Genomic DNA, 129,746 nt, shown 5'->3' with positions numbered 1-129,746 from the left:
GAGATCTAGTACTTTCTTAAAGTACTAAGTGATTATATACCTACAAGGAGCAGATCTGCTGAGTAAGGACATGCACCTTCATATAGTCTTCCTTAAGAGTGTATTCAGATTTTAATAAAATGGTTTCTGCAACTATCTTCTTGAAATATTAATAATACCATTTTACAGAGCAAAATGTGCAACTATGAGTTCAGACTTTTTCTCAAGCTCAGATACAGAAAATTAGATCTTCCAGGTCCACCTTCTGTCATATAGTAACCAATCTTCCATAGTCTTTGGTGAAACAGATCTCTTAGAGGTGCTAATAATTAGAAGTGGAAAGTATCATGAACAACCTAGCTCTGGTCCTGCAAATACACAGATAGCAGATATTTGCAGTGATCAGAGCAGTGTGGTTTATTCAAGGTTTTTGTGGGTTTGCTATAAATGCAACAGTCCAATTTCAGCTTTCAGACAAACCCCGGGATTAAATCAGAGACTGGTTGTTAAATACTATTATTAAATTCGGACATGATCAGCTGAACACTGTTGGGACAGTTAAAGAAAGTCAGTCTCCTCAACTGATGTGGGGTTTTGCTGTCATGGAAGTAGGATTTGCACCCACAGTGAGTTTTTGCTTGCAAAGAGGTAGCCTAGAGGAATACACGGGAGCAGTTCAGTGTCTCTGCTAAGGGTGCTGGTAGCAGCTGATGTTCCTTTATTTTCATTGCACAGTAGTCAGGTGACTACACACAATGTTTAGGGAATAAACATACTTTTCAGAAGAGGATCTGCATAATTACTCAATTATCTTGTTATACTGAGAGATAAAAATACTAGTCTCATCAAAAAAGGCATACAGTGAAAACTCTTGCTTTCTGACAAAGTTTTTTTAAAAGGAATAGTTGAGAATAGCTTTATGTGCACTGTTCTGCAGAATGGTTAATAGTACTGAATTTCAGTCAAATTGAATTATAGTCTCTTGTTAGATTTATTGTAATGCTACTATGACCAAAATGACAAGCCAAGTGCTTCAAATTTGTATTTGAAAGTAAAATGCACTACCAGTCAAATCTGGCAGTGCATAAACAGCTTTTAACATTTAGTCTTCGCTAATATTTCAAAAAAATAGAGTAATGAATTTTCTAATATATCATGTACTGAACTGATCACTCCTAGCAGGGCCAACTAATTTATTTTGAAAAGCATTGGACATATTTTGACAAAGACTAATTGTTAAAAGCAGCATTTCTTCAATAGCAGGGCTGATTTGGTTTCTGGCTGAGCAGTGTTGCATAAAAAATAGACAGAGTTTTCAAGAAAAATAGTGTCTGGCGCCTTGGCATAGGCTATTGCTCAGATTTCCCAAATAGGCCAGTTGGTTGCAGGCTGGGTAGTGACAGGAGTCACTGGGTCAGGGGAGACTCCCTTAGCTTCTCTGCTCAATTCTCAATTCTCTCTCATGCCAGCTGGCTCCTGATCTAGTGTGTCACTACTTCAGCATGTGCATTATCCATTGTTGTGGAGTACTTTAAACTAAATCATCCTGCTGTATTAACTGTGCAAAAAGACTGCCCTGTGTGACCGTGTCTGTATTTACAAGAACAGTTTCTAAGCATCCTACATGCAATCCCAGCAGTTCTGCAGCAGGAATCACGAGGAGAGTCTGAAAGGACCAGATTCTTCACCCAGGAGGTTATGGGACAAATTCAGGTGTAGAAATTTGTCTTGAAACCAGCAGGAGCAGCTTGGGAGGAACCCTCAGGACTGTCTGAATTCCTCACCTGAAAATTAGTGCAATAACTCTTGCACTAATTAGTCAGATCCTTTTATTGTGGAGGTGAGGAGGAGCCAAGTCTGTCACCTTGCCTTTGCTCAGTTGTGTGTCTCTTCTGTGCAGGGACTAGCTGAGGAATTCCTGGAGCACCCAGGGAGTTAATGAGTTTGGGGCACTGAGTGTGCACACAAGGACACCCCTAAGACCTAGCTACACCACAATTACAACTAAAGGACAGCTTGACTTTCATCCATATGTCTCACACTAAACTTAGATACCAAAGCTCTTGCCACAGCACCTCTGTAATTAAAACCTTGCAGAACAACATCCAGCTATGAAATAAGATAGGCAGCTTGTGATTTCCTGTGCACAGGAAACTGAGCACAGGTTTTTCCTGGGAACATGGATATAATGCCATGCAGATCATGCTGTTTTAAATTGCTCTTCCTCTCTTGAGAAATCTGTTTCCAAGATTCTGATCTTTTTTCCCAGAATGAATTAATGTAATTATACTTAATTGCATGTTTTGTATTTATCGTTGGCTTTTCTTTATTAAGTCTTGCCTCAGTCATAGCTGGGCAAGAGAGACATTGTAGTGCAACAGTCACTTGGGGTAAGGTAAACGGGAGAGTCACAAAACAACAGCCCAAGAAAAGAAGGGTTCTCTTGAATTCCAGAAATTACTAACTCCACTATTGGTTTAACAAACTGACAGATAATTTCCTTTGGCTGTTATTTCCCAGGACTTATCTTACATCTGAAAGACTTCCGTTGTCAAAAACTGGTAAAAATCAGCAAACATTTTAATGCCAAAGTATGGGATAATTATTTACCCACACAGCTGCTCTTATTTAGTCAATTTTCTAAACTGTGAGGGGACCAGATTTTCTCTTGGCATTTCACAGTCTATATCATATGAGTTAACAGACTGTTTCAGTTGGACATCGGATCTTTTCCTCAATACTGTGTATTTCCTGCCTTGTCAGCACTTCAACTTTTCTTTCCCCTGCTGCAGACTTGGATTTGGTTCAGAATTCCATATAGCTGTGCAAAAACTAGTACTGAGATATCATATATCTCTGTTCTGATTATTTTCAATACAAAGTGCTAATATAATTTGCTTCTTGGATCAACTTAAGTAATTCAAGAATCCTAATACCAAAACATCCTGCTATGGCTTTGGGCTATCTTCCTCCCTCCATCACTTTAATTCAGACTAATTAAGAAATAGTATCTGTATTAATTTCATGTAATACCAGTTCTACACCATCACAGAAAAGGAATCCCTTCTGTCATATGCAATATAAAATTCCAAGCCTTATTTAAAAATGGGAATGTATCATTCCAGTACACATCCCAAAATTACCTCATCTGGAATTTTGACTGTAGCAAGTACTTAATTTCTTCAAAGGAGCAACATATAAGGTACAGAGAAGATACTGTTGATTCCCCTGCTTAGTTTCACAATTTACACTCACCTGTATTAACCAAAGCAGATAACTACTGTTTTAGAAAGTTGCAATTTTACAAATGTTCCCATGAACACAGCATCCTGTCCAAATCTCCTTGCTTGTGCTACTGAACTGTAATGTTGGGAATCTGGGAGTCTACAAATGTCTGCCTTTACATCTCAGACATTTTCAACACAACTGTGATCAAATCCTTATTTTGATTTACAGATGATTTCTTTCTCAGCAGTGGGTGACAGACTTGTTTATAGAGGGGTCATATACTGAGTGGGGATTTCCAATTTAAACTCTATGTCCAAAGCCCAAATTTCTGATATTTTCTGCCATGCTTGTGCCAATGGAAAGGGAAATCCTGCCTTCTCCTACATTCTCCCTTCTTATGTCCAGCCAGAGTTGTGCACTTTGGACAAGTGATAATAAGCACAACAGACACAGTAGCTGGACACAGACAATATTTTCAGGAAATGTAATAATAATTAAAAGCCACAGAGGAAACTTTACGAGCTCAAGAAAACAAATTGATAGCTCCCTACCATTAGGAACTTGTGTTTAATCCTGTTAGAAAGATGTGACACCAGAGCCAGAAATAAACCCAAGAACATGTGTTGAAGTATTTCAGTAAAGGCTAATATAAAGATGAAATGCAAAACATTATAAAAATAGCTGTAAGAAAAATATTTTCTAGAACTAACCCAAGAAACATGACCAATTTTAGTTTTAACTTACAATAATATTCAAGCAAATCTAGGCTTATGTTATCTTTGACAGACCATACAGGAGCTTTTGCAGCCCCTTATGCCATCTTTGGGGCCCTACAAAAATTATGAGATGTCATCTGATATTTTGTCTTGTAAAAAATGGTTCCTGGAGGGCTGCTGTGGACTTCTGGACCCAGAGAACTCACTTGCCCATGCTAGGAAAGCAGGAGAAGGACTCTGAAATTCTTTAGGGAATGAAGCTGTCCATGAAACAAAGACAGTTATGATGTACAGAAAGGCTCTTAGAAGAAAAGGACAATTTTTGAGGGACAGAAAGGCAACCTTTCTTCTCTAGAAATGGTAATCTACTTGGCTGACTGGAGAGTCAAAAGCTGCAGGGTTTTAGTACTTTTGTACGAACACACAAGAAGCTCAGAGGCATATCTTATCAAATCATGTTGTTTTCATGTTATATGTCTAATAAGACCTTTTTGAGTTCTTTTAATCAGTTTCAAACCAAAAAGGAGCGTTTGAATCTTACCACGAGTAGTGAAATTCACTCTGAGCAAATTCTGCTCTGTCAAGTGTTCAAGATCTTCTACAGCAGCTCTAAGCAGATTAGTGCTGAGAGCCTGAGAGAATTACAGCTCCCAAGAGGACTTCTCAAGTGAGGCATGCAGGCATCAGCTGCCAAGGTTAGCGGTTCTCAGGGTTCTCATAACTCCTTGGCTAATTGAGGTGCAGCCACACAGCATTTGAAAGTGTACATGCAAACTAACTGTGAGTGCTGCAGCTTAATGAATGATGAGCTCCATAACATCTGACTGCTGAAAGCCCCACCAGCATCTCAGCTTAACCACAGCACCAGAAACCTCGTGTTGTGGCTGACAGTGTCTCAGCGTGCCTCCAAGCTTGCAGAGCCAGCTCCTTCCCAGCTGTTCAGCTGATTCTCCCAAATATTTGCAAGGGAAATGTCCTCACCTCTGCAGCTGTGGAGGTCAACAGCATTTGGTCAGAGTTGCAGGTAACAAGTTAGATCTGAAGCTGCCCCCACCACAAGCCTAACAAGGAGCAGAAAGGTGAATGTGTTTTTTTGTTATCAAGGCCTTCCCTGGGAGATGTACAATTGATTTGAACAGAATAGGCCGCAAGAGAAGGCAGCTAAATTTGTGCAATCTCACTTACCTGAAGCTGTACTGTAGAAAACATGCCCTCCACTAAGCCCATTTTGTGAGAATGCAATTCCTTTCAGCTGCTTCCCAAGATGACAGTTTTGCCAGAAAATTCAACCTGTCTACAGAACACCATAGCAAAACAGTAGAACATTTTATTGTTGCTGACTTGATTAGAGTCAAAACAGTGAAATGATAGTGATCCATTGTGCAGAGTCTCTAAAGATAACACTAAACTATTCATATCTAACCTATAAACGAATGTAAATACCTTAGTATCTGGCACTATTAATCTACTAAAAAATTAGCTCTGCTCTTACTAATATCATCATCAGTTTCTGCATACATACATGGTCTAAACAGTGTGATCTTCAAATTCAATAGAAGTCAACTACTTTTTGTGCTTCATTACCTTTTTTTTCTTGCCATACTGCCTTACTGAGTAAATTAGGATGCAATGAAAGCAACAAATGAACAAACTTTGAAATGTTTTGAAACATGATTTTTTTTGCCTTCCAATAAATTTCCTGTGTTTTTTCTCCAAATGCAGCATTTTCAACCACTTCTACAACGTATAAACACAAACCACCTTGAAAATTTTTCAAATTAACAGAATCTTTCTTATGCAAGTTGCTCACTAAGTGAGAAAACAAAGGTATCAAAGTAAGGCTTCATGAAGAATCAACCTAAGACTGCCATCTTGCCCTTCGTCCACTCACATACTTCCACTGCCTCCTTTGTGTTGGCAGTAGAGCTTGTGTCCAGGAGGCAGACCAGATTAGCCACCTGAGGGGCTGAAAACTAAATAAGCAGAAAAGATAAACAGAAAAAGGAGCAATAAGACATGATTTCATCTCCTGGTAGCAGACTATATTTACATCTGCTTAAGCCCATAAAAAAAATCGCTGAAGCCTCTTGAATGGTAGGTCACAAAGGGTCTGCAGTAGATCCAGGACCTGTTTTAGGAAAAAATGTATTTTTGACACAACTGATAGTATTTATTTAAACTCCAGTATGAATTGGTAAATGATCTTACACATTTGCTTATAAATGTATTGTGGCTTTGGCAAGAAAACTAGAGCAGTATCAATGGTTACAGACCCTCTGACTGGTGGAAGGGCTGTAATATGGGGTGATAAGACCACAGAGAAACTGGAGAGCACCAGGCTTTGAAATGTCAGCCTTGGCAGCGATGGCTATGAGCAGGCACGGCATATAGCTAGGAAGTGGTACTGAGCACTTGGATCAATGTCTGTGGTCCCCAAGGGACACATCCTGCCTGGGCAGTACTTGCATGTTGTGTTTTCCAAGTCTGCTTATATTCCTCTAGGAGTCTTGGATGTCGAGTTAAGCTTATTCCAATACTTAGAGCTTTCATTACATATTTTTATTTTTGTTAGAACAGAAACTAGGACAACAACCCTGGTCTTGGAAGTCCACCTGTCTGGTCTCTCTCCTCAAAACAGTCAGTAACTCATACCTTACAGGTCACCACAATTTCTACTGCCCTTTCTCAGCCTTTACATGTCCTTGCAGCTGCCACACCCAGAAGACAGGGGCCTCATACTGCCAGACTAATACCTGAGTAACCAAATTGACTCTTTGGCACATAGACAAAAAGCAGTTTTGAAAACAGTAAAAACTTCTTATCCTCCAATGATGTCTCTGTATGTCCCCCTTGATGAATAATGATGCAGCAGTGGAACAAAAATCTTACAGGAAAGCTTATGCTGCTTCTGAGGTGCACTATTTCTCAGTAGGTACATGAAGGGATAAGTAACATTACACACCTAATGAACCACACGTGAACTCAAGTCCTGTGAAATAATGGAAAAAACTGCCAAGATATTTGTTTCCAATGAGCACAAATAGGTGGAGTAGTTTTATAGGAATTTTAATATGAAAAAAACGAGTCACTCCCACATTTTGGGAGAAACTGAGTTCTCTGCATATTTACGCCAACATCCAATCAGCCCCTAGGTTTGTACCAGCTAAAAGAGAGAGGAGGCCTGTCTGAAAGTGACAGCAAAGGAGGAAATGAACCCACTGAGGCACAGATTATAAAATCATTTTTACACCCCCTCAAATGAGTTGCAGTACTGATAACTGCTTTTTACAGTGCCTACTCCACAAGAACAGTTCTCATACAAACTATTTCTCAAAACAGATTAAAAAAAGCCCAATCTCCTAGAATGCCAGTTGAGAAGACTACAAATCCTGAGGAATTACCAGCAAGTCTCGCTCTACTCTGCAAAATAATTCAGGTTTTGTGAACTTGAACTATGGTATCAGCATTTTTAACACTCAAAGGTTTTTGTATTTCGCCCCTGAACAATGGGGAAAGGCTCAGTGTAGCCACGTGGGTTTCGATGGTGGTCGCTGCTACCTATAGCCATTCCCCAGTAAGCATCTCCTGCGGAAAAGCCGCTTGGGGAAGCATTCAGCCAAAGCACTGAAGTCCACACACCCCTCTCACCATGGCTAGCTCAGCAAACAGCAGCAAAAGGGCCTTTTGTATGGCCAGTTCCAGCGAAGTTTATTGCATCCACGCCAAAGGGAAACCAGGGACAGAAGACCAAGCCATGTGGTGAGCACAGGGTTAAGTATGGGGTCAGTGGCAGTGGTCTGAGGGCACAGGGGTGGCACAAGGGGCAGAGCAAAGGGCATTAGCCTACAGGGAATACGGGGCCGGCAACCAGGGATACCACAACCAATGAGGAAACAGGGAAAGGAGAAACTAAGAGAATTTGGGACATATGTGGAAAGGAATGGGATGGATCATGGTGTTGTGCAAGACTCCATGGGGAAGTCCTTTCTGTCCACCTACATGGGGAAAACTCTGTGGTATGTCTTTCCAAGGCAATACCCTGGGGATTTCCCTGATGGGGGAAGGATTCAGAGGATTCCCCAGCTCAGTATTGAGTCGCTCTAATGCTTCTGAACTGTAGTAGCCAGGAGCAGCACAAAACAGAAGTGAAGCATCAAGAACCACTACTATCCTTCCGGAGTGCCTCAAGTGCCTGGGACGCCCAAATGAATTTCACAGGTCAGGAGGCAGCATATTCTCCAGCTGACAGCACATCCTGCACAGCAGATGGGAGGGCAGGAGTTTGACTTATCCCTCCTTTTCAGAAGGGCTGGTTTAGGGTTTTGCAATGCTTTTAAAAATTATTTTGTTTCACTCAAAGCAGGAGTCCTATAAAATTATGCATCTAAAATGCAGTATACATATTTTAAACCTAAGGCATCTGAAATAGTCTGGTGATCAATATCAAAAGGTAAAGTCTTTCACATTCTAGTAGCTACTGTTTTCAACAAAATTAATCAAAAAAAACTGCATCTGTATGAGACTCTTTTATTAAAAATACATATCTTCTGTTTCACATAAAAAGAACCAACACTTAACACAATTTAAAGAAATTGGACAGGAACTACTTGAAAAAATACAGGTTCCTGTAATCCCAGAGCACCCAACCTTACTGCACAAGCTACAAATTAAAATCTTTCTGTTCAAGACCCCAAGTGCTTGTCATGCACAGAGCAGTGCCCAGGAAGGTGCAGCTGGTCAGAGCCAGGGGTGCTAACTGCTCCCCAGAAGCTGTTCCCTGGCAGACATACCTGCAGGACACATGTGCTCCCTCCCAATCCAGGGAGGCTTGGTGCTGAGCACGATGGCAACCTTAGCAAGAAAAAATGTTGGAGTGGCACTCAGCTCAAGTGTCACAGGTTGGCCGTGTCTTTCTGTAACAAAGGAAATACAGCACAGCACTTCCAGGTAATTTCACTTAGGACCCAGCAGAAACATATTAACAGCACTGATGAAAGAAAACCAGCTATGCTTCAGTCATAGAACATGATGCAACAGTCTTTTTGCTAACTGAAACCTACACTGGAATCCATTATCTTCTGGAGCCCCACTTTTCATAACTCGTTCATCTCTGACTTTTGGAAATCCACAATTTTCAAAGCAACAAGTTATCAGCTTAGGCAGCAGCAAATACTAATTAAAAGTTCTGTGCATAAAAATCAAAGTCAGAATACAAAAGAGCTGTCAGAGGCATCTGCTATTAAAGTGCACAGAAAACAACACTGGCTAAACTTATATTCTTGTAGAAAGCAACAGTTTGCCAGGCTGTCATTCTTGTTCTGGAGATGCTGAAAATTCAGCTCCTTTTTAAGTCACCAAGAGACATAATCATCAACTCTTAAAAATTATCAAAATGCTTTGCAAATTCAGGCTCAAAGAGCGTATCAGATGCTGACTGTAACATTTACTGGCCAACGCATAACTGAAGCAAGGCACAAAGAAGAAAAGACACTGAAGTGATGCAGAAGCAAGATGACATTAAATCACAAACCAGTGGCCCCTTTGCTTTGACCTTACAAGGCATTAAAGGATATGGGCAGCTAAACCAGCAACACTGTTGAACAACCAAACTAACAGTAAAGCAAAGTTGAGTTTTGAAGAAAAAAACCTGGCTTGCATGTCATTACGCCTGTTCTAATCCCATGCAAGTCATGATCTGATTAGAAAAGATACTTCATACTCTCATACCCTGTAAACCTAAGAGAGTATCATGTTTAGGCCTTTAGAGGCATACCTCCTTACATATTCTTTATTGTCTACAGTGGTAATTCCTTAAGACTGCTGTTTAATCAAGCACTATGTTAATGGCCTGTCACTTTACTGACTATGCTGGGAATTATGACAGAGATCAGCTTCCTCCTTCAGCCCACTGAAGTCTGAGATCTGCCAGCTAAAACACAATCCTTCTTTACATACTGTTATTTCACAAATTTTAACAGACCAAGGTTTAACCAGTCCAGTACTTGTTTCTATTTCTAACACCAGGAGGAGGAAACTAAATGGTTTTCAGGACCTTGGATGAATTTTCAGAACTGGAATTAAAGAAATAGATTTGATTTTTTTTAGAAATACAATTTTTTTTCTGAGATTAATCAAATGCAAATACCCACTAAGCTCCAGAATGCCACCAATCAAAACAGCTTTCCTTACTGGGATGACATCTCAATTTACCAAAACCTGAGAGAATCAAATGCTTGCTTTAATTATAGCACTCTTCAACTCACCATCATGAAATTTTCAAGTAATGTCAAAACCCATATTGAAGAATTTGGATCCTTAGGGCTCACCTGCTGCTCTGTATTTTAGAAGGCAAAAAGTGATTTAAAGACATCCCAGGCTGGGAATTTACAATCCCTCCTCATCCTTGTAGAGCTACACGCTGAACCTCAAAAGTTATTCAAAATCTCATCTTACAGAAAATAGGAATAGGAAACTTTCTGCATTTATGAGGTGGCAACAGGCAAAATAACTGGATTTTAAAATAGCTGAATTTGAAAGGTGTTAAAGAACCAGGCTGAAAAGGTTAAGTCTTAATCAGTAATGAAATAAGCTACAGCATGAAAAGTCCATCAACCATAAAGATCAACTCTGAAAAAAACACAAGCTCATTGTTCCTTGTATATACACTTTTAAAAAAACATCTAGATTAAAAAATCTCTCCCCAGGGTTATAATTCCCTTTTCAGAGAGATGTTGTTATAGCTTGTATACAGTGTTTCAAAAGAATCTTTCTTAAGTCTTCAGAATTCTTTATGATTTTCCTAACCCTTTTTGCAATGAGTGACATTTCTCTCCAGAACTTAACACTTTATATCATACTTGAAAATCCATTTTTAAGAAGGCCTTCAAATAAAACAGTCAAGGTTCTTATCACAATTTTTAAATACTAGTGTTTTTTAGTTTTAATCACAAAATAGATCTAGTGAATTTGCTAACTTAGTAAAAAAAAGACTAGAAATAAAGTTCACAAAAGATTTCTAGCCTCCAGTAAGTCACAAAATGCTATTACAGCACAGAACAACATTCTTAGTTAAATCAGTTTTATTCCTTCTGACAGCTACTTTGAAAATAAAGGGTAATTTGGCACTAATTCTGTTACAGAAGTTCCAAAGCAGGTATCTGTTTGTGTGTACAGTGAAAAACAAAGAACAGCGCACAGAACTGAATTAGTCTGCCAAATACCCTTTTCAGATATCACATATTACAATATGTGGGTCTGGATGAACAAGAAACTCAGTGAATCCCTTACACCCAGTTCCATTGCCTGCATCAGGACAATACACAGGTGCAAGGGTCTTACAATGAGATCGGAATCTAGGAATAGCTTATTAAATTTCAAAGATGTTCAAACCTCCTTTGACATCAGCAAGCGAAAGGATGGATGCATACAATTGTTAGTGTACTGTCCCAGTATTAGCAGCAACTGCAACTCAGAGCTCAGAGTCAAAAAAAAAGAAGGGAAAAAAAAAAAAAAAAAAAAAAAAAAAAAAAAAAAAAAAAAAAAAAAAAAGAAAGGTGGTCTGGAAGTAACAAACAGACCAGAACAGCAACAGACTTGCTGAACTCAGGCCTCCACAGCTTTGCACCTTGGGAAACTTGAGTTTACAAAGGATTATGCGGCAGCACAGAGAATCAAGCCTGCAACGTTCATGGCTTGAATGAGCACAAGAACTTGGCTTCCAAGGCTTTGTCTCCTTAAGATGAATGTGTCACAACAGGAATGTCAATTTCTACGGCAGAGAGGCGAGAACGTGCGGAGTAGGGCTGAGAGGCATAGCTGTGCATGCTGGGGGCGTGCGAATACAGGGGCTGCCAGAAAGGAGAAGGGAGGCTTTTGCATGCACAGTACCACAGGAACAGCAGGATGGAAGTGAAAAACAGACCGCCAGCACTGGCAATGGCAATAAATACAGAGATGTCAAAGCTGAAGACGGGCTCGTATTTTCTGTTCAGATAATTGTTATAAAAAATGACCCAGATGGACGGAGTGAGACAAATGGCACAGGCAAGCAGGAACAAGAGGCCGGCCACGAGATGGCAGCCTGCACTGTTTACGAGGCACTTGGCCAGTTTGACGTTTGGCACGCTCGATACAAAGGCTGTGTTACACATGCCAATCATGCAGAGGAACAGAGCTGAGACAGCAGTAAACATACTCAGAGGAAGGGCAAACTGAAGAACACGCAAATCCAGCTGATCAACAGCCGTGTACCACTGTGGGTCATAGATCACACAGTCTCTGCTCCCATCAAAGCGCGCACACTTAATCCAGAGTCCAGTGTAAACGGTCACATTCCTCTCATTCTTGTTGTATGTGTACAGTCTCATCTGCCTCCAGTTTGGAAGCAGAACTGCTGCAAGGAGCCCAGCTACTGAGGCTGTTCCACTGAGGAAGGCCAGTACGGTCGCTGCATGAACATCTCGGCAGCCCATATCTGCCCTCAGAGGTTGTTTCCTGCAACTAAAAAGAAAAACATAAATGAAAACAATGGACACAGTTGATTTTTGATTTTAATAAACTTAGATGAAAGCTAGTAGGCACTAACTCTGTGGAACCTTCTTTGTCTGACACACTTAAGACAGTGGTAACATTGTCTTAAAAACCACTACATTCACGCTTTAATGAAATGTCAGGTTATTCACAGACTTATGACTTCTCAGCTGACAGACTGCTGAAGTCGCTGTGTTCAAGATGAAAAAGAAGCACATTTGAATCTGTGAGTCTACACAGCCATGATTTAAGTTCACCTGTCCTCAACTGGCAGCTCCCTGTCTTTAGCCCAGATACAGTATCAGAGTGCATGCTTAGTCCTACCATGCTGCTGCATGAGTAAAAGGGAGTTGCTTAAAATCTGCATCATTAGACTGGCAAGGAATGCATATGTAGGCAGTTATACACATTTTATATAGGCCAAACTGTTGACAAGAGCTGCGAGATAGTGGCGGAGGCTCTGTTGAGTAACTTACTATGAATTTATCAACAGCAACTAACAGTTCTGCCACACTACTCCTCCCTTTCAGAATCAACTGTCCAAGCACACAAACAATTACAGAAAGCAGATGACTTTTCAGCTTTCACATTTTCCACTCCAGAGCAAGTGTTAATACTGCTTCCTTTTCAATACAACCACTGTCTGCATACCCACTATAGCCTCTTGCCTGCAGAGATGCTGAAAACAGTCTCAATGATGGGCCTTTACTAAACAAACAAAAACTTTAAAAAAGACTCAATTCAAGTTATCAGTTATCCCTTCTCTGCATGACAAAGATATTTCAAAGAAGCCTAATACGTAACAGGCACTGAGCATTTACCCCAGAGTGTACTTGAAGCTGGACACTAAGAATTACAGTACCTAAAAATGAACAGATACTTTGTAAATTCTCACTGAGCGCCATTCAGTTATAACTTCTCCTGAAATTTCTTCCCAATTATTATACTGCACTGTGCATATCTGTCAAATGTCCAAAGTCATAAACCAATTCTTTAAGTACCAGAAGTTCTGCTTAATGCATATACAAGTAACTGAGTATCTTTATCACAGAAAGGTTATAGACATGGTTGCAAAAAAAAAAGGCAATTGGATCTGATCCCTCACTTTCCTTTTATACCTGCAAACATCCAATGACCAGGGAGCTCCAGTTTTCAGATAAGGAATTCCCATTTATACTGGAAGCACACTAAAAGCATTATCAAGCCATACAACTAGCCAGCATTCTATTGATTTATAGACAAATAAATGAAGTTCAATTTGTTTCTTAAGAAACCATTAGGCAATTATTTTATGCCATCTAACACTGAAGAATTGCACTGGAATGTGGACACTTTAAGTGCTGATCACAGTCTAGATTCTAAAGAAGCATTCTGGAAAGAATGACAACCACATTTATGCTAAAAACTACCTTATCTGTCAAACAGACAGCATTATATTGTTGCTAAGGATAGTTGAGTGTGGGCAAGCTTCTCTTCCCATGGCAGTAAACTTTTCAGATGGCAGGTCATTAACAGGATAGCCCCATGGTAAGGGGACCAGAAAAGTATTTGCATTATGATTATTTTAATATGATGCTTAACCCTAGCTTCGGTAAGGTCAAAACAATAAATTTGCAAGAAAATAGAACTATAACAAATGAAATTCAGGGGTAAATCTAATATAGCATCATGTTTTGTTCTCCTCAAGCTTGATGCTTTTGCTCTTCCATAAAGAGCTTGCCTTTACTTGGATAAAACTTCCATGCAGACAGGGCATACTCCAAGACAGAGCTATATGTGAACCAGCTGGAATAAACACGACTGATCATTTTCAGATACCTGCTGCTTATGAAAATTCATCTGCAGTAGTAGATTACTGCAAATAGGCAAGTTACCCACCATCCCTTCCATCAGGGGAGACCTGTCCCATCTTGCAAATACTGCTGACTTTGATTGTAATTATAGCTTCAGATCCCTGATGAAGACACTAACAAAACAGATGTTGCCTTAATTAGATGGCTTCAGTGCACTTACCAGCAATGTCCTCAAATCAAGAAAAACCTTAGCAACTTCTATAAGTAGGAAAAGAGGTGTTACTGGATCTAAGAAACAAAACAAAGAAAGAGTCAACATCACATTTGTTTAATGCAATTTTAGCAACAGCATTTACACTGCAATTCAGGAATTAGGAATATCAGCTATTAGGCCAACTCCATCACCTTCTACAATTTGTTCTTATTTAAAAGACACAACTCAAACTACTTTTTTTTTCTTTCTTCAGTTTTTCTCTCCAGAGCTTGTTCTCTATCTATTCATCTCAAAAGACAAAGGTGCAAAAAACTGCTTCTCTCATGGGTGTTCCAAGACACAGAGTTTGGATCCTGAATTTTATGTTTTTAGCAAAAAATCCGTAAGTCATATAGAATGATTACTGCAGATGTTAGGTTCAAGGCTGCACTTAACCAGCAGTGAGGAAAGGGTGCAATGATTATTTCATGTCAGAAAACAAACGACAAGCTCTAAATTGTTTATATATCTTGTGGGTCTCTTTTCCTTCCTGCCTTCTACAGGAAGGTTTCAAGGAAATTGGAGAAAATCAGGAAACACTGGTAATGACTTTTCTATGGCTGTCCAGCTTTTCCAGAGGAAAAGATCCTCTTGTGGATTTTCTACACCCACATCTAAGTCCCAAGACCAAATCTGCAGGTCATAATAAGTAAATCACTTTACTACTGGACACCATCAGACCTCCGTGTATGTCAGTATGCAACTGTTAAAGTTTACAACCTAAAGGCGAGTTTGTTGGGCTAACATGTGCAAAGACAGAGTGTATTCTACCTATATCAAACCCTGAAATATTATAAAATTCACATATGAATAGGCTCCATCACCTACAAAAACATCAAAGAAATTCTTCTATCAAATTGTCTAGGCAAGAAAGAGACTTTACAACACAGTCATGAACCCCAATTTTTTCACTGAATGAGAAAGAGGGCTTCAGATTTGGAAACTCATTGATACAAATACTACTGCACATAAGACACAACTGCAGATGCACAGCTTGAAGCAGCAGCTTTTGTTCACTAACATCATTGATGAATTTTCAAGCTGTCTGTGCACTTTGTAGCCCAAGCCAAGATAAACACGCAGACCTCCCTCTGCAGGTTCACACCCATGAACAACCATAACAACATAATTAAGTGGAAAATTACCGAAGGCAAACAAAGCTGTCAAAGGGAGCTGTGCCCAGCCAGGAGTCCCTCCCATTAAATGATGAAACCTGTGTTGTAATAAACAGATGCAGAGCAGCTACGGCATATTCCCCAATACCAAACTCATTTCTGCAGACATGGAGTTTCTTTTGGTTTTCTCTTCCTCTCTTTAGTCCATCTGATTTTAATGTCTATCCCTGGTGGTGTTGAACAACTAGGGACCTCAGCCACTTGTCAACTAGTTGTCCAAGGGAAGAAAGCACATTTTGGCCAGATAAAACCCTGCCTTGCCTTAAATTCTTGGCTTCAGCTTCTTCCATCCCAAGGATTTTAAAGCTGTACTGTGCAAAGCTCTTATATCTGATCCACAGAAGCTACCAGTCCTAATAGCACCCCTTAATAGTGACAGATTTTACCCCCTATTCTAAAGATCCATGTTGCTGTAACAAGACATGCTGGCTGAAGCTGGTTAAAAACTGGTAAATCATTAAAGGCCCACAAGATAAAAAAATGAAAAAAAAGACGACAAAAAGCACATTTACTATAGACAAAATTCAGAAATGAGTAAAACCAGCTCTGTTCCCTTGCATGGCCTTGAGAAGACCACGGTCTGGGAAGCATCACTGTTTTGTAAAGCCCTGTAGGAGAGAAGTCACAGAATAATTTATCAACACAAACAGTTGCCTAACTATCCACAACAGCATGAGCAGTTTAAATTTTTTAATGAGTTTTGACTAACTGGCCACCAGAAACTGGAGGCCTAAAGCTCACCAGTTTCAAGGGATTGGTTCAGAACCAATACCACCACTCTTTTTTTTTTTTTAAATTCTGGGAATCAATCATGCAGTTCCACGCTCTCCAAAACTCCTTTTAAAATTAAATATAGATGTACCGGGTTAGAATTAACGATCCTAGCTAACAGATTAGAACTTCCAAGAAAAACTTGGAGCAGGGGTAATTATTTTTCCGACTGAATCGGGAAGAGCAGCTGACGCACGGACAGAACAAACAGCATCCCCCCGCGGAGCACCGCCGATCCCCGCCCGCGACAGCGCTCCGAGCCTGCCGCAGTGCGATCCCGGACTCGCGGGGAGCCGGGAAGCGCCGCAGGGCCCGGGATGGCCGTGCCGGGGCCGTGCCCGCTCACCTTGCCGCCGCGCACAGGAGGCGCCATGGCCGCCGCTCCGGCCGCGGAGCCGCCGCGCTGAGGGGAGGCCGCGGCCGCGCGGGGCCTTGTGGGGCGGGGGGCGGCGCCGGCGCAGTGCGGGCCCGGCCCCGCGCACCAGAGCTGCCGGCCGCCCGGCCGCGCCCGCCCGCTCGGGGCTCTCCGCTGCCCGCAGGAGCGCAGAGCTCCGCGAGCTGGGCCGGCAACGCCGGTGCTCCAAAACACGTCCCTCCGATAAGGCAACTGACCGCAGGTGGGAGGAACCCGACTGCGGCAGGTAGCTACGGCCCACGGCGGACAGCTGCAGTCACGCCATGCTGCCTCTTAGTCCAAACACACTCCCACTCCCCCCCTTAATGAGTGAGGTTAAGATCGGTGTGTTCACAAAGTCTGGAAAAAACAAAATGCTATTATCAGCTATGAAATAGCCTGCAGAAATGGAGGCTCAGGGGTGATTTTATCATTCTACAACCCCCTGAAAGGAGGTTGTAGCGGGGGTCGGTTTCTCCTCTCCCAGGCAACCAGCAACAGGATGAGAGGAGATGGCCTCAGTCGGTACCAGGGCAGATTCAGATTGCACATCACGAGGAATTTCTTCACAGAAAGGGTACCGGGCTGCCCAGGAAGATGGAAGGTAGAGGTGTTTAAGGAAACAGTGGACACGGCACTGAATGCCGTGGTCTAGTTGACAAAGTGGTGTTCGGTCATTGGATGGACTCAATCTCACAGGTCTTTCCCAACCTAACTGATTCTGCAATTCTGTAAAACGGAGTATTAAAAATTGACAGCCTATTCTTCGCATTAGGGAAAGCATATTAGCCCCAAACACAGTAAAATTAGAGGAAAATCACAGTAAGAACCAATACCAATGATAAAATAAATGCATTATGAGAAACAATACCTTTCTTCCCAGTGACTGCTTTAACAAAATTTAAAGAAGCAGGGTATGATACATATATTACAAAACAAAACTAGACCAAACTAGAAGGCTTTGATGTATTCAATCTTTTTTTGCTTTACAAGCAATTTAATAGCTTTAAAGTAGAAACCACCCTGACAATAAAGGACTTCTAACTTTTTTTAAATTAAAATGTGAGTGTGCCTTCTTATAATACAAAATCTAGAACATTAAATATTTCCAAAAATGTATAGCTCTGTTGAGAAGAAGCAGTTTTCTTCACCGAAACGTAACATAAACCCAACAACTCCATAAAAGGAGGGAATCACAAGTTTGGAATCAGGATGTATACAACTAAGATGACTACAATAGGCACCAGCAGGTGTCAAAAAAACCTGCAGCATTACAAATCAGTCTTGCTTTTTGTGCTCCTGCAAGTTACTTCCTAGCAGCCACTGATATGTGTTTTCCTTTAAATCCTTAAAACAAACAAAACCCCAACAATCCAATGCCTGTCACAACAACAGAACTGGTTCACCTTAGAAGGCCCAGACCCTGGAAAATTCCTCCATCAAAAACTCCCCTTGGTTCTTCTCTTGCCCACAGGACACCTAGAGTTGTTGAACTTGCTCCTTTGTGCAAGTTATACTCCCTCCATTCCTCTCACTTGCCGAAAAATATTCCAGGAATCAGCAGTTGTTAAGCAGTGCTTTGAGTTACACATACTTTGGTCTTTATATTGTTGAGCTTCGTAGGCAACATAAATTAAAAAAACACCTTGTCTCTTTCCCCACTGGGCCCAACCCAAGTGCCAAAACAAATGGAGGGAAGCAGACAAATATGGAAGAGAGAACAATTAAATGGAAGGTCTGCACAACAAAGGCCTCATGTGCATAGTTAAAATATTAAAATGTGCTGGATCCATTCAGGAATGCCAGCTTCTATTCATTTGTTCTTCTTTGGAAGTCCGTAAAAGCAGGAGTTTCTTTTTCCGGTATTCTTCATTCACCTGCTCTGCTTGCTCATCTATGGATTTTCTTAGACATGTTTTGAGTTCCTCAATTCCTTCTCCAGTAAATGTAGATATAGGAATCACTTCTCTGAATTCAAGAGTATTTTCTGGAATCATTTCTTGCTCTAGTAAATGAAAGAAGTCTGAAAAATTGTATTAAAAGAGTTAGCACAATCCCCAAATACTGTATCACTACAAAGCCCCTAAAATCCCATTAAATGCAGAAAATAAACTTTAATAAATTACAGTTATAAACAGCAATTAATATACATATTACCTGCTTAATTAGTCTTCTAGAATCTCAGAAGACAAGCAGTAATATAGCAGTTATACCATTCTTAATGCTGCCATGAGAAGATTCTATACACTTCCAACGAGTACACAGAAATCCCAAGCTGCAGAATATGGGAGAATATGGTCTTAAGCCTTTCTGGTTTCTACACACTCCAGGAAAGAGAAAGCAATTCACCTGAATGTAATTGCAAGATTGAAGTAAACCTACACAGACCTGTCCAGAATTTTCATGTGTTTAGGCCAATGGTATATATGTCAGTGCCTATAAGGGGACCTTCTATGGAGGTTACTCTTTTTCCAGACACCTAGACTGCAAAATTATTCTCCCATATCATGGTTGGGAAAGATCATCTGGGATATCTCTATTTTATTACAATCCTTTCCCAACAGTGAAGCCATTACAAATTCATATAAACAGAGCTCTAAATGCAGGAAGTAATTTTAAACATACGTTCAAATAAAAAAATTAATAGCTGACTTCAGTTTCAAACAACTCTGCCAATGCAGAGTTATCCATATGAGATGTTACAACTACTTTTGATGACAGTTGTTGCTGGAATTTCATTTACCCTGAGGATTCTGTAGTTGTGTCATGAGTTCATCCAAGTTATCCTTTGCACAAGGCAAATCCATTTTATTAATGGCAAGAAGTGCAGGCTTTGTTACAAGTTCCTCTTTGTACAGCTCCAGTTCCTTAAAAGAAAAGTAAATTTCCCTTAGTAAGTATTTGTCTTTTAACAAGGGCTACTTCAATTTTACATCTCCTCTTGCATTTGTTTAATTGCCCAAATAGCCCTTCTTGCCCAAGCAGCTGCGAGGTTGACTCAGGTGCTCAAAGCTGATATATTAAAGCACAGGAGAAAATAATGTTAAATGATTCAGCCATTTTTTTGCTTTCAGGTAAAAAGGCTAGCTCATTCTGAAATGCCTCTTACAAAAAGAATGAGAGTTTTGGTTTTTGTTTATTCTGACATTCATGAACACAAAATCAATTTCAGAAAAACTTCAGACCTATAAAACATAATAAATTGGATAGTGTTATAATTCTTGAACAATTTAATATTAGAAAATCACAACCTGAATAAACTAAACAGCAATACATGAAATTTAGAAGATTCATCAACTTAAGTCACACAGAGATAAATTTAAAGTTACATAATATGTATAATTTTAAGCAGAAGCATAGTTGAGAGATGGAAACAGTGAATGTCTGCAAAGCTGGGGCCTGATGTCTTACCTATGCTGGTCTATGCAGTAAGGGCATCAAGGCAGGGCTTTAACTGTAACCACATATTTCTACTTCTTGAAATGCTAGTGGATTGGAGAACTGAAAATGATATGTCTTTTTACCTTTACTTGACTGTAAGAAATATCCCACATGCTGCATAGATTAATCAATTCTATTAATAATTATGTGGTACCCAACATAAACTAGAGCGGTTTAACCTGGACAAGTGAAAATAAAGACTTTATCATTTTGGAGAATCTCTTTGTTCACTGGCCTTATATTATAAATCCAGAAGACAAACTGACATTTGAATGTTTCTTGATCAAAACTGAGCCATTTTCTTGACTCAACACATAACTACAACTGTCACATAGGAAGATGAGAACATACCTTTGTTAGAAGCAATATCGTTTCAAAGGCTGTTCTGAACTGAGTCTTCATAGACAGCTGAAACCCAGAAATATCAACCTGAAAAAGTTACATAAAAACAAGTTTTGTGGTGTAAAATTATGTTACAATATCAAGGTACTCTCCATCAAGTACTTTGCCCTAGAATGTCCATGGCAATTTGCTCACTCCTGGCCAAGTAACAGAGGAAACTATACAGCAAAGAAACATCGTACACTGGAGGCACAAACTGCTTAATTCTGATACAGTGTTTCTCAAAGGTCTGGTTTTTAAACTTCTTACAGGAATTTTGCAGAAAAAAAAAATCATGCTTTTGTTATGCTTGGAACACTTCATTGTTCTAAATTAATTGGAAATTTTCAATGATAAATTCTACTTAAGAATCTACTTAAGAAATTTTCAATGATAAATTTTCAGTGATAAATTTAAGTGATAAACTTAAGAATTCTACTTAATTTATCATTAGTCATTTGAGTGGTCCATTCTGTAAACACAATTACAGCTGTATTTATCATAATCATGCAAATTATAACTTATTTTCTTAATTCCAACTATATTGCAATTGAGATATATTTCATTTATTGCACTTTGATTTCAATAAACTGTACATCTTATTTAACTTACAACTAAGAGAAGCTGCTTGGTTCTCTCTACATGTTTGAGAAATTTGTGGCCCATTCCTTTGTTTGCATGTGCACCTTCAATCAGTCCTGGGAGATCAGCTACTGAAATCTAGGAAAACAAAAGTTTTAAACAAAATACTTCCAGTAAGCAAACCCAGGGACTTTAAACTGTCAACAGTGATTATCATTCTACATAAACAAAAGAACACAGACAAAATAATATGCATTGGCTGTTTCAATACAATCTATCATTAGAGGCAGATTAAACAAAATGCTGCTATTGCACAGACTTGGTGCTCCTCATGTTCCCCCTGTCTATTTCTTATAGCTGTCTGCAAAGTACAAAACAGAGGGTAATAATACCTCAGCAGAGATCTTACAAAATTTAGCTATTACCTGAGAATAAAACAGACTCTGAAAGGTGAGCAGCTTAGGCTATCACATTTGTGTAGAATTCAAACTGTCACTGAGAAAGCAAATAAAGTCTGTTCCTTGTGGCTACAGAGTATCATTACTCCAAATACAAACCCACTTAACACTGCTCTCCTGAGCAGAAGAAGATACAAGAATTTGATTTCTGCTCTTCAGCTCAAATGAGACTTTGATTAATCAATCAGCTTCCAGGCAGAGCCCAGCAAAGACTGCCACAATGGTCAGAGACCTTGTCATTTTTTTCAGCTGGTTGAGAGGGCTGTTGGACAGCTGAGGAAGACCAAAAAAAAGAGCAGAATGATACTGAAACCCCCAAAATAGCTACTCAGTAAGTCACAGAAAGCTAAGACAGAGTGAAGGAAAGAAGGAAAGCTAAGACAGAGTGAAGGAAGTGGTAGGGTCTTCAAATCTATCTAATGCCCATTTAGACAGCAACCGGATTAAATTGAACAATGCCTGAAGCCAGCATACCATAAAATTTCCAGTCTGCTACTTATTGCAGAAGGGAGTTTAGATACTCTGGTAGAAAATGTACATAATTCTGCTCTGGTACTGAGACCTGAAACCCAACTCAGGTACTCTACTTCTGTGTCCTTTTTTTTTCCAAGCAGTAATGACAGACAGCACTAGGAGACTTGCACATATTTTCTTTTTTTATATTGTACTAAGATAAAATGAGCAAATTGTTACATATCTCTTTAAAAATATCAATGTTCTGTAGGAAAACATGAGTCACTGTCCTTTGAGTAATACAGGAAAGACACCTCAATTATTGCTCTTAATTACATTGCTTATGTTTTGGTTTCAGCAGTTGCATTATGGAGAGTACTTCCTCATATTCCCAGAAATTCCCTGTGATAACAACCCCTAGTTCCCTTGACTTCAGAAAACAGGTATTTTGTCCATATAGTTCCTATATAGCCCCCAACACTGTGGTATAAAAACCATGAACTGTAGAAATGGCCAACAATAAGAATCACTGGCTGTGGTAAGAAAAAAACTTCAGAAAAGAAAGGCAGGAGTGCAAGTAGATCTCTTGCTGAAGAAAAATACACCAGTATGAGCAAGAGATCCTCATTCATGGCAGTTTTTTGAAAGGATTATGAAAAATCCCGTTTATTTGCAGCACAGCTTTCTAGGATAAGCTAACCTAAACTACCAGATAAAATGAATATATTTAAAAAAATTCCCTTAAGACATATTGCATCTCTACAGGGGACCAGACAAACTAAACTTACTTTCTTTAATATGCACTTTATTTGAAGTTTGTTAAATGAAGGTTTCAAGCATCAGCTACTGAATCTCCCTAGCATTATCAGTTCTGAAAGCAAAAACAGTACTTTTTTATCTTTTCATATCTGAGGGTTATGTTTTTCTGGTTAACTTATCTGAAACCCTTTAATGCACTCGCCTTTTATCTTCAAAGTGATGAGTACAGTGCTGCATGTATCATACACTTCAAAAACAAAGTAAAAGCACATCAAAGAAGATTTAAGCTTGAGGAATGAAAATGTTTGCTGCAACTTTTAAGTGAAGCTGGGGTCCAAAATCTATTAGCATCTCTAGTCTCATTTAGCACTGGTTTCCCCATCAGTGGATACTGTAGAAAGAATTCCAGGCACCACACAATTATCTGACAACTTTTATCTGAAGAAGCTGGGTGGAGCAGACTTCACAAAAATTTAAGTGGTAGGGCCATAAGTCCACCAGTCTTTCACAACCACAGCCTACCACAAAAGGAACTGGACCCAGCTGTCTGACGTCTCAGGTAGTGCACTATCCTGGCTGTTCAGGTAATCACTATCAAGTCATACTATTTCAGTTTTTAATTAAAAAACCCAACCCACCAAACAAAAAAAAACCCTACGCCCCAAAAAACAAACCAAACCAACAAAAACCCCACAAAGACAAAAAAAATATACTAAAAGAAAGAACAGTCAACATTGAAAGTCATAACAAGAAGTTACAGTAGCACAGTTAAAATCACAAAACTCCCTGCCATTCACTCAAGTAGATCTTCAGCTATTGTACAAATCTGCCACTGTTTGCATTCTGAAAATTACTCACTCAGTCCAGAGCTCTCTGTACAGGCAACTTGCAAGAAATTTGCTTCTTCTAAATAAAAATAACAGGCTGGTCTCTGAAACAGTGATTTTTTTCCAAGTCCTAAACTTTTAAGAGTATACTAGGACACAGCACTCTCAATTCCATAAACAATTTCATACCTCTAAGATTGTAAGCCAGGATTAGAACCACAGAAAGAAGGTAAGGGAAAATGACAAGCTATTTATTAAAGTGACTTGAAATAAGTTCTACATCATAATACTGTATTTGGCTATGAAACTCTCTTATTATTACTTCATAAAACAGTACTTTTCTCACAACTCCTGTTAAGCCAGTGTATTTGCATTTGACATGTGCACATTATGGATACACATATGAAAATACCTACAAGTTTTCATTCTCTTTCTGAAATTCTGTTAAGCAACATAAGTAGTCACTCCATATAACTTTAACAAACAATCAGAGTGAAGTTTCATACCAACCTGCTTATAATCAGCATACACGATCTTTCCTAGTTCAGGCTGTATTGTTGTGACTGTGGCAAGGGGACATGAAGAAAACAAAACTGGTTTTAACATTAAAAAATATGTTAAAGTTACAAAACATTTAAATATTGTAGAACTTTCTCAGTGTATTTAAATTAAACAAATGTGCAGTAGCAAAAAAAGGAAATCTATAAATAAATAATAAGGAAAAGGAATAAAGAAAAAGCAAAATAAAATAGATGAAAATTAGACCACAAAAATCCAGTGCTTCACCAAGTCTTATCTCTTTCTGCATTTCTGCTCCAGTCATCCCAAAATGGGAACAGTGAAGGTAAAGAAGTCTCAGACCCAAAAACTATTACCTAGACTATGGATTAGCTTCCAAACAGGGATAAAACAATGAAAGGTAAAGTGAGATAGGACTCTTCAAACTGAGAAAAGGCTGAAGAGAATTGGGAAAGGTGCAAAAAGGTCAGTAGGAATTATTAGTACTAGCACTCTTACTTTTTAATTAAAGAAGATCAGACAATAAATTTGAACTTACTGACAGAAAAACCACAAAAAATTTCTGTCTATTTTTCAGTGGACAGATTAAAACCCCAAAATCTTCTCAGTTGCAAGTGGTAGCAAGTTCTAAAGCATACAATATATTCAGGCAAAGGAACTTGACAGTACATATTCTGTAGCCTGAGGATATTACACACCACAGAGAGTCTCAGTTGCAATAAAAGGGGCTGAGACAAAAATAAATGTTAAATAGACCCTACATTAACAGGTTGAAGCATTATGGGGGTGTATACATGAAAAACTGAGATGAGTAAAGGAACTGGACACTGAGGCAGCAAGTATCTCCTTGAAGTATTTCTTATAATTAAAAAGCCAAGCAACATTGCTACCTTATTCTTTATTTATAAACTTTTACCATAAGCAAGTCAGCAAAAAGACTTCTTGCTCTCGGGAAATACTACTGCTCTAGAGTATGAACTTACATGCATAATTTGCAATCTCAGGTTTGGCATGAGAAATCTTGCTTAATAAGGATGACTTTCCCGCATTTGGAAACCTAGAATGAAAGTCAGGATTGATACACTGAATAAACACCTATATGTTTCCTGTATATTTATTTCCAAACATATTCTTCGATGCTATCAACTCATTTTTGCACTCATTTACTCAGACTATTGGATTTTTTTACAAAACAAACAAGCCCCAGATCATTATGATTTACTTTTTTACATCAAATCTGGATAATTTTTCTAAATCCAACAATGCTTCCTAAGGATGCAGGCAGAAGAGTTATGTAAATATATGTGTAATATATTTAAGAGAAATCTTTCAAAGTCACTCAGACAGAAATACAGCATTACCATCCAGGTATACCTGGATTCACTCTTCACGTGCTATACCTAGTTTTGTAAATTATGCTTGCATTCTAAAAAGCTGTCATGCAAATATATCTTACCAGTTGGATTTACAGTCTCTTAGCAGACACATCAGGGTTTATGGAAGTCTACACTTTAAGTACCAATGATACCTATGCTAGAGTTTATCTAACATAGCAAAGCAAATGTAAACTCAGAGTGAGACTGTGTATATAGACACACACGTGCACAGTTTATGTGTGGTTTTAAGGCAGTTGTATGAGGGATCCTGAAATTAGTACTAACCTGTTCTGCTACCAAGTAAACCTAAAAGAACACCTAGGAGCTGGTCTGTGCACACCTGTCTGTTATAACATCTTCACTTTACAAGGGATAGTTATACCTGCATCCTACAACAAAAGTGTGAGCACCAGCTTTTACAAAAGTGTGAGCACCAGCTTTTACAAAAGCTTCTTCACAGAATACATCTACCCACTGAAATGAAAACCTAAGACTGAAATTGTAACACCTACTTTTTTTAAAGATTAACCTGAGCTGGAAAAGGCACAATAGCTTTGATCCATGTGAAACTTGAAGTTAATCCTGACATCCAAAGGTAGACTACAGTCCTTATTCTTAGCACATACTCCATCCAGAAAGTCCACACAAGACTTGTATTCTAGTCAAATTCACAAATATTCATCTCAGAATGATCAAAGAAAACTCTGTCTACAGTCAACTCAACACAGTGACAAGACAGAAAGGCAGGTGTCTCATAGAAAACCACATAGTCTCCACTTGAATACATGGAAAACCATGGCCTGTTAACAAGGCTGGTACTCTATTACAGGCCTTTTTAAAGCGGCTGTACATAAATCTTTCTTAAAAAAAAGAAAGCAACCTAATGACTCTTTGTTATAATAGGGAAACTATTGAGTGCAGTTTTCATATACTCTGATGTTGAAAGGTGCCTTAAAGACATTCCAGAAGGTTACTCTGGTCATATACTCGAGAAAACACTTTGTTTCCACTGAAGTAGATTATGTTCTTTGAAGTTTAAATTGCAACCTAGACTAACACATCACAACCTGTACCTAAACTTGATGGGCCTTTCTCAAGTCTACATAGTTGTTTTTTTTTCACCTGATCTAATAGCAAACCACTCACAAAAAAGGCAAAAACAGTAAACACAAAGAGATCAAAGTACAACCACAACCACTGGAGGCTGATTCATATTCTTAATAAGAAAATTATATGCTTCTCTAATTGACTGATAATGATTTTTGTGTCCATTTTGAAGGCAAACTGTCAGCTGAAATACAAGATTAAAGAAGCATCAGCATCATAAAACTCCTGTACTTTCACATTGATCAAAACAAGAAAAAAATTCTGTCATGTAATTACTGAAGACCAATTGAAAATTATACAACTTTAGAGAAATTTTATATTGTCAAAATTATTTCTAATAACAAAAAAAAGAAAAATATAGTTAGTGTATCAATCTGTCTTCAAGTTTCCACTTTTCATTGGTACATACCAACTAGACTATTGACACCTCATACTCATCATTTCATGTTTCCTATGTTTTTTTATTATTAAGGACCACAGGGCTGATTTATGTTAGCAGATGCTGAATAGAACAGTATAGTTGTAGTACACTACAAATGTAGGTTGTTGAAAGCTTTCTCCAAATAAAAATATATTTATGTGCATTGCTATAAAGCAGCAACATCGATATGCAAGTCCTACTCTTCTAGTTTGTAATTACTTCCTTCCAACATTAGAAGCTGTTTCTTGGGAGAGTAAGAAACACAGCCTTTGGCATTCTCTTCTCAACTGCTGCTGAAAGGATCTACTTGTGCCAGTGCCATGAAGTTAAACTTGCAATATGCATTTTTTCTTGATTCTGTTTTGCACCTCCTACCTACTTAATAAATATTGTGCTAATAATATTGTGGCCATCACTGCAACTGCTAAATACAATTATATTACTAATTAAGTATTATCATGATTCATGAAGCCCTTCACTCACCAAAACATAACAAATACTTTCAAATGTTAAAATTAATTTTAATAGCTTTAAAGTCAATGTGATTTTTTCAAACTGCAAATAACTTAGGTGACAATACAAATGCAAAATTAACACTCATCATCCAAACTCTCAAATTTCTTTGAAGTTGAATTTGAAATGTACTACTTTGTTTTCTAATATTACTTTTCAAACTACTGTACTTACCCAACTAAGCCAATATCTGCTATAAGTTTCAAATCAAGGTGAACAGTTCTCCTCTGACCTTTGCAAGGTAGAAAGTTTGTAGCCAATGAGCCTCCAAGACCTCCACGAGCTGCTAGGACTCTCTCTCCTGCTGCATTAAGCTCTCCTGAAAATAAATTTGTTAGTGAAAAAACACAATCCCCTGCAGTAGTTCAGTTGTGATTTTCCATTTAAATGTCTCCAGTTATGAGACAATTTTGTGTATACTTCCTTGCAAGAACTGTGCCCTCAAGGTCATGGTGATTTTCCTTGTTTGGCAACAAATGAAAGCCATCACACCCCAGTGTTCTTCTCCGTCATACAGTCACCTCAAGAAAACTGCAGGCAGGCAAAGTATGGCCAAGATGGAGGTTCTGAACCCTCCAGTATTTGAATTCAAAATTGCAAGGAAAATATGCATTGATGGAGATGTGGCTCCCTTCAGATGGTTTATATTTTTCCATTAAGATGCAGACTATGATATCTCCCTTAGAATATTTAAAACAACAAAAAAAAAGCACAACACTTGGATATCTTTAGCCCCCTGATATGCCTGCATCATAAACAAATCTTGCAATACATCCAATGTAGTTAAATAACCAAACCAGGGCAGTTTGGGAATTTAGTTTTAATTCTAAACAGTCCAAAAAGAAAAACTCTGAGAAACTGCAAAGGAACCATTGAGAGCCATTCCAAGAGTATTAAAAGAGATCTTCCTGGTGAGTAAAAAACAGATATGCACTTTAAGTAACCTAAAGTGTTGACATTCAGCAAGGATCTTTGGATTAAGCATTTTCATAATTCAGTAAAGATACAGGGACACTTATTTGGGTTTATGGAGATGTAACTTATACAAGATCATGAATGGTTCTGTGGAGGATGGGTATGGCTTCCAGCCTTTAACACGTGTTTCCAACTGCAAAGGACTTGTATGTAGTGATACAAATCAGCTACTGCTAATTTCTGGAAGGGGTGGGTCCTTGCTTTTCCAACAATTTTTACAGTGTATTTGTCAATTCTTTGGCCAAACAAAATAAAACACAGATGTATTTTGGAAAACATGTAACCATAAAACACCCTAGTTCTAGAAATTCACTAGATGTTATCAGTAAATGTGACAAACATTAGATACCTTAAAACAAAGCAAATGTTCTTACCAATCTGCTTGCCATCATCATCAACAACTGAAATTCCCAAAGGCACGTGAACTTCACAATCTTTTCCTTTTTCACCTTTTAGAGCTTTAACACTGGGAGAAATTAAACCAGGCTTAGTACCTTAAGCTGACATTTTGCTTTCTGGAAAAGTTGTAAATAACAACTTTCATTAAATAGATTCTTACCTGCTGTTGGCTCCTGCTCCAGCTACAAATCGCTTCTGGGGATATTTCTCCCTAATGCTCTTTAAGGTAGTCCTTTCTCGGGCGACGAACCAGACATCACCACCTCTTCCTCCTTCCCCTCCCAGATTAGGATAACCCATTCCACCAGTTCCTCCTCTCACATAGACCCGCAAATTGTCTATGAAGTTGCTGTACTAATAAAACAACAGTTTCAACATCAGTTAATTACGTTCTATTTATATTTCGCTTCATAGAAACGTGTATAACCGCTTGGATGATCTTTCATGGCAATAGACGAAACTTCAGAAAGCAGAGCGTATACTTTTTAATCAATGTTTGGCATGTCTTCCCCGGCAGCGACACCTCACGGCGCGCAGGGCCCCGGGCAGCGGGCCGGGCCAGGCCGGGCCGGGCGAGCCCGGGCGCCGCAGACCCGCGTGTGCCGCCACGGCGGGACATCGCCGACGGGCCCTGAGGGCGCCGGGCGCTGCGGGCGGCACGGGCGGTGCGGAGCGGGACGGGATGGGAGCGGCCCGCGCCACCCGGCACACGGAAACTGCCGGAGAGGCCCCGCAAGCGGGACCGCGGCTCCCCGCCAGCTCTCCCCGCCACCCGAGCGCCGCCTGCGGCACCGTCCGCACCGCTCCCCGGGCCGGCTGCACTGACCTTCCGCAGCGCCGCCGCGCCGCACCGCACCATGGCGGGAGCAGCCGCCAAGCTCAGGCCAGGGCTTGTGGCTGTGCAGAGAGCACGGGGCAGGAGGACGGGCTGGCTGCGGGCGCCGCACGGCGGCAGCGCAGAACCGGCCCCGCTCCGGCCCTCCGGACGCGCAGGCGCGGCCCGGCCCGGCCCGCCCTTGAGCTCCCGCCGCCCCTGCGGAGGGGCCGGCGGCTGCTCCGGGCTCGGGCGCGGCGGGGCCGGGCTCGCTGCCTGACACGGCCGTTCCCGCGCCTCGGGCCGAAGGGCGGCAGCGACGCCGAGATCCGCAGAGCCAGAGGGAGTTAACAAATCGTCCGGAGAGTTACAGAGGATGAGAAGGGGGCTGTGAAACAGGGTCCTGCCTCACCAGTGAAACAGGCCTCGTAACCTCAAAGGAGGGACCCTGGGCAAAGGACCGCCTGTGCTTTTATCGCACATTCCTGTTGAGTCGTCGGCTCCTGCTGTGTCACCGGCCATCTCTTGTCCCTTGGCTGGCGCCGCAGGTCCCCGTACCCTTTGTAATGCAAGGAATTAGTGCCAGTTCACGGGCTTTAGAATCCGGCAGTGGGAGGTGGCGACCACCAGTACACCAAATAAAAAGGAGACTGAATATGTGGACTAATTAGTACAGGAAAGGAAATAATCATGTAAGCAACAGAAGATAGGAATGTAATTAATTACTAGATAATTTGTAGCCAATGAACTGTGACTTTGCTTGCTAAAATGTATATATAGTGTGTAAAGTTTTGAGAATTGGTATGCTTGATTTGTGGAAAACTTCTGCCTCGCACCCTGCGCAGAATAAACTATGTCTCCTTTGGAAAGAAGAGGTTTAGAAACCTGGCCCTGTGCGTGTTTAGAGAGTCCCTAAATTGGCGGAAACAGGAGTGCCTGAGAGGAGAGTCCCAACTGCAGGAGCAGCCAGGTTTTGGTTAACAGCAGCACTCTCCAGCAGCGTGTTCTCCTTGGAGCCTGTGTGCTGGCTCGGGACAGCATCTGCTGTTGGCTGTCCCCATGCAGCTGGACCCTTTAAAAGCTGTTGGTCATACTGCTGGTGTGCTCTCCCTCAAGAAACTGAGCCCTAATCTTAAAATTATGCTAATTTTCAGGATCAGTATGACAGTTAAAAATGCATGGCTTTAATAAGGCTTAAAGTGCTTTGCATATTTTAAATGGTCATGAATAAGAAATTATTTTGTAAATCGTGACATCAGTAAGGTCTGAAGAGTAAAATTGGTGAAAAAATCATAGTCATAGAGTGGTTTGTATTGGAAGGGACTTTAAGATCACCCAGTTCCAATGCCCCTCTCATAAGCAGGATCACCTTCCACTAGACCAGGTTGCTCCAAAGTCCTTGTCAACCTGGCCTTGAACGCTTGCAGGGATGTGGCATCCACAGCCTCTCTGGGCAACCTGTGCCAGTGCTTCACTACTCTCACAGTAAAGGACGTTTTCTGTGTATCTAACCTAAGTATTCCCTCTTCTGGTTTGAACCTATTGCCCCTTGCACTATCACTACAGCTCCAGATAAATCCCTCTCCAGCTTCCCTGTATGGCCATTCCACATACTTGAAGGTTACTATGAAATCTCGACACAATCCTTGCCAGGCCAAACAGCCCAAATTTTCCTGGCCTGTCTTCAGAGGGGAGGTGCTCCTGTCCCCTTAGCAGCTTCATGGCCTCCTCTGGGCTTGCTTCAACAGTTCAATGGCCTTCTTGTGTTGGGGGCACTGGAACTGCAGACAGTGTTCCAGGTAGAGTCTCATGAGAGCAGAGTGCGGTGCAGAGGATCAAGAATGGGACATCACGCCATGATGAACATGGTCAAGTGAAGCCAATTTTATTATACAGAAGCCGGTATTTATAAAGTTCTGCTGTTCATGCACTTCTAACTAATACATGATTGGTTAATCCTAACTGTCCATACGTCTAAAATTAAATGCTGATTGGATCACCCGATTCTTCACTCATCTTGCTTTGGTCGTCTGGCCTACCCTTAGTTCTCTTTTTTATTTTTTAAACTTTGCTGAACCTTCTGACTCTTCTTCTTTTTTCCTGTTGTCAAGGATTCACTGACCTCGTTTCTTGAACGGGTTACTTTGTTACCAGAAGGCTGGATTGTGCATCTGCTGAATGTGACCATTGTCCTGCAAAAAATCCTCAACAATTCCCCCTTCTTGTCTTTGCACAAGCCAGACTGACTTAATAGCTCATTCAGTTATTCTCTGCACACATTGTAATAAGCAAGGCACTATAAGCAAAATTGCTAAAATAATGCAAAGCACCATAATGCCAAAGCATACTAAGTGCTTAAGCCAGCCTGTTATGCCTCAAGATTTTAGCCATTCGTCAAAAGAGTTCTCAACAACTGTGAGCTTTTTCATATTCTCTTTAAGCTGTGAAAGCTTCTTGTGAATGGATCCAGAGTGATTAGAAAGATTCATGCAACACATTCCTTCAAAATCTTCACACCCATGTCCTTGTGCCAGCAATAAAAAATGTATGGCAGCTCTATCTTGTAACACGGTGCGGCGTATGCTACCTACATCAGTGGTGATTTCATTCAATACCATGGATGTAATGTTAATTTGTTTCCCTGCCCAACATGCCAATTGCCTCAACTGTGTAAGGGCCTGTGCTGAGGCTATTCCTGGTGCAAAAATTGAGGCTAGTATAAGTGATGGTGAATTCCACAATTGTATATAATTTCTACATTCAGGGCCTAATTGATGTACGCTATGTTTTGAACGCTGAGACTTGTGACCGATGTTAAGCAACTGTTGGATGCTAGGGGCAAATAATGTTAATTTCCCAAAATAGCATGGTCCTCCCAATGCTTTCTGAGGTACTGCAGGCTAGGCTCTATCCCCACAAATAAGGAAAACTCCAGGAGGTAGCATCCTTGCTGATTTATGCTTTGGGGGTACAGGCCATATCCAATTGGCACAGTATGCCGTAGTATTGTAATACCCCGAAGAAACAGGAGATATCCAAGTGCTATCATTTCTTGGTTTTCCTAACTTTTCACAGACCATGTTTTTACTTTTGTAATTCCCAAAAAACAATAATTCCCAGGCGTAGATCCTAAAAGATCCAATTCCTGTGGTTCCATACTTGTAGTATTTAACTCTCAAACAATTGTAAATGCTTGGACGCCTAGAGGGTTTCTGTGGATTCCCAGGTTTTTACATTGATTTTTGGTAATGATCCCGTTTTGACTCGTACACCAGCTCGACTAGGCCTTACTTAAGTTGTTATAAATTGGGGCTCTGTCCAATGTCCAAATTCTTCCAAGGAGTCTAATGGAACACCAATTAAACATGTACAAAATGGATCAGAGGGTGTAGCCAATGATAAGCAAAAGGATTTCTGCCCTGTTTTGTTGGCCCATGTGACCCACATGTTAGTTCAATGTTCAATGTTATATAATCCCTGTGTTTCCCCGATCATTGCACTGATTATCATTGTTATTACCTGCCAAACTATTGCCATTGCCATCGTTGTTAATCACACCTACACCTTGCCCAATAGTCTTTTGCCTCGTCCCACTGATTATCAGAAATGTACTGTCTTTGTGGTATTGCTATTCTTTCTCCACACTCAGTAGCTGTTATCTGACTTTGCAATATAATCTGATTTGCTATGGTTTGTCTAGCCAAGTACAATTGAATCCAAAACAGCCCTCTTTGGTCTTGTGTTTCTATCAAAGACAAATCCTAGCTAAAATTCCATTGCTGTAAAAGCATTCTCCTAAGAGGGGCAGGTGGAGGCTGTCTTTGATTATTAGGCCCTAAAAATATTGCTAGTGCACTTTCTGGGGTAAGTATGTTAAGTACGTTAAAGCATCTATTGCATGCTAAGTTAGTGGAACTAATTTTCTGCTTTTTCTTTTGAGCTAAGGTTAGATTGTTTTCTTGCTACCGTGTTTTCAAATTATGTTTTATACAATGAACCTGAAGCCATGGCTTACATGCATAGCCATGTGCAGGACAAGCACTTTCAATCTGATTTATAATCTGTGATGGAAGTGGTGGTAAAGCATCAGTACCGGTTACAGTTACTCTAGATCCAGGTAGCCGTCCTGCTCCTGCAATCTCCAGCAGCTGTGGGAAAAATTCTGAGTGTTGGTCAGCCGTCAGGTGTTGGAGAAGTGGATCCAAATGTGTCTGGACTCAGTGCAATTGTCGATATTCTGCCTCTTGGGATAGCATGGGCTGATGTCCGTGTTTTCAAGTAGGGCTTTACCCACTTAGCTGACACCCAGTGAATACCTTTATCTGTAAGTAAGCACATACAACCTCTTCCTGTTAGTTTCACTGTAGCTGCTCCATCCCACATCCCCGTTTCCGGGGATTTGAACACAACTTGAATACCATCAGGTACTTCCTCACTTGGCCTACCTATGTGTGAGGGCATGGTGCACAAGAATAGGTGGTTCGTCCCTATCACCTGTTCTTCTGAGGTAATTAAGCACAAAAATGTCTTTAGCTGTTCTTTCTTCTGGGGATAACCCTATAGTTCCCCCCTTTTGTTTTTGCAGCCTGCCCTTGAATGTCTGATGGGCGCGCTCAATAATTGCCTGACCTGTAGGGTTGTGAGGAATACCAATTTCATGTTGAATACCCTGCAAATTACAAAACCACTTGAATCGTAAAGAACAGTAAGCTGGACCATTATCAAGTCTTAAGGGCTAAGGGGACTCCCAGTACTGCAAAACAATTATACAAATGCTTTTCAACATGATGTGCTGTTTCACCTGTTAAAGAGGTCGCCCATAAAACACAAGAGAAAGTACCAATACAAACTACAAATTTCTTCTGACCAAATTCTGCTACATGGGTTACATCCATTTGCCATAATTGCAAAGGCTGAGTACCTCTTAGATTGACAGCAGCACCTAAGCCAATGCCATCCTTTTGACAGTCTGGACAAGATCATACAATACCAGTAGCATCAGTAAGGGGAATACCGAATTTTTTAACCAACATTTTTGCAGATTGATTTAAAAAGGCATGGGAATGTTTTGCTTGTTGAAATTTATCAGAGGTTGGCATTGGCCAGACAGCAGCTACCAATTGATCAGCTCAAGCGTTACCTTCAGATAGACCAGGGAGATTTTTGATGACTACGAATATGAGTAATAAAGTAGTCCTGCTGACGTTGTTTTAAAGTTCTGAGCAATCAGCTCAGAAGGGAATACAAGTGTCTATTACTCACCTCCTTAATTACTGCCCTTTCAAGGTGTTGTACACAGCTGACTACATAAAGCGAATCAGAAACAATGTTACTAGCCTCATAATTCCAATTTTCAAAAACTCAGATAACAGCTTTCAATTCCAATGTTTGCAACATTATCTTTTATCTCCCCAAAAATGACATGCTGTATCTATAATTTGTTTTGCTGCCATGTGCAGGCAGCCCTTTTTGACCTTTTACCTGCGTCAGTAAATACTGTCAGCCCAGACACTGGGATCTCAGATCTCCATGGTCTGTCCTCCAGACGCTGATGCTCCAATAAAGATAACACCCGGTATTGTGGATATGTATTGTGAATTTTACCATCATAATCAGCCAAAGCTATCTGTAAAGGAACAGAATGCCTAATTCCCCATTCAAGATACCAGTTGGTCAATAAAACTGCAATTGATATGGTTCCTGACCCCAAATTTCTAATATCCTCCCTCTGCCCTTCATAATCAAATGAGCAAAAAGTTCTAACCAGCTGTTACCAAGTGGTAACAGTTCTAGACAGTCTCACAGGTAAAAATACCCATTCCAAAATGATTAAAGGATTAGCCTGAGTAATGGGTAAAGACCCATTGACAAATCAAGGCACAAGGATGCTTAGCATAATGGTCACCCTCCAATTCCTGCAATGCCTAAAACAGGATTGACCACTGGCCAATTCTTAGGCCATATTACGTTTGAAATGATGGTTACATCTGCTCTGGTATCAGTTGTGAGCCTCTTAGTAATAGAATTACTATTGGGATGTGTTAAGGTTACCTGTTTTTCTGGTTTACCTCTTGTGATGTCCATGGCCCAATATACTTCTAGTTTACCTGTAGAGCCAAAGCCGCCTGTCCCCTGCTCTTTGAAGCCTGTACAGGGGACACAAGACTTAAATGGAACAAGTTGAGCAATTTGTGAGCCTTTGGGAATAGATACAGGAGGGAAAAATGTCCTAACCATAATTTTGATAACCCCTTGATAGTCCGCATCAATAACCCCAGGAATTATACCCAGTCCTTTTTTGCTAGCAGATGATCTCCCTAAAAGGAAAGCACTAAGCCCATTCCCCAAGGGTCCCTTTACATTAGTTTCTATCAGATGTACTGCAGAGTCTGTGATGGTGACATCTACTGCAGTTTCCACATCCACTCCAGCACTTCCAGAAGTTGCTGATTGGAGTGAGTAAAGTCCTCCACTGGAGACTGAGCTATCCATGCAGTTCCCCGAGCTTGTGTCTTGGAGCGCGGGGCTGCGCTCCGCCGTCCGTTTCCCTGGAACCGACATTCTTTGGTATTGTGGTTATCTTTTCTGCAGATGGAATAAAACTTTTTCATTGTTATAGAGCGGCACTGACTCCTAATATGTCCAATTTTTCCACACCCAAAGCACTTAATGTTCTTCCCTTCTGCTTTCTTTTGCAGTTTAGAGAGCAACGGTTTTACTGCAACCTGTACAGCATCTGCTACATAAGCTGCTTTCTGTCTTTCCGTAGTTCTAGCCATCAGCTCCAACATTTCCACAACATCTGCTCCCTTTTTTAAGGTACCCAAGATCTGCCGAGTTTTATCATTTGCATTATCAAAAGCCAGCATATTAAATAATTGTACCTTTGTATCTGAATCTAGATCAGGATGATCATAAATAGTTTCATGTAAATGATCTACAGATTTATCAAAGTCCTCATTTGCTCCTTGATGAATTTGAGTAAAAGGCTTAGGTGTAACCCATCTGGGAGTGTGAGGATAGCATTATATGCTAATGGTTGGCTCATATGTAAGACTTCATCAATACTTCTAGCTTGAGCAGTTGCAGTAGCCCAAGGTCCCTTGCTGAGCAACTGTTGTGCTGTTAAGCCATACAGAGGGTCTCCCTGAACTTGGGGTTTTGTTGCCTCCTGAATGCATTTTGCCTCCCAACTTTTATGAAACTGAATTTGTTGGTGGGGGGGCATTATCAGTCTTACTAGCATTTGAACCTTGGCTGGAATTAATGTATTAGAGGTAAAAACATATTGCAGGAGTGACTGTGCAATTTGAGATTTTAAGCCATATTGTGAAATTGAAGCCTTCAATTTCTCTAAAATCTTCCAATCAAATGGCTCCCAGGCTTGACCTGTAGGATTAGTAAACACAATATCATTCGAGAGGAAAGTCCCTTCCACAATAGCCTCAATTATAAATCCTCTCCATTTCTCCAGTCTCTGAGCTGCTTCTATTTCTGGATTGCATTCCAGCTCTAACTCCTCATCCACAACAGAATAAGAGATTGGCAGATCCCTTTTCTTGAAAGAATAATCCCTTTTGGGGACAGCTGAATCTTTTTGTTGAATCACTAATTTTTGTAAATTGTCAACTAAGGATTTCAAATCCTCATCAATAGAAGCACCACTCATAACAACATCACCATCCTCATCCTTTTTACCCAATGTATGTTTTTCTTCTGCATTACTGCCACTGATTGTTTCTTCACTTTGAGCATAATTTTCCCTTGATTTACAGTCCAAGCCTCCGTGGGAGGCACCAGCTCCCTCATTCTCTGTCTGAGATGGGGGCGTGGTTAGTAAAACACCTGATTTGGGAGTGGAAACTGAGTCGAGGGGTTGTGGACTGCGCGAGGGGATATTTGGGGTCATAGAGAACAGTTGCTGGACTGAACTGACTGGAAATGCTTGAGGATTTGGATTTAAATCAGAAGCAATAGCTGCACAAGCTGCTGCTGCAGCCTTTCTCTCTGCCTTCATAGCCCGCAGCACTTCTATGATAGTTTTCCACAAGGTAGCATACTTAGATGCCTCTTTTGCTTCACCACCCCCAGACGCAATGCAATCCCATAACATTTGCCCCACAGCTTCCCATGTCAAAACCTCAAAAGCGACCTGCACTCCTGCTATGAGGTTACGATCCCAAGCCCAGTAAATAAGTCCCTTTAGAATAGAAGCCTCATATTTTTGTTCTCTCTTAGAGAGGATATGGTGGAGGAGTTTTTGGACCCCATCTCTCTCATGGTCCAACCCCATCTCCTCCCCGGCCGCTCACCTGATCAGGGCGAGATTCAAGTCGTCTTCACCTGGAACGTTCCAGACTTCTACTCCCTTTGAGTAGAAGGGCAGTGAGGACACTTTCGACGACTTCCCCGCATCCCGAAGCCTGTCGCCAATCCTCTGCACAGCAGCCAAGTTGCCATCTTCGGGTCCCTTGGACGCTATTATGTCACTTCGGTCACCAAAAAATGCGGTGCAGAGGATCAAGAATGGGACATCACACCATGATCAATATGATCAAGTGAAGCCAATTTTATTATACAGAAGCTGGTATTTATAAAGTTCTCCTGTTTATGCAGTTCTGTATTTATAAAGTTCTGCTGTTTATGCAGTTCTAACTAATACATGATTGGTTAATCCTAACTGTCCATACGTCTAAAATTAAATGCTGATTGGATCACCCAATTCTTCACTCATCTTGCTTTGGTCGTCTGGCCTACCCTTAGTTCCCTTTTTTATTTCTTAAACTTTGCTGACTCTTCTGACTCTTCTTCTTTTTTCCTGTTGTCAAGGATTCACTGACCTCATTTCTTGAACGGGTTACTTTGTTACCAGAAGGCTGGATTGTGCATCTGCTGAATGTGACCATTGTCTTGCAAAAAATCCTCAACAGCAGAGCAGAGGAGAAAAATCATCCTCAAGTTCTTTCATAGGCCTTTATTTTGTAAGTGAATATTTCTTAGACAATATGACAATGTTTTTCATTTTTTGTGGGTTTTTTTTAAAGCACTAATCCTCATCAAAAACCAAATATTTTTGTGTTCCTTCTTACAGCTTTTCCACAGGGTTTTACATTCCTGATTGCACCTGTTAGCTGCCTGAGAAGAATCATTACCATTTACAGTAATTTAATACTAGAAATAATTTAACAATGCTTTATCTGCTAACTTTACCTGCTACATAATAAAATAATTTTAAAAAATTTAGAAAACAGCGGTATGCCTTATATATTCTATATACATTTAAGAAAACTGGGAAGGGACACAGCCACAACAGCTGGACCCAGCTTACCAAAGCATATCCCATACCATGTGGCATCATGACCAGTAAAAAAGGCCAGGGAAAGAAGAAGGAAGGGAGAACAGTTCAAAGTCATGGTGTTTGTATTCCCAAGTCACTGTCACGTGTGACAGGGTCCTGCTTTTCTGGAGATGGCTGAACACCAGCCTGCCCATGGAAATTTGTGAATCAATTCCTTGTTTTGCTTTATTTGCTGCATGGCTCTTGCTTTCCCTATTAAACTGTCTGTATCTCAACCCACAAGCTTTCTCACTTTTACACTTCCAATTCTTTGCCCCATCCTGCTCGCGAGGGAGTGAGGGAGCAGCTGCATGGTGCTTAGTTGCTGGCTGGGATTAAACCACCACAAGTAGTATCTCAGGAGATGGATTTCATTTAATATAGGGAGGTATTAAGTCATTTTGTAAGGCCCTGGTAAAATCTCATTTAGGGTACTGTGAAAACCTAATCAATTGTTCTATAGCTGAGCTAATGTTGAACTAAGAGAGGGCTACAGGGAAGTTGGGTTCATCGCCAGAGACCTTGAGAGCCTTTAAAAAGAACAGATCTTAGGATGGCTCAGCTTGTTTACTGCAATAAAACAAAACCAGAGAGGAGACACAAGTGTTATCTATAAATATATCAGGAAAATAAACCTGAAAGATGAAAACCATTTAAATGAAGGGGAAAGACACAAGAACAAACAGATATGTACTATTCAGTAATAAATATATCAGGAAACCAGAATAATGTTTCTAGTCATTACTGCAATTGACTAATGAAACTGCTTTTCCATGGAATTACTGGGAACAAAGATATTTCTATTTTTAATATGGCACTTGAAAAAAAATGTATGAGGTGATTGTACGACAGAGGTTTTTTTTTTTTTTGTAGTGGCAGGGAACTAGTCCCTGTCATTCAGGAGGATCTTCCTGTTCTGTGTTACCATGCCAATTCATAGTACAAACAGCAGAACATTTTGTCCAGATTTGTGATTAATAATGTAGGAAGGACCTGTCAGTTTTTTCTGAATAGTAGGCAAGGTTCAGAAGTCCTTATGAATGCAACAGTTAGATTGTGTTACTATGACTTCAGTAAAGCATATGATGTCAGCATTCTATAGAAAAGAATATAAAGAAGGAAATAAGCAAAAGAACTTTTAAGTGAGATGAAAAAAGCACAGGTAAATTGTAGATAGTTCTTAAAGGATCAAATCACAGTCCCAGAGCCCTCCTTAGATACCAGTACAAATATGTATCAAATTACACCCTGGTTTTGTGCTGTGTTATGCTTTTGTGGTACATAGTGTTTGAATTTAGTCCTTACAACTGTTAAGAGCAGCCTGGTCTGAAGCTGGTCCACTTAGCAGAGCTTTAAATTCAGTGTATTGCACTTCCTTAGCGTGCAGCAGGAGGTTAATGCATTAATGTGTGGACTGGCCCAGAGGTGCCAGCAGAGCTACTAACCAGTGTTAATTGATGTCATGTAATCAGTCCACAACTTGACTTCAAAAAACAGAAATAGAGAAAAGCTGGTCTCCTATATGTTATGAGTTGAAGGTGCTGAATTTATTGGCATAACACTAGATTTGTTTCAACAGAGATCAAGTTTATGCCAACAAGCTCATGCCAGCAGGGAATTAAGCAACATTTCATTTGAAATGTGGCATTGTGCATTTTCTAGATCCTTTTATAACATTTAAGTGGCTCATCACACATACACGATGCTAAGAATTATTGAATCATTTAACACTCTGAAGTTTGAGGATATTTAGATGTTTCATTGTCCAAATACCTGACTTCAAAAATGTATCTGGTCTCCTGAAGAGACTCTGTTTGCCAGGCAGGACTGATTCTATCAACTTTCTCTCCTGCTTGCATTGGGTGTGTCATACCTGATCTTCAGCAACAGGGCTGTGAGCACTTCATTGTCAAGCCTGATGGCAGAACTCTGACAGTCACTCTGTCATTTTTTTATTTCAGAAGCTGATAATCAGTGATGCAGAAGGTGACTCAATTCTTTATCCTCAGTGAATCAATCCTGTTTATGAACAAGTGTGCCTATGTCAGAGATATATATAATTCAGTCACAAAAGGCTGGTAGCATTTTAAAGGTTTCCAAACTGATTTATACATAGCCAATGCATATTCTGAGTTTTGTGATAAATAATGCTTCAGTTCCTGCTCTTTCATTCTTACTGTGTATTTCACGTATTTGTATATGATTGCTTGAAAATCACAAGGGAACAGCTACTTCAAATCATAGTTTTACCTCTCTGTTTCTTTTCTCTCATGGTATAAATTACTAAGTAGCATACTGTCATCAGCTCTAACAAGAAGTCATAAAATCTCTTCCCCCAACAATTTTAAAACGTCCACCAGCAGTTTTTTGAAATTTGTGCTTTATGTGGTGTTTTTCTCAGTCTAGAAAAGAACTAACTTTGATGGAAATGTGTAGAAATTAAGCTGAAATATTTTAGCAATACAGCTTTATTTAATGTAGAGTTGAAATAATCAAAAAATGAAAGTCAGTTTTTCTTTCCTTGCATTTCTGAACGTGCACACAGCTGGTAGGTTTGCATAATGGTCTTTCTAATTGAGAGAAATAACTTCACCAACATACCCAAGGTCCAAATATTGTAAAATATTGATGTACTAATTTTACAGTTTTATGGAAAAAGATAAAGAGATTTAACCAATAGCAAGGATACACTCTTCAATACAATAAAGTTTCACTAGATGGAAACACCTCAGCTGCCATAACAGAAGGAATAAGTGGAAGTACAACAGTTTAAAACACATGCCATGGAAAGGTATCAATGCTGGAAGAATTTTGAGGGAAACATTTTAATTTGTCCAGTTTCAGCTATCAACTAAAAAATTAAAAATCACAGAAATAGATACTTTTACTATGAGCCATATGAGCCATCTAATAAAACTCAATGTCAAGCAGCTGTGCTGGAGTCCTTGGGTTTATATGTATGCTGTATGCTGTATGTTGCAGCTTTGGAATTCTTTTGGAAGCCCTGCACAACACAATTTTTCTCTAAATCCTATTTATATTTAGTCATTATCTCAAAAAAATATTTCCAAAGTACATGGGTACCTTCTCTGCTTTAAGGACTTTCCCCTTCAGCCGAAGCTTTTATGTAGCTTTCAGATATGTTAGATATTACAAAGGTGGTCACAGATTAATTTTTCTTGACTTTCCTTGACTTTTCTTGTTCTGAAATAGAAATTTAAGTGACTAACTTAATAAACATGATCAGTGACTGTCTTTATAATGCTTTCATCCTACAAACTTCATGTAACATTTCACAGGATTATTAGTTACCAATAATTTTGATCTCTGCTAACTTGAATTCATGGGTTCATCCTTGTTCCAGGTGGCATTCCCCCACAGGTGATGATCCCTCAGTGCCTGACAAAGTGGATAACATCAGAAAGGAAAATAAATTCCAGAAGTCAGCCTTCAGAACCTTTTTCACTTAGAGATGTGATTTTTTAAAATATTATCCATGAATCTTCATGTAGATTCCAAGGAGAACATTGTTGATGAGGTGGCATTTTAAAAAGAAGTTTTTTTTAATTTGAAAATATTTTCCCAACAAAAATCTGTTCTTCAGCATTTTGATTTCTATAGGTGTGTTCTGTGAGTATCTGGTTTTAAGACTAAAAATGGTGGATTTAACTAGAAAAAGGAAAGGTAAGAGAAAAGTGATAAAAATTAATCTGTAGGATGAAGAAATATGATGAAAGGCTGCCTACAGTGGCTGTTGGAGTAGAAGGAAATCATTGTGTTTGCACCAGTAGCCTGTGCTACTACACCTAGATGTTTTAAGCGTGAATGAAATGAGAAGGGATTGATGCCATAACCAGGCAGCTGTGGAACTACCCACCTCTTTACATGCCTTTAAAATGCCTTTGAAATTTTGGCAGTTTCACTGTGAGACTGACAACACTAATAAATTTGATAATGCATAAAGCAAACAAAAAGGGAAAATTTTCTTAACTTGGAAACTTACTGAATGCTGTTTTTTATTAATGATACATGGGAGCTTGCTTAAAGGTAGGTTCCTTGTGAAGTCTTTCTAATGCTTTAATTTCTTTTTTATGAACACTGCCTTAGAATTTCAAGGAATAATTACATCTAATAGAACTTTAGCTCCTTTCAATGATACAATGAGTTCAGAGATAAGCTAACTATATTCCAGTCTTTCAGATATTTCCTTCTATTTAGTTGTGTAGGTTCAAACATGGCATACTTTTTGAAGCAAGATTTTGAAACAGTCTTGACATAGATTAGCTGGTAAGGCTTCCAGAACATACAAAATTATTGTGAACACTGTCATTTCAGAGCAGATTTGTATTTGTGCTTAAGTATTGTATATATTTTTTGACAGAAATTACTAAATTTCTACTTGAAAAAACTGATTGACTGTTCCTGTCATGTTGAACTCCACTAAATCATGTTGTGAAACCTTAACAGACCCAATTTTACCACATATTTGTTCTTTTTCATTACTTTGAACATTGTCCCTGCATGTCCTGGTGGGCAAACAGGAACATGCATGGAAACCTAGGTTTATGAATGAGAGTTTGTTAAATGAGAGTGTTCGTGTTCCTGATTAGGAGGAAGATTTGCTATCCATTCTGCTTTCCTCCCGCTGACAGCGCTCTGCCCCTCCTCTTCCCTCACCCGAGAACCCCCACCCCGAAGGCAGTCTCTGCAGGTGAGGCCCCAGCCCAGCCCGGGCTGACACTGGGTGCTGCTGCAGAAAGAGGTGGGGCTGCCACAGCTCCCTCCACCCTTCCACCGACCTGAGTTCAGCTGCTGCTGCTGCTGCTTTGCCAGTGGCAGAGTCGTCCCTGTGCACTGCAACTTCGGCATCCTCGCAGTATCCAGCAGCTGCCAGGCACTTGCAGCCCTCTCATGAATGTCTTTCTTTATCTCCAAGTGGCTGACTTCTGTTTTTCAAGGGTATTGTTTTCCATCTCCTCGCTTAAACACTGTAAGTACTTCTGCTGTGGCTCTTTAGTTACTGCCTTTGTGAAATTCCTCTCTCCTGTACTGAATAGTAGGAGTTACTAGTTCAAAGTCCCTGAGGTTTGTTGTGGTCTCTGCTACTGTTTGTGCTGTTCAAATGGGCCTTTAGCATTTTAGTTTTTAGCTGGACTGAAACATGAAATCAGAACAACTCAAAATGTTGGTGGTTTCCTGGCTGCCGTTTTCCTGCTTTGCAGGAAATTGCCAATGTGTCCTTCCTCTGAATGCTGGTGCCTAGTGAAGTGGAAGCGAGAAGAGAAGCATTTCCACCCCTACTTGTTTGCTGGAACCAGTTTTCTAAGAACCCAAAGAAGAGAAACTAATGCATGTTGATAAATTCTCAAGATGCTGAGGCAGGTAATCCTGCTGCCTGCTGAGATGTAGTTGGCCCGGGGTTTTAGGAAGGAGCTAGATTGGAGGGTATCTGTCTGTCCTTGGGTTCTGAAGCTGAAGTAAAGGAATACATGACTAGGGACCTCAGGTGGCTGCAGCAGTGTGATTACACATTCAAACTAAAAATCATCCCAGGACCCTGAGGCCACAGCAAAAAGGCCTATTTCAAGCTGTCCTGGTTCCTGACCCAGTTTGGTGTGACTGTGAACACCATGGTGTCACCCCAACTCTGTATTCTTACAGACATTCCACATAAATGTCGTATGATCTATGGACTATTCTCTAATTGCATCACTGGGAGTTGCAAAAAGGATGTCAGTGTGTTAGCACTTTTAAGATATCACAGACTAGCTTTTAATATTGACAGTGCCCAAAGATATTTTGAGTGGAAGAGCACACTTGCAATTCTGGCCAAATTCCCAGCAAAATTTTCACAGCTGCCCAAAATGTTGTCTTTTTTTTCTGTACAAAACCTCACATCATTTTTGTAATTGTATTTTACACTCTGAATTGGAAACTGTGGGAATAAGCATGGCACCAACTACTTAAAATGGAATTGATTTAGGATACCAAATTAAGGCACACTGTCTGAAAGTTTTAACTGTCTTCTTTTTCTTCTGACTTCTTCCTATGCTTGTCTTTTTTGGTTTATGATTGGTTTCCTCTTTATGGTTATTCTCCTGTTCCACTGCACTTTATCTTGATAGAAAGGGCTGATAAAAATTATCAGGTGTTTTAGTGCTGTTCTGTCTAAACTTGATTCAAGGATATGGAATACACATCATAGGAAGACTGCATTTTTCCCACGGGGAATCTCTGTATACTAAAGAATATATATTCTGTAGCATTTGAAGTTCTCATTATGCCTCCTGTTTTATTGCTCTTTCCATCTCCAGTTCTCCAGATACTTTCTCTGTTTTGCATATATACTAGAAATAATAATGCCGAATAATGCCAAAATCTTACTTAATTTTCTAATATAAGCCAGAAAGGAATTTTCTCTCTTCCAGTCTTGGAAGCAACAGCTGCTGAATGAGTTCATAACATGCCTGCACTCACCCAATACACTGTACAGTCTGATTTACCATTCCTCATTACCATCTTTCTGAGTCAGACTATCCATGAAAGACTTTATAATTGTTATTTTTTGCAGTAACTTAAAATAGCATACCACTAGGACTCTTTAAGCATTTGATATTAACCTGATTTTACTGATAATCCAAGCACAGGAGGTTAAGGGAAGAAGTGCTGGTCTCAAGGAGCAGTTCTGACACTGGCTATGGTCATGTCAAACTTCTTGTTTTGGGTTTTCATATTCTAAATGGCATTAACAATTTCTAGGTGCAAACCTAGCTTCCAGCATTAGGGTTTATTGACTGGTATTTATTCCATTATTTTTGGAAAAAAAGTATTTTTCTGACTATATGTATAAATTATCTCTTGGGGTACCCATGAGAGTTATGTAACAATGAACTATATAACATCAGAATCAATGTGATTTTATACACTTCTTTTCAGGTATCTTCTTCAAGTATGGAATTTGTATGGAAACGATGGTGGTATCTTCAGCTGGGCTGTATGCTGATAGTGAATTTGGTTTATGCCAATCTAGAGTATCAAAAAGAAACTCCTCCAAGCCTGCGTGAGATTGACCATCAGTGCTGGGAGGTATCGTCCCATGGCCTGGTGGAAATGAAGAAACTCAAGGTAGCAGATACAGTCATTGCTCTCTGGGACTTCATGATGTTCCTAAAGGAATCCCCTAAGCCCAAGCACAATGAACTCTTCAATGACTTAGCCCAGAACTTCTGGGATATGTATGTAGACTGTGTGCTCTCAAGATCCCATGGAATGGGCAGAAGACAATTAACATCTCCCAAATATTCTTCCACATACTCATACAGAACTTTAGAAGGTAAGTATAGTTATAGGATATGGTACTGACATTAAACGGAACCAATGCTCCATCTTCACCCTTCATTGTTTAGACAACTCAATATACTAATATCCAATTTTCTATCTCTACTTGTCAAAAGTGTTTGCATCTTTCAATGGTAGCTACTTTCACAATACACGAAACACTGGTAGTTAGAGTACTACATTTCTATATTTAACAAAGTGTAAAAAATACTTTGTATGCATGTGGAAGTGTGTGGAAATGGATGTTGCATTCTCTGTTTATCACTGTGTGCATATAAATGACAATACATTGATAAGTAATTATAATACTGAAAGCTTCCTGGTATTAGGAGCTCAGTCGCAGCTTGGGGAATCATCGTTCTGCAGAAGGGAACCTCATATCCCTGACAGTTGGAGCCCTATTCTTCCTAGTGAAACTACTGACATATACTGTGATGTCATGGTCATTGTGAATCACTAAACAGTGACAGGTTCTGGTCATCATGATCGGGTTTTGAGTCTGAACTGAGATCATGTAGGTGACTTTATATATTACTAATCAGGCCTAGATCTGTTGCCCCCGTTCCTCCGCAGCTATAGTTTTTTTTCTGATGTACCCTGTCAGATGATTCAGGTTCTTGGAATGAACATGAAGATTATTTAATCATAGCATTTCTAACACATTGCTTTGACAATAACTACCTGTCTTTCATAATCTTGCAGGGTCTGCTTTCATCAATCCATTTTAGACCAAAAGGGAAGAAAATGAAGATACTTAAACAAGGCAACATCAAAACAAAGGAGTACAAAATCACAATATCTATTGTAGACGTTTGGACAAATCCTTTGGCATGGTTCAATCTTTTTTTTTTTTCTTTTTGTATAAAGTACTTAATCACTCCTAAACTGATAAGTACATGAACCCCCACAATGTCACTTTTGCTTTCCTGTCTTGTAGTCTACTAAGCTTGCCTCTTCTTCACTCCATGTGTGAATGTGTTCTGAGTCAACACCTTTGTTTTCCCACATAAACTTTAAAGTCTTGATGTGTCATATTTTTGTAGAGTCTTATCTTTTCCAATAATTCTCTTTTAAAAAGTTAATTTTGATGGAAACTCAATATATTTTTTATAAATTACGCAACAAAGACAAGGTAAACAAATTTATTTTATACATTGTGTTACATATACTATTAATCCTAAGAACTGAAAAAAAAAACAAAAAAAAAAACGGGTGAGACATTAAGCTAAAGGGAAGGATTATGCTCATTGTAATGTCCTGTGCAGTCTAGACTCTGTATTTTATCATTTCGTAGTCTAAACTATGGATCAATTAAAATATTTTTCTAAGCAGCAAGGTCTGAATAGCAGTAGTTTTCTTGTCTATTAATATGTTATTTGATAAGCCACTACTACGTGACATGCTTTACACAAGACTGCAAGTAAGGTGATGCAGTCCATCCCTGTCATTGCAGGCAACATCGCAGCTGAGATGCAACCCGTGCACCAAGTGGCTCAAAAGAGGGACAGACTCACTCGACTGCTGCTCTCAGTATAAACCATTGAGCATGGATAAAATAATTCAAGGAGGTTAACTGCCTACTTAATCCAGTTTTTCTGAGCATAAAAAAACCTGAGAAATGCTGACTGTTCTCTGCTTTACTCCTTGGGCCATGCAGCTTGTTCAGTCCCTGTTGTGTTTTAGCCTTTTATAAGATTACAGGTGGTTTTAAATATTTTAGGAAATAGTACTCATGCTGTAACAGCATATAAACCTTCATAAGGAAGAAGAAATCCATCCCACATAATGCCTAGCCCATATATAGTTTGTAAAATATTCCACAAATCTCACAGATTTGTAAATGTTCATTTAGGTAAACACAATATTGAACTGCATCTTCTAAAATATATCTCCTACAGTATTCTGGAGTGGGTACAAAAGTAATGAGAGAGTTTTCTGACCCACGAACATCACTTTAAACTCCTGATAGAAATAACATTTTTGAGCAAATGGAGTTATTACACACCCAAACAAAGCAACTTCAGGAATCAATACATTATGATAAGCAGCAATTTGAGAGCCATTATCTAACCTGCCCCAGCAATATCTAGTTTATAAAGCTGTGTACTGCATTGCATTTGCAACAGAAGTCTCAACTGGCATAAATAATAGAAAAAAATGCCCCTTGTTCACCTATATTGATCACGTACAGAAGTGTTAAAGTATAATAACATTTTAAAGGGATTGTTTCCTCTATTAATGGTCTTTTAATTGAATGCCAGAGCAAGGTAGCCTATGCAGTTTTAAAAGCTTCATTCTTCTTCAGGCAGTAAGTCTGTTTTAATTAGTTTTCTACAAGACACAAAAGTGCTTAGCATCCACCATAATTGTTTCCAGAATGTTTGAACAATCAATTGCTATGGTCACCCTGTGGTGTCTGCCAATGGGGCAGGTGATCATGAACCCCAGGTACATAGCAGCAGCAGCAAAACAAATTCCAGGTGGAAAGGCTATGGTGTACATCTGTGAGAGATGTCAGCATGAGGGATTAACAGTGAATGGGATTATTTTTATTTCCACTGCTACCCCCTATTTTTCCATCCCTGGGTTACAGCAGGGACAGCAAGCCCAGCTTCTTGGGTGTTGTATGTTGCCCCCTGCAACAGCCAAACTATGGTCCCTGGCTGTCTGGCAAAATCAAATGCTGTTTGTGCTGCTGTGAGCCTTGTGTTAGTACTCAACTCATATGAAGGACATATGTAAGTATTTGGGGAAATTCTGTCCCCTTCATTCTCCAGTCATTATTAATTAACATTAATGCCTAATTAACAAGAGCATTTGCATTTGCAGCTGCTCTTTTTCAGTCAGGGTGTCTGTAGCAGAAACAATACAGTTGTGGGAGAAAGTCATGAGGCTCACTTTGTGACTGATTTAAAGTTTTTGCATAAGCAAAACTGATTTCCAGTTAATGGTTCTTTTTCCATACCCTGGTTACAGTGTATTGCTGTAGCTTTTGCTCAGAAATTGGAAGGACTTACATATAAGTCCTCTACATTTTTTTTAATAGGCCTTTGCCTTGCTGCCACTAGTAATGAGTCACCCACACATTCACATATGTGCATGTAAAAAAGCATGTAAAAATCCCTCCAAACATCACAGTTTTTGGTCTCCTAGTAAAATACGTATAGTTTGGTTTTAACTGTAAAAAGACCACAGACCATACATTCTTTAAACCAGTAGTAAAGCAGCAAGGCTGCTGCAGAGCTGTCAGAGAAATATAAACATAAAAAACTGAGCAAGACTACTTGACACAGAGGACTTCAGTTAGAGAATCTTTATATACCTTGGCTAACCTTTCTTGTAGGCAGGCAAGAAATACAAATAGGCTAGTTCAATAAAACAAAATTCATACAGATAGTCTTCTGTATCATAATGAAATTATAGTTAAAAATTATCAGTCAGCAAAGGGTCACCATAAAAAGTTAAATTCAATTAGCACAATTCAATTTAATTTCTCTATCTTTAAGTAGTAGATGACTTTCCTACTCTACAATGTGATGACTTTCTCACTCAACAAGGGTGTAACAGACCTGCCCATAAGAAAAATCCTTCTGATTTTTGGAAAACACACATATAGAGATTTTTCTAAACTTCAAATACCATTTTTCATATGTATGTTTTATTTTGTTATTTTCTTAGGATTCTTCTTTTTATAGAATCTAGGTAGTCAATTTTGAAACAAAACTATTTGCCTTTATTTTTAATGCCACCACTTCTATGTTTGTCTTGTTATGTGACAAACATTTTGAAGATACACTTATACACACACCTATCCCATCCCTCTTTCATGAAGTAAAAAAAGTGAGCTAGAGTATGTTTAGCTCAAATTTATTTCCTTTTTTTCAAGCTGGCAATTAAAAAAGAAGAAGTTTGTGCTTTTCTTAAGATGTGCTGGCAGGCAAAAAAGGCTAGGTGCCAGTTTGTATGTCACAGCATAAAAGCTTGCAATGTCACAGAAATTTACGCTACAGCACTGGACAGCAAGTGGTTTTAAAATGAAGAGCCTGAGAGTCTTGCGCTATTGTAACAGTGAATTCTGGCATTGACCAAATTAAAAAAGAAAATAGCTCAGAAATTGAGTCATCTACACAAAGGTCTGTTACTCACCAGTTCATGTAGGCATTCTGGAGGTGCCAAGGTGGAAGAAGATGAGTTCTTTTTGGAGACAATGGGAATAAGAGCCCAACAATTACTAGATTAGTAAGATCAGTTAAAGAGCTGTGAGCAACCCAAATGGAGAAGGATGTTCCAGCAGGCCTCTCCAACAGGCTGGGAGAAACTGTTGGCATGAACAAGCTCCTTAATGAATGTTTAGATGAAAACTGGGATTCAGAAGTCCTGATGCTAAAAGTGGCAATTTAAGAAACAAAATGCACTTGGACAAAAACTATGTGGGGTATGGTATTCAGGAAAATGAAGAATTAAATGTGTTTATGTGAAGATTTATTTCCCTGTTCAATGAGATGCTTAAACTGCAATGTATGGAATGTGTCAGGAAGAGATGGAAATGAAAACCGTGGACCTGCTGACAGTGGATAATAGCACACAAAGTCACTAGATTAACATACCTTTGTCCCATACTGCACAGGGGACTTTATTAATAAAACATCCCCACATTATATTAATTAAGGAAAAATATAATATTACTCTTTTGTTGTTCTAAGCAATTTTTCAAGTCATTAAAACCATATTTTATCTTGTATCTACATACAGATAACTACATATTAATATATCATTCTTTGGAACAGCATCTATTCTACAGGTACTGATTTTTTCTTGACTGAGTCCAATGTTTTATCTCTTTTGATCATTTTTTAAGGCTCCTTTACAAACAGAGGACTTTCTAGGAGCATGGTCTGTATCAGCCAGTGGCTCTTGCTGACGACGTATACTTTCCACAGTTACAAAGCGACCAGGTCTGATCTGAAATACAAAATAAATACATTGCTTGACTTTCATGCTAGCATTTAAAATGACAGGAGAGTTAAATCATGAAAATAGTATTCAGTTGGTGGAGATGCCTGCTGAGGTTTCTGAGGGCCTCTAAAACTATCCTTTATACTAAATTCACAATTTGTTCCCATCAATACAAAAGAAAGGAGAGAGTGTTTTTTCAGTGGGTACTTTCACATGCTCTGCTTTTCTGCCTTCATGTCTGACTTATGAATTGCAAAAAAGAAATTCAAGCCTCTGTCCAACAGAAGTTTGCTGTGCAATGTTATTTGGATTTGTATAGGATGTCAGCCACATTCCATGACCTCAGAATTTCACTATACATTATTACTTACTACTCCAAATAAGAAAAAAAGAAAAACCAACCAACCAACCAACCAAAAAAACCCCCACAAAAAACCAAACCAAACCAAAACAAAAAAACCAAAAAAACCCCAACAAAAAAACAGGCATTCTTTCTCTCAAAATGCAATTGCATAGAACTACTGCTCCAGGAAATCTCCAAGACTGAAAGACACATACCCTTTCCAGATTCATTACTACTCTTTATACTGAATAAGTTGGGGTCTTGGAATAAATATCCCTGAGTGACAGCTCTGTCTTCTAATCATGACCTACTTAAAAAAAATGCAACTCTTTGAGTGCATGTGGCTTACATGTATGATTACTTGACCTTGCAATAACCATCTTAGCTTAATCTTCATCTCTCCCTGCTGAGGGTGTTTGGCAGAGAGGAGGGAAGAAGATTGTCGCATTAAAAAATTTTCCAGCCATGTCTGTCATTTGTAATTCTCCTAAGCAATGTACCTGAGGAATGTTATATGATGTTGCTGATACATTTGTTTTCTCAATACACCTATTCTGCAAAATGGACTCACGTTTTCCTTGTTTTTATCTACAGTTATTGAAATATTGATTGTAGAACCATGAAGGTATTTTCTTGTTAAATTCTCTCCCTCTAAGATATGAACATTCTTAGCTTGAGGTTCAAGCCTTTAAAATAAAATCTGGCAATATATTTTTCTCCACTAACAATTTCCATATTACTCATGCTTATATCAAAATTTTTCAGATACTTTCTGCAAAATATTGCTTTTTAACTGTCTCAGTGTTTTTTCTGCAAGTACCTAAATAATTGTTCCAGCCCACTTCATCTTGCATTCAGAGATGTGTCTCTCCATATCTTTCTGAAGTTTAAGATAATATGGGAAAAATCCTAGCCCAGCACTCTAAAACAATCCCTTTGCTTCCTATTAGGCTCCTTGCTTCTCCATCACATCAAACATGAACTTCCTCTTTTCTTTTTCAAGTTGCATCCACTTGGTTGTCATTATTATTCATGCCAGAGAGCTCGAAATAGAATCTCTTGCCTTCATACAAGTTTGAGAACAGCACCTCATGTTTATTCCTTTTAGTTTTTCCTCACATGTAAGAGTAACTTACAAGCAACAAAGAAACTATCCCCCTTAAATCCTCCTTTGCTGTGATGCTTACACAGAAATAATCCAATTAGCTCAAAAACAGTTTACTGGACAGACTGAGGATTCCCCCGTTTTGTCAATACTCAACACCTAAATATGCTGTTACATGTGAATTAGATCTTAACAAAGGCTTTTTATTTTCTCACACTTCAATTAACTGATAGAAATGAGAACAAAATGTTTTCCATAGATGCAACAAGTGGTGTATCTTCAGGCAGTCAGGGACATGTTAATGATAAAGGACTCCTCTATGGATGTATCAAAGATTGCACAACTATACTCAACAATGAAAGGAGCAGGTCTTGACCTCAGCAAGGTTTTCATGAATGGCTGTCTCATGACAGGTACATGTTACATAGCATAGGGCCCATATTGCCCACACTTTTTCAGAGTAATCTGCAGATCTGAATCTCATTCTGGCCAAGTGCTTGTCTAAGGCTATGTCAGAATGGGAAGTGGAGATTTGCAGAAGATACAGATTCTTTCCTATGTACTTGGAACTTGTCAACATAAACATTATTAAAGAAAGTGTAAGCAGCAGTGTGTATACAGCCAGAACAAACCCCACACCACTTACCAATTAGTGAAAATAAAAGTGTTATGAAGGATTACTTACTGTTGTATGGAGTTTTGGAATATCAGTAGAATGTTCTGGTCCATTTTGAATCTTAGATCTGGAAGTGTCTATTAATGTTTCCTGAAGCATTTTTGCTTTCTAAAGATAGTCAGAAAAAGGTAAAATTGTTTCAATCTGCATTAATTTTGTCATTTGCACTCATTTGAAAATATACAAACAACGTGACAAAGTAAATGAAGTTGTAATTGTATTTGCCTTTAATTCTAAGTATCCTCCCCCTGTTTTTTGACTCCTTCTTGTACTGAACACCCAAAACCAGAATAAATGGGCATGGCACTGCAAGGGTGGGAAGGGAATCACTGCTTGCTGTGACCTGCGGGCTCTGTTCTGTTCTGTTCTGGTGCTGTGAGCCTTCATGGCCACAAGGGCACACTGCTGCCTCACGGTCAGCTTTCACCCTACTGAGAGCACACAGCCGCTTCTCCAGGCAAATCCAGCTGTACTGAGGCATCTCAACACAATCTCAATACATCCCAGGTGAATGACTTCACATTTTCTTTTTCTGAAATTCATGAGCTTTTGGTCAGCCCATCTGTCCAGCTTCTGAATAGCAACCCTACCTCCCAGCATATGGATTGCTTCCTCCAGCTCAGCGTCACAGAACTGCAGAATCACAGAATGATTTGGATTGGAAGGGACCTTGAAGTTTATCTGGCTCCAGCTCCCATGCCATGGGCAGGGACACCAGACCAGGTTGCTCAGATGCCCATCCAGCCTGGTTTTAAACATTTCCAGGCATGGGGCATTCACATGTTGAACTTGATGAGGATGGATACTGATTCAATATCCAAGTCACTAATGAAATGTTAAATCAATACTATATTATCTATATTATACTATAATTAACTCAGAGGAATATCACTCAAAACTGACCACTAGTTAAAATTCAATCACTGACCACTGTCCTTTAGAGCCCATCAGTCCAGCCAGTTTTTCCCACAGTTTGTAGTTGACCTGTATGTAATCTAGTCCATGTATCCCCATTTTGACTACAAGAATGTTACACACACAACCATGCTGAAAACTTTGCTAAAACCAAAGGAACAGGCATCCCCCTTCCTCTTTTTCCAGAACAAATAATTTTATCACAGAAGGCAACTATGTTGGCAAGGCATTATTTGTACTTGGTAAATTCATGACAGTCTATACCAATCTCCTTCCTCCTCATGTGCCTAAAACAGCTTCCCAGCGACTCAGTTTAAACTAACGAGTCTGTAGTTCTTCTATCCCTTTTTCATTTCAATTCTAGCATACATCTTTCCAAAGGCCAGGGAGATGCTTGCATAGAAAGAAAATTGTTCTCCTTTGTAAGTTCTTTGGGAAATGAAGAAAAATTAAATTTAGCTGCCAAAGTTTTTCTTTTAAGTCTGATTTCATTCATTTTCCAACTTAGTCTGGTTACCAAACCAGGACTCTAACATTTCTATGTTGTTTTGGGAAAGTGCAAATATTGATAGAAGAAACTCCTTTCATCACAAAATATTTCTCATCTTAAAAGATGTTTGCTGTACTGAAAAAAAGAATGAAGAATTAGAAAAAATAAAGAAAAGTAAGAATGAACAGACTTGTAGTTTCAACAGTTTTAGAAGAAATACACATATATACATCCACTCCTGAATTGCAAGTGATAGTATTGATCCCCAATTTGTGATTGTAGTCAGAAGAATCAAAGATGGTATAACTTTTCCAATACAAATTATGGTTACTTCTTCTATGTCTGTGTAAATATAACATTTAATATCACTTCTGCTTGAATATCCTTATAATTCATTAAGAAATGTTTTTGGAACTTCACAATTATTGTAAGTACACCATGATTGTAAATTTTTTGCTCCATCAGGTTTCTTGCCTTCAATGCCTCATAGTTCAATGTCTGAGTCAAGAAATTTTCCCAAGATTTATTTATCAGTTCTCTCTGTTCATAGGTAGCTTGGATCTGTAATATAAATGACACAGCATGCAACACAATGCTGGTATCAGATCTCTTCTGATTTCATTGCTTGTGCCATTTGAAAAGCACGTTGATCTCCACCCCTTTGGCTACATTAGCTCATCCCTCTCACCTGAGATTGGACAATAATGTAGTAAAGCACTTGCCCTTTAAAAACTGCACTTATGCACTGTCCTTATAAACAAAGAGGTTTTTGTGCAAACTAATTTTCCTCTCTTCCAACATGTATGTTGGATGAGGCCCAGCTCTTTCAGGAATACATTCTGTATATTCTTACTGTCAAATGCTGAATAAAAGAGATAGAATCAGTTCAGGTGACAAAAGTGCAGTCATCATAATGCAGGACAATCTCTCAAAAACACTAGCATGACATTTCAGACAACTGGACCAACTGATCTTGTTTCTCAGAAAGCAGGGGAGAGTGAGACAACAGATGAACAAAACCATTAAATGTTTGATAACCAAAGCTGGAAAATGTCTATACCTTCTCCTTCTCAGCATGCTGGGAAGCACAAAACCCTACTTTCTGAAGTAATAAAGGCCCATGAATATTCAAAAAGGGAGCTTATAATAGAGATTTATATTTCATTTTAAGAAGCAGGTGTAGTTGTAATAGGTACTTTGTATTGTTATCTGCTACAGATGAACATGGATGCAACTCTATAGTAAAATAATGATCATTTCTTGCTACCCCATTGCTGATGCATCACTGATGATACTGCTTCATTTTTTCATGTTGCTCTCTAAATTCTGTGGAATTTATAGAAGCTGGGAGGACTGAGGTTAACCTAATTTAATTTAAAGTTAAAATTTGGCTGCTGAGACAGATTAAAACTTTTCAAGCAGCGTTCACATACAGGATTCTCAACATTATATAATAAGAAAATCTGCATATGAATGGAAAAAAAAAAACGCTTAGGTGGGCTTTCCTTATTTAAATACTCCTTTGTCTTACTTCCTTGTAAGTTTTTTTCTTTTCCTGGATTTCCTGGTGGTATTGTCTTTTAAGCACTTCAGTCTGCAGAGCAAAAACCGTTTTTCCAGTATTTTCTGACTCCTCTGAAATAGATTTCAAGGTTTTCTCATCTGATTTAACAGGCCTGAATTCTTCTTTTATTTCTGCAGATATTTCGCTCCAAACCTCTCCAATCTGTGTGCGAAACATACACCATGAGATTTGGTATTTATCTCATTCTTCAGTTCCAATTATTAAAAATAAAATAGAACAGCCATCTCTCTCATTATTGTTGTTTGACTTCTTAGAATTTTTATGCAAGGTTAGACTGAACTACTACTATGCCAGATTCAGTCATGATAAGCTTCCCTAAGCCTTCCCAAGCAGCCTTACTGCTCAAGGATGCAGTCCTACTCTCCAGTCCTTCCCCAATTTCTTACTCCTGGCACATTCCTGTTTTGATCTGGCAAACAGTTAAAACTATTTTTTTCCGAGTTATTTTTAACTAGCATTAGTTTCTAGTCTTGCTGCATGGTCACAAATATTTGTAGCAATATGAAGCAAGAAGATGGGGAATGATGCAATGTTGGAAGTGGGATTGCTTCTTTTGCTGGCTTTCACTATCTGAAATTATAGGTGACTTGTGACATAGGGGACAACTTTTGAAGGGTTATTTGTTTGTTGTGTCCAGAGATATACTTGTTATTTTTGGGAATGCAGGTACGATAGTATTATTTGCTTGAACTATACTCACTTTAAAATCAAGATAATGTTGTATAATAGCAAGTGTAACAAAATCCTCAGTAGATAGGCCAGGCAAATTTTCAAAACCTAAAAGAATATTAATCACATCAATATGATGAATTTATCTTAAAATATAATATTCTAAAAACCTTATTTGTCATATAAACATATGCAATACTTCATCACATACACACCAGTCAGTCACTTTTGATCCTGAGCATTTTCTGCTGATAAAAACCCCCTGTTTCTCCATAATACACTCTCTCTGTACTAAAATCTTTACTTATGAATGGCTCTGTCTGCCTTCCAATCACTTGGTGGGCCAGGATGCTACATTTCTGTGGTAAGGGCTTAATTTCTGTTAAAGCAGACAAACAGTTGAGTCTACTGATCACAGGTTCTGGGGCAGCAGTTCAGCTGACAAACAGCTTAAAACACAGTTTGCTTTAACTGTGAAGTAGCCAACAGGAAAATTATACTAGTGCTTTGTTCCAAAGCTGTGTAATGAGGGTGTCCCTCCATCTTGTAGATTATTGTCTTCAGCATAATGCCTTGAGCATCATGACTCCATCTTTTAAAACTGTTCCCAGTATGTGTAAAAGAATAAGGTAGGAAACTATGATTGCTGAGACTATTTTAAATTTTTTGTTTGTGCATTGAATGATAATGGCACTTAATTAAAAAAAATTAAATATAGTCTATCAAATCTCTTTCTAGACTTCATCATATCATCTGTGTGGTAACTGGGAAAGTAGCATCTATCTAGAGAATAATTACATCATGTTTTAAAGCTAAGAAATACTGTAAATAAAGACCATTTACCACCACTGATTTTCTAGATGGTCGTGTTACAGGCTGTTATGGAGCTTAACAGTAAGAGGAAGTTGCTGACAAAAGACTATATATCCATATGTTATTGTCTACTTTCATATAATTCAGTACTTCACAGGAGACAGTACAATGTATATAACTAACGTGGAGGATATCTGTGAATACAGGAGAAAGCTGAAAGAAAATCTTACGCCTTTTTATTTTAGTAAAGAATTCAGCTGTGATCCAACATTTAATATAATTAACATTACTAAAATTAGTAAGAACCTGGGTTACAACAGAGGAGCAAGTAGCTATAGATTATTAGAAAAACTAAGGATGTTTTCAAACCAGCTCATTCTCTAGGTAAAGCAGAGAACTGGCTGAAGCAATCTAACAACAATTACTGATTATCTTTGAACTGCAGAGGATGGACATGAAAACAAAAATAAGCCTAAAAAAACCCATGAAAGAAATAATTAGATAAATAACGTTTATGCAGCTAAATGTTAACAGTAAACCAAATTAATATCCAACATGAATTACTGAAAACTAAGACCCAACTTTTGTATACAGACAGAAAAAAAAATCTCATGGATGTGGAAGAATTTATCACTTATCTTGAGTTCAGTCTAGGTTTTAAGACAAGGGTATAATGAGTTCAGTGTACAAACAAAGAAAAATTAAGAGGGACTGCCACACTTTGAGAGAAAATATTAAAATGCAAATTAATCTTGCCACTCAGAAAAATTATCTAAAAACACAGAATTTAATTCAGTAAGGACAAACAGAAAATTCTAACTGTAGGAATAGCCACCTGTACAACATTCTAAGCTGAATGAGCAAACATCGTGCCACTAGGAATACTGCTATTGTTACATTTGTGTCTGAATGTTTATTTACAAGATGTGTAGAGTAACATAACTCTATCTGGCTGTGAGATTTCTGCTGGAGTACTTTGTTCAGCTTTGGGACACTACAGACCAAGAAGAATTTGATTCAATTGGAAAGACTACAGAAAAAAAAAGAATAATTAGAGATTATGTTAGAAAATGCAATCAATGAGTAATATCTTTCTCAACTTAGAGAAATAAATGTACAAGTGCTAAAATACGTGAAAAATCTATTGTGTGTGGGAAAATAAATTGCAGAGAATTTCAAGCAAAGTTTAGGTTTAGTCCTAAAAAGATTCTTCCTGGTGATAGGGACAGCAAAGTAGTCGGGAAGTCTTGAAATCCCAATAAAGAAGGATTTTTTTAAAAAACATAACAACCAAGCATTTATTAATTAGAGAGTTCTGATGCTGAATCACAATGTTTCCTTTGACCTTGTTTTTTTTTTGTTTTACAGTGACTTTATTGGTAAGTTCAGTTTAATGACAAATATGACACTAACAAGGCAACTGATTTGTCTTACCTAGCTTGCAAAACAATGAATAAATTTTTGCCCGTATGCTCTCTGAAATTTCCATGATGGCAAAACTGGGACAGCTGGCAGGCAGTGGAATGACCTTTTGCTGTTTCTGGAAGCTGGTAGCAATAGGTCTCTTGGTGTCTAATATAAAAACACAAAACCAGAGTAGAAGAATGAAGTAGTAGTATGTTCCCAGACTTAGAGGAAATCTGTCTTACTTTGTGGACACACAAATAATTTTGATTGTTTGGCCAAGAGTTTGAACATAATTTGGGTCAGGAAATTTTAATTAGCATGACTAAAAATTTGTGAGAACAGCACTCACTTCTTTTTACCACATAGAACAAAACACAATGCCTTTCGTGGAAGAAATTAAGCAGTTTAACTGTCTAGCATTAGAAAAGCTGGCCATGGTTCTGTTCAATACTTGGTTCATTCCCAGCTGATGTAGAAAATGCCATATACTGGCCAGAATAAAATGAAAATAAATGAAAAAATAAAATGAAATTAAAATAAATGAAATGGAAGATATTTTAGGTTTGGTAAGACTTATAGTGTAAAGTTATAAATGCTGTTATTTACTGTCATCAGAATTCAGACTACAAAAGCAAATAATGTCATTATTTTACTGGACTGCTCACAGTTCCACATGCACCATAAAACTTACCAACAATCCTTCCATATTGATCCCGTCTGACTCCCAAGTCCAACTCCTCCTGTCTCCATAACTGTATTAGAAGGTTAGCTGCTGTTTGATCTCTCTTCCCTCGCCAGATACTCATGTGCAAAGCGGTTTTAGGCTTGTCAGAAAATTCAACCAAGATTCCAAGAATTATATTGCACAGGTTCTTTTCCTTTAACTTTATCAAGGACAAAGTAAAGAAAGTTTTAAACTGTTCAAAACACAATGATGTCTTCTTTCTGAGAAATTGTGTACTATGTAATCAAGTAACTGCAAGCTATTCATCACTAGTATTTGCACAAAATTCATGTATAAGCTTGTAAATCCTTAAAGTTTCTGGGATCCTGCTATGCAAAGTTCCATAAATCAAGGAACATGAGGGTAGGATCATATAAGACGCATTCCTGTGTGTAGAATCACACAGTAGATTCTGTGTACATGGCTCTACGATCATATGCTGGAGAACACACTGCTACCAAGGTTTATTGTTGTAAGAAACAGAACTCGGAAGGCAGAGGCTGAGCAGTACCTCACAACACACCTTCTGTTTTGTGGCCAGATCTTTTGGCAGCAGCTGAGAGGAGGCAAGGGCTTCAAACTGAAAGAGGGTCAGTTTAGATTAAATATCAGGAAAAAATTCTTTCCTTTGAGGCTGCTTGCCCAGAGAAGCTGTGAATGTCCCAACCCTGAAGGCTGGATAGGACAGGCTGGATGTGATTTTGAGCAAACTGATCTAGTGGAAGGTGGCCCTGCCCATGGCCAGGGGAGTTGGAACTGGATGATCTTTAAGGTTCCTTCCAACCCAGGCCATTCTGATTCTGTTATTCTGAGGGTCTGCAGCCTTGCACTGCAAGAACATCAGCGGCTGACAGCACAACCATGTGAATGAGGAGTGAATGACCCAAGGAAAAGGTGCCTTTTTACTTCATAAGAGGTGAAATGTCTGTGCCAGCTCCATGTCCAAGATCCACAGAAGTAGCTATACACACAAGATACATGTACAAAGTAACTTCAAACATAAATACTGTTAAAGCCATCAAGTGCTCTTACTAACTTCCAATATGAAGAACTGAAGTGCTTTTCTAAAGAGAGACATCATGCAAACTGAGAGCATAGTTTGGGTTTTCTTTTCAAAAATAGTTTAATTTTGTTAAATTAAAAACTCCCTCTGTCAAATACATGTTAAAAAAATATACAATAATTAAAATATAAAAAATATATTAAAAAATAGGTATAAAAATATACCTATACAATAATTTCTGAGCAGATATCCTGGTCTGTCTGAGGAAATTAAATATAATTGAGATTTTTTTTTGTTTGTGGGTTTTTTTTGGGTTGTTTTTGGTTTTTTTTTTTTTTTTTTTTTTTTTTTTTTGTGGGTTTTTTTGGTTGTTTTTGTTAGTTTTGATTGACTTTGTTTGTATTTTTGTATTATACCAGTCTTAGGAGATACTGCTAAAAAATAACACAATTTGCCATGTTGTTTTCCTACGCTTTCATTCTATAAAACCAATCATAAAAATACCTACTGCCAACAAATCCAGAAGGAGAAAAATGCCCTGTTTTTCAATAAAAGAGTCCTCTGCAATGTAACATCCAATGACACAGGACCTTAAACAGAAATAATTTCATTTATGTAGAAACACTGTTATGATTCTGAACATTCTACAATCATCTAATTTATTTTGCTGAATTTTATACCATTTGGTATGCAATATGTAATATGCTTCATACCTTCAGGGAGTAGAAAAATCATGTTTCACATGCCTTTTCATTTACACCTCTAAATATACCCTGCTTGACTGCTCTTTCTTCTCCTGCAGGTGGCACACCTTCCTTGAAACAGCCTGATAAATTTGGCAGGCTCTCAATGAACTGGAGTATGTATTTGAACTGAAACTAACTCAGTAAACGAGTTTAAAATGTAACCAGGTTATGTCCCTAATCTGGTTTATTGTAGGGCTGTGTGGATATTTCTGCCAGCAAAAACAAGCGGGTGAGTCAAGCAAGACTTTTTTTGGCAACAGTTTGCTTCTCCCAGATTAAAATGATCATAAAGCCAGCATTCATGTTGCTGTTGCTTCTTTACTTCCTCTGCTATGGTCATTAACAGAGAAACTAAAGTGAGCTCCAGCATAAGTATTTTCTCGTAGCAAACATATTTGATTTTTAATGTATTTATCAACCTCTGCCTTAAAAAAAATTAAGTTTTTGTTTTCCTCCTATGTATTGGCAATCTTTAAAATATTTCTAGCCCAATATAGCCAGTTTACAAACAATTCTTATGTTTACATAGTTTTTTTGCCAATATTGATTTATTCTTGCCTGCTGTTTACCTCTCTAAAGTTATTTACAGACTCTAACCATATGCCTCTCTTAGAAAGTCTTGAGTCACTCTGTGTGTCTGGAGGTCACTCTGTGTGGGGAGTGAGGTTGTCACACTGAATCCATATTTAGAAAATCTTACATGCAGTGTATTCCATTTCTTTTGCATAATTTTTAATTAGTCAAATTTTATGAAGAATTAGTATACATTATAAACAGAAGAAAGGCCTGTATGTGCAGAGAAAGGTCATAGCATTGCAGACCTAAAATACAAGACTTGACATTTTTCTGATTTACTGCTGCTAAAATAGTTCACTAACCACAAGCAGTCGAGTGCACTGAGGAGGAGACAATTGTGGCCTAATCCACAATACAACTTCCTTGGGTCCATCTTAAAGAATGAGATGAGTATACCAATTCCTTCACAGCTGAAGAGATCCTGTTGAAATGTTAATTAAAGCAATGTTTCTTAAGCCATATTTACTAAATTTAAACATGTAAGAAAATACAATGGAAAATAGGAAATGTAAATATTTATATTGTAATAAATTTGGTCCACTTGTTAGAGCAGGATGTACACATAGGAAGAAAGATTTTCAGTTTTTCCAAAGTGCTAATTCATCTCTTAACACATTTTCATATATCCATGTCAAAATAATGTAAATTAACAATCAAATAGGTTCAACACTTGCTAGTGGATTTCTGAGTGTTTTGATATTTTAGCTGGGTCAAGAAACATGACTTTTTAACAATGAACTACAATTGACATCTGCTTTTCAATTAAAACACATAAAAAGCAGTGTCCCTTAAAAGAAAATATAATATGTTTTGACATTTTCTGCACAGTATAAGGTAGAAAGATACATACCTTTCTGTGGACATCATTTTCACAGAGAACAGACAAAATAAATAATATGTCAGCTTGGATTTCCAGCACAACAGTACTTTCTTTTTCTTTAGATTTGTCTGCTGCATACTTTAAGATGTCTGTAAATGGATATATTTTATATATATGAATGCTCTATACACATGTCAAAATTCTATTACAGCTGCTGCTTTTTACAAAACTCGAATTTATATGAAAGGATTATTAAAGTAAGTTCAGTTTTATCTCCTATGTTTTAATAATAGCTTCCAGAAGTGCAGCACTCTGATGCTGCAGTTTCATGGCCTTTACTCTTGGTGACAATGACAGCAGCTTGCACTGACTTCCCCTTGTTCATACTCTGTGCTGCCCCTTATATTGCGTCAGTGTAAGGAATTCAGGGAACTGATATGAATTAAGGAACTCTTAGAAAAAGACAACAAACTGGCTGGTTCACTCTACTCCACAGCTTCACAAATGTTTGAACTGGCAGTGGAAATGTGGGAAAGACATGAAATACCACCATTGCTGAGAAAATCAGCCTTGGAACCATTATGTGTAAGAGGCCATTCATACACAAATTCTCCCCTAAACTAAAAGTTACTTGATTCTGATATGTAAGGTATACTAATAATTTTGCTTTCACTAAAAGCTGTAGGTTTCAAGAGTTTTCACTGCAGTTGAAACAAGGCTATAAAATACTTTGTTTCTAGGCTTTTTGTTAGAACATATTCTTTGAATTCCAAAGGATCTTTTCTGTTTTGTTTCCTTCAGAGTACTGAAAACTTTCTGTTATTGTAAGAAAAACTTAAACCAGCTTGTTTTGGAACTTAAACCAAATTTAACAGTAGGTATGTGTTACTGAACAAGAAATACTCTAAAATTGCAGGAGTAGTGATTAAGCAGTTTTATTCTGCTTTTTTCCTTCACATTGCTCATATAAAGGTACCTTGTTACTAGTTTTATTCTATGCTAAGAGGAGTTGTGGAAAGCAACACCATGATAGACCTAGGTGGAAAAATACTCATGGGCTGGAGTTTCTGGGGACTGCCACAATGAAAACAGGATCTACCAAATGCAGTAACACAAAGTGAGAAGGGACAGCTTTTGCTCTGAAATTAAACATCTAAACTTTTAAAACTGCTTTGCTTAACTCGTTTGATGTGTATTGAAATGGAAAAAAAAATTAACATCAAATCAGTTACATCTTGGATTAATTGGTAGAGGATTTTTAGTTTTTCAGCAGTCAAAGGACACACTAAAAGCACGGCACACAAAAAGCATGAACATTCTCAGTACAGAAATGTACTAATTAAAGAACAGCAATACAAATTGTGCTTTACCCAGTAGCTGGCTAATTGCTCCCTGGTCACACAAATTTATGCTCACAGCATCATCATAGAGGGCCACAACAGATCTCAGAGCTCGAAGGCTGTAGCGCATTTGCGCGAGTTTGTTGCCACGACCACCTGTTCCATGGAAACTGTTACCTCGACCAAAGAAAGGATCTATGGAGCAATCACAACAAATACTGGTTTTGGCAGATAATCTATGTTCAGAATAATGTGCTCAGGAAAAATAAAAACAAAACAAAACAAAACCCAAAACACAACAACAAAAACTCCCAAACCCCATTGAAGTTAGAAATTATTCTTGTTTAAAACCATCTAGTTATAAACCTTTTTGTGTAGAACTACACTTTTTACATGCATAAGAAAGGTAACATTTTGGTGAACATTTAAAATTATTATACATTTTTTAACCTTACTAGGTTCATGAGCAGTTTTATAAACTCAAAATATGTTATGTTTAGTATGACATTTAATATCCACCTTTTGATCTCCATTCAACCCAAATAAAAATTTCTTAGGAAATTTCTGAGGAAACCTAGGAAGACATACCAATTTTACGAGGAAAAATACCTATCCTTAGAAATCTGGTCAATAAAACTGAGTGCACTTAGTTATATTTTTGCTTAGCCCACACTCTTATCTGATGCCCAGATGCCAGCTGTTGTCTGGAACCTGTCTCACTATGTACGACTCTGAATTAACATGTCCTGTCCCATGGCAGGAATTCCTGCTTGGACTTCTTGCCACAAGGAAAGGGCCTGACTTACCTAAAATACAGACAGTAGAAGTGTTTGTCTGAAGGAATATCAGTATAGTGGTACACAGGGAGAGGGGCACCAGCTCATCTTTCAGTAGAAAAAAAAAAGGATGGTTCATTGTTTTTTGGAAACATTTGTTTCCTAGGTGGCCTATGAAAAAGAATCATTCTGACATCATGAGTTTTACATTTTCCTTTCCTGTCAAAGAAAGTAGGCTCAGTTGAGCTGTTTTGAAGTTACCTGTGTGTGAAAGCCACAAGTACCCACTGACCTTGGCCTGTACACCATTCTAGAAACATAAGGAGAAGAGTATTCGCTTGGCAGGATAAGTATTTGTCTACTAACACAGGAGCCACTGAAGCTAAAACAGCAATTGCATGAAGCTGTAATTCTTCATATTGGGCAGCAGACCAGTCAGGAAATCCAGGCTTTTGATTTTGTTTTACATAATAAAGCAAAGCTGGCATCACATGATTTTCACTGAGGAGCTGCAGAATCCAGACAAAGAAAAAGAGAGACAGTTTACAGGTTTCACATGCAAGTAAGAAAAATCTAAAGGGTGAGTCAACTTTATCTGCCCTACACCAACAAAATTACATATTTATTGAGAAAATATGTCATGAACACTGCAAGTACAGGCAAACTCTTTTTATATTCTGTAGCTTTCCCAGAGATTGTGGTTTGCTAAATTTTATTATGCTCTTCAGGTGTATTTCAATAATGCTCTGAAGTCACTTGTCAGCAATTTTCCTAGCGTGGTCTAAGTTCGTAACTTTCTAAAATAGGAATTGTAGGCTGCTTTCCAACAGCAGGGCTTGGTCTGAGGCTGTGTATGAATTCTTGATTTGAAGAACAGATAATTTCAGTGTACTGGACTATGGTAGATGGACAGATAAATAATAGTCTCATGATTCTTTAGTATTTTTTTTTTTTATAATTATTATTTCTATTCTGTTACAACTTACCTGTGCAGCAGATGGGTCTTTAGAGAAGATTCTTAATACATTAAATAGTAACTTCTTCATCTCAAAATCCTCATATGAGTAGGTAAGTTTAAAACCCTTTACCAAGGGATTGGGAAGTTTAACTATGAAGAAAATGGTAGGTAAGTTTAAAAAAAATCATAATTAAAAGCAAAAAATTGTGTAATTATGCAGTATGGAATCTCTTACCTTCAGGACATGTTGCAAGTACTATTAAGACCTTTGCAAATCCACTTTCCTAATAGGCATTCAAAAAACATACATTAATTAAATTGCAGTGAAATTAAGACTTATGATTTATTTTTGACTTGACTTTTTTCTTCAGAACACAAAATTTAATGTATCCTGTGGCAGAATAAACAGAATTTTATCAAAGAAGAGAACAACCATTTGTACATTATACAACAATAAATAAGTGCAGTCCTAAGGGTACAATCAGTGAAACCCATGTTTCATTCAGTACAAGTCTGAACTTCTGTGGGGAAGTCCCAAATACTTGCATTCAGTACTATAATCTAACACAAAAAAATATTCTCAGTGTTTTTAGAGCTGTTTTTTAAAATGCATTTGGTCATGTTTTACATCAAGGTCATCAGTACATATAATTTTGTGGTATCAGTTGTGCATACCAATGCACTTAAAATTTAGAGCATTTACAAGTAAGCATATGAAAACTGCATGTATGGGCAAGAAGAATTTACCAATACTGCATATGAAAAGCTAAGAAATACAATCTTGTAAATCACAGCTCCTAGAGAGTTAACAGAACGACAATAATGTCTAATATAACTACGGATAGGACCAAAGCCAGGAGATGTCTATGCAGCACATTAGATGAAAAAGAGTGTTGTTAGTGAGGTAAGCAATTAGCAAACCATTTTTTTTCTAACACAAAGATAATAATATCATTAGGAACTTTACAGAAATTTTACAGTTTGCTTATGATGAGAAAACTTTTCCTTTTGAAAGGCTCAGACTCCTGTACTGATTTGTGAACTATATAAAATACAAAACTGAAGTTGCTTGAATAGTATATTAAGAAGAAAAGGGAACATTCTGAAGCAAATTACTCTAATATTATCTATAAAGGCAGAATTAAACAGTAATGTTAATGTTTTTTCTACCTGATATTTATACCTTGTAAAATCTCTAGGCAGGCTGAGAGTAAAGAACCTAAATTAAATTGTTTTAATATTTTCTTTGCATAGAAACAATTTTTCTTCCTCTTAGTATAAGGACTTAAAGATACATATCTGGTTTAGTTATTTTGTAGGAATAAAATGCCCTGTTTCTACAGCCAGATAAATAGTTTGAATGTTTTAGATATCCAATACATTGCTGCAACAGTGTAACAGATATTTCATACTATTTGGTGTTAAATAAAAAGCTTGAATGAAAAGTCTGTAATCTTCATTTAGTAATACAGCCAATTGGTAAACTTCTCTTCAAGAGGGAAGTAATATATTCCAGAACAGCCAATTGATCCACAGGGATATGATTGCTTAATTATTCAGTATGTATGTCACAACTTCATTTGAAGCTGTAAGTCTCAAGCGTAAAACAAGAGACTAAAGCAATATTAATGTCTATATAAAGTTAATTTCTCTGCAGGTTTCTCATAAAAATTCTAGAATATTACAGAAGAAGGACTCATCTACATTTCAGGCAAGTCATGGTAGTGCATTATGTGACGTAGTCTTTAAAAGAATGTATGTGCCTCTTATTAACAGGACCTAAGTAATTATTTTCTCAGAATCTTACTTAGAGCTCCTGAGCTGATTTTTGGACACCCTTCTTGTTCCCAGTTATGAGGAACACATTTAATTTGGGTCATCTGAATATAACCTACATCTTCAAACAACAAATGAGATTTAGTGCAAAACTCATTTTAGGAGAATGGCACATTCAAGAATCCATACAAGAATACAAGAATTAACATTAAATTTTGCATAAATAACGTTAATGTGATTTTCTACGTATTAAATAAGGTTGATGCTAGTATTCTGGGCTAATGACCTACAGATTTTAAATCTCTTTGAGGTAAAGACAACTGCAGAAAGAAGAAATGTTTTCTTGCTCAGCAAATCCAAGAAAGAAAAAAGCACTGGAGACACAGGAGAAAAAAATATCAGAACCCTAATGGGGAAGAATACCAAGCTTATAAAAGCAAAGGAGAAGTTATTAGTCTCTGGAATACAACTCTAAATACTTACAATCATAGGTACTGCAGGGTTTTCAGCTAGCAATGTGGCAATCACCAAGAGGTCATTCCGTAGCTGATAATCACAGTGCCGGAAGCCACACATGAGGTCTACAAATACTTCTTTCAAAGCACTTAAAAGAAAATGAAATGCATTTTTTACCTTTCCCTTTGATATTCTAATGTTGGACAGCTCTACATATATGAATCCTCATTCAGCATCATACTTTTCAAAGCCTTAGGGTTTAACTACAAGAGAAATAACTTAAAACTTTATTATGAAGTGGATTCTCTTGAGTACCACTAGACATCCTATTTATTTGTAGATGAAAGATGCATGTATTAAAAATTGCATTTTCCATTCTTTGTATTATAATTAATTAATACAAAGACAGTATTTACTCAAATGTGGAGCTGGACATTACTGAATGATTATTGAGAAGAAATAATCCAATCTTAAATAGTTGAAACAGTCTAACTCACTAAGGAAGAACCTGTTATTTACTCCAGCAGAGGATCTAGAAATAAACCTTGTATATCATGGCATAGAAATTCCTTGTAATTTTGTAACATCAGCCTTTCAACAGTGAAGGAATACTGGTCTGTTAAGCCTAATATAGGAACTTCAAAATGCTGCAATTAACTCTTCTATTGTACAAAGCAATAGATAGAGCCTCCTGCACTATGCAGCAGATCACCTTTTTCTTGCCCTGTAACAGCAACCACTATGTTAATACTGAAAACTTAATGAGGATGCAATCAGAGACCCATTTGCATTTCTCTCAGTTAATTTCAAACAAAATCCTACACAACAGCATGCTCCAGATTTCTCCAAAATTACAAAATTAATTCATAAAATGCTCCCTGTACTTACTGTACACATTCCAAGCTTCTGAGCTGATTAACAACTTCTTCTTTTGAGGCTTTTTCTAGCAGGTTCCATAGGATATCTGAGGAACGGAACACCAGCTCTCCTGAGGGGTCAGCACCATTTAGACACAAGCAAAGCCTACTGGCTGCTTGGGCCTTCACCATTTGTCCACAACTTATTCCTGAAATTATATAAAGCACAGTAATTAATTCTCTATAGGTCAGTAATTGTTTCAGGAATGTTCAGAGAACAAATGATCTAAGATCAATGGTAATGAGACTATTGAAAGAACAGTTTGTACTAACCAGAGGTAGAAAGATGCTGGAGAACTTTAAGTACCCACAACTTCTCAGTAAGTTGATTTTCAACTAATGCTAGTGACAAAACAAGAGCTTCTGCTAATCCTCCTGCTTCAGCCATCCGGATTTTATAGTTTGGACTTGTTGGCTGGTAACCTGCACATACAATATCTTTAGTTAAAATGCAGTAAATACTCAGAATTTTGATTACTTCATAAAATGTTCATACTTTTTTAAGAAAGGATTGAAAATTGAGTATTATATTTCAAGCAGTTAAGAAAAACAATGCAATACTCAAGAGCTGCTTTTCTTATATCTGAATAGTGCCTATAATGTATACAACAGACTCACCCTCAAGCAGACTTCAATGCCATAGAAACAAATTACTTGCTTCTTAGAATTTAGACAATGAAAGCAAAAGCAGGGCTATAGAAGTGAAAAACTTTCTTCAGTCATCAGTAACCTAGTTCTCTTCATTAGCCTGTTGACTAGAGAATTACTGCATTCTATCATCATATTACTTAAAATAGTAAAATCAAAATCCAAACTTTGATTTACAAGGTTGACCTTCTAGTGCGTCCCTGTTTTTACTCCTGGCCATGCATATGCAAATCTGTATTTCATTACTGAATTATGGGGAAGGTGAAGCATTGAGAAAATAAATTTATATTTATTTTTATATTATGATAACTCATGAGAGCAAAGTTTATCTTAAGCAGCTTAAAAATATATATGTGTATATATACACACACACACATATATATCAAATGTCATTAAATACAAGACTGATAAATACAGATAATGCACATGGTGAAATGAGGTTTAACTAAGCACACACTCTGATAGGCTCCAAGTTGAATTACTTTAAAGATAAGTGAACTCTGTAGGGTCAGACTTTGGCAAGATTTACATATACGCTTAGAGATGAAATATTTGACCTAAAATCAGACTGAAACACATTCTTCATTTCAAGATAACGTATCTTATTTTCTAAATTGGAAGAAGAAAAAAAAAAATTGCTCAATAACATTCTTTTATCCCAATGGAATTATTTACAGATACAGAACTCAATGCACACATAGCTACTTGCAGGATTTGAGTCTTGTTTGTAAGGTAAAAACAGATTTGGGTGCTTTCATATTTCTAGAATCTTGAAAGGGTTGTAGTAGCAGCAGCTTCTTTAGGCCTCCTAAAATAAATGAGAACTTGTAAAGGGCATAGGACTAGTGCCCCACTGCAGGAGCACAGCAGGGGAGCACACTGACATCAAGCATGCTCCTTGACCTGCACTCTCGAGCCACAGTGTGGCAATATTCACTTGAGGCTGGCTGCCATAAATACAGTACAGTCTCAGAGCACGTGATGTTTCGCCCCTGTGGGAGGGGATCCATGACTGATTTCACCTAACAGACTCTGGCACCATCAAAGGAATTATATAATAGTGGATTCTGATCATGCCTGAGTTCATGCATAGCCTTTTTCTGCAGAGATAAGTCACACCATTTATTTAAACCTATGCTCAAATGTGTCCATATACTATGAACTCAATCAAATTTAAATGGGTTCAGATCTATCCCTCGCAACAAAAGTGAAACTAGAGCTGCTTCTCTCCAGGCTATATATCAAAACCTGAAAACTACATTTCCCTTCTTATAATTCTGATCCAAACTGCTTTTTTTCCCCCTCCATTACCCACATTTCAGAGATCTTGTATCACTTCACATTTTCTGGATGCCATTTAATGCTAATTTTGTAAGTGTAATAATTAATTCCTTGCACACTGATGAACTTATTTCATACTTAGAATATGCACCTCTATTAAAACATGTTAATTATACATTTGCCAATGTTATATATTTAATATATGAAATACAGTAACCAGAGTTATAAAGAAAAATTAATCTATAGCTAATTAAAAGAGGCATTTCAAAGTAGTTGGGATCATCAAAAAATAAAAATACCCTGCTTTACCTGAAAGTAGTTTTCCTAGTAGCTCCATATTATAAAAGCTAACAATACTCTTACAGATTTGTATTTTAACTTGAGAGCTTGGCACTCTCATCAAGTAACCTGTCAAAAATAGAAATAAATGTAATTAACAGACTTTATAATTTTTTTAGAAAGTATTCTTAACACAGTATTCTTCTTTTCACAGCACTTAGTATTACCTACAAATCTGTAATTTCATGCAAAGTTTCATTATAAAATATTCAAGAGGCAGAGACTCCCCACACTGGAGAGGACAAAGGCATCTTAGAGGAGTAGCATAAATTTAATCAGTTACCTTCTCTGCTTTATAGCTGCAGACACTTATAAGGCACTGGATGTTATTCCAGAAGTTGTGGAATTCTGAGGAAAGCTACTAAGCTACTACACTAAGCTGTTGTCATCACTACCACGTCACTGGAAACTCTTCTAAGCAGATAAGATATGAAATAAAGGGAGCATAGAAGCAGTAAGGATACGTGTTCTTGGCATCCCAGGTTTCAGTGTTTACAGTGATACCCCCATTTCTCAGATCAAAATGAAATTAAACACACTAGATTCACATTTACTCCTTCATCTGCACTGATAACATTTTCTCATGTGGCTTTCGACATTGGCAAATAGGTAATTCTGCTAGCCAATCTTCAGGTTAGCTGCAGATCAAAGTAAAAATTGTTTCTAATATGAAAAAATCACAGAGGATTGAATGAATAATTTAAAGAAATTACCTACATTTACTAAGGAGTAACAATAAATTAAAATCATGCTAATAATACAGTTGATTTTATTGTGGCATAATAATAATTTTATTGTGGCATATCAGATTACACTCACCCAGTTGTGCAATGGATTGTGAAACTTCAACGGAATAGTTTACTTCATCAGATGATTTCTTTTTTTGAAATGGTAACCTGCAAAATGAAAATTGAAAATATTACAACTATGTTTTAATCAACTCACCAGAAAAATTCAGTAGCTGTTCTCTTCCTCCTTGATAAGTTTTTCAGTTAAGGACACCTTTTCTAGGATGAATGCGTTCTTTGCAATGCTGATTCTACACTGAAAGCTTCATAATCTGCAATCACATGTTGGCAATTAGTGGTAAATGTTCATAGATACTATTTTCATAATTCAAATATGATGCAACAAGACATGCTGAATAAACAAATGTCATTTAAATGTGGAAGACTAAATCCTACAATCTAGACACTATCAGGCTATTACAGAGCTAGGCTATGTACAGACATGTGTAGAGGTGGAAAAAAGGGATCATATCTCTGGGCAAGACCTCTTGAAATGGATAAAAGTAAACCAAATCAACTGAGTCCAAATAGCACAACAACAAATTTATTTTTAAAAACAGGATATTAATAAATACTCAATAACATACTCAAAATACTCAGATATGACATAAACATATAAGTGCTAAAAACTGTCTAACAGTAAACATTACAATATTATCCTAAGGTCTCTGCAATACGTACTGTAGAAGCAGCTTTCTGGTAGGTTTACCTTTATAAACACTGCCAGAGAAAAAGAAAGGGGAGAGGAAACAACAGAATAAATACTGGGTGAGGCAGGGGAGATAGAAAAAAAGACATTGAAAAAAAAAAAAAGGGGGGGGAAGAAGACAGGCAAACAGATGCAGTTACAAAATAATGGGATATTTTACTGGAGAAATTAATGTATCTGAAACTTAATTCTAAAAAAAAAAACCCCAAAAAAACCAGCCCCTGCCTCTGGTTAAAAGCTTCTCTGTCATATGAAGTAGTAGTGAATTGTGGTGGAATTTCCATAGTACAGAACTTAAAGCAAAACTCAAGAGTGCAATTTTCTAAAATATATTCATTGCAGAAACCACAATTAGTGCTGAACTGCTCTAAAAGAGGAAAAGTCTCACAGCTACATTTTACTGACTTCATACACTCATGCTCAGTTTCATTATGATTCTAGCAAACACCAGAGAAAATTAAACTCCATGATGTACCTCCTCATTCCCCACTGTGTGGCAGCAAAGAAAAAGCAGTACATCTCAGGGTGCTTAGGGAACTAAAAAAATCAGCTGAGAAGTTCTGTGTTTATTAAACATAACAGCTGACAGGAACCTATGTAAAAATTTACCTGAATATCTGTTATATCTGTTTTACTATGCCACTAGTTTCCACTAGTTTTCTATCTGGTGATTTTTTTTTTTTCCCTCTTCCTTATTCTCCTCAAATGAAATTAAATACAGGAGTAACTGTAGCTACAAGCACACCATAAATAACTTTACTGAATTACTACGGAGGAGAAAACTATTGACAAGTATGGATAACACCTAAATTCTATTCTACAGATTACCTTAAATACAGTACGACAACAAAATTGCCCTAAAGTTCATGCAATACATTTTTAAACTAAATATAAATCCTAAATCCTTTTGAGGTTCATTCTCTCCTGTAATATGGCTTGTCATTTTGTAATGCTTACCTTCAGGTATTAGAGTGTCTTTGTGTCACCCTAAGTTTTTAAACTCACTTAAGAACTTGTCTAAAACAGCAAAACACACCTCAGTACCACTTAGCTGCTGAATCTTTTGAGGCCAGCAGTCCCAGACTGACTTAGGCAATAAGAGACCTTGGGGAACCTTGCTTCCAAGCAAGCTGGGGCCAAGTACAACACAGTTTTGAATTAGGTAACATGTAAGTGCACAGATAATGAACTGCTAAAATAGATTCCTCATTCATGTCACCAGAAACTGGACACAAGTAAAAGACAGCTGATGAAAAGGAAGAATGATAAAATGGATACCTTGCAGAAAGAGGTGCTTTGTAGAAAAATCCTGTACAGATATGTCACTTGCCTTAGAAATGTATAAAGCTGTTAAAAAGCAGTATTTAGATCTCTAAAAGAGGGGCTGAGGTACTTACCCAAACAATTTAATAAGTTCACATAAAGGCTCAGTGAAAGCTTCTTGTTCATTCATTTTTTCTGCACACAGGTTAAGAATTTCAGTAACCTGTGCTACATCCTTAAGTGGCTTTTCACGTGAAATTAAGGAAATCAGATCACCTATACCACTATGAATCAGAAGAAAAAGCTGAAAACTGTGCTCATCACAGTTCAAAGACAAAGCCAAGAAAAAATAAGACCAATGTTTACAAAGTTAGGTGTTTAAAAGAAGTATGAGTCAATACTTAAACTTTTCAAAGCAGCCTTATTTTTACATAAGTACAACTTTTGCAAATCTGATTTAGGTGTCTTCTCAGCTGAACTCACTGGAAGCTAAGCACTAAATTTCTAAAAATGGAGGATGAAAAGTTTTTACATCACAATGTCAGATTTACCTATCTAAATTCTGAGACAGGCTTGTAATATTTCAATTGTTTTCTCCTCTAGTCCCAAGTGACTAACTGAAATTTGAAAATCTGGACCCAAATACATATTGAAATTATTTAATTTCAGGGTAAAGGCACAAAATCAAAGCTGAACTGAGACGGAGAAGTTACTACCAATCCACTGACTCACAGAAACTGCCTTTAAATACACAACTCAGTTGTAATGCGATACCTTAAATCACTGTGCAATTATCTGAACTGTATGAAATTAATAACATTTTTCCACATGCAACGCCCTCCTTAGTACTTCTCATTATTTCAGTTTGTACTGTACAGATAAGTTAGTCTGACTTCATTTTTCTTTAAAATGTCTCCTTACTGGAAGTCTTTTTAATCTTGCTATTTTATCCGCTGTTTCTTAAGTAGTGGCAATTATTATGCTTTTCTATTCAGAGTTTAAAGTACACCAGTTACATTTTGGACACTTTCAGCCACTGTGCAGGTGAGAACTCTCTATTGAATTTTGTGACAAATGATTCTAATATCCAAGAATCTAGCCAACCTACCAACCTTGGCTGTGTGCACACAAGGAGGCCAGTGATGAGAATGTATATGATCACTCCTATTCTCCATGGGGAAACACAGTACAGCATCAAATATTTTACTGAATAGTCAGACTATTACCATACATAAAACACCATGACTTCAGAATTCTAGAGTGGCAAAAAGGATACAAGTCCATTTTCAAAATGCTTGACTACCTTCTTGAGAGTTTTCAGCTGCTCTTTTTCCAACTCTTTCTTAAGTAAAAGAATGAAAAGCGGGTTTTAATTGTAGTTTTTGCCCTAGAACCTTAAATGATTATATTTATCCCCTTTTAAGTTTAAATGAAAGTGGAAATCAGATTTAAAAGTTTACAAGACACAACAACATTCTCAAAGTGCTTTGAAGCAGGATTAACTCCATGATGAAGCCTCATTTCTAAGTATGAAGTCTGTTCTCTTGTAACTGAAGAGGCTTTCAAAAACTCCTGTTCAAACGTGTCGACTCTTTCTCTTAAATTCTTTGTGATTCTTTGTAAAGCAACTAAGAAAATCAAACCTATGTCACACACAACATCAATGTGGAAGCATGTAGATCTAAGTGGCTTAGACTGCTCTGCACCACTAGGAAACAGCCTTCAAATTCAAAGCTGAAAACAACTGAAGTGAGGACATGTCAGGCTGTGTCAGTGATGCGCAGCATTCATTTCATCTCTCCTGAGCACCTGCTACTTGAGTCAGGCCAGGAAGTTGTTTCAGGAGTCTACAAGCCCAGAATCCTATAGGCATCTTATCATATATTTTATGCTTTCTACAGGAGCAGTAAACACTATCATCTGGCACTTTTTTCTTCAGTCAGTAAGTTTATTCCATCAGCTCTGTATTAAAAAAAAGGGAACAGGGGAAGATATAACTACTTCTCTGTGGGGCATTAATTTAAAATATACTAGGTTTAATCGGGTCCTTGTTTAAGAGCATAAATTATCCATATTTTGGATCAAAATTATTTGATGTCTTAGTGAATTTAATCTGCCAAATCATCTTGTGGAGACTAAAAAATCATTTGTGAAAGCCCATGAGATGATGATTCTCCTGTGTGCGTAGGTAGTTGTATTTATTCTTCAACATTGACCTTTGTATATTTCACCTTCATTTAAATTCATCTCCCTGGAGAACTGTTAGCAGTTAACTTGGGCAATTACATAAATTCACAACATACTTTCAATGAGGTTGTATGTACATCTATTTCCCAGCTATAGGTTTCAGTACTCTAAAATTCTCAAAAATGATAGAAATTCTGCATGTCTAGTTTTTGAATGGTCATGCTTTTGTCTTTAAGTTCCTGTGTGATCTTCTCTTTCTCTATGGATTTTTTTTTTAATATAAACCCATAATTGACACATTTTCATTAGTAACAATGATCATCTTTAGAAGCATTCAAATACCAGAAGAAATACTCATCTTTGTGCTCTGTAGCTCCAGCTACCTGTGTTGGATATAATAAACCCATATGAGTTTATTAAGGGTGGGTGCTGAAGTAACTGTTTAAAGAAACTGTCAAAACCCCGTTACCACCTGTGTAACAGAGATGGCAAGGTACCAGGGTTACTTACTGATCCCGAATCTTGGAGTAGTGCGATGACGTGATTCAAATCCACTGACCTCGATTGTGTATCCTGAAAAAGCAACACTTTTAACCTTTTTTTTTTTTTTTTTTTAAATTTTGCTTTTAAGGCGTTTAAAATGTGAAACAGCCGTGTTAAACTAACATGAATTTACTCAGGAGTACGTAAATTCAAGCCGTGTGCAGAGCACACATAAGGGCTGCTCTCAGCCCGAGAGAGACGGCAGGGGCAGGGGCAGGGGCAGGGGCAGGGGCAGGGGCAGGGGCAGGGGCAGGGGCAGCACCGGGGCTGGGGGTGCCCCTGCCCGCGGGGTAGCTCACCTGGGCTGCGTCAGGGCCCTTCGTGCGCCTCTCGCCGCCGCTGCGAGAGGGGCCGAGAGCGGGGTAGCGAGAGGCCGCCCGTGGGGCGGGGGGGTGAGCCGCGGCCAGCGAGGCCATGGTGGCTCCGCCGCGGCGGCAGCACGGCCCGGCCGTTGCCATGGGAGCGGCGCCGAGGCCCGGCCCGCCCGCACCGCCACAGCCTGCGCGGCCCTGCCCTCCTGCCGCCTTCCGCTGCTACGGCTCTGCCGCGACCCCCGCGTGGGACGCCCTCCTCCACCCGGGCAGAAGAGTCACTTCGTGGGCTGCTATTTGTGAACGCGACCTCGGCGAGAAAACCATTTCCCACCCCGTCCGGGGCAGATGCTCGGCGGCTCCCACATGCTGGGCAGCTGGAAGGGTGGGTCCGTAACAACTAATCATGAAAAAACCCTCGATGAGACGCCACCATGACAAACCCCAGATAGGAAAGTGCTTCTTGGGGTAGCCTGGCAGCGAGGAAAAGGGCAAAAGCAACCTTTTCCTTGCATAGACCAATACAAAAAAGTAATAAAAGCCGGGACAGAAGGGTGAGGGGATGTAGGTATCTTCTACTTGCAAACAGTGAGCAGCTGTTTGAGGTTTAGTTGACAGCTGAGATTAAAGGGCAACACAGTGTTTGGTGCACTCACAGGTAGGACTGCTCACTTCAGCTGCCAGTCGTAGGATCTGGATACACTTTGGGCAAGTTGCACACGTGTCACGTTGGGTGTGCACATATCCCAAGTCTTTCAAGCATTCTTGATGCCAACCTCGGTTTTCATTGACAAATACTTAACTACAGTGATTCCAAACAAATATTTGAATATGTGAATAAATGTATTAAATGCTAACATAGCTGTTTAAATCTCCAGATAGCTTTTTTATGAAAAGAAGTGATTGATAACAATCAACAAAGACAACATTATGGTTCCAACTATAACCAACATAGTCCTTATTTTCATTTTTCCCAGCTTGCATGCTACACCCCTCCCATACTTGCCTTCTGCAGAAATAAGGTGCATCTCACATTTAGTACCCACATACGCTATAGAGTTTTCTTTCCATCAAAGGCAAAATACCCAATATTGTGTATTTGTGTATACACAAAAAACACCCATGCACATTCTGCTTTTAGTAGAAATTAATAAAAATGTCTACTAATTTTCTATAATTTTAGGCAAAATTATAGCCTAGCATAGTATAGGACTCTGAGTTTAGAAAATGCAGTGGCCCCTTTGACATCCATGACATCGTGAGCTGTGATTATAGAACACAGGTCATACAAATGCAGGACTTGCAGCACATTTATAAAAAGTGCCTTCACATGATGTGACGACAGTGCAGTTGCCAGCCTTGGAGCTGGTGTTGGACACTCTTAATCAGTCCATGTACACACATCTCTCCATTACTATAACCACTTTACTGGCCCTTCCATGCTCTACTTAAATATTTGTTTCTGTGAACATTCTGTTTTGTATCAGGGCTTACACTGGATGGAACAAGATTTTCTGTTAAGCATCTGAGATTAATTGTGCTGACAATGCTTGTATGTCTTCAGGCATTTAGCTGAAAAAGCTGGATTATATATATTTTTTCCCTTGGTGTCCACATAGGAACTGAAGTTGTATGTATTCAAAGTTTTAAAGCTTATATAAAAAAAATTGCTTACATTTATTTATATTGTTGCCCAAGTGATTTCAACTTTGGTGGCTCCATGTTTTGAATGACAAATGTGTAGAGAATATACCTAAATTGGGCAATTTAGTCTGTAAATTATAAGCTTAAGTCACATGTCACTTGTTGGCTCACTGTTCCAAAGATCAATTGCAAAGCTCCTTTTGCTCACTGTGCACCTTCTTCAAAATGAAGCTTTTAAAATTTAGGATGAAAGCTACATTATGCAAGTTCGACTACAGGGATTCTGCTGCCCTTGGCAAATAGCAAATGCCCATCCTCAAAATCATGCAACAAAAGAAAGAAACACAAGCTAAAATTTATTCTGCATAAGAAGAAAAAGCAAATACCTTACACTGATTTTTTATTGATTTTTGTGTAAAACACAGTCTATGGAAAAATAGCTAAGAGCATTACTAATAATAGCCCTGTTCAGAGAGACAGCACAAACAGTCTGATAAACACAACTACAAAGAGAATATTACACATGGGAGACATATTATGCTTACTGTAAGACACTGCCAACAAGGCATGAGAAACAATATATAATGACAGAGGTCATTATTCAAGTCAGTTAAATGTGTCACTTATTTTAAAGGCTGTAATCTAATTAATTCAAGCAGTATCATATGGTGATACAACATCAGTACTGCAACATTATTCATTATGTTGATAGAAAATACTACAGGATGAATAGCCAAGAAATCAAAACCTTGTGTATTTGGAGATGCACTGTCTGCAAGGAACTATACATATGCATTCATTACCACTGCATATGTGAAAATATTACACTGAAAAAATCAATCTATCTAATTTTTATGCACCTGATATATCTAGCCTTCAGAGGAAAGCTGTTTCCTAACTATATTCATACTTATGAAATTTGTTGCCACTGGGGAACTCATTGCCTTACATTAATTAATTATTTCCTTTAATGCCAGTTGGACAGCTAATACCGTACAGACTTAAACACAGAAACACACTATTTTACAGTCAATTAATGCTAAATAAAATTATTCTTGGCACATCACATAATTTGCCGTGTTGGAACAAAAAATTAAATGTGGCAACAATTCACAGTAACCATTACCACAAGCTAAAGAACTTCCAAAACAATTACAAAAGAATTAATCTCTACATAACTAAAAAGCTCTAAATAATTCAAGAACATGTGCACTTCATTAACTTGTACATAGTTGCAACAGTTAATAGAATTTTAAGATAAAATTAAAGACACATGGAGCCTATGATAGAACTCTGTTTTAGACAGTGTTAAGAAAGACCACCTTAATATCCATGGAAAACAAATAACCTGTTGGTAAACACATAGAGGTCTTCATTTTATAATGTGTGTACAATTCTGTATCACATATCAAGCACTATTTTTTTAACTGTACAATAATTAAGATAAATTAGGTTTATTTCATTATGTATTTTCATTAGGCAGTAAAGCAATTTATATAAAGCTACACAAAAATAATTTTATAGCAGGCTATTCCTCAAAATATGTATTTATTCTTCTAAGTAACTAAGATGTCTAAATGAATTTAGTTGTTTATATTTAGGCAATCTAAACTAAACAATTAGCCTCAGTTATTTTTCCAATGAGATGTGCTATGGTGAGTTTATAGAAATCAATATGTTTGGTCACATGAATGAAGATCCCTTGTTGGATGAAACATATACTGGATATAAAATTTGCCAAGTGCATGAGAGTCATTTACCTTCAGGTTTAACAGAGTCTTGTTAGAATGAATTGGTCCTTAAAGAACACTACAAAATTAAATAACAAGTCAACATGCTATTCCAGTTAGAAGTAAATACATGGCCTAACAGGAAACCGTATGTCCTTTTTGTAGCACAAATATTTCACAAAATGCCTTCATATAGTTGATCTAAAATATTGTCTATTTATTAATACTTCAATATTTCAACCTTTCAAGTAACATATAATATTAAAACACATTTTTAATTTTCTGCATACAATTTGAAAATAGGAATGACTCATCATTACTCTCTCCAGACATCTTTGGCAGTTTGAAATTTAGCAGTTTAATAATTGTTGAAGAAATTTAATGATGAAGTAACTTTTTGCATAGGAAAAGGGCCAATACATTTCTGCATATACTGTCAGTGGATGCATTACAGTACAATATCTATGGACTTTGACAGTAACTTTCAGTTAGTACAATATCATAATTCTGCAACATTATCACTATTGCATCAAAATAATTAAATAATTGTAGGGAACATGAATGTTAATTACATATTCTACAGAAATGTAAAATTACCATAAAATAACAGCAGCATATTTAATTTTCAAATGTAGTCAGACTGTCAACAGTAATACTTTCTGCCTAAATCTGTTCAGAGGTATGAAATTCTACTCTCAGTTATACTAGCCCATTCTAGTGATTTTAATTAGGTTTCATGTGTAGGACTGGGGTAGAACACAGCATGGTATTTATCCCATTAAAATCCAAGATTTGATATGTTCTAAGATTTTAAAAGTTAATTTTATTTAAAGGAACGAAGCACAATGCTTCAGCCTTGTGTGGTTCCACTCTGCAATATGAAAGAGGAAACAGTCCAGGACATGCAATTCTGCAAGCCTTTTAAGAAATAAACCCCTTTTGGAATGCCATTACAGACAAAGTTAAGTTAGAAGTCATAATTGTTTCTTGTTCTTCATTTTTATGTGAAAATCTCATTTTTACTAGTTTAGGCTCCTGTCTGTCTCCAGCAACAACAGGGTTTTCAGTTGATGTCTAGAATGTTTGATGAAAAAGTGTTGTACTTGTATATCACCACCAGTATCACTAAAATAGCTGCATATTGGAGGAGGAACAATAAAAAAAATACCCTGAAACAAACTTATTTGGTTTTGGAAAAAAAGAAAGAATGCAAACATTTATTTATTTATTTGATAGATTTATTGAACCTTTTTCCCCTTCTTTATTTTTCTGTTAAAAAAATAGGAAAGTTTCAAATTTCTAAAACATTTGGGAAATTTTTGGAGAACGTAGCTAGTAAATACAGTAATCCAGAGGAAGCACCTGTCTCAAATCCAAAATTATTGATTTCCAAGAGGCTGAGAAATTGAATTTGGGAAAAAAACACTGGACATCTGCTTTGGTTTTGGAAGCATCTACCACTTGTCAGCTATTGAAGACAAGTCTCAAAGACCTTAGCCTGGACAATTACAGCTGTTATGATTTATTTTTCCAAAAATCGCAAAATAAAATTAATTATTTTTCTTCCAATTGACTCCTCAGCAAGGCTTAAAAAGGAAGATAAATCTGACCTTTCCAACTACTTGAAATTGAAAATTTGTGAAAATGAAGTATCAAATATCTGCTGACCCACATAACATAGTTGTTTTTTTAAAAAAATGTATTCACAGACCTCCATTTTCAAGAATCCATTGGCCTCCCTTTCAATACAAAACATGTATAAAGACATATAAAAATGCTTTAATGGTGAAAAAACATCATGCAAGTATTTTATTTTTCATCTCTAGATTTGAACATGCTTAAAATGAAAGGAAATTCAACTGTCTCTCATTTTGTAACAAACCCAGAATATACACAGGCTTGATGTGTAAGTTTGGGGAATTTGGATACTAGAATAAAAGTAAAATTGTTGTAGATATTTTGAATTTTAAATTAAATTAAGAACAACTAACATGAATTCTTTAGGCTTAGGTTGGCATAACTGGGGCAGAATTTGATTCTAGAATCTTCTTTGTCTGTGAAGCTGTTTGTTTTATTACAAGCAGAAATAATGAGATTTACAGGACCAGTGATGTTTAAGGATAAATTCAAGCTTAATTCTGTGTATTTCTGATGCGTGATAGGACAAATTCTTACAAAGCAATAAATAGTAAGAGAAGGTTCAGCTAAGATAATTAGAGGTTTTAAACAGTGCAAATATAGATTAAAAATATAATTTAATACAAGAAAATTAGGACCAAATACACAATCTGATTCACTGAAATAGAGGTTTTGCTAATTAAGCAGTAGCAGCCTGAAGGTATGAGTTGTGTTTGGTTGTTTTGTTAGAGAAGAGTAATTACGACTGACACAGCAGTAGTAATAAGTAATTGTGAACATAATGTAGAATCCAACAGGAAATGCACATGTCAAGGTTTAGCGATTTTTAAGTAAAAGAATAATAATTTGGTTTCTCAAAACTTCAGGCATATCCCAGAGACACTTGTTGTAAAAGTTAGACCTTTATATAAAAATAGAAGATTGAATTTGCACAAAAAGATACTAAGAATTTAAGACACATTCTGGAAAATTCATATATAATAACTGAAACTCCAGTGTCGACACATACAGAACATGAGTATTGTGATGCTTCCAATATATTGGAAGTTTCACAGTGAAAATGGATTTTTATTGTTGCTGAATTCTCAGCTTTTCTTTTTGTTTTAAAATATTTCCTCATATTTCAAAATTATTAAAAAATCAAAAACTAGTTTACACACATATCTTTCTATAAATGTATAGCACTGTTTTGAATCTTCATTATATGATGTATGGAAATAAACAGATGCCTAAGGTCTAAAATCCTACTTAATACTTTGAAAAAAAAAAGATGGTTTAGTGCAATAATACCCTTTGCTTGTACAGTCATACCATAATTGAGACTGGGTTTGCATATTCAAATCATGGAATGGTGTAAAACCACACACAAATAAATATACTGTACATGTGCAATACAATTGACCACGTGCAAGGTGCTGCACCTGGGCTGGGGTAACCCCCAGTATCAGCACAGGCTGGGGAATGAAGGGATTGAGAGCAGCCCTGCCCAGAAGGACCTGGGGGTGCTGGTGGATGAGAGGCTGGACATGACCCAGCCATGTGCACTCAGCCTAGAAAACCAAACGTGTCCTGGGCTGCACCAAAAGCAGCGTGGGCAGCAGGGCAGGGAGGTTTTGTCCCTCTGCTCTGCTCTGGTGAGACAGACCCCACCTGGAACACGGCACCCAGCTCTGGGGTCCCAGCACAGGAAGGACATGGACCTGTTGCAGAGCCACTGAGATGATCAGAGGGCTGGGGAGCCTCTCCTGTGAGGAAAGGTGGAGAGAAATGGGTTTGTGCAGCCTGGAGGGAATGGCTTAGGGGTGACCTAATTGCAGCTTTCCAGTACCTGAAGGGAGCCTGCAGGAGAGCTGGAAAGGGCAATGGCATGTAGTGACAGGAGAAGGGGGAATGGCTATAAACTAAATGAGAGTTGGTTTAGATTGGGTATTAGGAGGAAGTTCTTTACTGTGACGGCACTGAGGCACTAGCACAGATTGCCCAGAGAAGCTGTGGTTGCCCAGTCCCTCAAAGTGTTCAAGGCCAGGTTGGATGGGACTTTGAGCAACTTGGTCTAGTGAAATTTGTCAAGGCCCATGACAGGGGCATTGGAACTTACTGATCTTTAAAGTCCCTTCCAACTCAAAGCATTCTGTCATTCTGTAATCATTACAAATTAATTTGTTTCAAACCCTGGTTATTTCCTAAATAATTTACTTTATCTTCTGAAATCATTAACCCAGAAATGTGGTTTTAATAGCAGAAACACTGCCCAGAAAATGTCATATTAATAAGCAGCGCTCTGACACATATGCTTTAAGGCAAAAAAATATCCTTAAAGCCTGGTTCTAATAAAATATTATTGTGATATAACTGTGCAAAGGAACATTAAATTTTTTATTTCATAATCATCTGCCCTCTGTAATCCAAACAAAAATATTCTTGTATTTATCAGAAGTAGTCATCTTCTAGTTATAAATATCTCATAGTTTGGTTAAGAGCTTGTACTATATGTCAAGCAAGAGACTTTAAAAAGACTCCTATTTAACTAAACTGTTAAAAACACCAGTTTATGACAAAGGAAACAAAGCCCAAACATGTGCAACAGTGTTAACAAATATCATCACATTACAGTTATCCTTTCTGGGGAGAGATGTGGAACAGACCCACTTACTTCTTCTAAAACATGGGTCTTCTCCCATCCTCTTCGAATTCTCCTCAGTTTCCTACTTACACAAGGCAAAAGTAAGATGATCTTACCTAGAATTACAATGGAAGGCAGAACAAGGGCAAGAACAAAATTTGGTGGTGTGTAAAATCTGTAATACTCTTCTTCAAAAGCTCTCTTCCATCCATAAATCAGTACATGGAAAGTACTTATAAGCAGAGCAATGTATCCAAGTGTAGACTGTGAAGAAAGAGAAAACAAAGAGAAAACAGGAAAAAAAATATAATAGCACTTGGTCCTTCACCTGACAGCTATAATACATGATATGGATTATTTTAACATTTCTATTAAACATCAAGTTAAAATCTCTTACCTATTCACTACATTAAGGTAGCAATATATGGTTTTAAGTTAACATAATGCTTTTTCTCTTCAAGCCAGGTCTTAAAAGCTCTCAGAGATAAGCATTATACCCTTGATAGCTCAGCTACCTCAGGTGGCATAAAAGAAGCAGGATTGCTCCTATGACAGTGTTGAAAACTAAAAGTTTTAATAAAAGGCAAAATAAAAAAGCTCTTTACAGAGAAAAACCGAGCCAGGGCAAGAGGTTCTTGTCCTTGCTATGCTTAGGCGGGACTTTTTGGCTCCTGTCCAATTAGCTATGCTTAAGTTGTTCTATGAGGTGTCTTTTAACCAAATTGAGGAGAGAAACTTCTGGGCTTTTTTCCTTTTTAAGGAGACAAAGGGTAACTTGTTTACTCCATCAACAGGGGGCACATTACTACATTAACATTCTGAAATTTACACTCTCTACTGAGCACTGATTTACAGAGTATCTCTCCTAATATCTACAGGCCTTAGTCAAAGCTGAAATGATGTCTGCCCAAATTCTAAGTAATGGAAGCCAACTTCAGGATAGGTATGCCAGTAACAACAATCCTGAGTAGTTACTAGAACAACATCCATTGTGATTGGAAATTAAGTTTCCTATTTCTTAAATATGAGGATAGTTCCTTGTTATGGAACAATGCAATTCTGTTGGAAGAGATTTGGGCCTAAACTTGCATGTTTTTATCACTTTGAGATGCACAGCTTACTTCTGCCTCACAAAGGCCTACATCCACTTGTCTGATGTTAGCATAAACCATCCCTTACCTTCTCCATCAGTTGTTGCTGACTGGTTAATGGGAATATCTGAACTGCAGGGCTTGGGCATACCAGCACAAAGCAGTGCTGCAGTTTACCATAACCAGCAGTGCTGGATAAAAGGTGAAAGAGAGGGCTTCCACAGCAGCCTGCAGAGGAAGGACCTCTCAGCACATAAATCTAGAGCTTGCCACAAAAGGTGGTGATAACAGGGGTCACTCACCAGTTCCATGAATCCACCTTTTTAAAAAAGGATCCTGTAGCTGTAATGCTTCGCAGATTTGACAATGCATCAATTTAACTTTTCCAAACCATGACAAAAGAAGACTACTATGCTTTGACTTCTGGTGGGGATCAAATGAAGAAAAAACTCTTTCTGGCCAAAGCTGATGTAATGACTAACTTGGCTGGGAAACATTTGTAGAAAATCATTGAAACAGGGAATGAGCATTAAGAAAGGTGACTGGCTACCAAGGTATGGTCCAATTCCAGCAAGCAGAGAAGCAAAGAAAAATGCAGCCTAAGGGTCTGTAATAGGTAGTGAAAGAAGTAATCCCTTCTACTTCAAGATTAAGCAGCTTCTAAGGCAAGAAGAATGTCTGAGCTAATACTATTTGCAAGGATTCACAGGTATAATGGTATAAAAGGAAAATATTTCTTTTAATTTCTTGGGATTGCTACCCTGTTTTTTGACTTTCCAATATTTATGTATCTTTTTTTGCCAATGGTTTCAGGGCCATTTTGTTTACCTTTAGATATGGTGCATACTTTTTCTTAAAAAAATAATTTGTTCCCAAAATATGCCATAGTAAACAGAACATTTAGACAAACACTTGAGGATATGAAAATGGCATATGTGGTATCTGAACAAAACTTCTGGGAAGAAATTTGGACAGCGAACAATACGATCAAACCTGATGTTTTAATATGTTGTTGCAGATTTTTGTTGGTATGACTGTCCTGAATTCATTGTTATATAACTGCCAGCAGGGAGAACGGCAAAAGTGAATCATATCCCCCATTTCTTCATCAGGATTACTGATGAGAAATATAACAATTCTTGAAAAAAGAAACAGAAGGGAAATATTATACATTCATTTCCAGTTATTTTATTTTAGTGCTTATTTTAATTCCATTTGCAAGATGTAGTTTTGAGACATCTGTATATGTCTATCTAATGGTCAAAATGAAAACTAAGAAGTACATCCAGTATATTTTAAACTAACAACAAAAGGACAAGAAAAACCTATGATGCACTTTTATTAAGTTCTTTTTTCTTTTGCCCTGTGAAGAGTTGCCATATGCTTCTCTGAAGTTGTTGGTAGAGCATGTGCTAGTGTGTACTACACAATTTCAACCACACATCTAAAAAACCAACAAAGAGATTGCTATAGCTTCTGTCAGATACTAATGCTATGGTCTTCAACTGGGCCCTTAATTACCAGTACTGGGCTCCAGATGATAATCCATTTAAGCGCAGAGGACTTCTGAAAGCAGCAAGAAGAAATACCGTTTCTTCACTAATAAATTTACATTGAACAGTGCAGTAAGCAGCAAAATCAGTTGCAATTCCTGGCAACTCTCTGCCTGGGCTTTAGGATGGCTGCCGCGAAAAGTGGAAGAGTATCTTTGGCTGCTTTGTTTTCTTCTCTTCCATAATACTGTATTTCCTGAAAGCTGAGTAATAGATTAACACATTTCCTATGGACTCCCAAATCTTTTAGCTTTTCTCTAAGTTCTCCCTGTTTTGTTTCTTTTCCTTCCTGATCAAAGTCAGCTTTTAGTCAATCTGGGAGATTTCCAGCCAAGGCTACTGATAAATTAGACAAACTGGTATTGTTTGAGAAAGGAACCAACAAAACTTAATGGAGCAGGAAAGATGAAAGAGAAAAAGCCCTGAAATGTTACCAGCAAGATGTATATATTTAGAGACAAAACTGTGCTGTGGGGCAAATCTGCTTCAGGAATTTCTACATTCACAATGGTCCAGCAATTTATATACACAAAAGATACTTTCTAAATTTGCCATTTATGCAAGATATACTTCAGATTCTCTGTGTTACAGGCTATTGCTAAACTTAAATACTGTTTGTAGTAACTTCTGACTGGAATCTTATCCATGAACTTGCTAAATACTCATGCTTCAGTCTACCTTACTCTGGGGGAAAAGTACCCTATTCTTGTGGGAGAACTAAGGCAGGGCAGCCTTTCCTCAAAGTGTATGCATGAGAAATATTCTACTCACACTGCCATCATAAAACTTTAGGATTGGGCTAGCAGAGAAAAGGAATATCTACAAAAAAGTCAGCTTCCTACCCCTCAAGTGGCAGATTTGTGTTGTTTTTTGCTAAAAACTATGAAGCTCAGCTTTCAAAACCAGTCTGCTCTGTCCAGTGCCACTTTAAATGATGGGGTTTGGACTTGAAATCTTAGACTGGAAAACAAATGTAGCAATCATTTATGTTTACATTATATATTTACAGTTTAACTTTCCTCACTAGACAGAAGGAACCAGTGCAGGATAGCTTGCAGACAACACTCTCAATTTCCTTGTATTTTATGTGAACAGTCAAGGACAGGTTTCAATAAATGTCTTTTTTTCTGTTTATAGTGTATTGGTTTAAGCTGTTAATTCTGCCTGCTCTGACAAAATATGAATCCTTTTGTATTTCTTGCCCATGTCTTCCTTTGCTCCTTATCCAAATATGTTTAGATGAGAAAAAGAATACTGAAGTGTTTTAAGAAAACCAATGCATTAGTTTATCAGCCCCAGCTTTCTTCCCTGCTGCTTTTCTCAGTAAACTTCAGCTCTGGGTTACATTAATGTGACTGCAAAGTTTTACACTAAGTTTCAGTCATCTAGGAACTCCTACTGAGAAAACTCTTCATGACTTTCTCATTCTGTAGTTCCCTCTATCTGGATGTTATGAGTGTTTCTCTCCAAATCAAGATGAAGTAATCAGACCATGGTTTACAGTAGTCAACTCTGTACTATAGCAATTCCTCTTTTCTGCTGGTCTCTTAGCTCCTTCTAGGACTGACAGAGTAATTTCCTTTTGCACTATTAAACCTTCTCACATCTCACTTTGTTCATATGCATACTATGAGTGAAGCCTGCACTACTCGTCCTCTCAAAGTCCTTTTCCCTTGATGAAGCAGGCTGAAATTTCTGGAGCTGCTGGCACCTGTTTGAAACCAGGCTAGGTAAGATGGAGGCATCTCCAAAATAATTTGGGATATCAAAGTCAGCAATTACTTCTGTGCAAAAATATTGACAACTGGTGTTTCTTTAGAGTATTAGGAACACTGTGTTTGAAGACTCTTTGAACTGCTGTAGGTTGGGGAGATGCTGTTTAGCGCTTGTTCTACTAGAACAAGGCTAGTCTATACTGTACATTTTAATAAACTCAGATTTTCCTAGTAGGACTCAAGACAGAGTATGTTCTAGTGGTAAAACTATTCAGAAGAGGCCACACCCTTATTTTGATGAAACTGCATTTTAAGACAAGCAAGCAAGAATGTGTTGTTCTCAGTGGGAAATGCTGAGCTGGGACACTGAGTGAGCTGACCAACTGATTCTTCATCTGTCAGATGTGAAACAAGTCCAGCAGCTGTTGTGGCAAATCATCTGAGATTCAGGACTAGCTTTTCCCATCTGCTTTACCCAACTGAAAATAACAGCAGCAATGGGATGATAGGTTAGAAGTTCTGCTGTTTATCCCCATGATATAGAAAAAATTGAGAAATTTAAGTTTAATCTTCCTTCACTGAACTGAACTTCAGTAGAAGAAAAACATAAAAGAGACTAAGTATTATAATATTTTATCTGTTCTCCTTGCATACTAGGGACAGTGAAACATACAGAAATACAGACTCCTTTTACTCTAGTAAGCAATCACTGAAAGTCTGTTTTCTGATTGAAGAAAGCAAGAAGATTTTGTTTGACAAGTAACTAAATGAAGAATAACTTACATCCTGAGAATTAATGAAAAAGTAAATACTCATGATCTTTAAGGAAAATTTTAGTAGTTCAATACTTTTGTGATTAAGAATTGCAAATGATCATAGTTCATTACCAATACCAGTTATCTTCTGCACATAATACAGTATGAATTGTAACATACATCCAGAACAAACAACTTATTCCCAAACAGGTTCCTCAAAATACTGACAGATGGGTCATTAAAGTTGATAATTATTTAGATTTGGAACTATTTTGACTTAGTTTACAGTGGAAATAACTGCAGTAAATATGCAGTTGTAAATACATAATTGTGATTATTGTGTGGGTTTTGACTCAGTCACACAAGCCTGAAATTTCAAAATATGAGTAAAGAAAAGTAAGACAAAAGTGCTGTATTTGTGGCTGGAAGTTATTACTGGATAAAGGCATCATATCACTCACAAGTGAATACATATTTTTCCCTTTTGCACTAATGTTTTATATCACCCAACAGCAGTACTATTGTCCCCACATAGAGAACTCCAGATGGCAGAGATGTTATAACAATACACTTGAGTATTTAGTCTCTCTGAAGGCTCAAAAGCCATGACCGTGAATAAACAGTTCTATCAGGGTAACTCCACTTTGAAAAACCTTTCAGCAAACTTTTTGTAGGTCTACCTGCAGTTTTCCAGTAATGGACATCAGAAGGAAAAGAGAAGACATTATAGACAGACCTCAAACAACTACAGCCTTTGAAATGTTTCCCACCACTCTCTTTAAAATGCCTGTAAATTATGAAGCACAACCCAAGCCCTGAATTTTAGTCAGTGCCCACATTCTGAAGTGAACAGGACTCAGAATTAGGCAATATTATTAGGCTAAGCTTAAAAAAATGTTAATCAGAAAAGACTGACTTAAGACTACAGTACTAAAGCCAAAGTCAGAAAACAAAACATAACAAACCCTAAAACTGTGCACACTTAGGAATTTTCACCTGACTGAATCCTAGTAAAATTTCTTATACCTGACTGCTACCTAGAACTACTGGCAGTTACGTGTAGGAGCAAGCATTGAGCTGTTCATTAAAGCCCATGCTTCTCAGTATTTTAGGCTGGTTACATTTGCACATTCTAGGCATTTACCTGAGGAAGGAAGGCAGCAGATGGTGTGCCAGGGCCTTGAAAAGCCTCTGATTTTAAAAAGCGAAGCTCCGTATTTTACTAGTGGGTATTTTCAGCTAATAGGAATAATGCAGTTGAGACCTGTGTCAAGTCTCACAGTGGATGAGAAGTAAAACTTAACCATTGCACAGTGGCTGTCAGAGGGTTGTGCAATACAAATCTTGCAGGGCAAATTAAGTCTTCAATTTTAATAGCTGTGTGCAGCTATCTATACAAGTATCTCATCAGTATCACTTCATTTAGCAGGTTTGTCCAAATTTATCTAATTTGAATTTAGCAAGTTCTAAGAACAGAGAAACAATTGATTAGTTATCATTTGGTCTTAGCTATGTTGGTTATTTAAGATCAAGTGTAAAATAAAAAGTCCTGTTCTACACTCATGAAATGCTTAAAATGCCTTCACAGTAACATATTTGTTAAGTAATCGTTGTTTTTATTGAATTACCAGAGACAGAGGGAAAAAAGGCTCTTGTCACATTGCAATGAGCTTTTGTTTATGATGTTGATCATGACTGTGATCAAGGAATTCTTGTTAACACCAAAACCCCCTGATTAAAAAAGTAACACACCTGAATAAAACTGAACTCCCTCCAGTTTAAGGCACTGTTTACTGAAGGGATAGAAGTTACTGCCAGCAAAGAAAGCAATCCAAGACTCATTATTCCAAAGGAGATATACATTTCAATTCGCCACACTTCTTCCTCATTCCAAGAGTTTTCAACATTTGCATGAACCTGATGAAAGAGCAGAAAGGATGAACTTTATTCTAAAGAATATTAAAAATACCAACAGAAGTTATTTTGCTGACTTAAAGTTCACAGTCACAGGACAATAAAATGTGGTCAAATATTTCAGAGGTTTCCTCATGCCTTGGAGAAAAACAACTATTTCCTTACTGATGGTATTGGTTCTTGCTAGATTAAAAATATGTTAAACATGGAAATTTAGATGAGATGCTAAAAGAAAATGTTACGTTATATACCATTTACAACAATACTGTTATAAAATCAGGTAATTCTGCACATTCTTATACATTGTAGAAAAGGAGCTATGTTCTTCAGACTCTGCAAACTTAAATTCTGTAACGTAAATTGGATAAACCTGAAATTTCTTTTTAGTTTAGAAATTAGATTTTAGATTTTTAAGTTACATTTAGAAATAGCTTAGTATAGTTTCCTTCAGCTTTTCTATTCTGAGTCCAAGCTTGCTTCTCTCTTTCACTACTGACATCAGATTTTCCAAGATGGTTCTCACTGGAGAGGTTTACTAGAAAAAAGAAACAATTCAGGACCTTAACAACTAAGACACTTGGATATTCTATTTTTTTTCCACTTCCAGGTTAACTATTGCAATATAACGCGCCTTGGAAAAAGGTGCACCAGAAATATTAGCAAATGAAAGTTTTACAGTATCATTAAAACTAAGATAATTTCTTAGTAGAAGTACCAGTGAATCCTCTAGAATTACTAATTTTAAGTGTGAATTACAGTTTCTTGCTGCCTATTACAGTTTTGCCCTTCCTTTCTCTTAAGTTCAGTTTTTGATGCTAGCTCTTTCAGAGATTGTGATACTCCCTGTTAATTTGTTACATTTGATTTTATTTCCTTATTTGGTTTTCCTTTCTCTTCTATCACTTCTCTTTCCTACAGATTTTATGTGGTGAATGGCAATGCTGTTTTTTTGGCAATGCTGCTTTTCTGCCACTTTAAAGGTTACAATAAGCTGTCTCACTGACAGACAGCAGCATCACACCCTCTTCTAGAGATTTGTCAGAGAATGTTTCAGGGTTATGCAAGATCAATTGTTCCTGGAAACTATGAGTCAATTTCTATTGCCTGAAATAGAGGATGTCCACAGAATTTTAAAAGAATAAAGTATTTTTAGCATTGGTCCAAAATGTTACAAAATATCAGCATCTTCTTTTTTTCCTTTTTGGAACATAGAAGTAAGCATCTTTAAGCATGATTACAGAATCTTATACTTTTCATATTTGCAAATGAACTTATGGTACACATACTTCCCCCCATGTCTTAAGTATACATAGAAAGGAACATACCTCAGAATCTTCCTGCTGTTGCTCTTATTCTACATTCTTCTACATTCTACATTCTGTCTATCCTACATTCTTGTTGTGTTTATTGCTATCAGGAATTTCAGTAGGACATGTCCTTGATTCTCCCAATCACAAACTTGACTGCAGATTTACCCACAAGGTGAGCAAAATGCACAGATATTTATTTTAGTCTCCTTATCTGGCACCACCTATGCATAAGATAACCCATAACTTTTGTGGCAAAAGCAGTAGAACAGATTAAGAAAAACACAATTATTGTATTCAGGAGCCATAAGCACCCAGCCAAGGCGTTTTTGGCTTATTGAACTAAAGACTCTTACCTGTTGATATGCCATGTTGAGGAACAAGTACCGCTCTGATCTCCTCATAGGCAAGCAGAGGCTGTACACCACGTGCACTGCTGCAAAGAAAAAACTGAGCAGTCCAAGCTGCTTTCGACACTGGAGCCAGTTGTCCAGCCAAGGAGGAAATCGCCGGTACTTAGTGCCATAGTAAAGCTGATAAGCAGCTGCAATAAGTCCTGATAAATATACTAGAGAAAGCAAAGTGATAGCAACAATTGGCAGGGTCTTGTTCACAATCTCAATGGGAATCTTGTAAAAGTCGCTCTGCTGATTTCTCATGTACGGATGGATGACATCTCTGACAAAAGAATAGATGAAAAAAAATGTTGCCAGGCTAATGGCAATCAGTACAGGCCCCTTCCACAGGGTGAACAGTCGCAGAGGCAGGTTTTCAATCTCCCTTGAAGATGACAATGCCCCCAAATCAATAGGAATGAAACTGAGCTGACGGGCAAGCTCAATAACTTGATGGCGAGCCTGAACATTGTTACTGCATATATAGACCTGTTGGGAGAGTCAAGGGAATTGTCTGTAGTCAGAGAAAAAGACTCAAAGGTAAACAAAAAGCAGCAAAACCCACCAAAAGCCTTAAGGGCTTCAAAATCAAAACTACAACACAACTGCTAAAACTGTACACTTTATCCCAGCTTATATGGCCAACATGACAATAAAATCATATAAAAATCTAGCCAAAGTGCAGAGATGCACATTGATTTAGCAACAGAGAAATCAAAACAAAATTGGCTTTTTCTTGGACTTAATAATGGGGAATGTCTTGGTAATCTGTACACTAAAACCTGTCATACTGAAATGTCTGCAGGACTGGACTAACTTGAAGCTACAGCTAAAAGTATGTCAGAAAATTCAAAATCTCTCAAAAATACAGGAATCTTGAACAATGACCCTTAAACAACTATAGTATACACAGACTGAGAAGCTGCGAACTGTGTAATCTCTCCACAATTTTAGCCTTATTTCACAACCCAAATTTCCACATATTTCAGATTTGAGTATTTAACAGAAAAGACAAAAACTAGCAGCCAAATAAGAACTTGTTCTAAAGGCACTTATTACACAATTAAATAAGCGTATTGCTACAAAGTACTTCAAGGTTCCATTAAAATTTACAATGGGCTATAGTTTACCCAACACTATTTGCTGATCATCTGCATTGAAGCAAATATGATCTGTTTTGACTGAGGTGAATTAGTGTTGTGCTATTCTGAAAGGGGATAAAAGAAGTATGGTGAAGTTATTTTTTAGATTATGCTAATTCCATATCAATTACATTCCATTTAAATCTACCTGAAGTGCCAGAAAACTTAATTTAGTCTCCAGCAGTCATGTTGTATCAGTTATTTCTTATGTATTTCTGAGATTTCATAAAGCTGTGAAGGACTGGATGCCTGCACAGGCTTAAATCCTTTGCATCACTTCAGCAAAACATGAAAAACATAGAGGGACATTTTCTATATGCAGGATTGATTTCAGAACATACTGAAATCATACTGGGAAGGAATTTGAACATGATGTTCCCAAGCAGCCCTGGATCAAATGAATGATCACTTAGAAACATATGTGCCCCCTTCTGTTCCCTCATATTTATGATTTTGGGGCACTCTAAAAGCTAGATTATTTCTTTCAATCACTTTGCTGCTACATTGAATGCAAGCATTTTAGAACAGCTGATTCTCAACCTCTGGGACTGGGACCTGAGATTTCTGTGCATCTTTTTCAATAGTTCACCCCAACGCTGACACTAAAATGCACTGGAAAAGACTGTCTCATCCCTTGTATAAAGCACCAGGAAACACATGAACGTATTTCCTATGGAAAACATTAAGACTCAACTCTTCTCCTCTGTCTGTAGTCACCAAAAGGTCAATTGTTTAAACTAGTATCCACATTTCCTCTGCAGTCTTTAAAGACAACAGGCAACACAGGGGAAAAAAAATGGACCATTTACTTTATTTGTCTTACAGTGGGATGAACTAAACTCTAAAGGTTTTATTGGCTACTAAAATGTAAGTTGAAGGTCCAACATTTTAGGCATGTTAAGTCAGGGAACGTAAATCTCACGAGTTCTGGTTGTTACGTTCAGTTCCTGTCATTTTCACCTTACAAATAATTAAATTAATACAAATAAAAACATTTACCTGTCTGCTGGCATCCTTTGGTCCTAACTGTAGTGACCATGCTGAAATGACATTGAATCCTTTGACAATTAGGGAATCAGGAAAAAGTGATGCCAAATACTCTGCATTGGAGTCTGGATATTGGTCTACTCTTGTATTATTGCTGACATCAATCAGAATTTTACCAGCAAGTAAATGTTTGAGATCCCACAAAGAGGTGTAATGTTCTCTGTGTATGGCTACAAAAATTATGTTTGTTTTAGCTACTGCATCTTCATGGTGAGTGACATCAACCACATGGGGAAAGAAGTCAGCAGCGTGTTTAGGGTTTCTGCTCCCTACGACCACGTGGTACCCACATCTGATAAGTCTGATTGTCAAAGACTTAGCGAAGTCTCCACTTCCAATGATGCCTATCGTGACCTTACTGACATCTTTGATGCCATTGGCAGCATTTGGTAGAAAAGTTTCATTGAGGTTCTTGGGACTCCCCATCATAGAGATTGATTCCATACTTCCAAGACACCAAACCTACAATGATTTCTGTAGGGTTAAAAAAAAAAAATAAGAGAAGAAAAGAAAAAAGAAAAAACAAAAGAAGGAAAAATGATCATCATACAATTTTATGAGACCTCTAAATCCATTAACACCTCTGGAAGCAAAATCTTTGGTTCTAAGTTTCATACTACATTTTCTCCTTAATCAAGTATTTGCTAATCAATTTTATCTTGCAGTATGTCAGCAATAGAAGGAAAAACAAGAAACATAAAGTACTTCAGCATTTCAATAATACAGTTACTTAAGTAAACAACAAATTTTTCATCTTCTATTTCTTATCTTCCACCGCCCTGGAATACTGGCTCACAATATAAATTTATACTCCTGAAACTAATGGTCAATAGAATAATGAATAGAAACATGTAAAGAAAATTGGAAAACAGTAGAATGTAGAGAGCACTAGCCGGTGATCAGCATGAGATCAGTGAGTACATGGAAGCTGAATTCCATTAAAAGTTTATGCAGGTTATTATTGTGATATCCTCTCCTGGCCATGGAGGAGGAGATGCAAAAGTCTCAAAGATGCAAATGTCTTGACAGCATGACAAACATTCATCTGACACACTCACCTGTCAGCTTGGAAAATGGGCTGCACATGTGGATCCAATGGCAGAAACAACAAAGAAATTTATCAAGACATAGTTGTGAGATCACTAATGACATTTCTAGGTCAGACTGCTTGGTCTGGCCATGGATGTATAAGGATTAACTGTGGATGCAAGGGTAAAGGATTCAAGGCCATGAGTAACAAATATGCTTAACACAATTTTCTATCCAGGCAAGATAAATCCTGGACACAAACACACGGGACAGTCTTCCATAAAAAGCTAATGGCAGGAAGAGACAGATTTCACCCAATAATAAAAGGGAAGATAATTTTAGAACTCAAATTCAGTGTAGAAGGGGATGTTTTTGAAGAACAGAAGCTAAAGCTCACAGAAAAATAAAATAAATACTGCTCTATCCTTGCTCACAGAACTGCTATAAAGCTCTAACAAAGACATTAAAAACCAATAAAACAACCCTCAGGAGGGAAGTCTTCACAAGAAACCACTGTTATGACCTAGGTGGTTCTGCATCGCTGGCGGGGATTGACCCTGGCTGGAGGCCAGGTGTCCAAAAAGGTGCTGCTCTATCACTCCTCAGCTGGGCTGAGGAGAGAAAATACCACTAAAGGCTCATGAGTTGAGATAAGGACAGGGAGAGATCACTCACCAATTTCCACCAGAGGCAAACCAGACTCTACTTGGGGAAATTACCTGACTTTATTACCAATCAAGTCAGAGTAGGATAATGACAAGTAAAACAAATCCTAAAGAAACACCTTCCCCTCACCCCAGTAAGCTTCTTCCTGGGCCTAACTTTATTCCCAATTCCCTGACTCCTCCCCTCTGCAGCACAGGGAGACAGGGAGTGGACATTACAGTCAGTTCATCACATGCTGTTTCTGCTGCTGCTTCCTCCTCAGGGAGAGAAGTCCTTCTTCTGCACCAGCATGAGGTTCCTCCCAAAGGAGAGTCCTCTACGTACTTCTCCAGTGTGAGTCCTTCCCACAGGCTACAGTTCTTCACAAACTCCTCCAGTGAGGGTCCCTTCCACAGAGTGCAATCCTTCAGGAACAGTGCTGCAGTGTGGGTCCCCATGGGGTCACAAACCCTGCCAGGAAACCTGCTCCAGTGTGGGCTCCTCTCTCCACAGGTCTATGCCAGGAGCCTGCTCTACTCCTTCTCATGGGGTCACGGCCTCATGTTCTCATCCTCTGTTCTGCAGCTGCAATTGCTTTTTTCCCCCTTCTTACCTATGTTACCTGAGAGGTAACAGCCATAGCTGATGGGTTGGGCCCTGGTGAGCCATGGTCCATCCCATACCCAGCTGACACTTGCCCCATTAGACACAGGGAAAGATTCCTGCACCTTCTCACAGAAACCATCCCTACAGCACTCCTCCCCATCCTGCTACCAAAGTCTTGCCAGGCAAAGCCAACATAATTGTAGAACAGGAATAAAGTCTGAAAATTAAGGAAGCGATGAGGAGAGGCAGGCTAAGAAGGAGCAAAAAGAAACCACAAGGTTGCTGTCTTGGGAACAATCAACAGCAGACCACACAGAACCTTTTCCTGAGCTACCATCCAAGAGCTGATATGATGGTAATTAATCATCAGTGAGGGACATTAACCAGCCATTGGCAGTAATACAGCATGTGTGGTGAACAACCTCCCACAATTAAAAGCAGATTTGTGTTTTAGAAATTAGAGGAAGCTACTAAAAGAATGGGCACTTTTCATTTCAGCTTTGACTAGAAGGTACAAACTCACCAAAACTGGACTCAGAAGTTCAAGACAGAAAGCAATATGTGAAAGTGACCACAAAGTTAGTTTTCAAAGAAAATATTCTAACAGTGAATCCTTCTGGCAGAGGCAGAACACGAAGATTTTTATGCTTGAACTCAAAAAACCATTGCCTTTTTCCTTACCACGTGACCTGAAACATATTTAACACATGACCAAACTACCAGTATCAGGATGGGTTTGCAGCCAGGAACATGAGACTACATAATGAGATAAGAGATGTAACTGGATATGACACAACATGTATGTTTTCACTATGTGATTACAGCGGCCAATTTCAGTTCATACCATGCAACCAGAACGTGCTGCAAAACTTTGAGATTAAAAGGAACACCATAAGGAAATGGGCTACGAGTACCATTTAACCATGCTGCAGCCTACTTTCAGTTTTAGTCCAAAGGATCCTGGGGAGAGTGGGCACACAGGACTTGGACATGATGAATTGCTCTGGCGAGCTGAATCTGGCCTGCTGGCCAAAGTTTCTCACTGCCTGTTCTAAGGAAAATACAGCATGAGTAACAGAATCAAACAAACAAACTTCATAAAAAACCCTCAGGGAACAGCTGACATGACTTTTAGACAAGTAATCTAAGATATGTACAAGAGCAGGGTGCTAGCAGTTACTGAAAGGGACCATATGCACAACTGCAATTCAGAGGCAGGAGCATATAGCTGCAACAGGAGAGCTTTCCTGACCTGAAAAATCACACAAGATTAAAAAAATAAAATGCTATGTGCATGGCTAAGGAGCACTATAAAAAGACAAAGAAACAGTGCCATCATGTAGGGATAAAATCAGAACAAGGATGGTACAGAAGTGAGTTTGTAACTAGTGAAGAAGATAAATGGCAACAAGCAAAAGTTCCATAAATTCAATAAAAAGACAAAAGACAGAATGCAAGGGTTATAACTTCAGAGGAAAAGGAGCGAGTTATAACTCATACTATTGTTAAATGTCTTCTTTATTTCAGCCCTCAGCAGAAAAGTTAAGGGCGAATAGGTATTTAAACAAATTCCTTCTACAGGGAGACAGATAGTGATGTCAAAGTAGAAAAGGTAAGTTAAATGTAAGTAAAGGATAAAGATAAGATAAAGATTTTCAAGTCAGCAGACACTTATGAAATCAGCCCTTGATGCTTAAAATGCTGACCAAAGTGACATCTTCAGAGTTAAAGAGATGACAAGACATGCAGACTACTACATACTGCTTAAAGAAGGGAGGACGACTAAGCAAAACAAAGACTTGTTAGCCTAACTTCAGCCCCTGGACAGATTTTTCATCAAGTTATTGTGCAACCAACTAGTAAATAAATGGGAAGCAGATGATAAGAAGCAGCTGAGGTGGGTTGTTCAGGAAAAGATTTCAACAGAACAAACCTCCTTTTACGAACTAACTCATTTCAGAGTTATAAAAAAATAATAAAAGTGACATAGATTTGATATATGCTCTTAAATTAGCTAAGAGAACATCACAGAGCTATGTAAGCCAGATGGTGACACACGTGAAAAAATGGTTCTGGAAAAGTAACTACGGGAGGAAAAAACCGAACCAACGCAAGCCGGGCCACCGTATCTGTGACCCCCGGCTCGGGCGGGCACTTACAGGGCGCGGGCTGAGGCGCGGGGCTGGCGGGGGGCCGGGAGCGGGCCGGTGCCCCCTGGGCGGCAGCGCGGTGCGGAGATCGAGCCCGGAGCAGCTCGGCGGGGCCCTGGTCCGGGCCGGCATCTCCAGCTGCAACGACAACACCGCCCGTGACAGGAGCGGCGGCCCCACCGCCCGCCAGGCACAGCCGGGAGAGCGCTGTCAAGCCCGCCCGCCGCGGGGCGGGGGCTCGCCGGCTCCGCCAGGTACCGGAGCGCCCCTGCGGCTGCCCGAGGCCGGGCCGCACCGCTCCGTGGGGCGCCGGCACCGCCAGAGCCCGCCCGGAGACCGGGACAGCCGCGGCGCAGCCGCTGCGATGGGCAGCAGGGAGAGCCCCGCGGCCGGCGGCTGCGCCGAGGAGCGCCTGGCAGGGATGGGGCCCGTCCCGCCCCGGCCCCGGCGCCGCTCACCTCCGCCCGCCCGCCAGGAGCACCGCGCCGCCGCTGCTCCTCCTCGCACTCGGGCCCGCAGTGCCGGGCGGGCGGGGAGGCGGCGCCTCTCCTGCCGCTGCGACCCGCCCCCTGCGGCCGCTCCGGCACCGCCGCCGCCGCGGCCGGGCGGGTCCGGGGGGCGTGGGAGACTCGGTGGGTGATAAGTTCATCATGAGCCGGCAAGTGTGTGCTTGGGGTCAGGAGGGTCAGTGGTGTCCTGGGGTGCATCGGAAAGCGTGTGGCCAGCAGGTGATTTTACCCCTCTGCTCGGCCCTGGTGAGGCCACGTCTGGAGTGCTGAGTCCATTCTGGGCACATCAGTGCAAGAAAAACTACTGGAGAGGGTCCAAGGGACACAACAAAGATGATGACGGATCTGGAGCATCTCTCTTATGAGGAGAGACTGCGGGAGCTTGGCCTGTTTAATCTGGAGAAGAGAAGTCTGAGAGGGAGTGTCATCACTGCATAGAAATATTTCAAAGACAGGTGTCAAGAGGGTGGTGCCAGATGCTTTTCAGTGGCGCCCAGCAACTGGACAAGGAGCAATTGCCATAAACCAAAATTCAAAAATGTCTACCTCAACATCAGGAAAAACTACTTCATAGTCCAGAGCACTGGAACTGGCTGCCTGGGGAGGTTGTGGAGCCTGGAGACATTCAAAACCCACCTGGATGCTTTTCCTGTGTAACCTGCTCCAGGTTACCCTGCCTTGACAGGTGTTGGTTAGATGCTCTCCAGAGGTCCCTTCTAAACTTAACAATTCTGTGTTTCTGTGTCTCTCTGATCTGTGACAGCACGGGGGGTCAGTGTAGGGAAAGAGGGCTGAGGAAAGAAGGATGGCCCCTCAGCTTTGGCCACTGTCACTGTGCTCCAGCCCCAGCCCCTCTGGCCTGCACAACACCCCCAGCACAGGCAGAGCTGGAGCCGGGGTGCTGCTGGCACAGGAGCAGCTGTGAGCAACTGGCCCGTCCTCAGCTGAGCTCATGGCCTGGAGGGCAAAATGTGCCTCCCAGGCCCTGCCCCGTCGTGGCTGCCCTGGCCCCAGCCATTCTTCAGCAGGAACCCTTCACCAGCTGCCTTTCCTTATCCTCTCTGAGCAGAAGGGTGCTGCTGCAACCAGTGCCAGCTGCAGGACTGGGGACTTGTACCATCATATGTCACAGAATGGCAGGGTTGGAAGGGACCCTTCAAGGTCACAGAGTCAACACCCTTGCAATAAGCATGAACATCTTCCACTAGATCTGGTTGTTCACAGCTCTGTCAAGCCTGACTGAATGTTTCCAATAATGGGACGCCCACCATCTCTCTGGGCAACCTATTCCTGCTTTTCATTACCTTTCTCATGAAAAATTAATTCTGAGGGGATGTTGGGTGTCCCTGCAGCCCAGAAGAGCTTCCCAGGTTTGGTTAGTGGGGAGGTCACTATGTGACCCCCATGTACCCCATGTTTGCTGTGTGCCCAGCATACTCTGTGTAGGTGGGAGTTGTGCTCTAATTTCAGTGTTAATCAAAACAAGAAGCATAAGGATCAGCCACATAAAAGCAAAGCTGAGCCCCAAGATCTGATTTCTATCTTGTTTGACATGGAAATTTCCAGTTGAAGACAAATGGAACTTTTCCCTGAAAAAGCATAGCTTCTGATTTTAACATCTTCTGATTTACCTAATAAATTCTACCTTTCATTAAGCTATGCTGTGTATGTAACAAGGTATAATCCTCAATTCTTTGTTTTTAATGCATTTCAAACTGACCAAACCATATGAAAATGTGTCTCTCATGTTGCAGCAAAAACTGATGAATGCACAGGTGATTGAAAAGAAACCATATGATGACACTTAAACCGAAGGTGACAGTTTTAATATTTTGTGTGTGCATGCTGACTTGTTTCTATAATGTATTAACCGAGGACTTCAGCAAAATTAACCATGCAATCAATACAAACATTTATTTCCACATATAATCATGACAACCATGCTGTAGAATTTGAAAAGATGACTGTGACACTTTTCTGTTGTAGTCCAGAAGCCAGTCATTCCCCTTGCCAATTATTAAATAAGTAATTTTCTTGATGTTGAAAACATGTATTTTTAAAGTATTTTTTTTATTTTGTAAACAGATGCATGGAAAATATATTGCTTGATTTTCAAACTGCATTTTCAGCTCCCAGACACTGAGGACTGAGTTGCTACTCCACAGAAAAAAACAAAAAAGGTGAATCCATTGACGGACTACTCAGAACTGAATTGATTCTTTCCATGGTGAGAACTGGCATTTCAGCTCTTAATTTTCTTGTTCTAATATTCTCATTTGCTATTGATTCAAAAGTCATTATCCCAGGCTTGTTTTTTGGTAGCCAGTACAGCTACAATAGTATGAACTCAAAAATTTTAGTCCAGCCAAAAATATATCAAAATAAAAGAGCAGAATGCTCTTTCCTGCATTATTTGTGGCTGTTTCTCTTTATATGCTACTTTATGTGACTCCTGTCACCAGAAAAGTATTTACATGAAAATGAGCACTTGGGTCACGTGCCTCAAAATGATAATGTAGCACACAAAATCAGAGCAGTCACAGTCTTATAATTCTTGATTTATTTGAGCTAAAGCCTTAATAAGGCTATAAATTGGAATGTTTGTCATTGCTTTCCTGTGGGATTTTTTTAAACATTATTGCAGCATGAAGTCTTGAACCAAAGACTCCAGCGTTTAGGAGATGATCATTAGATCTGTGCTGATTCTTTTAACAAGCAGGGAGCTTTTCTCTTACACAGGTATATGACTAACAATGCATGATTTGTTACCTGTTTCTTGAGCAGCTGCTTGGCCTTGCGAGTGCTCTCTAGCTGCATTTTCATGGGAAAGAGTCACAGGTTGTGTCCTCCAGGCTGCACTATGTAGGGTGTGCCAGCTCTGACCCTGGTCCTTCATTCCTAACCCACAACCCCATGGATATCATTCAGTGTCATTTCTCACCTACACTGTTAATTTCTTCTCCAGCTGTTTCTCCTCTTGCTATGTGCAAACTTATCTGACTTTAGCCTTTGGTACAGGGGTAAATGAGGGAACTCTTGAGATGTAGTCATTTACCAGGCTGTACCAGACACCACTAACTTGGTATCTAGTACATTAAAAAATTAAAATCAAGGGAGTCTGATGGATTTAACTTGTTCTTATGTTTTCCTTCTACCTTTTTGAGGTTTTGAAGTTTGTAAATGCTTGTTTTAAATTGGGACTAAAACAATACAGCCTTCCTTCCATTGCTGTGTAACTCATCTGTTCAAACAGGAAAAGCATAGAGGGCCCTATTTTGCATGGAGATTAGCATGAGAGCAAGGCTATATAAATACCTTTTATATACTTAAGCTCTCAGCAAAATTGGATCATGTCTCTGTAGTAAGAGGATGAAATTTGATAGTTACAGTTCTCTCAAATTATGTACCAAGATCTATGGTCAATGTAGTTCTCAGGTACCCTGTTAAATGACTATCTCAAACAATCTGTTAAAATAGATTATTTTCTCTTAGCAAGTGTTTTTCTTTTTTTAGCAAAGTCCATGGCAGCATTATTATTTTTTCCTTTAAGGGATAGAACATAACAAAGGACTTTCCAAATGGCAAATGGGACAGATATTCTAGTTCTTCCTCTTGGCAATGGGAAAGCAAAGCCCTGGGGATTGCCTTGTGGCAAGACAGTAAAAACAAACACATAAAATTTTGCTTCCTATCAGGGCAACAAAACCAAATAGAATAATTTGTGGCATACTATGCTCAACACAGCTAATTTTATAACCTAGCAGAAAAATACAGTGTTTCCCAGCCAGGAACATTTAGACCAACTCATTTTTTCTTATGGCAGCCTGTAATTAGTCTAAAAATAAAACTTATACTTCTTACCCATTCTTTGTAAGGACAAAATGAATCTGAGAGATATGTTATTGTTTACTTGAAAAAAAGGGGGGGTTTGTTGAAATAAATAGATTATTAAAAATGCCACCACCTTACTATTAATTAAATGAAGAACAAAAATGAATGGTAAACACCTCAGCTAAAGTCTCTTCCTTCACTTGATGGACTTCATCAATTTGTGATGTCCCCTTTTCAGTAACTGTCCAGGTATCACTACTTCTCTCAGACCTTGTAGGATCTGAATTTCAGTAATCAAAAACAAGGAAAGAAGCACAAACTGAAAAAAATAAAAGGATTTAGATATTTTGAGAAAGAGAGGAGAGAAGAGAAGAATGTAGTAAAGAAAAAGGAAAGAAAAAAAAGAGAGAAAAAAGAGAAAGAGTGAAGGAAAAAGAATAAATGCCTTTATAGAGTATATTTAATACACTATAGTTGAGAAATACTGGCAAGTCATGTGAAACAAGACAATCTCTTTCTTCCCAAGAGAAATTGCAAAATCAGGGTGATTCACCTAAAGTAGAGGACTACTCTTCCCCTCCTTTTTCCCGTACACAAGAAAAAAAAAAATTCCAGATTTACGCTTCTATTTCTAAGGCAATCCAAGAAGAAAAACAGTGAGGATTGTTTCTGATTTTATGATCTATCTGATTAATTTTTTTTCACCAGAAAGAAGCTGAAGGAAAGAAGGAAGGAAACCTTTCCTAGATTCTTCTGATTATGGTTTTCCATAGCTATTGTGATGACCAGTTGAGGGGTTTCAGGACCTTTATTCTTGGTTTCATGTGGAGAACAAAGTCATGTGTGACCTTTCCACTTCTCCTTGAAACAACACTTGCTTTGTGGTGTAAGTAAGAGAAGGTCATAATTTTTTTTCTTGATTTGTGGCTGCTCATCTTAAAAGGTATCTAAAAAATGAGACCGTAGGTTCTGAAAGTGTGATCTTATGCCTGAAATAATTGTTAGACTCAAAGTCAGGGAAAGGTAGATTGTTTTTCTAATGCAAACAATTGCATCCAGTCCAAAGCTTTCAGTCAGTTGACTTCTTAACCAAGAACAGACATACCCTCCTTCCTAGTGAAGTATGGATACTGCAAAACTGAAAAACTTTTTCAAAAGACACTAATGTTTGCCTGAATAATAAAGTAGCTGAGGAAAACATAGGCTGAATTGTGGCTTGGCCACCACCGTTTGACAACCTAAGACTAGTGTGGTTTACTTTTTTAGCTCTTTGATTTCAAATTTCCTTCACAAAGCCGCAGACCACAGGTTTTTCTTGAGAGCAGAAGAGAAGTGAAAATAAAGATCATAGAATATTTTAGGTTGGAAGGGGTCACAGTGGGTCATCTGGTCCAACCACCCTACCCATGCAGGGTTAGCCTAGAGCACATGGCGCAGGATTGTGTCCAGGTGGTTCTTGAATATCTCCAATGAGGGAGACACTGGATTGTCTCTCTGGACAATCTGTTCCAGTGCTTGGTCACCTGCACAGTAAAGAAGTTCTTCCTCATGTTCAGGTGGAACTTCCTATGCATCAGTTTCTGCCCTTTGCCTCTTGTACTATTGCTTGGAACCACTGAGAAGAGCCTGGATTCATCCTCTGGGCACCCTCCCTTGAGATACTGACAGACATGGATGAAGTTGCCTCTCAGCTGTCTCTTTTCAAGGCTGAACAGCCCCAGCTCTCCCAGCCTTTCTTTGTAAGAGAGATGCTCCCCCAGTCATCTTTGTTCTTCTCTGCTGGACCCACCCCAGGAGCTCCACTTCTCCCATGTACTGATGACCTCAAAACTGGACACAGCACTCCAGATGTGGCCTCACCAGGGCTGAGTAGAGGGGCAGGATCACCTCCCTTGACCTGTTGGCAATTCTCTTCCTAATGCACCTCAGGATTCCATTGGCCTGCAAGGCCACAAGGGTACTGCTGGCTCACAGACAGCTTGCTATCCACCTGGACCCCCAGGTCCTTCTCCTCAGAGATGTTTTCCAACACATCAGCCCCCCAGTCTGTACTGGTGAGGTACTACACTGTGTATTATGTATCATTATGGTGGTGAAAACGTAAAAATATTTAATACATAAAATATTTGTAATCCCATTATTACATGTACCTTGTCATAGATTAGGTCATCAATAAATTGATTCTAAACATGAATGGGATCATGCTGGCTGTGTAAAATATTCCCTGACAAACAAAAATGAAACCATAATTCAGTAGCAACTTAGCACTGTAAAAGGAAACTCTGTATGTTTATAGGGCAATGAAATGCTAATTGAGTTCCCAGTCCTTTGAAGAATTATGTAGTTAATTCCACAGATATGAACTGAGGTCAAGAAGTTGCTACAGATCCTGAGAGTTAAGCAGTTTTCACTATCAAGGCAATAGCTTTTTCTTTAGAATTTAAATTGTCATTCCTAACATATTTGTTTTCCAGCCACGAAACTTACAGGAATGTATTAGTCTGAGTGATTTACTCTTGATGTTAGGGAACATAAGAAACCATACTTGGTCAGACCAATAGCCCATCTAACCCACTAATACATGTTCAAGAGCAGCAAAATAAAATACTGTTTAAGGAGAGTGTGCAATCTTGGCCGCTGTATTTTGTACTCTCCTCCCAAATCCATATTTACCCTAGTGATGTCATAGGGTACATACCTACAAAGCCCTTTTGGTGTTGCTTTAGGGGCTGTTGTTTCTGGGTTTGTCTAACCTCCTTTTGAACCTGCTGATTCTGTTTGCCTCCACAGCTCTCTGTGGCAGCAAGGTCCAGAATTTGTTCCCTGCAAAAAGATGCACATTCTTAATCAGTTGTAAACTGATCTCCTACTGTTTCTATTGAATCCTCTCTATTCCTGGTAAGGTAGATTTGGTTAAAAACAGTTCTGTGCTTATCTTGCCTACTGTCTTCAATATTTTGTAAATCTTGATTTAATCCCCTTCCACCTTCTCCTCTCTCATTTGAAGAGCTCCCACCTTTTTAATCTCTTCCTGTCAGGCAGCTGCTCCACACTCTGCTCATGTGAGAAGCGCTTCTCTGGTTAAATTAACCCAGGCAATTTAACTATTGCTGGGTTAAATTATCTAAGCCTAATAGTGGCAAAAAACAAAGACCCAAGGAGGGTCAGAGGAGCAGTAACAGGCAAAGGAAGCCCAGCAAGCTGATCAATGAAAATTAAGCCAAATTGCCTATTGCCAAGACTATCCAAAGGGAATGACCAGATCATTGTCACTGGGGTGAAACCTGCCAGGGTCATCAAAGGAAGAAACTGTTTCCCCTGAATGTAATGTGAACTGAATAAGTGGGTTTTTTAAAGAGATGTGGAACTTGATATGCAAGGGAAAAAGAATTATCTGAAAATTATTATTGGTTATTTTAGGGGGATTGTAAGAATGTGCAAGGCTTACTGTGGGATGTTTAGGGAGGGATCAAAGGTGGGGAAAGGGTGGCATCAAGGAGGATAAGGTTGGAACAGAATGTGAAAACAGAGGAAAGGGAGCATTAAATTATAATGAAATTATACCCCCCTTCCATCTCCCAAAATTTCTGTAGGCTCACAGTTTCCCCCTGTTTCATTCACTCAAAATCACCTCATTCTAGCAGCTGAGTGTATCTCATTCCTACTTACCCTATGTACTTCATTTTCTCTTCCTCACCATTGTCATTCCCCACCACCAATTTTCCCTTATGTTTTTAGCACCTTGTTGTCAGAAATGTTTAAGAATTCAATTATGTGAAAGAGTTTCCAGGGTCATTGTGCTGGTTTTGACACCAGTAGGGAACTACACTCCAAATATGCCACTCCCTTTCCCCTGCCCCTTCTGGTAAGGGAGGGACAATAAAGCACAGATTATAGACTGAAATAGCAATTTACTAAAAGAGCAAAACAGTGGAATAAAAACACACAATAATGACAGCAGTTGTTATTAATAGCAAAAGTATGCAAAAGGGAAGATGTTTTACCCACAAAAGGATATTCACCACCAGGAGCAAACCCCAAGATGGCAGGTGCTTCCCATAGCTCTGACTCCATGCTGGCTGGCCCTCTGGCTCATTCGCACCTCACAGTTGTCCTGTTAGCACCACAGGTCCATGGTCTTAGTCTGGAGAAAACAGGAAAGGAAGTCTGGTGGGTGGCAGAGGGACCAGGTCAGCAGGGTTAATGGTGACAGCCCCTGCACTGCAGCAAGCCTGGTGCGCCCCAGCTTTTCCTGCTGAATCCAGCTCCCAGCGATGATGTTTGTGGCATAGAATAAACAGCTAGGCAAGGCCACCAAGCCCCTTTTCTGTAATCAGGGCAGAGGTGCTTAGGAATAACTGAGTAAGGATGTTAAAAAGGGCTGAATAAAACTTTGTGAGATTGCATGGCTCAGCTGCTGTGTTGTGATATGGTGTATTTCAGGCCAGGCTGATAACAAAAAACTAACACATTTTACTGCTGTTCCCTTGATAAGGCTGCCTTGATGGAAGGTACCTGGCAGGATAGAGTCCATCCTAAACACTGGATGAGGTAATCAAGTTATTGATAATTGCATCCAAGACAGTGAAGACATTAAGTATTTCTGTTACTGTAGGAGACAAATCTTGCTCTGAATAACTAAGTAAAAGTCCCATTGATTTCATTGGCAGTTTTGTCTCTGCAAGAACTAAATGCTGATGATTTAATATTTGTAGCAGAATAGTCATATCAGCACAAGGCTAAAACTAAAGTTTGTAGGAATTTTCTGAATATAGAGTAATGCACCATCTAAATCTGGTTTCAGTTGGTTCCTTACTTTGTGTAAGTTTAAGAGTGCTTTAGTTTCATTGTGTTTTACATAAGAGTTTTCCTTGGTTTAGCACATGATCTGCATTTTACCAGGAAATAAAACAGCAATGTCTGCTGTTATTTGAAAATAGCTCAGTTTATATAAAGATCATTATGAAAAGTGGAGCAATATCAGTGACTTATTCCCCAAACTTCAGAAACGGTATGTCATTGACCACTTATAACCTCGCTTGTTTTCATCTGCATCAGATCATTTTGGACAGATTTCCCCAGAGATGCCTCAAATGGTATTTCATTTGGAGAAATCTTTGCAACTTAATAGGTTGTGCAGGTAAAACTTTACACAAACCCGGGCTCTTTGTATTTATTCATTCCATTCGCCAGCTCCATGTGGATAACCAACCCTTCCATTCCCTCTGTTTCAAGGATTCACTTCAGAGTTTTCAGACTGTCCCACCAGTCATTCAGTTCTCTCTTACTAAGGGTTTCTGTTTCCCTACTAACTTGATGATGTTCGTTGATCTCATTCATTATCCTCCACCTACTTATTTTTACCCTTTAACATCCACTGGACTCCTTTACTCTTTCATAAGAAAATCTGAGTGCTTGCAATGTCTCCTTCCCTCTTTTTCAGATTGACAGTTGTCCTGTTCCTTCTGATTCCATGTTGATGCCTCTTTGCACAGCTTCATAGTCCCAGAATGCTCTTTGATCTGTCATTAATTATCAGGGAATAAATAAAGACGTGAAAAAATGATGTGAATAAATAAAGATGCACAAAGTCTATTGGAAATTAGAAGGGGGAAATTATGATTTTAATTATGGGTGGCATCTAACAATTGTTAGATTTCTAAACTAAAGTTGCAGAGATACTTGAGGAGCTCTGAAAGTGCCTTGTTTTAATTCCAGTTCCAGCTTCTTGTTTATTTTCTTTTAAAGGATTTCCTGTTAGAATACTTTTGAATGAATGAGATGCACTGTTCAGAAGTTATTCTGGTACATGCACAGGTACAGTCAAGAGAGAAGTGCCATTCAGTTTTATGAATGCGTCACAGGACTGAAAAAATAAAGCAGAGAAATAATTAGAGGTGGGTTATATGGCCATTCCTTTAAGTCCAGCAATAAGACACTTCTCAGCATCTCAAGTAATGGACATATTATTCATGTGGAGAAATCTTTTTCAGTAGAGTACTTTCAACAGTAAATTGTAAGCATGTATATAAAGACTGCACATGACTGCAAACTACAATTCTGACCATCCAGTTAAAAAATCCCACATTTTCCTCGCTTCTTTTTTAGTAGTGAACAAAAAAAAAAAAAAAAAAGAAATTTAAGGACCAAATATTTCTATCAGTAGCAATGGTAGTATTCTGCAAGTCCCACAGTGACTACGCATCTTTAATCAAGTCAAAGACATAGCATATTTATCTCAGCAATGTACTTTCATGCTATGAAGATGAAATATACATAAAAAAGAAACAAAAAATACAAAATAACTCAAACTTCTGTTGTATCATCTTTATTGAAAGTAGCTGTGGTCTTATGTTTACAGAGTTTAGTTCATGGATTGGTTTTATGTATTTTCAGCTGAAAATCTCTGAAAACTTATGCCTACTTAATAAATTAGACTCACTTCATCCATTCAAGTGTTAAATTTAATCTGCACAAAAGTTCAAAGAATGATGCAAAAATTGAACTCTGAGATAACTGAATTCAATGAGACTTGTTTTAATAAAAGAAATAATAAGAAGCAATTTTGCCATCAGCAACAGAATATGCTCATGGGATCAAGAAATCCTGGCATGACGGAAAAAAATCAGTGGCAATGATCAGCCATTGCCAGACACTTACAGCAACAACAGTGGATGACATTCTTTAGGGGTGGTTTCAGTGTGTTTTCAAAAATTGGTCTTTTTGTTTTGCTTTATTTTTTTGAATTATTCCTTTAATGCGATTTAAAGAAAATCAGTTTAAAAGAAATTAGTTTGAATTTCATAAATGGTTAACATAATATTTTGTGTTGTTAAGGGACAGTACTAGAAACTCTGGATGTAGGAGAAAAGAGGAAATGTAAGATCATCATCTCTACAAACGAAACCACACAGCCCACAGTCACGTAGATGTCAGTCAGTTTTATATGGGTTTTGATGACAATTTCTAGAGCACATTTTTGCCCACTGATTCATGGAAAACTAAGGACATGACAAAAAAGTGAAGCAAGGGAATATTCTTGCTACTGAAATAGGATGAAATAATGTAAGTTTTAACTTTTAGGAGCACCTGGAACTTTTCATTTAAGGATGGTTTAAGTTAAGCTGCCTGTTTACACCATTCCTCTTTGAGTCCTTCCTACTAACATATGTAGGATGCTGGCTGTCAGGTGAATCAGACCCATGAGTAGATCTGGCGGATTCATTCTTCTTTCTGCATTACTTTTCAGCTGGATCCAATGCCCTACTCTGATGAACTTCACATCTTTAAAGACTTGCAGCACTGAGAGAACAGAGAAGAGTGGCCAAAGGGAGGGGCTGCTTACAGTAAATGCTGCTGTCAACAGGAATTTGCATTACACAATAGTCAACACAGCCCTGGCTCTAGCCTCCTGAACAATGATTATTGCTATCACTTATTGGAAGGAGTATTCTGGATATGACCTCTCCAAATGAATTTGGCATAAAATTCCTTAGGCCCCTTTAACAATTTATATCTCCAGAGTTTCAATTCTGTGTCTCTCAAATACATTGGAGTTTCAATTCTGTGTCTCTCAACACAACAGAAAAAAGTACTTTGCAGGCCTTATAGAGGCATTTTAAAGACACTGCCACTAGAATGATGGATTCTTACACTAAAGTATGCCCATACTTCACACATTCTTACACTAAAGTATGCCTTTCCTCAATGCCCTTGCTATTCTTGAACTTTTCTTGGTCTTTGATCAGTATTTCCAGGGATCTTGGGTCTCCCTGCAAAGCTTTCTCTTCCATCTCAAAAGTCTCTGAATGCTAGAATAAACAGTTAAAGGTTCTGTTAGGAAAAATGCAATTTCATTACACCATGAAAGTGTTCATTTGATTTTCACATCTTTGTTTTCTTTCCTTTGGAGGCTCCAGGCTCTTCACTAGCATGGAGAAAATGGTTCCCCTTGACAGTTTCTATCAGCAGCTCTTCAAGAGTGTACTGTACCTTTTTACCCTTTTACCCTGGATGTATATGACACAATGGCAGATACAGCATACACTGAAGCATTTAATGATGCACAGTTTTATAAAACTATTTAGTGTTATACAAGTAAGGGCCTAAAATTTGCACACACATTCAATTAATGTATTATAATAGTATATAGGCCTATTACTACACTGAATTGGAAATAGGAACATAAACATAAATTAAAAGCATATGAACTTAGATTCATCAGTATTGAACTAAATCATGTCTGCCACAAACGGAGAAATTAAATACTGTCAATAGCATTTGCTTCTTAGCCCTATATAGATCTCCCTCACTGTTGTATCTGAATACTTAAAAAACAAATCATAGAATAATTTACGTTGAGTCTAACCATAAATCTAACACTGCCAAGCCTACCACGAGAACATGTCCCTAAGCACCGCATCAACATGTCTTTTGAATACCTCCAAGGATAGTGAGTTAACCACTTCCCTGAGCAGCCTGCAGACTGGGAAGTGAGTTACTAAGATGTAGTTTACTAAAGACTTAGAAAGCAGAGAAGAGACTATGAAGTCTCAGGTTCTGGCTATAAGCATTAAATGATAGTTTCTAGAGAAATGGCTAGATATGACACAGGAAACCTGGCTCCTTCTTGAAACAATCAGTAGGGAAAAACATGCTTGAATGTTCGGATGTCATGTGTGATTTTTGGAATAGCTTCTGTAGACTGTATGTAAATTTCATGTTGTAGAAGACACTTATGAGTTTGCCTCTGGGCAATGCTAGAGAGAAGAGTCTGAAGTGTGCTTAATGTCCCCAGCTGAATGATGAGCGTAAAAGGTCAGTTTGGATAGTATGTGATGATCTTGAAATTGGTTTGCCCCTGTAATTTATGTTACCAATTCAAACCATATTAAGTGGTTGAAATGAATGAAGTTATGCTATCTTGGACTACCTTCTGTAACAAGTGCATTGAGCTTATTAAAGATTTATTTAATTCATGGAAATATAAATACAAATGCTTTGAGCTCCATACTTTTCCACTCTTGTTAGAAACTTCTTAGATTAACATTGCAGTCCAGCTTCCCATATTGTAGGGTTTTGGCCTCTGCCATGCGTTACTGGTTTGATACATAATGCCACAGATTTCAATCTATATTACATAAGTCACCATGTCCCCAGTTACTTTCACAGTATTACATTACGTGCAAATTTAAAAAAGGCCAACTTTTAAGTTGCAGTAATTGAATGGTAACAACCTGGAAAATACAAAATGTAATATCCCTGCAGCTATTTAATTTGTTTGTTATTTATGCTCCATGTAAAAGTCCAGAAAGAGACAACAGATTCATTAGCACCGTATATTACATTTTTTTAGCTATATGTTGTTTTCCTGTTTGTTTTAATACCAGAGCCATTACCAATTACAGTTCTCATTCAGAGGAATAGGTGGCATCAACAGTCCATGTCCTAGTCAATTCCTGCAGGCAGACTGGCAGAAATGTTCCTGATGTTGGGTGAAAATATTTACTACTGAATAACATATTTCAAAACAGATACTAACTGCTGAATTATTAATTTAAAACTTTCAGCCGGACCTATGCAATGTAAGGAAAGTAGGATTTAATGAGCTTATTAAAGTTATTAGGAAAATTTCTGTAAAAGCAAATGCATTTGGAAGCCATTTAACATGAAAATCTCAACAAATCATTGGCAAGATTCAAATGTCTATTTTTAATGTTTTTCTTCCAGTCACACAATTGTGCTGGCCCTAGAGTAAACAAAAAAACACATTTACCTGATGGAGTTATCCCACTGGAATAATTTGTGCAAATAAAGTTTAGCACGTGTCAAGGGCTGCAGGCTTAGGTCAAAAGCATGGAAAATTTCCAGCATCAGAAACAAAAGAATGTGTTCATGGAATAAAAAATGGGAAATATTTTATCGTTTCAAGTAAACAGAGACACACCTCGTCCTGGATAAGATGGAAATCTGAGTCTAAAACCTCTTTTTTTAGACTGTGCCCAAGCCTCAGGAGATATTTACCTTGTAAAGATCCCTGTGGGATGGTAAATACTCTGGGTTTTGTCCCATTATAATTCTGAGATTTAATGAAGGTACACACGAGGCTGTGCAAAGCAGAAAGCATTCCTGGGCTCTGTGGTGTAATAATTTTTTTACTTTCTGTGGTCATCTGCAGAAATGATTTATGTTTGCTTTTGCATACAAAAGAACTGTGATTGAGACAATGAAACACTTGGATTTTAAAAGCAGTGAGTCAAAAGAATGAAATCATCAAATAACAAAACACTGAACAGACTAAAGTGTAAAATAGATGTTTTCATTTTCTGTCTTTGAAAATGACAAAATTGCATCAAGTATCTCATGCTCCTGAAGTCAAAAATAAAAGTGAGAAAGAAACATCTATAGCAAATGTGAAAACAGAGCTCATGAGTGAAAATGTCATGGCTTTGAGCATATTTAGATACATAGACAAGAAATGTCCATATTTGATCTACAGTCTGGAAGTTATACTGGTTTGATTGGCTTGTGTCTTAGCTTCCCAACCACTTCTGATTTTTCTTATCCTCTTCCTGAAACATGGGAGGAGCAGTATGCATTTACAAAGCAGAACTACAATAGGAAGAAAAACTGCAATCATAAATGAAGGTGGCGTATACCAGATGAATTGGTTGGCATCAACCCACTTATTCCAAGCAAACACCAGTGCATGAACAGTGCATAGCAGCAGGGCTAAATATCCCATCTTGCTCTGCAAAGAGAAAGAAAATAGCAAGCTATTTATTTTTCCCAACTTGGCAAAAAAAGAACTCTGTTAAGCAAATACAGAAATCTGGATGGGCCTTGAACAACATGCTCAAGTCAAAGAAAAGCAACCATTGGCTTCAAACGAAAAGGTAACAAATATAAGTCAAGACTCCAACTGTACTCCTTTATGCCACTGTAAAAGAAAATGGAAGAGGCACATTTTTCAAGTATTGCTATGATGCTTAGCTAAAATACAGAAGAGATTGAGAGATTGCAGGTTATTCCTGAAACATGCTCAATCCTGAATATCTCAATTCACATCTGTATACTAAATTACTTTAATTCTGTGATAAATCATTATGAGTTCAAAACCAGATATATTAAGGGATTAATTTAATACTTGCAAAGAAAAATTTTAAGCTAAATTAAAATCACAAACTCGAGTAAGTCTAGTACTATTGCAAAAGCCCTGCAAAACGACAGGAAACTCAAGTCTTTCATTTCACTTACAGTGGTAAATTTGGCTTAGCTTGTTTACAAAATTCAGGAGTAAAGAAAATTTACTAGTAGTTTTAAGTTTCTTGTCACTTAATAATCTTGTAGTCATCAGTGAAGTTGAACACTGTATTTCCAACTGCTGAATGCTTCAGCTTCCAACTGCTGTTCTGCTACAGAACATGATCTTTAAGTAATAAGGTTATTTGTTTACAAAGTAAGTTCAACACAGAAGTATTACTCATCTGGATTTCTTCACCATAGTCTTTCAATAGTGAAAGCAGTCATACATTTGGAGACTTCCTCTTGAACTTTTCCATATTCTCTGTACACTTATCTTACAAATTATAGACTTCATAGAGTGTGCAGAATATCAAATCAGTAATTGGTGATTATACACTTCAGATCTGCTTTTAAAATACAAATCAAATTTTCAAATGCCAGGTCCTTAGTAGATTATTGAATTTTCAGATTTTGGTGTTTGAGGGCCTGATCCAACACTTGCTTAAGTCTAGTGTGACCATAGTGATGTCAGCAGAATCACCCTGATGATTACTGCATATGACATAAGAGAATCGAGAGCAACCAAATGCCTCGGTTAAGGAAACAAGCACAGCTGTAGCAAACTCAAGACTGGCTGGATTTGATTACCCAGCATCTGTTCTAAGATGTCTCTTTCAGAATACACTGTGTCATATGGGAACAGCATTAACTGCTTCAATGCCACCTACTCCAAATTCAGCAGGACATGGGACGTTCTGGAGAGATAAGATACCTAGAAGATGACTTCAGCACCAGAGCTAAGAAAAGGTCTCAAAGGGACAACTGCTGCTGGTCACAAAGTCAGAAGGAGAAAAAAGAAGTGATATGGAGTTGTCTTTTCTTTCCATCTTATACACTGAACACAACAGCCTGTTCTCTCGACAAAAGAGTAATGGAAAGAACATTTCTCACAAACCAGTTAACAAAGAGTACAGAACAAACTTTTCCATTGGTTTCAATAACTTTGTGTTTGGTATTTCCAACTCCTAATGGTCTTAGCTGATAACACACAGTTCTACAAATGGGACTAACAACATGAAGTAATGATATTCATGCACACCTGAATGTAGTGGAACTCTCTCCAGGTCAAAGAGTGACTGACAGATGGAATTGATGTTATTGCCAACAGGGCCAGCAAAGCAAGTCCCAGGATTCCCAGAGACACATAAATCTCCATTCTCCAAACATCATGTTCAATCCAGGCATTTTCTTTTTTTTGTTTGACCTGCCAAAAGAACACCATAAAAATTACAGACTGGCACACTTGGCTGTTTGTGTTAAATATAATTTCACTATTTTCACCATAATATTAATGAAATAATCAAAGAAAATCAGTATTTTGGTTTGTTTGAATGTCTTTGAATATAACTGCTATTTACTTCTGATGACAAAGTCTTCACTAGTATCTGCAGAGCAAAGGTGAGCTTTTAGAGAGAAGAATTTAGACTTCATCAGTGTCTCAGCCCAGGAGAGCATGATTCTGAGGCCTCTTAACCTGCCTTCACAGCAAGGATAAATCTTGGTTTTGACAAGAAAAAAACCCCACCTATGGCTAAATACCATATCAGGGAGATTATAACAACAGGAAATATATTAACAGCTCTACTTCAGGGAGGTAATTCAACAGGCCTTCTTAATAAAAAAAGCCAGGGTAGCTGTTTAGCTCTGTTTTTTTAAAAAAACCACAACTTGGTACATTTGTGATTTTAATAAACTGATGTCAAAGCTTCTCCTATTTACAACTGCTTGCAACAGCACTTTGATCCTGCTAGTGATCACCATGGCATAATACACCCCAAATATGACCATTTCTGCATGTTCAAGACTGGAATCTCAAGGAAATTTCTAGTAATTAATTTAAGTCAGATTACCAGTAAGGCTGATTTCAGAGTTTTCAACAGGTAATTTGACTGTTTACAAAAACCTTAAGAATTTACTGACATCATCATATTGTGCTTTTAATGATTTTTAATAATAAAGACTTCAGGGGTAATAAAAACATATATTTGCAATCTATACCTTATATTGAAAGGTATACTGCAAAGGTATATTGAAAGGTAATACTGCATTACTTACGGTACCCAGGGAAATAAGTGAACATTAGGAACTCTCTGATTACAGAGGACATTGGAGAGCTTTGCGAGCCAATTATTGACCGTAAGTCAGAAGCATCATTGAAATCCTACCTTTAAACAAAGTAGTGTGCATCAGTCCAAATGTGAGCCATCAGTATTCACACATTTAGTTTGTGCAAATACAGATTACTGTGATTTAGCTCAGCCCTCCTTCACTGCTGGCTGGTTCACTTTGCAAAGGTATCTAAAAATGTGCTCAGTACTCAGGCTTTGTTTCTAGATTTCACTGGTCCAGAGAAGAAATCTACACTAAACTAATAGTGTGCCAAAGAATTAATTGTTCCTGTGAGATACAATTTTGTGCATTTTACAGATGGAAAAAATCCCAAATTAAGAAAATTACTTATTCAATATACATTGACACAGCTGTGATGACTCCTGACTTTCTATTACATGCTTTGGGAACTAGGTCCTGCTCCATCCCTGAACAGTCCTCTCTGTGAATGTACTTGAAAATCAAACAAAGGCAATGAAAATGGCTTTCTCCATCAGATTTGCAAGAATTTTCTGAATACAAAAGTGTTGGTGTTTGTGTGCCCATCGTACCTGCTGGAATGCCCAGTTCAGCAGCTTGTATCTGTATGATCTTCTCATTGGATAGCACAGGCTATAGCAGGCGTGCAATGTAGCGAAGAAGAAACTGAGAAGTCCAAATTGTTTCCTTGATAACATCCATCTATCCAGCCACTGGGGAAACCTTTTATACTTGGTGCCAAAGTACAGCTGGAAACTAGCAGCTAATATTCCTGGTAAATACACTAGTGCTAAAAGGGTAATTGAAGTCACTGGTAAAACTTTGTTTATGACAAGGATTGGAATTTTATAGAAAACATTTTCCTTTTTGGTTATAAAAGGATATATGACATCTCTCATGGAAGTGTAAATAAACGTTAATAATGAGATCACAGATGCTATCTTCATTGGCAAGTGCCACTTAGGGAACAGATCCTGCTTGCAGTGCTGTTCTGAAGAATGTTCAAACTCACCAAAATGGTGTGCTTGATGTAAATCAAAAAGTGCAGCTGCTTCTGATACATTGGCAACCTGCATATCCACATTCTGGAAGGGACAGAACGGAAATACAAAGTGAGTTCAAGAGAAGATTAGAAACTTCTGTAATGACAGTATTTGCCATCATGGCTTTTACAACTCACTGCAGTAGAACCATATACAAAACATATGCACTGTTAAAGACAAGGTAACTTGGAAACATAGTATTTCAAACAGCATAGTCAGCACTTAAGTAAAGTACTTGCAGTGTAGATTTCCTGTTCTTCATTATCAGCAGTGATTTTAAAATAGATTTTCATTCCAGGAAGATAACTATACTGCATGGAAGGAAGGATTACATTATGTGAAGCATCATTTCAGCTTCTTATTATATAAGTTATAGATTTCAAATGTCAAATTTTAGCTATAAACCTAATGATGTAGGCCAAATACCATGCACAAGAAGGGATTAAAGGATTTTTTTTTCTGGACCTTTTTTTGTGTCATGTGGAAAACTTCCTTAGTGCAATGTTGCTATCATGAAGATTCCCCTAAAGATAAATTTTATATTCCTGTGTAAAAATCCCAAATTATTTCTATGGAGTTTTGCTCATCTGTTAAGATACAATTAGCAGCTACCCTCATGTAGTTTTTAGCTGCCTCAAGCTTTGTTTATTTTTTATCATGGACTGTGATTAAATTAAATGAGATGTTCTCTATCTTTTTATTTCTTCATGTCAATATTGTGACAACATTTCAGAAATATTCATGATATGCCAGTGTGATGCTAACACTGTCTCTGGACAAAATTGAATCAAGGATTGCAATATTCTATGTGACATATGAGCTGCTTTTTTATAGAAACATTACCAAGTAGTTAAGATTTCCTGTATTTCTTCTTGGCATGATGTTCTGACCTGCATTCTGATCAATGGCACGATTACCACTTTCCCTCTTCTCCATTGTGGAAACTCCCTGCAAAACAAATACAGGATGTAAAACAGGTTTTGAAATGCCATACTTTGAGGCCTATTTTCCCTCAAATTGTTTTCTTCCTTGTCCTCCACACATTTGCTGGAAAAGGCAGAGTCAACTAGGGAAAGGAAAGTCTGTCCTGAGAATGGAAAAAGCTCAGCTTATTTTCTGGGTAAAGTAGAGAATAAGAGAGAACATAAATCAACAGAACAAAATTACTAATGAAAAATAATATTTAAGCCTAATATCCCTGTCACCAGCGGACTTAATGTATTAATTCAATCTTTAAATGACAATAAATTAGTTTGAAACAGCTTGCATAAAAAACATGTAAAAGGTTATGAAGACGGATTTTAAGTTCATGAAACTTTCTGATGCAAGAAGCTCATGGAGATGTGGTTTCTAATACATTTTAGGGTTTAGGATTGGTCTACCTGACAGTCACTCTGGGGCTTTAGAGGTGTATTCTCCCTTCAAGATCATCAAGAAACTGTAGCTTTGCTCATGCTGTTCCCAGGTATTTTGGCAATACTCATCACCACAAGTAGAGCAGAAATGGTTCTAAGCTATTAGGAATGACAAAAACTCAGAGGGCAGAAAAAGAAGAAAAAAGGAAAAGAACTGATAAACTGAAAGAGATGTTTCTGAAAATCCTAGGATATCAGGAAAGACAGTATTTTGAAGAGCATAAAATAACTACAGGGCCTGCAAGGACCTTGCAAAAGGACTTGCCAGGGGTGTGTCACACTGTTGCACACGGCAGGAGGAGAGGCCCTGGCACCATGCTACTGGAAGCTCAGAGTGCCACACCACTGGGTGACTTTCTGTGACAACCTTTAAGAAAATTACTAGGTGGCTCTTCCATTTATTTTCCTACTGAACAGCTGAATTACTAGATATTAAACTGTTTTTCTAACTACTGATTCTTTTATATCCATAAATCTTTTGGGAAATTATATGGAGAAATCAGACTTTGACAATTTTCCTTCTTCTACTGTGTCTGGTTCCTTCAGTGGATGAGTCTTGCAGTCTTACTGTCTGCTGAGGATTTGCTCTCTGCCAGGCCACCAGGCACCTGAGGCTTAAGTATTCTTTTGGAAGTGTTCTTTTCCTTAGCATTTCCCTTTGGATTTTTCCCTCCTGGTAGTCAGCTCTCCGTTTGAGCATAACCTCTCAGAGTTATGTGTTGTAGAGGAGGGTCAACAAGAGTTCTGTCTGAAGGTCAGGCTGTTAAGCCATTTCTACACCAGCTAATGGTGTAGGAAAACGCTATCCTTTGTATATCCTGCACACAAGAAAGCATGGACTCATGAAGGCACACTTCCCCGCCCCCCCGCTATTCCTAGGGCTAGTTCTGGTGATTTTATCAAAAGTTTTGGGGTATTGTGTATCTTCACAAAGCTTCAGATTTTAGAATTTCTACTTCTACATGTTTCAGTATACATAATTTCTAGCTGTTAAAGTTCAAAGAATAGTTTACAAATAGAACTTAGTAGGGTGATCTTACCTGTAAAAAACATAATAACACATACAGCGAACTCCACATCTGTTTTTAAGGAACTCATAAAATGAAGGGCAGTCATCATTTTTGAGGCCTACCTTCTGGCTACCACACTGTCTTCGAGGTCCAAAAGCATAATTTAGTTTGGGAAGCTCTGTATGGAAAAGCCTGATTCACTCAGTTCTCATGCTCCTATCACTCTTCATTCAGAAAATTTAGAAACAAGGAGTTCATTATTAGTTTCCAGTTAAAGGTTTATATTGATGAAGATGCAATAAATGATGCCATGATGTGAACAAAAGCAACCCATGAGCTATAATGACAGCTGCTAACTCTAAAAGCTGATTTATTGGTTCTTTTGGGATACAATGTTTAATACAATGTTAAACATAGTGTTAAAGGTTTATGCAGCAGAAAACAAGCCAAAGAAAAAAGAAAGTGCATGAATGGACGTGTTCATCCAAGGAACTGTGGGTTTCAGCCATGCAACTGGCATGAAAGGAAACTCAAGTGTCATACCATCATATTCCACTTGGCTTCTGATACCAGTTAACATGAAATTATTTTCCAGTAACAAAGCACAGTAATAGCCTTTGAAAACCCTAAAAGAAGAGCACCTCCAATTCACTACTCAGTGCCTTACAAATTGCCAGAAAGAAGTCATCTAGACTATATGTCTTTTTGAAATACATCTGAAGAAAAATTAGGAGTCCTGCAAGAGACAGAGTTAGTCATCTAACTCACAACTGTTATGAAAGGAAACAGTTATATTAATGTCCATCCTCAGTGCACATCCCTTCTGCTCTGGGACGCAGCTGTCAACGAGGGTGGAGGGTGTCCTGCTGCAGAGAGCCAAGTTTCCAGTGCCGTCAGTACAGTACTGAATTTTGTACCGCGACAGCACGCTCATTGTAATGCTGAACCATCAGGGATCCACACTGTGCAGACATTATCCCGGGAAAAAATCATCCCAAGTCAAGGATCAACCAAGGAGGCTTTCCTGAGGAAGGGGTTTCAGGGCTGGTTCCACGAAAGAAGAAAAGTGGGTAAAATAAACAAGCTATGATAATAACGAGGAGGCGATGGAAGAGGTGCGGAATAGTGCCTGCATCCCTCTCTCGGCACTATCAGAAAATTGCAGCATGAAACTGCTGGGCATAAGTGTCTCGCTTTCCAAGTGCCCGCTGCATCGTGCAGGACGCTGTAGGCACGCGAGCTCGAAACTTTCCCCGCTCTTCAAAAATTCTGCTGAGCTCGGTGGAAAACTGAATGAAAGCCCAGAGGGTGGGAGCAGGAGAGCGTCGCTCGGCGTTCCTCCTCGGCCAGAACGAGCCCGGGGCACTCCGCCTCAGGGAGCCCGAGCCCGCCGGGGCTTCCCCGCCCAGCCCGGCCCGGCCCGGCCGCGTGGCGGGCGGGGCCCGGGTCGGAACGCGCCGCAGCCCGGCCGGGCGGGCGCACACGGACACCTCCCCGGCGGCTCCGGGCACGGCCAGCGCCTGTCCGGCCCCGGGCTCACTCACCTCGGCCCGGCAGCTCGGCCTCTCCTTCCCGCCGCAGGTCCCGCCGCGGGGGGCGGCAGCAGCGGCGGCCGCGGCTCGGCTCCGTCCGCGGGGGGCAGCGCCCGGCGGCGCCGCTCGGAGGGGAAGGCGGCCTCGGGTCAGCAGCGGAGCGCCTGCCGGACTCTGAGGAGATGGGAGGCGGGTGAGACCGGCCGCAGCCTCCACCTCCCCTCCCGGCCCCGCCTTCCGCGCCCATCCCGCTCCCCTCCGCCCGGCGGGTCCGAGCCGCGGTGCCGTGCCCCGTCCCGAGCAGCGGAGGGCGGCGGGACGGCGCGGCCTCGGGGACTCCCCTCCGACACCGGCCGGCCCAAAGAGCGCCCGGCCGTGGGTCTGCTGGGCCCTCGGCTGGACAAAGGGCGCATTCACCTGCTCCCTCCCCGCCCCGCCGCAGGGAGGAGGAGGGGGCGGAGGTGCTGAGGTGCGCTTTTCCCCCCGGCGCCCCTCGCCTCCATCAGCCGGACCTCTGCCGGCAGCCCCGCCGCTTGTGGGGGGTGCGCTGTGGGGTCACAGCGCGCTCCGGGCCCGCCAGTGGCCCAGGGCCCTTCGGATCCCGGGAACCCTTCTGCTCTCCTTTCATTCCATTCTCTCTTGCCTGCCCGTTCCTCCTCTCAGGTCACACTCCTAACCTGACAAAATGCCCTATTAATCCCTCTCATACGAGCAGTCCTCACTTAATTTTTTTTTCTTAAAGTATCATGATCCTGTAAGATTTTTGTTATTAGTTTGTTTGTTGGTTGGTTTTTAACTTTTGCTGGCGATTTTGAAAAGGCAGTTGTCTCCTGAAATTTTAGTCACACAGTAGTGTGAGCTATATTTATCTTGTGAAATCTCTGTTTTAGTGCATATTTTGACATCCTAACGTTGAAGAACACGTGGCCAGTTTGTGTCAGAAATGTTTTCATGCAGAGCTCATTGTATCCTCGTCATGATGTCTTCACAGAAATGATGCCAAGTTCCATGTCTTTGAATCTTGGGAGGGGAGTAGATTTTTTTTTTCTCCTTTTCAGTAGATGATAAATGGACGTAGACTCCAGCTGAATGCTACATCTGGAAGAAAAGAGATTGCCTTAGAAGGAATAGAAGACAGAATAATTGTATCTCCTGTGTTAAAAGCTTAAGTTTTAAAAAAAAAATTAGTTACCTTCATTAGCATATTTTTCTGTGCTTTGCATAAAGGCTATTTCTCACATGTTTTCCATTAGTTACTTTTTTTTGCAAGGGATGCTAACTTGGGTATGCTCTCACCAAGTGCCGTTTGGTTTCCTTCCCTGCTCCTTTTTTTCATGGTCGGTTTGGGATTTTTCCCCGTTCCCATCAGCAGGGTGACGCCTGGCGGTGGGAGCGCAGGGGAGGAGGCTGCCTGTGCCAAGGTGTGCCGGGCGGTTCCAACCCTGGCTAACGAGACTTTGCAGTCCAGAGGGCTAAAAGCATGTTCCTAGGGAGCTCCTTGGAAAATCACTTCTCAGAAGTACCCTCTCACTTCTCAGCCCTGGCGTAAGCTAGTCTTATGGGAACTAGAGATAGCTCAAGATGCTGAGAGATTGCAGCATCTGTATATCCTGTCTTATAGAATATCATATACTATCTTAAGGATAGAATATCCTTAAGGCATCCTTAGACTTTTCATAAAACACACAAGAACTCAGCTCCTGCATACACATTCTCAGAAGACCAGATGAAAAGCCAGCCAGAGCGTGAACTATTAAATAAGTACCTGGTAAGCTGTTCTGCACAGATGCTTTTAGATATCTCTGGACTAGCAATCCCCTCTCCAGTCTGCATCCTGAGTACTATTAGGTGTCTGTCTGTGAATAAAATTGGAAAGCTGATTTTACGTGGGTGCTGACAAAGTGGAAATAGATTCAAATACTAGTGAAATCTTTCCTTTCATGCCTACCCTGAGGCATGACTTCCACGTCACTCAAAGTACTACTTATATTAGAATGGTTACTGGAAAGCAATCTGCATGGCAGTCCTGCAAGCCACTATGCCCAGATGATACCAGTGCATGCTCACAGCTTTGAACTGGTATTTATGAGATGTGCTTTGTAAGAAGTATGAGGCTGAAGGTAGGAAACTCCACAGGAATCAGGAGTTGATTCAAAATGAGAAAATTTCTCTTGGAATATGCAGAATGGGCATGATGTCACTGACAAGAATGTAAAGTTGTGCAGGTTTGGCTAGCTCCAGAGGTTTAGAATAGTGTCAATAAGCTTTAACTCATGTACGAGAAAGAACAATACTTTCATGGTTGCTGAAGTGTGTCAGGGTTTTTTCCAGAGAACAAAAATACTCTGGTGACACTAGCTTTGTCCATCTGTGTTTTATTCCTTCTATATTCTGATTAAAGTCTGTGTGTGATGTTGACCAAGAACATGAGGGAATTCATGCTTGATTACATTTTCTGGAGAAAAGGATTATTGCATAATTGACAAGCTTTCCAGACAGTTCTTTAATCTTGATAACAGATTAATCAGAGTTTCTACATGGGGAAATCTGTGGTCAGGACAATTTCCTTCTGCAACTGCTCTTCAGACTAGGAGTTCTGAGAACAACGTGCCAAATGGCTGGAAAAGTGGTGCAGTGTTCCAGTAACACACAGACCTACATATAATCACACTAACAGTCTTGCTCAGAACTTGTTGAGTAAGCTAAGTGTAACTATGAGTGTCAGCAAGATGACTACAGCATGCCCTTGGGTGACTCAGAAATGGTGCCACAGAGGGGGAGCTGGTGTAGAAAGATGGAAACTTTTCACTGTAATTTAACCAAGTGTAAATGGGCTGGGTTCAGCCAGGTTGAAATGCTTAAGTGGTGACTGAGTTTCCAGGATGGCGCTTGAAGGGTTCACTAGAGGCTTACCAAGGTGGTAAAGGGCTCTCAGCTCATGCTCCCTGGGGAGACACGTGGGGAAACTGGTCTTGCTTCATCTGGTGAAGAACCTTCCCTCCATACTTGAAGGGAAGGTACAAAGGTGAGCAAGCCCAACTCTTGTTGGTAGTGCCAGTGAGTGTAAAAATAGTCAGGAATCACGAATGGCAGTTTGAAGGTTCACATTGGGTTCTAGGGAAATATTCTTCACTGAGAAGATAGTGAAAATCCTCATTGTGTCCATATTGCTTCTTGTCTCTCCTTTGAACTCCACTGAGAAGAGTGTGGCTCCATATTCTTTACTGTCTTCATCCCTCAGGTATTCATGTGATGTTAAGAGCTTCCATGAGCCTTCTGATCTCCAGGTTGAATAGTTCCAGCTCTCTCAACCTGTCATTGTAGGAGAAGTGCTTCAGTCCTTTAATCCTCTTCATGATGACCTGCACAGAAGCAATTTCAGTGCATCCATGTCTTGCTTGTACTGAGGGGTCCAGAACTGAACACAGCAATGCAGATGAGTCTGAGAGGGGCTGAGGGAAGGGGAAGGAGGACGAGCCTTGACCAGCTGTCAGTGCTCTTCCTATTGCAGCTTAGGACCTGATCTGGTATTGACAGGGGTCTTCCTTTGAGTGGGACAATGCACACAAAACTTAACTGCATTAATGTTTTTGCCCATGGAAATATACGAGCTGACACCAAGAGGACTCTTGCTCAGAATGCCCAAACTCAGCAGTCTGTGAAAAGGAACATAAAAATGTAGGTGCTACAAAGAATCATGTATGAATTTGGAAAATTATGAAAGAATTTGAAAATTAATTTTGAAATGCTATCAAATCTAACCTGATTTTGAAATTACAGCCTAAGAAACTGTAGTGTTGACTCCTAAGTTGGGAATGGAAGTGGCAAGTGCCCTGTGTTCATGTTGTGAGTTGGAGTTGCAAATGCAGCTGGTAGAGAATGCTTGTCTCTTGTGGACTGAGGCCATTTGAGAACAGACATGAGACAACATATTTGGTTTACTGGCATTTAATAAGCTTCTTTATCCAAGGGAATATGTCAGAAAGAGATCAGATAAGCATACAACTGCTGTATTCCCTGCTGAATGACTATGTAGTAAAGGACCAGCTGTTCTTAGTGAGTAACATTGTTAAAGTGAAAAAAATTTCTTACTTGGCCCGGATTTATCACACAAATCCTGATTCAAAGAAGTGGCACTCAAGCTACTTGAAATAGTTGAATTCCTCTGGAGGATTTAAGTCATTGGTGCCAAGTAACAGGAAGCTGAGGAAAATAACTACAGCGAAAAACAGAGGCTCAAGATTGTTTGAGAGGGCTGTTCAATCTTGTCCAACATGTGTAATAAACTTTATTACTAAACTAAAAATTAAACTAAAAATTATGTACTGCTTCTCTTGAATTATGAGAAATCAACAAAGCCACATGACGCTCAAATAATTTTTTTAACTGATACTTTTAGACATTGTTGAAAGTACAAGTAAAGACCACATGACCACCACAGTTAAAGTTCAATGAAATGAGTTGAAAAATAACTCAAAGTAGAGGAGAATAGAAATATTTTATTTTCTCATTCCCTGTAAAAAATTAGATTCTGGATTTCAGGTATATAATTTATAGACAAATACAGAAAGCACTTGCATTGTTAATTTTTTGAACTAACACCTTTCACAGCATTCCTTTCTGATAATACACGTTGTTTCTTGGAAGTAGAATTTGTTTTATAGTTAAGAAAAAAATTTGAATCAGACAATGATATTCTCTGGGTATAATCACATACTCTTAAAGAAATGCTTGCCCTTCCCAGTGTGTTTGTTACTTTTGCTTACATAACATCTAAAATTGTCCTGTTATCCTTTGAGGCAGCTGTGGTACTCCTCTGTGGAATCTTGTTGATTTCAGGATTTTACCACACACATGCCACTGGAGTATAGAGCTGGCTGCCTTTAAATACTTACAATAGTGAAACCAGTGATAATAAAAATAACAGTAATTTATATCCAGATTAACAACAACAACAACAACAAAGCCACAGCAACCCTGACACACTTCAAGGCTGTAAAATGTAAAGAATACAAGGAAGGGAATAGACTCACAGGGAAAGGATTACTGAACAAAGACAGAATATTGGTCATGTAGGGTTTTTTTTACAGGGAAACTTTTTGCTTAAATCTGATTATGTAATAGCAAACAGCAGTGATATATTTTCTGCTGTGGTATATAGGGGTATTCATTACCTCTAATTGTTAAAAAAGATAAGGTTTTACAGTATTTCTACAAGAATCCATTGAAATGAAAATGCTTTGGAACATATCTTGTGAAAAAGTGTGGCCTATTGCTTTTGGCTGTGGTTCTTTGATGCTCCAGGCAGCAGTTTCCTCACTCCCCACTCAATGCAATGGGGAAGTGAATTGGGAAGATAAAAGTAAGAAAATTCATGGGCTGAGATAAAGACATTTTGATAAGTAAGAAAAAAGCTATGTTCACAAGCAAAGCAAAGCCACTTTCTGTGGGCAGGCAGGTACTGAGCCATCTCCAGGAAAGTAGGGCTCCATCAAATGTAGCAGTGACTTGGGAAGACAAACACCATCACTCCATACATTCTCCCTTCCATTTCCCCCCCCTCCAACTTTATATGCTGAGCATGATGCCCTGTGGTCTGGGATATTGTTTGGGTCAGTTGGGGTCAGCTGTCCTGGCTGTGTCCCCTCCCAACTTCCTGTGCATCCTTAGACCCCTCATAGATGGGGTGAAGAGCAGAAAAGGCTTTGTCTCTCTGCAAGCCCCACTCAGCAATACAAAAACATCTCATTATTATCAGCACTGATTGCAGTGCAAATCCAAAACACAGCCCCATGCCAGCCATTGTGAAGAAAATGAATTCTACCCCAGCCAAAACAGCATGGTGGTTTAGGAATGGCATTCTAATGTCATTATACTTCCCATGAGGAGGTACAAAGGCATGTGATGACACAAAATTGTCAAAATGTTGTAGCATCCCTCCCACAACCATGTTCTTTCCCAGGTCATCTACCTCAGCAATTTATCAGAAAATCTTGTTCCAATACCACATTTTAAACTCCTTAAGTTTGTAAGGAATTTTTTGGTTCTACACCTACTACAAAAACTTGCAGAATTTTTTCCTATCACTTTAGTGCTTACAAACCCCAGTCCCTGTTGTCAGATGCGGTGCAGACACAAACCTTAGGCACTGAGAACTTCTCTGCAGGCCATGATGTAGGTTTCACATGAGAAACAGTTGGAGACAGGTGATGCAAGCACATGGGGAGGAAGCTGAAATGAACATGGTTTTAGAAATGTAATGAGGGGGTGATGGTTTGGATGTCAGGCTGTGGTGATAACTGTCCAGTGTGATGATAGCAGTCTCAACTGCTGGATACCATTGTAATAGCAACAGCTTCATCATTTTAAAGA

General features: G+C 38.7%; 5 protein-coding genes and 1 long non-coding RNA gene across 10 annotated transcripts; 1 reads left to right on the top strand and 5 right to left on the bottom strand.

Annotated features, from left to right (window-relative positions):
- Window positions 1-8,434: 8,434 nt before the first annotated feature.
- On the bottom strand, window positions 8,435-16,867 carry CLDN12 (claudin 12). 2 transcript variants are annotated; one of them, XM_053989793.1, is made up of 3 exons: window positions 16,791-16,867; window positions 14,466-14,533; window positions 8,435-12,422 (listed from the first exon to the last, which is right to left on the bottom strand). In XM_053989793.1, the coding sequence occupies exon 3, from the start codon at window positions 12,392-12,394 to the stop codon at window positions 11,657-11,659; it is 738 nt and encodes a 245-aa protein (XP_053845768.1). In that variant the 5' UTR covers window positions 12,395-12,422; window positions 14,466-14,533; window positions 16,791-16,867; the 3' UTR covers window positions 8,435-11,656. The 2 variants fall into 2 exon arrangements, with proteins under 2 accessions (XP_053845768.1, XP_053845777.1); XM_053989802.1 differs by lacking the exon at window positions 16,791-16,867 and adding an exon at window positions 15,644-15,665.
- A 788-nt stretch (window positions 16,868-17,655) lies between these two features.
- Window positions 17,656-77,781, bottom strand: LOC128814170 (GTP-binding protein 10-like). Of its 2 annotated transcripts, XM_053989779.1 has the most exons (31): window positions 77,647-77,781; window positions 77,315-77,377; window positions 75,894-75,959; window positions 74,752-74,861; window positions 72,677-72,753; window positions 71,828-71,926; window positions 69,863-70,012; window positions 69,561-69,738; window positions 68,700-68,820; window positions 66,676-66,724; window positions 66,469-66,590; window positions 65,775-65,991; window positions 64,737-64,901; window positions 63,397-63,515; window positions 62,849-62,967; window positions 61,733-61,814; window positions 60,189-60,381; window positions 59,525-59,662; window positions 57,309-57,385; window positions 56,555-56,749; window positions 55,498-55,584; window positions 53,628-53,726; window positions 29,210-29,403; window positions 29,025-29,116; window positions 27,850-27,994; window positions 25,242-25,315; window positions 24,250-24,302; window positions 21,273-21,380; window positions 20,631-20,708; window positions 19,582-19,705; window positions 17,656-18,861 (listed from the first exon to the last, which is right to left on the bottom strand). In XM_053989779.1, the coding sequence occupies exons 1-31, from the start codon at window positions 77,761-77,763 to the stop codon at window positions 18,632-18,634; spliced, it is 3,741 nt and encodes a 1,246-aa protein (XP_053845754.1). In that variant the 5' UTR covers window positions 77,764-77,781; the 3' UTR covers window positions 17,656-18,631. The 2 variants fall into 2 exon arrangements, with proteins under 2 accessions (XP_053845754.1, XP_053845750.1); XM_053989775.1 differs by lacking the exons at window positions 53,628-53,726; window positions 55,498-55,584; window positions 56,555-56,749; ... (17 more) ...; window positions 77,315-77,377; window positions 77,647-77,781 and adding an exon at window positions 29,876-30,051.
- Window positions 31,724-38,478, bottom strand: LOC128814216 (uncharacterized). The gene is made up of 2 exons (XR_008439302.1): window positions 38,176-38,478; window positions 31,724-34,185 (listed from the first exon to the last, which is right to left on the bottom strand). It is a non-coding gene; the product is annotated as an uncharacterized LOC128814216 (long non-coding RNA).
- Window positions 44,122-48,075, top strand: FAM237B (family with sequence similarity 237 member B). The gene is made up of 4 exons (XM_053989835.1): window positions 44,122-44,190; window positions 46,137-46,533; window positions 47,241-47,371; window positions 47,992-48,075. The coding sequence occupies exons 2-3, from the start codon at window positions 46,152-46,154 to the stop codon at window positions 47,264-47,266; spliced, it is 408 nt and encodes a 135-aa protein (XP_053845810.1). The 5' UTR covers window positions 44,122-44,190; window positions 46,137-46,151; the 3' UTR covers window positions 47,267-47,371; window positions 47,992-48,075.
- A 6,595-nt stretch (window positions 77,782-84,376) lies between the features above and the next one.
- STEAP2 (STEAP2 metalloreductase) lies at window positions 84,377-100,726 on the bottom strand. The gene is made up of 5 exons (XM_053979290.1): window positions 100,652-100,726; window positions 96,165-96,686; window positions 93,985-94,512; window positions 92,160-92,324; window positions 84,377-85,557 (listed from the first exon to the last, which is right to left on the bottom strand). Exons 2-5 carry the CDS (start codon window positions 96,654-96,656, stop codon window positions 85,273-85,275), a joined length of 1,470 nt encoding a protein of 489 aa, XP_053835265.1. The 5' UTR covers window positions 96,657-96,686; window positions 100,652-100,726; the 3' UTR covers window positions 84,377-85,272.
- A 10,698-nt stretch (window positions 100,727-111,424) lies between these two features.
- Window positions 111,425-123,921, bottom strand: STEAP1 (STEAP family member 1). Of its 3 annotated transcripts, XM_053993912.1 has the most exons (6): window positions 123,792-123,921; window positions 123,387-123,548; window positions 120,261-120,365; window positions 118,947-119,459; window positions 117,326-117,490; window positions 111,425-115,732 (listed from the first exon to the last, which is right to left on the bottom strand). In XM_053993912.1, the coding sequence occupies exons 3-6, from the start codon at window positions 120,351-120,353 to the stop codon at window positions 115,475-115,477; spliced, it is 1,029 nt and encodes a 342-aa protein (XP_053849887.1). In that variant the 5' UTR covers window positions 120,354-120,365; window positions 123,387-123,548; window positions 123,792-123,921; the 3' UTR covers window positions 111,425-115,474. The 3 variants fall into 3 exon arrangements, with proteins under 3 accessions (XP_053849887.1, XP_053849876.1, XP_053849895.1); XM_053993901.1 differs by having other exon boundaries at window positions 123,387-123,921; XM_053993920.1 differs by lacking the exons at window positions 123,387-123,548; window positions 123,792-123,921 and adding an exon at window positions 122,630-123,241.
- Window positions 123,922-129,746: the final 5,825 nt, after the last annotated feature.

This window comes from Vidua macroura, chromosome 1 (genome assembly GCF_024509145.1).
Source record: "Vidua macroura isolate BioBank_ID:100142 chromosome 1, ASM2450914v1, whole genome shotgun sequence".
Taxonomy (NCBI): domain Eukaryota; kingdom Metazoa; phylum Chordata; class Aves; order Passeriformes; family Viduidae; genus Vidua; species Vidua macroura.
The sequence above is the reverse complement of the archived record's forward strand: the minus strand, read 5'-3'. Positions and strand labels throughout refer to the sequence as shown.

Bases quoted from the DNA above. Each gene is read 5' to 3' on its own strand.
- CLDN12 (XM_053989793.1), bottom strand. From the start codon at position 12,394: ATGGGCTGCCGAGATGTTCATGCAGCGACCGTACTGGCCTTCCTCAGT.
- FAM237B (XM_053989835.1), top strand. From the start codon at position 46,152: ATGGAATTTGTATGGAAACGATGGTGGTATCTTCAGCTGGGCTGTATG. The intron at 46,534-47,240 runs GTAAGTATAGTT...ATAATCTTGCAG, and splicing joins CTCATACAGAACTTTAGAAG to GGTCTGCTTTCATCAATCCA.
- LOC128814170 (XM_053989779.1), bottom strand. From the start codon at position 77,763: ATGGCCTCGCTGGCCGCGGCTCACCCCCCCGCCCCACGGGCGGCCTCT. The intron at 61,815-62,848 runs GTTAGTGAACTA...TTTCTGTTTAAG, and splicing joins AGTGCACTCGACTGCTTGTG to GTCCTGTGTCATTGGATGTT. The intron at 29,117-29,209 runs GTAAGAATCTAT...AATTTCTCCCAG, and splicing joins GGAGCAGGAGCCAACAGCAG to TGTTAAAGCTCTAAAAGGTG.
- STEAP2 (XM_053979290.1), bottom strand. From the start codon at position 96,656: ATGGAATCAATCTCTATGATGGGGAGTCCCAAGAACCTCAATGAAACT. The intron at 92,325-93,984 runs GTAAGAGTCTTT...CTCTTTCATCAG, and splicing joins TCAACATGGCATATCAACAG to GTTCATGCAAATGTTGAAAA. The intron at 85,558-92,159 runs GTGTGTTACTTT...CTTTCTTCACAG, and splicing joins GGGAGTTCAGTTTTATTCAG to TCTACACTTGGATACATTGC.
- STEAP1 (XM_053993920.1), bottom strand. From the start codon at position 122,776: ATGAGCGTGCTGTCGCGGTACAAAATTCAGTACTGTACTGACGGCACT. The intron at 120,366-122,629 runs GTTTCCTTTCAT...TTTGTTTTGCAG, and splicing joins GGATGGACATTAATATAACT to GGAGTTTCCACAATGGAGAA. The intron at 119,460-120,260 runs GTAATGTTTCTA...TGTCCCTTCCAG, and splicing joins CAGGAAATCTTAACTACTTG to AATGTGGATATGCAGGTTGC.